The sequence below is a fragment of the Pongo abelii genome, chromosome 5 (genome assembly GCF_028885655.2).
Source record: "Pongo abelii isolate AG06213 chromosome 5, NHGRI_mPonAbe1-v2.0_pri, whole genome shotgun sequence".
NCBI lineage: Eukaryota > Metazoa > Chordata > Mammalia > Primates > Hominidae > Pongo > Pongo abelii.
This window is the reverse complement of record NC_071990.2, coordinates 134,184,395-134,328,573: the sequence shown is the minus strand read 5'-3', so window position 1 is coordinate 134,328,573 and position 144,179 is coordinate 134,184,395. Positions and strand designations below refer to the sequence as shown.

General features: G+C 39.3%; 5 protein-coding genes and 1 pseudogene across 8 annotated transcripts in view; 4 read left to right on the top strand and 2 right to left on the bottom strand.

Annotated features, from left to right (window-relative positions):
- The window catches only part of RPS12 (ribosomal protein S12), a 3,255-nt gene extending 2,665 nt beyond the window's left edge, over positions 1-590 (bottom strand). Inside the window, exons 1-2 of one of the 2 annotated variants that reach the window (XM_002817380.5) lie at positions 272-590; positions 104-154 (exon numbers count right to left, since the gene is read on the bottom strand). In XM_002817380.5, the coding sequence (XP_002817426.1) occupies positions 104-117 (14 nt within the window). In that variant the 5' untranslated portion in view covers positions 118-154; positions 272-590. Of the gene's footprint in view, positions 1-103; positions 176-271 lie in introns of both variants that reach the window. The other variant, XM_009242264.3, reaches the window with a different exon arrangement.
- Positions 591-16,268: 15,678 nt separating this feature from the next.
- Positions 16,269-45,306, top strand: SLC18B1 (solute carrier family 18 member B1). 2 transcript variants are annotated; one of them, XM_002817375.5, is made up of 14 exons: positions 16,269-16,512; positions 17,809-17,948; positions 24,666-24,761; positions 25,096-25,169; positions 27,497-27,644; positions 30,964-31,120; positions 35,285-35,421; positions 38,246-38,347; positions 40,378-40,469; positions 41,594-41,689; positions 42,474-42,548; positions 43,545-43,638; positions 43,735-43,784; positions 44,341-45,306. In XM_002817375.5, the coding sequence occupies exons 1-14, from the start codon at positions 16,470-16,472 to the stop codon at positions 44,405-44,407; spliced, it is 1,371 nt and encodes a 456-aa protein (XP_002817421.2). In that variant the 5' UTR covers positions 16,269-16,469; the 3' UTR covers positions 44,408-45,306. The 2 variants fall into 2 exon arrangements, with proteins under 2 accessions (XP_002817421.2, XP_054414145.1); XM_054558170.1 differs by lacking the exon at positions 16,269-16,512 and adding an exon at positions 24,074-24,154 and having other exon boundaries at positions 17,822-17,948.
- An 11,265-nt stretch (positions 45,307-56,571) lies between these two features.
- Positions 56,572-71,064, top strand: LOC100436777 (pantetheine hydrolase VNN2). 2 transcript variants are annotated; one of them, XM_054558169.2, is made up of 7 exons: positions 56,572-56,936; positions 57,062-57,192; positions 58,572-58,764; positions 62,207-62,495; positions 63,436-63,809; positions 65,063-65,233; positions 65,562-65,889. In XM_054558169.2, exons 1-7 carry the CDS (start codon positions 56,724-56,726, stop codon positions 65,568-65,570), a joined length of 1,380 nt encoding a protein of 459 aa, XP_054414144.1. In that variant the 5' UTR covers positions 56,572-56,723; the 3' UTR covers positions 65,571-65,889. The 2 variants fall into 2 exon arrangements, with proteins under 2 accessions (XP_054414144.1, XP_024104159.1); XM_024248391.3 differs by lacking the exon at positions 65,562-65,889 and adding an exon at positions 70,450-71,064 and having other exon boundaries at positions 56,573-56,936.
- Positions 71,065-71,259: 195 nt separating this feature from the next.
- VNN3P (vascular non-inflammatory molecule 3) lies at positions 71,260-87,774 on the top strand. The gene is made up of 7 exons (XM_002817374.4): positions 71,260-76,049; positions 76,146-76,276; positions 81,613-81,805; positions 83,534-83,825; positions 85,578-85,951; positions 86,647-86,820; positions 87,504-87,774. The coding sequence occupies exons 1-7, from the start codon at positions 75,837-75,839 to the stop codon at positions 87,630-87,632; spliced, it is 1,506 nt and encodes a 501-aa protein (XP_002817420.2). The 5' UTR covers positions 71,260-75,836; the 3' UTR covers positions 87,633-87,774.
- A 7,908-nt stretch (positions 87,775-95,682) lies between these two features.
- On the top strand, positions 95,683-128,179 carry VNN1 (vanin 1). Its single transcript, XM_002817373.4, has 7 exons — positions 95,683-96,614; positions 98,606-98,736; positions 116,280-116,472; positions 117,148-117,439; positions 117,878-118,239; positions 125,928-126,098; positions 127,234-128,179. Exons 1-7 carry the CDS (start codon positions 96,405-96,407, stop codon positions 127,414-127,416), a joined length of 1,542 nt encoding a protein of 513 aa, XP_002817419.2. The 5' UTR covers positions 95,683-96,404; the 3' UTR covers positions 127,417-128,179.
- On the bottom strand, positions 98,743-112,596 carry LOC129060069 (cyclin-G1-like; annotated as a pseudogene).
- Positions 128,180-144,179: the final 16,000 nt, after the last annotated feature.

Below are 144,179 nucleotides of genomic sequence, written 5' to 3'. Positions count from 1 at the left end.
CGCGCTTACGGCGACCCGTTTGACCCAGTCCTGTTCCGCCAGTTCTAGCCCCACGCCTCAGCCACACCGCGACCCCAACTCCAACCCCGGCCCCTGAGCTCACCCTTCCTCGGCCATGGCGGTGGGTTACGGGCGAAGCTGAATCTTGAACGCACTAAAAAACAAAAGTATTGACCTGTTAAAGAACCAGATACTCGTCACCAATCCCAGCAAGAACACAACGAGCCACAAATCATAACCAATACACCCCCTGCCGCCTCACTCAACTTACCCCAAGCCTCCGCCTCCGCGCGACTCGGCGGCGGCAGGGAAAGAGGCCTCAGCCGCACGCATGCCGGTATTTAAGGGTTTTTCAGGCCCCCTGTGCGCATGTGCACTCCCACCCTCGAAAGAGGTGGCTCCCTCGGTGCCGGGCCTGGGGAGTTTGTGTTTCCGGATTGAGGCGGTTCTGAGGCAAGAGTACTGCGAGTTTTCTATCTCTGCCAGGCCGGTCCTTGGCGAGTGCAACAGGCACTACGCGGGCAGCTTCGCGTTGTTCTTCTTTGCGGAGGCGTGGCCCACCGAGGCCCAGGGAACTCATTCTACGGAGCGCGACAGGAGCCAAACAAGTGTGTCCGCGTGGTCTTTAAGGCACCTAGAGCCTTGTATCCCGCCGAGCGCCAGTTTTAACCCTTTCCACACCACGTTCTACTTTCCTGTTGCTTCTACAAGAACCAGCCTTCCCAGGCAGCGCACTTTGTTCCTTCGCTTCTAAGTCACCCTGAGAGACCATGATTGTGTCGTTGTGGGTGTGATCCTCATCTTTATCTTCATGAAAGGAGAGCCTACACGCTTTCACTATTCCAGGCTGGAGTGCAATGGCGCGATCTCGGCTTACTGCGACCTCCGGCTCCCGGTTTCAAGCGATTCTCCTGCCTCAGCCTCCCGAGTAGCCGGGATTGCAGGCGCCTGCCACCACCCTGGCTAATTTTTTGTATTTTTAGTAAAGACGGGATTTCACCATGTTGGCCAGGCTGGTCTCGAACTCCTGACCTCAGGGGATCCACCCGCCTCGGCTTCCCAAAATGCTGGGATTACAGGCGTGACCCGCTGCCCCCGGCCGCTTTCACTATTTCTAAGCCCTTTCCCTGCAGTGTGTTGGTAAAGGGGAACCCTGCAGCCAGGGAGTCAATTCTAGTTTCTAAGTATAGGGGGAGTCGCTTCTGAACGAAGTTTGTTCTGCTTTGTTTGGTTTTTAACGACGCATTGTGCTCGGAATACACAGTTCCGCGCAAATCAGAATTCCTCAAGTGGATTTTCAACACCTACAATGTGCCTGACGCAGGGCCAGGGCCAGGACCTGGGCCTGGGACTACAGACATGAAATATCCGGTCTTTGAGGAGTCCATTTTCTTCTAGGAAGCAATATTTTAAATTTGGAAGTGATTGGCCATTCCCCAATCCCCACTTCCAAACCAAACTCACGAAACACTACTGAATATGATCAATACTGCCTTTGTGTTTAATTTCCTCTCCTGGGTAGTCAGCCGCCAAACCAGTGAGCAATTATTAGGCGCTTGGCACGTGCCAGCGCTGTGAATCCAGTGGGCAGATACTGTTAGAGTGGTGAGTGCAGCGAAAAAAACAAAAATGGGTAACGCAGTAAGAGCGCCAGGGAGTTCACTAGAACAGAGACCTGCTGTAATGTTAATAAACTGATAGAGTTCAGTTTACTGATAGAGTTCAGTTTTAGATTTTCCGTTGGTTTCAGTTTCATTTTTAAAGCGTTGAAGCTGCTTCTCTGTCAGTAACTCATGCAAATGTTTATTGAGCTTTTGATTTTAAAAAAAACGAAAACAAAAACGAGGAATTTATAAAGATGATTCATTCCTGCTGACCTGGTTTGTTTGTGGTGGGATTAAGATTTAACACAAAAATCAGAATACCTCAGGGCCACAGAGGAGATACAAAGTGGCAGGGGGTTAGGGAGTGGGGATGGTGTGAAAAAGTAAGAGGACCTCAGGCTTCTGGCAGCATTTGAAACAGGCTCAAAACAAAAACTAAGGGATTCCAAATCGGTGAGCATGGAAGGAGAGGACAGGGTATTCTAAATGGATGAAAGTGTAGGGGCAAAGGCGTGAAGACCTTCTTGCCTTTTTTGGAGGTTATAATTAACACGTTTGTATTTTTGAAAGAGAATGTGGCAAATAGTCTTTCAGCACATTTCTTATTATCTAAAGACAGTAAAGTTAATATGCTAAGCATATTAGATTCCTTCCCAAAAAAAATTTTTAAGGAAGAAGCAGGGAATTTGGGAAACCTAAGTGAAAACATTCACTGCCAAACAGTATATTTATGTTGGGGGGAAAATGATCAAGTGCCTTGTTAGCTAAGGCAGTTGTTCCCAGTACCAACCAACTCAGACTTGGTTTCTATCTTTTAGCAGCTGCTAATCTGTTCTATTGACTCAGACATCATGGATCTCTGCTTTAATATGTCATGGCACTAAATGTTTTTTCACACAAACCTCCCTCCTTAGAGGGAGCTACATTTTTTTTTTAAGTCCTACTTATATAACCAGTTCTAACCCCCGAAATGAAGTCAGAGGGCACGCTGGTGATACAGGGGTTCTTTAATATAGATTCTCCTAGTTCACTTTTTTTTTTTTTTTGAGATGGAGTTTTGTTCTTGTCGCCCAGGCTGGAGTGCAGTGGTGGGATCTTGGCTCACTGCAACCTCCACCTCCTGGGTTCAAGCGATTCTCCTGCCTCAGCCTCCCAAGTAGCTGGAATTACAGGTGCCCACCACTACGCCCAGCTAAGTTTTGTATTTTTAGTAGAAACGGGGGTTTCACCATGTTGGCCAGGCTAGTCTCGAACACCTGACCTTGATTGATCCGCCCACCTTGGACTCCCAAAGTGCTGGGATTACAGGTGTGAGCCACCACACCCAGCCTCCTAGTTCACATTTTTAAGGTTACCTCCTCTCAATTTCAGAGACTGGTAAAGGTGGGAGACAATGCTACATAGAGGTTAGTGGCTGGTCACTCATACCAGCAGAGTATAACACATCATGTGCACAAATATGAGTCTGACACACATATGAAAACTAAATGTATTCTAAAGTTTGTTTTAGGAACAATACTGATAATAACAGGCAATTTGTTTCACTTTTTCTATATGCCAGATAAGGCGCTAAATTCTTTCAGGTATTTTTCCCCTTTATTGTTATGGAGACCCTATCTGGTAGTGATGGTATTATCCCACTTTAACAGGTCAGGAAGCCAAGGCTTAGGTAGCCCAAGATCACACAGCTAATAAGTGTGGAAGCTGGTATTTAAGCTCAGTGGACTTCAAAGCCTGTGCTCCTAACCCTTCGGTCATTTGAATGATTGCCAGAATGTGGAAAGAAGATTGCCGAGAATTCAAGAATAACTCTTTACATCTCCAGTTTGGCAATAGTACAACTAGTTCTATCCCACTGTGCTAAAAACTATATAGAATGAGGAAGGGAATATTGCTGTTAGGCAGAAAAATTTGCATTTGGATTTAGAAATTTGGATTTCTGAATTATCTAAGTGTAGATGTGTAGTTTGCTAGGGCTGCCATAACAAAATACCACAAACTGGGTGGCTTAACCAACAGAAATCTATTATCTCATAGTGCTGAAGGCTGGAAGTCTGAAGTCAAGGTGTTGGGAGTGTTGGTTCCTTCTGAGGGTGTGAGGAAGAATCCATTTCACACCCCTTTCCTAGCTTCTGGAGGTTTGTTGGCAATCTTGGTGTTCCTTGACTTGTGTTAGCAAAACTCCAATCTTCGCATGATGTTGTCCCTATGTGCATGTCTGATTTTGTGTCTGAATGTTTCCTTTTTATAAGAATATCAGCCATATTGAATTAGGGACCCACCTGCTCCAGTATGACCTCATCTTAACTAATTACATCTACAACAAACTTATTCCAAATCAGGTCTTGTTCTGAAGTGGAAGGGGTTAGGATTTCAACATATGAATTTTGAGGGAACACAGTTCAACTCATAACAGATGACAAAGGAGGAGATACAGAATGATCAAATGAAAGAAAGCATCTTTGAGATGAACTGCAAAAAAACTTACTTTGAAGAGCAGAGCTGGAGAGAAAAACCAGGCTGAGGCATAATAATGATTTTATATCTTGGAGTGGTCAGGAGGACCAGACTGTGCAGGGTTAAAATTCCAGCTTACTTTGTGACCTTTGGCAAGTTATTTTCTTTCTGAGCTAGTAAAATGGTGGTAATGCTATAATATTTCTGTGAGGATTAAATGAGATAGTCATTTAAGGTGTTTACCACTATGCCTGTAAAGTAATTTACCTTATAAAGAACTTCATATGAAAATACATGGAAAGGTTCTTAAATATTACCTTTCTCCTGTCCTAAACCATCCAGCACTTAGTACAGTGAATTGCGTATTGGAGGCTAAACACATGTGTACTGAATGAATTCACCGAGTGAAATAAGATTAAAGAAGTCTCTTGGGGCTGGGTGCTGTGGCTCAGACTGTAATCCCAGCACTTTGGGAGGCTGAGGCAGGTGGGTCACGGGGTCAGGAGTTTGAGACCAGTCTGGCCAACATGGTGAAACCCCGTCTCTACTAAAAATACAAAAATTAGCTGAGTGTGATGGTGGGCGCCTGTTATCCCAGCTACTCGGGAGGCTGAGGCAGGAGAATCACTTGAACTCGGTAGGTGGAGGTTGCAGTGAGCCACTGCACTCCAGCCTGGGTGACAGAGCAAAACTCCATCTCAAAAAAAAAAAAAAAAAGCCTCTTGTGTAGATGTCGTACTTAAAGGAAAGCCATGTTGATGACTACCATAATAAATTAGAATTTGTTGGGAGTTAGTTGGAAGCTTTGAGCATCCCAGAAAATCACTTTTAATTTGAAAACTTCAAGTGTAGAAACTAAATACAATGGATGGAAATGAGTGATAAGAAATAGGAGAAAAAAACTAAAAAATACTATACTGCTGCAACTCAGGAACATATAGGCTTAACTCTCATTTATTATAGCATGTAGTTTTAAACATACTGAAGAAAAATTAGTCATAGCTGAAGAAAGATTTGAATAGAATCCCATTATATCAAAGGAAGAATTAAAGGAAAAAAAGAAGTTGCAAAGAGAGAAGAAAACAGAAAATAAGAAAGCAGATGCATTAATAAGAGTGGGATAGACTAATAAAGGCTGTTGGTAGTAGCTTGTAAAGTTAACATGTTTATTAAGTGAAAACAAGGTTGTAGGGGAGAATGGGGCTAGATTATTGTATAGCTAAGTATGAAGCCTGTGCCAATAGCTTATATTTTTGGAGGGTTTTGTGTAATTATCATCTAAGTTTTCACAAGGCTTAGTAAGAATATATCTTCACCTGCTTGTTTTGTAGTTTTTATCTGTTCTTTTTGGTTGTTGTTGTTGTTTTCTTTAGAGACAGGGTCTTGCTTTGTTGCCCAGGCTGATCTTGAACTGCACTGTGCCCAGCCATCCACTTTTGTTTTTTTTTTTATTGCTACCAGATGTTACCACAATTCTTGGGGTACTGTAGCTGCACACTACAGGGCTGACTTAGAGTTCATGGAAACTAAACAAACATACTATGGAATATAATTAGAGATAATACTTTATAAGTATTATCCTGAGTAGCTGGGATTATAGGCGCCCACCACCACACCTGGCCAATTTTTATAAATAAACTAATTATAAACCAGCTATGCGGTATTTTTTTTTTTTTTTTTTTTGAGACGGAGTCTCGCTCTGTCGTTCATGCTGGAGTGTAGTGGCACGATCTTGGCTCACTGCAACTTCCGCCTCCCAGGTTCAAGCAATTCTCCTGCCTCAGCCTCCCGGGTAGCTGGGATTATAGGCGCCCGCCACCACACCTGGCCAATTTTTATAAATAAACTAATTATAAACCAGCTATGCAGTATTTTTTTTTGAGACGGAGTCTCGCTCTGTCGTTCATGCTGGAGTGTAGTGGCACGATCTTGGCTCACTGCAACTTCCGCCTCCCAGGTTCAAGCAATTCTCCTGCCTCAGCCTCCCGGGTAGCTGGGATTACAGGCACCCGCCACCACGCCTGTCTAATTTTTGTATTTTTAGTAGAGACAGGATTTCACCATGTTGGCCAGGCTGGTCTCAAACTCCTAACCTCAGGTGATCCGCCCGCCTCAGCCTCCCAAAGTGCTGGGATTACAGGCATAAGCCACCGCACCTGGCCGCTACACAGTAATTTATAAATGAAATAAAGAGTAGTGGAGGGTAGAGCAAAGCTTAAATTAACATTAAATTGATTCCCTTAGGATACAAAGAGGGCTGGTGTGGGGGAGACTCCAGCCCTTTCTGCTGCTTCCTCTGCTGTTATCTGCGCAACATTTCTTTTGAAAATGGGTCCTGATGTTCTAAAATGTATTTGATGCATGCAGTTCTTATTAGAGAATCATTAGAATGAAGGCAGTACCACTCTTATTCTTATAACTGAAGCTACATTAAAAAAAAAAGTCCTATTTTTATAACTGGTTCTAATCCTACAAATGAATGTAAAGGGCAGACTGGTGATTCAAGGACTCTTTGATGTAGATTCTCCTCTCTATCATTTTCTGACTCTGTAGCCTTAGTCAAGAGACTTCCAAACTCTGGATCTGCAAAATGAAGTAGGCAATTATACGAGATACCCTTAAGCACTTTTTCGGTTTCAGCATTCTACATCATTATTTTCAAACAATTTTCACTGCTGGTAAATGTTGAACATCCTTTGCTGTCTGCTGTATTAGTTTTCTGATTTCACTTGACTTTATCCACATGACTATGAGCTGTAGTTAATGCCCGCCTCCCTCCTATGTCTCCAACTTACAGATGATATCTTTATTTGAAAATACAGTTATTGCTTTTTAAATATTAGAACAAGTAAGCATATTCATTGTAGAAGATTTGAATAATACTGTATCAGTGATAATTCTTTGCATGCAATGGAATGAGCTGTGGCCAACATTTAAAAAATGAATTTATTTGAAATGTACTGGATGGCTGAGAGAATAGAACAGTTTGTTTGAGCAGTCAGGTCTAGGGAATGGTAAGAATAGAACGGTTTGTTTGAGAAGTCAGGTCTAGGGAATGGGAGAAATGGAATAGTTCCAGGGGTCTTGGTTATAGGACCTGATCAAAAGCCTCTTAAGGCAGTGCTTTATAAAATGACTATCTATCAGGGGATTTTTCACCCAATCCATCAAAGATTATTAGTTTAATAAAATACAAGAAATATTAATTACTAGGAGGTTATGCAAGACTAACCTTGCAGATAACTAATGTAACTCTGAAAATGTTACAAAACAAAACAAAAAATAACTACCTGAAGACACTGGAGAGTGACCAAAAGCAGACAGAATTAGGGGATAGGTGTGAGGACCAACACTAAGAAGAAGGAATGACACTGGATGATTTTCTATTTTTATGAGTGTTAGCATGAGGACACCCTTAGTCAGTGCTACATGGAGCAACTAATAGAGTTCCTCAGTTGTAATGCCTTAAAAAAACCAGAGAACAGAGTTGTATTAGTCAGTGTTCTCTAGAAGGACAGAACTAATGGAATATATATAAAATATAATATATATTTTTATATATATATACGTATATGTATATTTTTTGAAACAGAGTTTTGCTGTGTTGCCCAGACTGGAGTGCAATGGCATGATCTTGGCTCACTGCAACCTCTGCCTCTTGGGTTCAAGCAATTCTGCCTCAGCCTCCTGAGTAGCTGGGATTACAGGCATGCGCCACCATGCCTGGCTAACTTTTATATTTTTAGTAGAGACGGGGTTTCACCATGTTGGCCAGGCCGGTCTCAAACTTCTGACCTCAGGTGATCCACCCACCTCAGCCTCCCAAAGTGCTGGGATTACAGGCATGAGCCACTGCACCCAACCCATATATAAGGGGAGTTTATTAAGTATTAACTCACACAATCACAGCATCCCACAATAGGCCATCTGCAGGTTGAGGAGCAAGGAGAACCAGTCTGAGTTCCAAAACTGAAGGACTTAGAGTCCGATGTTCAAAGGCAGGAAGCATCCAGCACAGGAGAAAGATACAGGCTGAGAGGCTAAGCCAGTTTCTCTTTTCTCATTTTCTACCTGCTCATATTCTAGCCACACTGGCAGCTGACTAGGTTGTGCTTACCCAGATTAAGGGTGGGTCTTCCTTTCCCGGCCCAATGACTCAAATGTTAATCTCCTTTGGCAACACCCTCACAGACATACCCAGGATCAATACTTTGTATCCTTCAATCCAATCAAGTTGGCACTCAGTATTAACCATCACAAGAGTTTAGAATAACCATGGCACTGGAAATTGAAGAAAGGAGGGAAATCCCAGAAAGGAGAGAGCCAGACAGGGGAAACCCAGAATTTTCCGTGTATGCTCTGCCTCAATCTCTGGCTGAGCTCTGAATTACACACACATGGGGTAGCACGGTGGCTTATGCCTGTAATCCCAGCACTTTGGGAGGCTGAGACGGGTGGATCATAAGGTCAGGAGTTCAAGACCAGCCTGACCAACATGGTGAAACCCCATCTCTACTAAAAATAAAAAAAATAGCTGGGCGTGGTGGCGCATCCCTGTAATCCCAGCTACTCAGGAGGCTGAGGCAGGAGAATTGCTTGAACCCAGGAGGTGGAGGTCACAGTGAGCCGAGATTGCACCATTGCACTCCAGCCTGGGTGACAGAGCAAGACTCCATATTAGGAAAAAAAACAACAAAAAGAAAACCTCCAAGCAACACAGCTAAGACTAAACAAAATGCACAGAGATTACAGCTGCTGCTTTTCCCATCACTGGGGAAACATAAAGTTTGAGTCAAGGCAGGTTAACCCTCTGCTAAATTCTTTTTTAAAATTACATTCTTTGGAAGAATGTAACAGAATCCAGAATCTCTGCAATGTATCATTAACAATGTCTTTGATATGATCCAAAATTATGCTATATACCAAAAAACTGGAAAACATGACTCATACTCAAGAGAAAAGGATCCCAAGATGATCATATGTTAGAAGTAGCAGACAAGAATTTTAAAGCAGCCATTAAAAATATGATTAAGAATGTAAAAAATGTTCATAATGAATTAATAAATAGGAACAGTATAAACTATGAAAGAGCATCAAATAGATATTTGAAAACTAAAAAGTAAAATATGAGAAATAAAAAATTTACTGGAAGGGCTCAGCAGTAGATTGGAGATGATGAAAGAGTCAGTAAACTTTAAATAAATCTGAAATTATCCAATAGAGAGGGAAAAAAGCCAATTTAAAAAAAAGGTATAGAGCTGCAATGATCTGTTGGACAAAATTTAAAGGTCTAACATATATGCAATTAGAATACACAGGACTAACATATAGGCAGTTGGGGTGCCAGAAGGCAACAAAATGAGGGAGGAAACAATATTTGAAGAAATAAGGCTGAGCACAATGGCTCACACTTGTAATCCCAGCACTGTGGGAGGCCAAGGTGGGCAGATCACCTGAGGTCAGGAGTTCGAGACCAGCCTAACTTGGTTAAACTCCATCTCTACTAAAAATACAATATTAGCTGGGCATGGTGGAGCATTCTTGTAATCTCAGCTACTCTGGAGGCTGAGGCAAGAGAATCGCTTAAAACCTGGGAGGCAGAGGTTGCAGTGAGCCGAGATCACGCCATTGCACTCCAGCCTGGGCAACAAGAGCGAAACTCCATCTAGAAGAAAAAAAAAAAGAAAGAGAGAGAGAGAGAGGGAGAGAGAAAGGAGAGAGAGAGAGAAAGAAAGAAAATAATGTTCAAAAGCTTCCCAAATTTGGTGAAACACATAAATTCAGATTCAAGAAGCTCAGTGAACCCTGAGAAGAATAAATACACACACGTATACACCCCTAGGCATATCATAAGTGAGATATTAAAACTCAAAGATAAAATTACAGTAGCATTTAGGGGGAAAAAGACACATTACATACAGGAGACCAATAATACAAAATTCCACTAATTTCTCTCAAAAAATAGGAGCCAAATGAAGACAGAACCACATCTTGAAAGGACTGAAAGACAACTTTCTACCCATATTTCTATATTCAATGAAAGGGACTGCCAGAATGAAGACAAAATGATGACATTCAGAGCTGAACAAAAACTAACAGAACTCATCACCAGAAGACTCACACTTGAAGAAATGTTACAGAAAGTTACTCATGTTGAAGAAAAATGATATCAGATGGAAAATTTACATGTTCCAGAAGGAATGAAGAACACTGAAAATGATAAATATGTGAGTAAATTTCAGACTATTTTTCTTTTTGATTAAACAGTACATATAGCTATCTAAAGTAAAAATTATAATATTGCATGATAAACTTTATGTCTTCATAGATATAATGCATATGACAACTAAAGAATGAAGGATGAAGAGAGAAGAGGTGGCTGCTGGGTAAGGCCGTCTGTATGAGTCTAACAATCTGCAAGGTTCTTACATTTTACATGAAGTGCTACAATATTAATGCTAAGTGGACCAGAAAAGTTAAGAATGTGTGTATTGTAATTCCTAAGCAACGACTAGAAATAGTTGAAAGAAATGTAGGTAAAATGATAACATATAAATTATAATGGAATTCCAAAATCTCTTTTTTTCCAATTAAGCCAAAATAAGGTAAAAAACAAAAAAAAAGGAAGAAGAAGAAACAAATGAGTAAAAAACAGATGGGAAGATATAAAACAAATAGTAAAATGGTAGATGTAAACCCAACCCCATCAATACTTACCTTATATGTAAGTAGACTATCTTCTCAAATTAATACTTGTTAATACCAGAGGAGGGGAAGTTTTTGACTTGTTTTATGAGTGCAGAATTACTTACTACCAAAGCCCGACAAAAGAAAATAAAAAGAAATTACAGATCAACATTACTCATAAACATAGACAAAAAAACCTTTAACAAAATATTAGCAAATTGATCCAGCAATATATAAGAAAAGAGAATACATCTTGACCAAGCAAGATTTATCTCAAGAATCCAAGGTTAACATTAGACAATTGATCAGTGTAATTTATTAAATTAACAGAATAAAGAAAAAAAACATGTACAATAGACGCAGAAGTACTATTTGATAAAATTTAACACAAATTCATTTTAAAATTTCTCAACACGTTAGGAATAGAAGGTAGCATCCTTAATCTTCCGAAAGGCACATGTGAAAAACCTACAGCTAACCTCATACTTTATAATGGAAGACCAAGTGTTTTTCTTGTAAGATTGGGAACAAAGTGAGGCTCTCCATTCTCACCACATTTATTCACCATTTTACTGGGCATCCTAGTCAGTGCAATAAAATAAGTGAAAGAAACAAAAGCATACATTTCAAAAAGGAAGAAGTAAAACTCTATTCCCAGATGGCATAATTGTTTATGTAGAAAATCTAAAAGAATCTATACAACAATGACTAGAACTAACGAGGGAATTTAGCAAGATTGCAGGATACCAGATTAATATAAAAGTTCATTTACTTTTATATATAATCAGCAAATTGTTGGAAATTTAAATGTAAAAATACCAATTTTAGTAGCTTCTAAAACTAAGGTATTTAGGAATAAATTTAACATGAGGCATATGATACCTACATGTGAAAAATGTGAAAATGTTATGAAAGAAATATCTATATAATTGGAGAGATATACTATGTTCATGGATTAAAAGCTTAATAGTGATTCAGTATCAGTTCTCCCCAAATTGATATATGGAGTAAAAAAAATACCAGTAAGAATTCCACCAGGTTGTTCGGAGAATATGAGAGCTAATTGTGATATTTCTCTAGAAAGTCAAAGTAACTAAAATATTCAAACCACTCTTGAAAAAGAACGTACTTGGACACTTTTTACTGCCTGACTTCAAACACATCAGGTCTTGATATGCAATGGAAGCAAGTGAGTGGAAGAAGCTAGCACCACCTAAAATCTCTTCTGGTGAGAGTGGCAGCATTCTTGAGGAGTGGGGATGATGTTCTAACTACAGTGTCTCACACCTGGCTCCCGTGGTATTGGCAGCATGTGCTGGAGATGTACGTCCAGCAGGGTTGCAGTGCCATGCATACTGGACCACTTAGGTGGTGTGACTTCAGGCACTTAGCCTCTAAGTGGTATGCATGATCCTCCTGATGATACTATGTGTTACCTAATAATCAATGATAAATTCATTTTCCGCTTAAATTAGCCAACAATGCTTTTTTTTTTTTTTTTTTTTAATTAGCAACAGAGAACCCCGACTGATAGAAATGCTAGGAAGAAAAATAGAAAGGTGAAAGGACAAAGGATGACTAGGGCTCTATTTGGATAAGGGCATAAGAATGAATTTCTTAGCCAGGTGCGGTGGCTCACGCCTGTAATCCCAGCACTTCGGGAGGCTGAGGTGGGCAGATCACCTGAGGTCGAGAGTTTGAAACCAGGCTGACCAACATGGAGAAACCCTGTCTCTACTAAAAATACAAAATTAGCTGGGCATGGTGGTGCATGCCTGTAGTCCCAGCTACTCGGGAAGCTGAGGCATGAGAATCGCTTGAACCTAGGAGGTGGAGGTTGTGGTGAGCCAAGACAGCACCATTGTGCTCCAGCCTGGGCAACAAGAGTGAAACTCCGTATCAGGAAAAAAAAAAAAAAAAAAAAGAATAAATTTCTTGGCCAGGTGTGGTGGCTTACGGCAGTAATCCCAGCACTTTGGGGAACCAGGGCAGATGGATTGCTTGAGTCCAGGAGATTGACACCAGCCTGGGCAACATGGTGAAACCTCGTCTCTATTATTAAATAAATAAATAATAAAAAAAGAATGAATTTCTCTGAGGAGGTGGCATTTAAACAAAGACCATATTACTCCATTTCAGTTTGTAAAGAAACAAATATTCCATATGTGTATAAATGTCTAAATGAGCATATCAAACTATGAATAGATAATTGTGGTACGCTGATAATGGATTCCAAAGATACATCCACATCCTGATCCCTGGAGCCTGTAAATGTTACCTTATATGAAAAAAAGGGTCTGTGCAGATGTGATTAAATTGGAGAACTTGAGCTGAAGAGATCATCCTGGATTATCCAGGTGGGCCCTAAATTCATTCAAAATATCCTTACAAGAGACTGGCAAATGAAGATTACACAGAAGAGAAGAGGCACAGTGATCACAGAGACAGAGATTAGAGTGATGTGGCACAAAATGCCAATAGTCACTAGAAGCTTCAAGGGGCAAGAAGCAGATTCTTCCCTAGAGCTTCTAGAGGGAACATGATCCTGCTGACACCTTGATTTTGGCTCAGTGAAACTGGTGTTGAACTTCTGGCTTCCAGGACCTTGTTTTAAGCTATCAAATTTGTGGTGATTTGTACAGCAGCCCCAGAAAACTAACACAATAATGTATTTGATTATAAAACTGATGATGTGAAGGGAGAATGAGAGGTAGAGATTAGAAGAAGAGCGGAGGATAGGGATATGAATAGCCTTTATGTAAATTAAAAATAGATGGACACACAAGAACACAGATTTTTTTGAGAACATAAAGAACAAGATTTGCATTAAACATGCAAGAATTATTGCAAATGGGGAGAGGAATGAGAATGGAGATACAAGGAAATAGATGGCAACAGAAATGAAACATTCAGTTGGCAAGATGCAGTTGGCAAGATTCAGTTGGCAAAAATTCAGGTGGCAAGATACAGTTAGGGATACTTCCTGTAAGATGGAGGAAAAAAAAGAAAAAATAATAACTAGCCAGGTGTGGTGGCATAGGCCTATAGTCCCACCTACTCGGGAGGCTGAGGTGGGAGGATCAATTGAGCCCAGGAGTTTGAGGTTGCAGTGAGCCATTATACTGCCATGGTAGCTTGGGCAACAGAGTGAGACCCTGTCTAAAAAAAAAAAATAAAAGAGAGAAGAAAAAGAGAAATAAGTAAAAGGACCAGTTTGGATGACCCAACATCCATATAAAGTGCAGTCCAGAAAGAAAATAAAAGAGGAAATGTAATAATCAAAGAAATCATTCAAGAAAGTTTCCCTCTACAGATTGATGTTAGATTGAAGAGAAAGCATAGAGTTAAATGAGATTCGAGAAGCTGTCAGGGGTTAGATCATAAAGATTTCATAAGGCCACTGTAGGGAACCTTTGCTAGAGTGGAACTTTCTTTTCTTTTCTTTTTTGAGATGGAGTTTCACTCTTGTTGCCCAGGCTGGAGCGCAATGGTGCTATCTTGGCTCACCACAACCTCTGCCTCCTAGGTTCAAGGGATTCTCCTGCCTCAGCTTCCCAAGTAGCTGGGACTACAGGCATGCGCCACCATGCCCAGCTAATTTTGCATTTTTAGTAGAGACAGGGTTTCTCCATGTTGGTCAGCCTGGTCTCGAACTCTTGACCTCAGGTGATTTGCCTGCCTCAGCCTCCCAAAGTGCTGGGATTACAGGCGTGAGCCACCGCGCCTGGCTTAGAGTGGAACTTTCTGTTCAGAGTGGTTCTCTAGATTCTCCTTTACAACTCGCCCACTGGGGAATTTTTTTTTTTTGAGTTGGAGTCTCGCTCGGTTGCCCAGGCTGGAGTGCGATGGCATGATCTCTGCTCACTGCCACCTCCGCCTCCCAGGTTCAAGCGATTCTCCTGCCTCAGTCTCCTGAGTAGCTGGGTGCCATCATGCCCAGCTAATTTTTGTATTTTTGTAGAGACGGGGTTTCACCATGTTGGTCAGGCTGGTCTCGAACTTCTACCTCGTGACCCGCCCACCTTGGCCTCCCAAAGTGCTGGGATTACAGGCGTGAGCCACCGCACCCGGCCCTCACTGGGGAGTTTTTACATAACCTTCAAGAACCAAGGTAACATCACTTCCTCAGGAAGTCATCCAGGAACCATTTGCCAAAGTAAATGGTTCTTCCAATATGTTTGTATATAACCGATTGCATTATAGGAGATTATTAATTAGTGTGAATTTCATCTGCTAGAAGGTGTGCTACTTGAGGGCAGAGTCTGGATGGGGCTCATTCATCTTTAAATTCATAATGCCTGGCACAAAGTGGTAATTCTGTGTTTTGTTTTGCTTTGGCTTCAAAACAAGAATTTCCCAGTCCTTCAACTTTATTTATTTATTTGAGACAGAGTTTCACTTTTTCACCCAGGCTGGAATGAGGTGGCACAGTAATTACAAACTTACTATCAGCCATCCCGTGTATTGGAACTGACCTTGTACAGTGGATCTGAGGCAGATTCTCAGTCAATAAAGCTACCCTTACACAATTCTTTTGGATCTTGGCTCACTGTAACCTCTGCCTCCCAGGTTCAAACGATTCTCCTGCCTCAGGCTCCTGAGTAGCTGGGATTACAGGTGACTGCCACCACGCCTGGCTAATTTTTTTGTATTTTTATAGTAGAGACAGGGTTTCACCATGTTGGTGAGGCTGGTCTAGAACTCCTGACCTCAGGTGAGCTGCCCACCTCGGCCTCCCAAACTGCTGGGATTACAGGCATGAGCCATGGTGCCCAGCCAGTCCTCAAGCTTTAACACTTCCCAAATAGTAAATACGGTGAAAATAAGTGAAACCTATTTTTTGTGCAAGAAAACTGTGAGTGTGAAAGTAAGGTAGCAGCCATCATGTTCATGTGCTAGCTACTAACATACTTTATCGCCAATGCTCACAGCCGCCCTACGAGATAAACATTGTAATCTCAGTTGTACAGATAGAGAAACTGACCTTGTCATCCAAAGTTACACACAGCCAGCAAGTGCCCTGGCTTGAATCCCTGGCACCTGCCTCCAGAGGTCGCACTCCTAGCCACTTCACCACGCTTCCTCGATATTCATTAGTATTCTTGCAAATATTTTTCGACTCCAGGTGCTTCACATAGGTTAATTCATTTACGGTTCAATAGTGTCTGGCTTCAGTAATTACGAACACTACCGCATTTACCCACTGTGAAAAATAATTCACTCTTTCAAAGTTCCTGTATAACCTAATTTTCTAATTCACTTTTGTGTCTTCCAGTTGAGGTACTCCCTACCTTTTCTGTGTCTACATAGGCTTCCTTTATTTCGTTTCGTAGGAATAAATTGAACTTATTTTAAGATAGAGGGGGGTACAACTATATGGAATATAGACTCATCTTTTTTCACTCTCTGTCACAGAATGAAAAAGGACACCATGATATAGCAGCTGAGGTGGTGGATTAAGATAATGGGGGGGTGGGGGCAAAGAAAAAAAGGAGCCTTGCTCCACCCCTGCCCCGCCCCCGGCCGCCTACCGGGGACTCAGAGTCCTGGAATGCTTTGCGGAGCTCCGGGCCGGGCGGATCGCTGCCCGCAGGGAGTCGGGAATGCCGGGTTCCAGCTGAGCAGCGGCCACCCGCCAGAGTGCCAGTGGCTCCTTGGAGGTCGAGTCCAAGGACGTAGCTTGAACCCGGGAGCTGGGGCGCCGGAGTCCACGCACCGGGGATGGAGGCGCCGGGTGATCTGGAGGGACCACGCGCACCAGGAGGTGACCATGAATTGTGTGGCCGGGAGCCCGGAGACCAGCGGCATCTTCCGGCCTGTCTCTTTAGTAACGATTGAATTGCTTTTAGCTTGATTTGTTTCCGAGAGATTAGGAAAGGCTGGGGCCTGATCGTGGGGTTCGGGCCAGCGTTTCTTTTCTCTCTGGACGGGGTGAAGTTCCAGGACTGGATATGTGTCACGGTTTCTAATGACTTTCTAACCTATACCTCTGCTTTTAAGTACTGTGTGTTTAATGCATTCAAATAAGTATGCCATTAGGCAAATGTAAAACGTTACCTTTCAAGTACCCATTGTTGTTGCCTTTCTTTTTAACTTTCATTTCCCTTTCTCATCTACTACAAACATTTTACAAAGATTCGTAAGACTTCCTCATGTTGCACAGATTTTTTTTTCCTTCTGCACTGCAATGGCAATCTCTGACAAATAGAGCAAAGCAAATGTATTTTTCTGAAGTTTTTCCTAAAAACAATTAAATTTATAAATGGCTGATGGATTTGCTTGGATATTTGGAACTCTCAGTAATTGATTTCGTGTTTTTAAATGACAATTTAGCCCTGGAAATAAGTGTTAAATTAACTGATGCAAAAGACCAGTAATTAGGGTAAAAAAAAAAAAGTATTTATTTATGAATTTGTGGGACTTGTCTATCCAGAAGCATACCGTTGTAAATATTAATTCACCAGCTGAATGATTTAGCTTGTTTTCTCCTACTTACACTTCATTTGACTTCAATACTGCCTTAGAAATCTTTGTGGTTTTTTTGTTTTTTGTTTTTGTTTGTTTTGTTTTGCTTTGCTTTTTTGAGACAGAGTCTCTCTCTGTAGCCCAGGCTGGAGTGCAGTGGTGCGATCTCGGTTCACTGCAAACTCCGCCTCCCGGGTTCACGCCATTCTCCTGCCTCAGCCTCCCAAGTAGCTGGGACTACAGGCGCCCGCCACCACGCCCGGCTAATTTTTTGTATTTTTAGTAGAGACGGGGTTTCATCGTGTTAGCCAGGATGGTCTCGATCTCCTGACCTCGTGATCCGCCTGCCTCGGCCTCCCAAAGTGCTGGGATTACAGGCGTGAGCCACCGCGCCCAGCCGAAAGCAGTACGTTTTCAAAACGGCAGTAATGTACAAGGATTGTGTTCCATTTGATCAAATGTGCTATATTCAAAATAGCCCTAAGCTCAGCAAATGATATCTTCAGAGTGCAACATATGTGCACAGAAATCACATTTGTGTACTTTAATCAGTAGTCTCAATTATATGCCTAATTGCTGCATGTTTGCATTCAAGGTGATGATCCTGCAGGAAGTGCAGGAGAGACCCCCGGGTGGCTTTCGAGAGAACAGGTTTTTGTACTGATATCGGCAGCTTCGGTGAACTTAGGTTCCATGATGTGCTATTCTATACTTGGACCCTTTTTCCCTAAAGAGGTAAGACATTTTTAAGTCCTTAAGATCTCTGTCTTTTTGTTTGTTTTCTTAAAGCCTTTTGAATTATTTTATTTTATAGTATATAAAATGTAAAAATCTGTATATAGGACAGATGGTGAATAGAACTCCAGCTAACAGAATACTTATAGAATGCTTGATACTAGGAAAAAAATCCAGTCAAGAATATCTTCTTGGGCGGTAATTCACCTAAAAGTAGTTGATCTTCTGAGAATTACTTTGCTTGCCATGTAGTCTGATTAATCTTTTTTGGTTTCTGCAACTGAAAAAAAGGAGTGCACTGAATAACTGAGACTCAAATGTTACTGCAATAGGTCTGTGTTAAGACAGTAACTATTTTCTCGAGATTTTATTCACATTTTAGAATTAGGACGTTTTGATTCCCGACCCCCCCTTCCTTTTTTTTTTTTTTTTCTTTTGAGATAGGGTTTCGCTTTTTTTTTTTTCTTTTGAGATAGGGTTTCGCTCTTGTTGCCCAGGCTGAGTGCAATGTTGTGATCTTGGCTCACTGCAACCTCTGCCTCCCGGGTTCAATTGATTCTCCTGCCTCAGCCTCCCGAGTAGCTGGGATTACAGGTGCCTACCACCACGTCCGGGTAATTTTTTTTTTTTTTTTTTGAGATGGAGTCTCACACTCTCGCCCAGGCTGGAGTGCAGTGGCGCAATCTCGGCTCACTACAAGCTCCGCCTCCTGAGTTCACGCCATTCTCCTGCCTCAGCCTCCCAAGTAGCTGGGACTACAGGTGCCCGCCACCACGCCCAGTTAATTTTTTTTTTTGTATTGTTTTAGTAGAGACGGGGTTTCACCGTGTTAGCCAGGATGATCTCCATCTCCTGACCTCATGATCTGCCTGCCTCCGCCTCCGGAAGTGCTGGGATTACAGGCGTGAGTCACCGCGCCTAGCCGAATTTTTGTATTTTTAGTAGAGACAGGTTTTTGCTATGTTGGGCAGGCTGGCCTCGATCTCCTGACCTCAGGTGATCTGCTCACCTTGGCCTCCCAAAGTGCTGGGATAACAGGCGTGAGCCACCACGACCAGCCCCGGCCCCGCTCCATATTCCCTCTTTTGACTTTAATTTCTTATGGACTCTAGCGGCAATGTTTATGCAAGAGAGGAATTCTGATTAATAGGGCCTATTCCTTCTAGGCATAGCCTTTTATATGGTGTTAAGATTTATAGCTAATGACACAGATTCAAAGATAATAATCCCTAGAGAGTCCAACTGGATTCTAGACGTTAATAGGATATAGTATGAAATGAATATGACTGGCTTGGAGTGTAGACAACATATCCATATGTTTTATTTTGTGCTTTTTGCCAAATCCTTGGCTCACAGTGCAGTGGCAGCTTGTTAGTCCTCCAACTGCCCTTAAAACATGTAGTCCTTCGTTCTGTGTGCTACAAAAGAAGATAAAGTGGCTTCTCTGCTAAAGGAACAATATTGCCATGTACCCATACAGTGCTCTCTGGCTTCTAGTGCACATTACCCCTTATTTATCCATTTAATCCCCAAGACAACCTCATACAGAATCTTGAGAATCTCAGCATGTTGCAAATGAAGAAACAGTCTCAGAAGTTGTGACTTGCCCAATTCAGTTCTATTAACTAGAGGTTTAATGAGTCCCTTCTCTAGAGCAGGCTAAGCATGGGATGTGTTAGGGTAGTATAAAAAAATCAGGGAAATGGCTGTCTCTTGTCTGCCCATTGGGAGTGAAAAAATACGGGGGAAAAAAAGGTTCCAATGATTTGGATATCCCTTAAGAAAAGGATGTCCAGAATGTTATAAGACTGTTTTTTTTCTTTTTTTAAAATTATTTTCTTCTGGCTTCCCTCTATCCATACTAATGTTATGAGACCCTAGAAAGAAGAATGGTTAATTCTGCCATACATGGAGTGCAGATAGCAGAAGAAAGGGCGGTAGTGAAAGGAAATTTCAGGCTAAATCTAAGTTGGGGCTTTTTTTTTTTTTTTTTTTTGAGACAGGGTTTCACTCTGTCATCGAGGCTGAATGTACAGTGGCATGATCAGAGTTCACTGCTGCCTCAACTTCCCAGGCTAAAGAGATCCTTTCGCCTCAGCCCCCTGAAGAGCTGGGGCACAGGCATGTGCCACCACGCCTGGCTATTTTTTTCTATTTTTAGTAGAGATGGGGTTTCACCATGTTGCCCAGGCTGACCTTGAACTCCTGAGCTCAAGCAATCCATCCATCATGTTGGCCAGGCCTCTCGAATGCTGGGATTACAGGTGTGAGCCACCGCACCTGGCCTAAGGTGGGTCCTAAGAAATGTTAATTCTTATGGTGAACAACAGAGATGGAGGTGTTCTAGGTATAGTTACAGGAAGAGCAGAGTGAATGGCATGTTCCTGGGGAAACAGCAGGTAGCTTCTTGATGTGGCATGAGCCTGGGGTGAAGTGAGGTCTAATAGGAGACAGTGGATCTGAGAAGGCAGGCCTAAGATAGAAAGGAAGGGCACTTGTCAAGGACTTAGTCAGTGGGCAGTCATCAGAGGTGTTTGAGCAAGAAAGAGCAGTCTGGCCAGACTTGGGATTTTTAAATAATAATAATAATAATAATAATAATAATAATAATAATGCCAGGCATGGTGGCTCACGCCTGTAATCCCAGTACTTTGGGAGGCTGAGGTGGGAGGATCACCTGAGGTCAGGAGTTCGAGACCAGCCTGGCCAACATGGTGGAACCCTGTCTGTACTAAAAATACAAAAATTAGCTGGGCATGGTGGCACATGCCTGTAGTCCCAGCTACTCAGGAGGCTGAGACAGAAGAATTGCTTGAACCCAGGAGGTGGAGGTTGCAGTGAGCCGAGATCGCCCCACTGCACTCTAGCCTGGGTGACAGAGTGAGACTCCATCTTAAAAAAAATTAAAAAAAAATAATAAGAGCCTGTGGAATTGAGATGGAGAAGAATTGGAGTGAGTGAATCAACCAGTGAGAAGGGCATTTCCTAGCTCAACTGGAACTCAGTGAGTGCAACTAATGTTAGTTTCCTCTAAGTGAATAGGGACAAAGGAAAACCAGGCTGTGGGTGTGTGCTTTTTAAGTTTTTGATTGAGTTTTTTGCTTATAGGAAATGTTGACCAAAGAAAAAAGTCAAGCTTTTAAAGAATTAAAGTCCATTTTATTCTGAAGTCTTACTGAGGACTACAGGCTGAGTATTTCAGTTCACAGTTCATATACAGGTAGTAGAGACTCAGTACATGCAAGGTCACATCAAAGTTTGGGTGTAAGAGTACATCTGGTTATAGATTATGAATGTACCTTTGGTAATAGTTTATAAACGCATAATCACAACCATGTTAGATGTTATCTTATGTGTAGGAAAAGGCAAGGCTGGGGATTTATCATTTAAGGAATGTAACAGCTCAGGCAAGAGATGTGGGGGGCTATGTGCTCTATCCTGCTCTGTCTTCAACTCATCCCTCCCAAGAGTTGCATGTTGTCACAGAGTCAGGGGTTTTATGACATTATGCTGGCAAGCAGAAGTGAGCAAAATGTGACTGCTTACATTTGCTACTTTGTCTCACCTCGCAGGGGGAAGGCTGAAAGAAAGGAGATAGAGGCAGGAGAGAGAACATTCTAACTTTAAAAGCTGTAAATATGAAGAGCAGGCTTTGATTTTTCATTTCTGATTAAAATCTTGTGGTCAACAAATGCATTGGTGAAGCCTCACCCTTCCTCCTGCATGTTCTGCCATTTTTCTTATTAGCTAAGCTAACTGGGCAAAGGAAAATCAGTGCCTTTCTTAAATTCTGGTGTGGGATTCCTACTTCTATTCATCATTTTTCTTGCCACCCTCATCTTTTGTCAGAGGACCAGAAATTGCTTATTTATTTATTTATTGAGACAGAGCCTCGTTCCGTCATGCCCAGGCTGGAGTGCTGCAGCATCATCTCAGCTCACTGCAACCTCTGCCTCCTGGGTTCAAACAGTTCTCCCGCCTCAGTCTCCCAAGTAGCTGGGATTACAGGCGCGCCTCACCACACCCAGCTAATTTTTTTTGTATTTTTAGTAGAGATGGGGTTTCACCATATTGGCCAGGCTGGTCTCGAACTCCTGACCTCAGGTGATCCACCCGCCTTGGCGTCCTAAAGTGCTGGAATTACAGGAGTGAGCCACTATGCCCAGCCTAGAAATTGCTTTTAATAGCTGTTTTTGCTTTCCTAATGTGAAGCAGGATCCATGTTCCAAAAATGACATTTGGCTGCTGCCATAGCATGTGGTTCTAGCACATCCTGTGTCAGCATTCCATTTCCACAGCGAATATGGGAACATGCACATGATGAAAACTGTAGTGGCTCATGACCCTGTAACCTTTGCAAGTTCCTGTCCTCATCTATAAATGAGGCCAGCTAAAAATATATCTTTTATTTAATATAATTGTTGTGAGATACCATGTAAAGCGGCATTTAATAAAGAGATTCTGGCTCATATTGAGGGTCTAATAAGTATTACTTGCTATAGGCATTATATATTTTCTGCTAGATTCTAAATTAAATACTTATCAGAACTATTAAGCAAAGAACATTGATAATGCAACTTGACTAATGAATGTCCTTCCTTCCTTCCTTCCTTCTTTCCTTTTCTCTTTCTTTCCTTCTTTTCTTTCTTTCCCTTTCTTTCTTTCTTTCTTTCTTTCTTTCTTTCTTTCTTTCTTTCTTTCTTTCTTTCTTTCTTTCTTTCATTCTTTCTTTCTTTCTTTCTTTCTTTCTTTCATTTGAGACAGTGTCTCGCTCTGTCACCAAGGCTGTGCAGTAGCACAATCTTGGCTCACTGCAACCTCTGACTCCTGGGTCCAAGCGGTTGTCCTGCCTCAGTCTCCCGAGTAGCTGGGATTACAGGCACGTGCCACCACACCTGGCTAATTTTTGTATTTTTAGTAGAGATGGGGTTTTGCCATGTTGGCCAGGCTGGTCTCAAACTCCTGACCTCAAGTAATCCCCCCGCCTCAGCCTCCCAAAGTGCTGGGATTACAGGCATGAGCCACCATGCCCGGCATGAATATTTTTCTTATGCCTTAATTGACTCCTTTCACAACACTTTCTTTTTGAGAAACCTGACCCGTGTGTAGTAGAAATGTAGACCTCATGTTCCAGTTGACATACAGCATAACCATTTGTTACAGTGCCATTAAAGGTATTTTAATGAACTCTCTCTTGTATCCACACCATTATTTCCTGTGGTTATTAGTACACGGAAAGAGAATAGCTAGTTATGAAGCCCAAGAATTATGGGCTTAAATCTTGCCCAAGCCATTACCATGGAGCTGTGGGCCCATCCTCTCTGCCCTCACCCACCACCAAGTGCGTAGGGACATTTCTGAGGACTTTTCCTAGAGTAAGTGGGAGGTCCTTCCTAAAATTTAGCTTAGAACAATAGAGTCCACTTCTCTGGCTTCCTGTGGTATGACGCTATGAGGAATGTGTGGTTTATTTAAAGAGGCATAGTCTGACATGCAAAAAAAATCCTTGAAAAAGACAAAGATTGAATGATGATAGTATCTTTACATGGGAAGGGATGGAGAAAATTTTTATCATAAATTGTAGTTAGAGAGAAAAGATAAAGAAAGGCAATCATGGTTGCAGAGAATGGATGTTCAAGAGTGCAAAAGTGTGTGTGCATGTGTGCATTTCTGTATTATGAAGTTATTTGCGAAAATCCAAAGCTCTGCCAAAAGGATGGATCTAACTAAACTGGACTCTTCTGACCATAAATATTCACTGCTGGCACAATGCCTCATATATGTAAGATGGTCAATATATGAAAGTTCAGGCTTTCCCTCTGTAGTATGCTAAGTTGCCAGTCCTATCTTAAAGAAATTAAACTCGTATTTTGATTCTTTAAATTTCTACAGCTAGAACCTGATTTAAGGATTTGCAATAGTTCCAGGACTTGACAAAGTTTTTAAAACTTTCTATTTTTATATGTGAATGTAGTTGTGTATCACAGTGGTAGCATTTGAAGTTCAAAAGAAGTAGATTTAGGATAAATATCATCTGTAGCAAATTTTAGGAGCTCACTGATAGAATAGGCTATAAACATTAGTAACTGTAATTGATGGATGATAAACTACCTTGGCTGTTTCAGGAGAACGTAGAATGTCAGGGGAGCATCTCTCACCTGTGTTGTTGATGACAGGAAGGAAAACTGTCTTCTCCAAACTGTCAGGTAATTGGTATTACTGTCAGAAACAGAGACCTAGACTGATTGGGCCTTGGTCTGACCCATGTGCCCACTCATGGAACTTCTTATTCTTGAGTTTGAAGGCTGGCCAGTGTTTTTTGTTTGTTTCCTATAAATGTGATACCCAAAAGGAAGTGTGTCTAAATCAGCTGTTTCCTCAGTCCTGTGACTATGCAATAGAGCCCAAATTTCCTTATCCAAGGCATTTTTTGTGTTTGTTTATACACTCTGATTCTGACTTTTGCCACATAAAGCTAACGATTCTTTGTAGGTATGGTGAGTGAATTATTTTCATGTAAGAGACTATGGTTTACTATCTAAACTATTAATAGTTTCCCTTCCTTCCCCACCCCATTTATTCTAAAAGAATAATCTTTTTGAAACCGATATACAGATAAAGTTCATAAGAAGATGATGCCCTGATCTATTATTTCTATTTTTTCATATTGATGCTAATTTTTCTTTGAAACTTTGTTTCCATTTCTATTACTTAAAGGCTGAAAAGAAGGGAGCCAGCAATACAATTATCGGTATGATCTTTGGATGTTTTGCTTTGTTCGAGTTGCTGGCATCCTTGGTATTTGGAAACTATGTAAGTATAAAGTTCATATGCACATCTTAATTTTTAAAAATTATATGATGGATTATTTTAGTTTACTAGTCTAGAATTTGCATTGATACAGAAATAGCCATCATTATAGTTTTATAAATTGTGCCACTGTTGACAGTTCCCTCCTCAGAGTTGATTGATTTTTAACTCTTTCCATGTTTTTAAACAATGAGTACTGTCACTATATTAAATAATTATTATATTAACTGTACATGTCTTCCCCCATCCTATATTTGCCAATACAGTGGATTTGTTTATATCAATATAGACTTTCAGAAGTCGTAAATTTACCACTCTTCTTTGACATTTATTATAGCTTGTACATATTGGAGCAAAATTTATGTTTGTAGCAGGAATGTTTGTCTCAGGAGGAGTTACAATTCTCTTTGGGTAAGTCATTTTCTGATTATATTTGGGAGCTTGAACAGATTTTGTAATGTATCTTTGGTTTAAATTGTTAAAGACTCTTTAAGTCAATGGTTCTGTTTATTGTCTGTCAAATGCATAGCATGTGACTAATGGCAGGAGTTGAGTAAGTAGAGAACAGGGATAAATGGCATTGATTTTAAGGAAACAGGCCTCCGGGGAATCTCCATGATGCTTGCTACTGAACCTATTCATTAGGATTCCTATGATTGTGAGTGACAGAAACTTAACTCACTTTTCTGAGTCGTGGAAACTTACTAGCTTCAGTAAAAAAGTGAATTTCTTTAATACAGTGTCAACTCAAAAAATATCAGAATACAGATTTGAAACGATGTCACGAGAAATTTTTCTTCTTGTGATTTGAACAAGCCCACCCCTTTAGGTGGCAAGGTGACCCCCAGCAGTTTCAGTAGAAGGTGCCAGTTTCCTAATAGTTCCTATTAGAGTCACAGAATGAAGCCCCCCTGGCCTGACCTTTGCTGATGGCTGTAGCCATGGGGAAAGAATGTTCTGCTTGGCCAGGCCAGGTCACATGCTCAGTTCAGAGCATGGAACAGAATAGTTTCCCCCATTGCTACTTCCAGAAAAAGGAAAAATGAGTGCCAGAGGCAAAACAGATGTGAAAGTTCTTAAGCTTAGAGTTCTTAAATCAGTAGTGTAGTGCCAAATAATATGGAAGAGCTTATATAAGTACATGGGGAACATAGAGGAATACCAGTATAGTAAGATTATAATGAAGTAAACTGAAGAAAACTGTTATATTAAATGAAAAGGGGTTAAACATTTTTTTGAAGGGTCGTTTATTTTCTTTCTTTATTCCTTTTTTTTTTGAAAGTTTCAGTCTGACCATGGGAGAGATCTGAAACTGAGTGCTTTCTTCTTTATAGGTCTTGTCAGAGTGATTCTACGTGTTCTTTTTTTTTTCTTTTTGAGATGGAGTCTCACTCTATTGCCCAGGCTAGTGTGCAGTGATGTGATCTTGGCTCACTGCAACCTCTGCCTCCCAGGTTCAAGCCACTCTCCTGCCTCAACCTTCCAAGTAGCTGGCATTACAGGTGCTCCCCACCATGCTTAGCTAATTTTTGCACTTTTTTAGTAGAGATGGGATTTCGCCATGTTGGCCAGGCTGGTCTCAAACTCCTGACCTCAGGGGATACACCCACCTCAGCCTCCCAAAGTGCTGGAATTACAGGCGTGAGCCACCACACTGGGCTGATTCTACATATTCTAAAAAGGTTTATTTAGTACTATCATCTGGGGGACCAGTTGTATCAGCAGAAAAGGGCAACTAAGCTGTCATTATGACTCAAATTGTTACCAAAAAAAGAAAAAGGGTAATTTCCTCCTACTGAAAAGACAACAAAGCAACTCTTTAAAAAAAAATCATATTCTAAAGCAATTTATTATAAAAATTATGGGTGATGTACTATTCTTTTTAGTGAGTACAGTTAAAAAGGAAAAAAAAAAAAAAGAAAACCAGCTTGGCATTTGAGAATTGTCTTATTCCTTTTAAGTGTATTGGACCGAGTTCCAGATGGGCCAGTATTTATTGCTATGTGTTTTCTTTTTCTTTTTTTTTTTTTGAGACAGAGTCTTGCTCTGTCGCCCAGGCTGCAGTGCAGTGGCGTGATCTTGGCTCACTGCAAGCTCTGCCGCCTGGGTTCATGCCATTCTCCTGCCTCAGCCTCCCGAGTAGCTGGGACTATAGGTGGCCACCACCACACCTGGCTAATTTTTCATATTTTTAGTAGAGATGGGGTTTCACTGTGTTGGTCAGGATGGTCTCGATCTCCTGACCTCGTGATTTGCCTGCCTCAGCCTCCCAAAGTGCTGGAATTACAGGCATGAGCCACCGTGCCCAGCAGATTCTACATATTCTAAAAAGGTTTATTTAGTATTATTATCTGGGGAACCAATTACATCAGCAGAAAAGGGCAACTAAGCTGTCATTATGACTCAAATGGTTACCAAAAAAAGAAAAAGGGTAATTTCCTCCTACTGAAAAGACAGCAAAGCAACTCTTTAAAAAAAATCATATTCTAAAGTGTCGGCAGAAAAGGGCAACTAAGCTGTCATTATGACTCAAATGGTTACCAAAAAAAGAAAAAGTGTAATTTCCTCCTACTGAAAAGACAACAAAGCAACTCTTGAAAAAAAATCATATTCTAAAGCGATTTATTCTAAAAACCATGAGTGATGCACTATTCTTTTTAGTGAGTACAGTTAAAAAGGAAAAAAAAAAAAGAGAGAAAACCAGCTTGGCATTTGAGAATTGTCTTATTCCTTTTTAGTGTATTGGACCGAGTTCCAGATGGGCCAGTATTTATTGCTATGTGTTTTCTAGTGAGAGTAATGGATGCAGTTAGCTTTGCTGCTGCAATGACTGCATCTTCTTCTATCCTGGCAAAGGCTTTTCCAAATAACGTGGCTACAGTATTGGTATGTATTTTATAAGTATTTCCCACTTTCCTTTGAATGTAGGCCAAAATATTTGCCCTTCCAAGTTTAAGCTGGGGTCCATTCTTCTATACTTGCATTTCTCTACTCTCTGTATTATTGTTGCCTTTCACTCCGAGTTTGACTAGCAGCAAGCCTGTCAATAAATGTAACATTGGTGTCACGTAGGTGCTCTTCCTGGTTTTAGAATTCCCTGACTGGGCAGTTTGACAGGTAAATGTGGTCCAAATCAGTCATTCTTTTTACCACTAAAAAAAAAATTTTCCTTTGTAGTTTTTTTGCTGTCTCCCCGTAGCCTAGATTGTGGCTGAGCTGCCTAAAGCATTCCTCTGCTTTAGAAAAGAGTTATCCCTAGTGGCAAAATAATCAATTCATACTAAAGTCCTTCTTCCACTTTCCCCAGATTTATGCACGGGATCTTAGAAAACATCTCAAAGTCCTTAAGTGTTTCTGTGCTGTCTGTCTGAGGAGTGCTTTTGCATTTTGACATAAAAATCCAGATCCTGGTGGCATCATATTGACATGCGTTTTTGTGTACTGCCTAGATGCGTATAGACCTGGTATTAGTGACATATCAGATTCTCATCCCATCTCTAGGCAGCTGCCTCTCTGACCCCAAGAAGGCTTTCCCGTCGTAGCTCTCTCTCTCTCTCTGGGCCACGCACTTCATACCATAGTCGGTATAGCATGTAATTGCTCTCTTAGACTTCAGAGTCTAATCAGCTTAGTACCGAGGACTCCCTCATTTACTCATTTAATAATGTAGTTTGAAAATTTTTACCATCAGATAAACCCTTTTGTGGTGTAAATAGTCCTTGCCACTTTTTTTTTTTTTTTTTTTTTTTTTTGGGACGGAGTCTTGCTCCGTAGCCCAGGCTGGAGTGCAGTGGCGTGATCTCGGCTCACTGCAAGCTCCACCTCCCGGGTTCACGCCATTCTCTTGGCTCAGCCTCCCGAGTAGCTGGGACTACAGGCGCCCGCCACCACTCCCGGCTACTTTTTTTTTTTGTATTTTTAGTAGAGATGGGGTTTCACCATGTTAGCCAGGATGGTCTCGATCTCCTGACCTTGTGGTCTGCCTGCCTCAGGCTCCCAAAGTGCTGGGATTACAGGCGTGAGCCACCGTGCCCGGCACGTTTTTCCCACTTTTTATTAAGCATTTATGTATATAGCTGGATAGGTTTATGTTAGGTTCTATTGCCATTTGGCTGGTATACCATTTACATTTCCAGAAAATTTATTTCTCAGAAAGGGCTCAGAAGAACAGCCGTCTGTTGATATGCTCATTAAGATACGGGTTTATGGCTAAGCAAGTTTGGAGAGGGCTGTCTGCTGTCCTCTAACTTAGAGATGCCCAGTTCACATTAATGTCTTCAGACCTTGAAAATCCTGGAGTAGGGATACTTTATTAAATGTTCTACAACTCACTTTAACTATGGAACCATTTTTCTTCTTTCTTTTCTTTTTTCTTTTTTTCTTTCTTTCTTTTTTTTTTTTTTTGTAGAGACAGGGTCTTGCTGAGTTGCCCAGGCTGGTCTTGAACTCCTGGCCTCAAGCAATCCTCCCACTTTGGCCTTCCAAGGTGGCTGGGATTACAAATGTGAGCCACCACGCCTGGCTGTGACTATTTTTTCAAACAAGACATGTTGATCTCTTAAAGAGCTGGTATTCTGTGGGACACTCTGGAAAGTGCTGCCTAATAAATTCCTATGATAATGGTGACAGTCCATTGGATTTTCTGATCAGTAAGAGACACCAGTGTTGCTGTACCAAGTTTCTGTATAAAATTGCAGCCAACAGCTGACACACTAATGTGATAATTGATCTGGATGGCTTTATTGTGATTAAAGAATTTCAATGTTCTTTATAAGTTTTGAAAGTTATTAATGGTATATTTTTGTGTACTCTATAAGGTCTGAGGATATAAGGTTGCAAGCCACAGATCTCTGTTTAAGGTCCCTAAAAACTAGATTGATTTAAAATGTTGCAATATCTATAGTGGTAAACCCTTTTTTTCCATAGCATTGTTTTGTTTAACTTTAAACAAAATAATTTTATATGGTACAAAATTCAAAAGTTACAGAAGGGAACATAGAATATAGTAAATATATTCTACATATAACTGTTGTTGAGCCGTTGTATACACATCAGTTGTGCAGGTGCCCAGCCCTCCATCCCCTTCGGGGAAGGCAACAGATATTGCAGGTTTCTTCCAGAGAAATTCCACATATATGTATGTACACACTGACACACACACACACATACTGAGAGAGAGAGAGAGAAAGCGTGTGAACGAGAGAGCATGGTTTCCCTCCCCCTTTTTCCTTTTCCTTTTTTTTTTTTAATTGGACAGGACTATTGCAGTATCCCTCTTTTTTCTTTACACAAATGGTAGCATACCATATGTACCATTCAGCACCTCACTGGTTACACCAACAATGAAATCATCTTGGAGATCTTCCTGTACCTACATATAAGGAGCTTTCTTACTCTTTACTTTTCTTACTGGCTGTATAGTATTTCCCTGTGTGGATATAACCTGGTTTACTTACATCATTGATGAATATTTAGATTATTTTCATCTTTTGCTATTGAAAAACTCTGCTATGGTGCATAAGCTTGTATACATACCACGTCATATCTGCGTGTCTATACTTGTAAGTTAAATTCTTAGAAGTGGAATTCTGGGTCATAAGGTATGTGCCTTAATTTGCCAAATTGCCAAATTGCCAAATTGCCTACCGGTGTTCACTCACTAGCATAGAGTGTTCGATAGAAGACAGGTGAAAATTGGTATCTTGTGGTTCAAACTTGCTCATTTCTTTTAAAAAGTGAGGGAGAACTTCTAAAAGATCTTTGTATTCCACTCTATGTGTCAACAGTTTATTTATAGCATTTGCCCATTTTTCTATGAGTTGTTTATCTTTTCCTCATTGTAGCTCTCATGATGTATTTGGGGAATTAGTTCTTTGTCATTTTTTTCTCTGTTCTTCATTTATCTTTTGATTTTTTTATGCATAGTTTTCGTGTTTTCATGTAATCAGATTTGTCAATCTTTTTTATCTTCTGTGTTTTATGTCACAATTAGAATACCTTCCTTACAATAACAATTTTTTTAAAACTCCCATATTTTATTTTTCTAATATTTTTATGATTCCAATATGTGCATTTAAATTTTGGGTCCATCTTGGGAGTATGTGTATGTAAATTATGAAGAAGATAGAAAATTTTTTAAAGATAGTACCATGTTAATTCTTCAAATGAAATATTTAAACTGATTTTTTCTTTTTCTCATTTTAAGGGAAGTCTTGAGACTTTTTCTGGACTGGGGCTAATACTAGGTCCTCCTGTAGGTGGCTTTTTGTATCAATCCTTTGGCTATGAAGTGCCTTTTATTGTTCTGGGATGCATCGTTTTGCTGATGGTACCACTCAATATGTATATTTTACCCAATTACGGTAAGTCCACACTTATTACTCATTTTAAGAACCTTAAATATATTTTTATACCTTTGTAAGAGACCAGTTTTACCAGATATTGTTTTATTTTATATAATCAAAAATAGCTTTTAAAAATAACTGATTCTTTTTTCAGTAATGTAGGCAATTAGTTTATATGAATTTCTGTAAATTACAAATTCTTTCCAACCTTTAGAGCTAGCAAATATTTAATTTCTGATCATAAACCATTACCATATGCTATGTCTATGAGAGGTTTTCTTGGACTGAACTAAATATCAAAACCAGAAGTTTCTGTGGGCCACACATGGCCCAGTGTTCCTAGAAGGCTATAAGCTAGGAGAACAATGCCCATCCTTCTTTCCCAATGGTCCTTGCAGCTGTCCTCACAGCGTAGCTCAGATACAATGACGTAGATTCAGGTGTTCTCATTGAGTAGTGCTTTTAAAAAATTATAAACTGGGCCGGACACAGTGGCTCATGCCTGTAATCACAGCACTTTGGGATGCTGAGGCTGGCGGATCACTTGAGGCCAGTAATTCCAGACCAGCCTGCCAACATGGTGAAACCCTGTGTCTACTAAAAATACAAAAATTAGCTGGGCATGGTGGTGCCACCTGTAGTCCAAGCTACTCAGGAGGCTGAGGCATGAGAATTGCTTGAACCCAGGAGGTGGAGGTTGCAGTGAGCTGAGATCGCACCACTGCACTCCAGCCTGGGTGACAGAGCGAGACTCTTCCGCCTCCTCAAAAAATTATAAACTGGTATTTTTAAAAAAATCTCTAGGATTGATAATATTAAGGCTGTAAATGTAGATTTAAGTATTTAAGTATTTCCAATTAGTAGTACTTTTAAAAATTGTTGTTATTTCGCCAGGCGCAGTGGCTCATCCCTGTAATCCCAGCACTTTGGGAGGCCGAGGCGGGAAGATCACCTGAGGTCAGGAGTTCGAGACTGGCCTGGCCAACGTGGTGAAACCCCGTCTCTACTAAAAATACAAAAATTAGCCAGGCATGATAGTGTGTGCCTATACTCCCAGCTACTCAGGAGGCTGAGACAGGAGAATTGTTTGAACCTAGGAGGCAGAAGTTGCAGTGAGCCAAGATCATGCCACTGCACTCCAGCCTGGGCAACAAAGTGAGACTCCATCTCAAAAAAAAAAAAAATTGTTATTATTTTAGAAGAGTTTATAGATAGATGCTAGAAAATCAAATAAATTTAAAAAATTACTGATATTGGCAGAATTTTTTGTTTTATAAGTTCTACTCATTTCTTTACCACCTTTTAGACCCATAGACAATATGGCTTTAGCGTTAGGTGGCTAAGAGTCATTCATTGTATCTGCTCACCAAGTCGCCTCTCCTGTACTGCTCTAAAAAAAAAAAAAAAATACTTCTAAAATAGAGTCATGGACATGTCAATTATCTTATTAAAATCTTTAAATCCAGTAAGTTCAGGAGATCTATTGTACATCATAGTGACTATAGTTAATAACAACATATTGTACACTTGAAAATTGCCAATAGTAGATTTTAAGTGTTCTCACCATAAAAAAAATAAGTATGTGAGGCAAAGCGTATGTTAATTAGCTCGATTTAGTTATTCTACAATGTATACATATATCAAAATATGATGTTTTATACCATAAATATAGACAATTTTTACTTGTTATTTTTTAAAATAAAAAATCCATAAATCGATGAAATGTGAATGTTATCCTGAAAGCCACTGGGAGCTATTGTTAGAATTTTTTTGTTTTTTTTGAAACAGAGTCTCACTCTGTCACCCCGGCTGGAGTGCAGTGGTGTGATCTTGGCTCACTGTAACCTCTGCCTCCCAGGATCAAGCAATTCTCAGGCTTCAGCCTCCCAAGTAGCTGGGAGTACAGATGCATGCCACCACACCTGAGTACTTTTTCTATTTTTAGTAGAGACAGGGTTTCACCATGTTGGCCAGGCTGGTCTGGAACTCCTAACCTCGTGGTCCACCCATTTCGGCCCCCCAGAGTGCTGGGATTACAGGTGTGAGCCACCGTGCCCAGCCGGCCCTTTTCCAGGGAGTTTTTCTAAACCTTCTCGATCACTGGACTAGATTTTGTGTAAGTAGTGCCATAGTGCTCAGTATTTTTCCTGTCCCCTCACACCTGAGGACAACCCCACCCCCGCATCTCTAACAGTAACTTCCTGTGCAGGCTTTGTCAGCCAGGGAGTCATGTCCCTTCAAGCAAATACTCCAAGCTTTCATTACTTGGTCTTCAACAGCTTAATTATACTAATTATGTTTCATTTTCATGTATGTTTTAATATATTCTCATTATGACAACTTCTTTTCTCACCCTGGATTTTAGGAAAGGGGACTATTATGCAATAATGATTTATTTCTTACCATAAATACGTAATACTTCTTACATATCTTTCACAATAAATGTATCTTTCACAATAAATGTATCTTTCACAATAAATGTAACCAATTAAAATTAGAATCTTTTATAATTTATATTTTAAAAGCGACTGACATCCTTAGTATATAGAATTCAAAAATCATACCAACTTGTCTCCCCACTGGCAATACCTCACTGAGCCACACAGTGGTGTTTCTCCTCTTTCTAAGTCCAACTACATCCTGCAGTTTCTGTAGTTGAACATCAAGGATGTGTTCAGATTTATTTCACCATCAAATACTTGGCTTATAATTAAGAAACTAACACCTGCCAGGCGTGGTGGCTCATGCCTGTAATCTCAGCACTTTGGGAGGCCAAGGCGGGTGGATCACGAGGTCAGGAGTTCAAGACCAGCCTGACCAACATGGTGAAACCCCGTCTCTACTAAAAATATAAAAATTAGCCAGGTGTGGTTGCGTGCGCCTGTAGTCCCAGCTACTCGGGAGGCTGAGGCAGGAGAATAGCTTGAGCCCAGGAGGTGGAAGTTGCAGTGAGCTGAGATCGCACCACTGCACTCCAGCCTGGGTGACAGAGTGAGATACTGTCTCAAAAAAAAAAAAAAACAAACTAACACTACAGTTTAACTTTATCTCTTATATCCTGAAAAAAATCTAAGGATAACACTTAAAATAGCTGAACCACACTTCATGATGTTTATATATGGTCATGATTCAACAAGTATTTACAGAATAATTAACTGTGCAGGATGTTGTGGGAGAAATGGGGATGAATGAGGGCCGTCATGGCCGTCAAATAGCTTCCACATCCATAAGTGGGAGGCTGAGGTGGGAGGATTGCTTTAGGCCAAAAATTTGAGACCAGCCTGGGCAACATAGAGAAACCCCATCTCTAAAAAATTTTTAAATTAGCTAGGTGAGGTAGTGCACACCTGTAGTCCCAGCTACTTGGGAAGCTGAGGCAGGAGGATCACTTGAGCACGCAGGAGTTGGAGGCTGCGGTGCTGTAATAACACAACTGCACTCCAGCCTGGGTAACAGAGCAAGAAACTCCATCTCTTAAAAAAAAAGAAAAAAAAGCTTTCATGTCTGATATGATTTTGCTGTATCCCCACCCAAATCTCACCTTGAATTGTAATAATCCCCAAGTGTCAAGGGTGGGGCCAGGTGGAGGTAATTAATTCATGGGGGTAATTTCCCCCATACTGTTCTCATGGGAGTGAATACGTCTCACAAGATCTGATGTTTTTATAAATGGGAGTTCCCTTGCACAGTCTCTCTTGCCTGCAGCCATGTAAAATGTCCCTTTACTCTTTCTTCGTCTTCCACCATGATTGTGAGGCTTCCCCAGCCATGTGGAACTTTGAGTTTATTAAACCTCTTTCCTTTATAAATTACCCAGTCTCAGGTATGTCTTTATTAGCAGCATGAGAACAGATTAATACAATGTCCAAACCTGATATTATCTCTGGCCAGGATGAGTATAATTGTTACAACCTGTAACCTAAGACCCCTTCTTCCCCTCAGACTCTGATTCCAGTTGATTCTTTTTAAATTTGGGAAATTGTTTTTGATAAATTGAATGTGGCCTCTAGGTTTGAATAATTTATTTGCAAGTGTAGATGGTATACAATTTTAGGCAAACTCAGAGACTGAGTTGTTTTGATTACCAGATAAAGATGGTGTTACCAGTTTTCCAAATAAGTTAAAATAAAGAGATTTAAATTGCTTTGATTTTTTTTTTCTTTTTTCATTTTTTCCCCAAAGAGTCTGATCCAGGTGAACACTCATTCTGGAAACTGATCGCTTTACCCAAAGTTGGCCTTATAGCCTTCGTCATCAACTCACTCAGCTCATGTTTTGGCTTCCTTGATCCTACTCTGTCTCTCTTTGTTTTGGAGAAGGTAAGTTACCTGATTGCTGAAGAGAGCTGCATTGTGGCAGGTGGATGTAACTGCTTGTTCTTGGGCCCTGCTCTGTGGAAAGACCCTTGCGTGGCTGGAAGAAGGAGATAGAATGGGCACTACACACTGAGGTAGCGTGTCCCTCTCTACCATCCCTGTGAACTAGGAATCTGATACAGTAAAAATGAAAGAAGTCTTTCACTAAGTGGCCTTAACATTGGTTTCCTTCTTTCCAAGACCTTGCTCATGTCATTGTAGGTCTAGCTTGGGCATCATCCATGCTGCTTTACAAGGACACTTTTCCTCTATTTGTCTGAATTGCAGTGAGACATTAGGGATACACAGTAGCTCATTTGATGTGAGATGTGCTTCTTCTATAACAGATCCCCCCTGGGTCCACTTACTTTTTAAGCTACTTCATATAATCAAATGACTATGGACTGTATTATTCTGGGATTTGAGAAAGGAACCAAGTATCCTTAGCATTAAAAAATAAAATGTTGAATTCTAAAAGTTTGATGTCATTGAAATTTGTTCTTAGATATTTTTGAAAAAATATTATTACTGACACAGTGAAGTCCATTACCAGGTGTGGTAGTTAACTATACTGGAGAATTAATATGTGTTGATAAAAGGCAAAAATGACTAACTTCGACCCATAATGACTTTGAGGCACTAGATTTAAAATAGCACAGAAACTTAAGTTTCAATATACTTTCTAATGTCAACAAAGTTGCTGATATGGTCATCTCAAATGCTTTCTGAACATTTACCTATCATAGAATGTAAAGATTAAAATTAATTTTTCTTATAATTTTACACTACCCCTTGAAATCACTGAAGACAGTTTGGGGTACTTCACAGGTAAACTTGGGGACTGTTATTTTAGTGCCTGGTCCAAGATTTAGAGAGTATTATAAAATTGCCTTTAGCCAGTGAGTATCTGTAAGGTACCCAATGTCAGGCCTCTGAGCCCAAGCTAAGCCATCATAACCCCTGTGACCTGCATGTATACATCCAGATGACCTGGAGCAACTGAAGAACCACAAAAGATGACATTCCACCATTGCAATTTGTTCTTGCCCCACCCCAATTGATCAATCAACCTTGTGACATTCCTCCCCTGGACAATGAGTCTCATGATCTTTCCCACCCTGCGCCTTGTGTCCCTCACCCCTGCCTGCAAGAGATAACCACCTTTAACTGTAATTTTCCATTACCTACCCAAAGCCTATAAAACTGCCCCACGCCTATCTCACTTTGCTGACTCCTTTTTCGGACTCAGTCTGCCTGCACCCAGGTAATTAAAAAGCTTTATTGCTCACACAAAGCCTGTTTGGTGGTCTCTTTACACGGACGCATGTGACACCCATAAGAAAAATGTTTTGTGAGTATACTGACACAGTCCATTTACATCATCAACAACCTGTATTTTTGAGCTGTTTTTCTGTGCTTTTAAGAAGCTGTGTCTGAACAACGAAAAAAAAATCTATAACTAATCTCTGGGAAATCCAAGTTGTTTGTGTTTATCTTTTTTTTTTTTTTTTTTTCTTTTGAGATGGAGCCTTGCTCTGTTGCCCAGGCTGGAGTGCAATGGCACGATCTCAGCTCACTGCAACCTCCTCCTCCCAGGTTCAAGCAATTCTCCTGCCTCAGCCTCCCGAGTAGCTGGGACTACAGGTGCGTGCCACCATGCCAAGCTAATTTTTTTGTATTTTTAGTAGAAATGAGGTTTCACTGTGTTAGCCAGGATGGTCTCGATCTCCTGACCTCATGATCTGCCCACCTCAGCCTCCCAAAGTGCTGGGATTACAGGCGTGAGCCACTGCGCCCGGCCCGTTTGTGTACATCTTATAATAAATCTTTTTTGTTGTTGTTTCTCAAGAAAATGTAATTTATTTAAAAAGGTGAGGAAGACAGGAGGTTTCCTCAAAGATAAATATAATCGACCCATTTGTGGCATGGGAGGTAGTATAGGCCCTACTTGTTCCTGGCTGATGATGGACTACATCAGAACTTTTTTTTGCTTTTGAGACAGAGTCTCGCTGTGTCACCCAGGCTGGAATATAGTGGCATGATCTCGGCTCACCGTAGCCTCTGCCTCCTGAGTTCAAGCGATTCTCCTGCCTCTGCCTCCTGAGTAGCTGGGATTACAGCCATGCGCCACCACACCAGGCTGATTTTTGTATTTTTTAGTAGAGATGGGGTTTCATCATGTTGACCAGGCTTGTCTCAAACTCCTGACCTGAAGTGATCCACCCGCCTCAACCTCCCTAAATGCTGGGATTACAGGCGTGAGCCACCACACCTGGTTTTACATCAGACCTTGACTCTCTCAGGGCTATTGGTGGTGCCTCACCACTACTGCTCCCTTTTCAGGTGGAGGTGCTGTGGCCCATCCCATTACCCAACTCCAACCTAAGAAATCTTTAGAAATTTATTTTCCTCTTTTTCTGAATCAGAAACCCTATGGTTGGAATCCAAGAATCTCTTTTAGCAAGTTCTCCAGGTAAATTTTATGCACATTGAAGTTTGCAAAACATTAATTTACATATAAAAATGCTCTGAGTTACGGAAGCAAAATATGTTTAATGCCAAAGGCTACAAGCAAAAAATCTGCTCTTCTGACTTCTGGTTAGGTTGTCCTCCCACAGAGAGAAAAAGTAATGCATTTTCAAAGGTAAGATGAAAATGAGGGAAATGCATAATATTATTAGTAGACTCATGGTAATAACAAGAGCTAAAGAAATGGTAGAAGGAAAAGAGGGATGTTTACTTAAAAATGACTTAATTATGTAACTTTAATATAGGATTTCTTTTACAGTTCAATTTACCAGCTGGATATGTGGGACTAGTATTCCTGGGTATGGCACTGTCCTATGCCATCTCTTCACCACTATTTGGTCTCCTAAGTGATAAAAGGCCAGTACGTACACTTAATTTATATTTGAGTTACTTTTGTATGTTTAGAGCAGTGGTTTTCCAACTGTTCCTTTGGAACTCTAGGATTCCACTGGTTAGACTTGATATATTCAGTTGGACTGATGGAGAGGTTTCAGTGTCTTCTATCACCCTAAGGGTCAGCTATCACACTAAGCCAGTTCACTTTAAATTGCTTCACCTGGGAAAAGAGGAAGAGTCTTATGCTTAAAAACATATAAATTGGATTAGACTTTCCTTTTCTAATTTCTTCCCCCAACTTTGTCATCCAGACTGGAGTGCAGTAGTGCGATCATAGCTCACTGCAGCCTTGAACTCTTGGGCTCAAGTGATCCTCCTGCATCAGCCTCCTAGGTAGCTGGGATTATAGGCATGTGCCACCACCTCCGGCTCCTAGATTAAACTCTCTTATGGAAAAGCTCGCTTGATGTAAAAAAATAGATTGATCTTAATAAATAGGGCAAAGTCCTAGAGGCTACTATGGACTTGATCAAATTGAGAGATTCTTCTTTAGGAGGAGGTAATTTAGATTTTCTGTGTGAGTGAAAGAATTGACCACATAAATATGCACTGGTTATCCCATAGCCTTTCTGATAAAAAGAAAAACAAAACAAAACAAAACAAAACAAAAAAACCCTTCTGTTCTCTTTCAACCAGGTTTAAACCATTCAGTCCAGATGATCAGAGTACAGAATTAGTACTGTTAGTCAAATCTTAAACTTCTGTGGTTTTAGGGCTTATATTTTGCATTTCCCTTGACTTCATTTGCATATTTATTTATCAAGACCAGAATTACTTGTGGATTACTTAGTAACCCAGATGTCAAAAAGCAAGTATCTTAAACAGTGTTTGGAGCTTGGTTTTCAGACATAATCTTACATAACTGAGCAGATATGGTACCCCTGTAATTTTTGTCCTGATTCAAGTAGTTTATAAGGGATAATTTTACTGGATACAATCTTAGTCCATTCAGGATACTATAACAAAATAATCATAAACTGAGAGGCTTTATAAACAATAGAAATTTATTTCTCACAATTTTGGAGACCGACGTCCAAGATTAAGGCACTGGCAGATTTGATGTCTGATGAGGGCCTGTTGCCTGGCGCACAGATTGTTGTCTTTCACTGTAACCTCACCATGATGGAACGGGCAAGGGAGCTCTTTGGGGCCTCTTGTATAAGGATACTAATTCTATTCATGAAGGCTGCACCTTCATTACCTAATCACCTCCCAAAGGCTCACCTCCAGATACCATCACATTGGGGGTTAAGGTTTAACATATAAATTTTGGGGGGACGTAAGCATTCAGTCTCTAGCAGGTAATTTTTTAATAATGTCATTTTTCTAGGTATTGTAACTATTAATACTTGGTGGGGTTTTCTTGTGGTCACTGCTTTTTTTTTTTTTTTTTTTTTTGAGACAGAGTCTTGCTCTGTTGCCCAGGATGGAGTACAGTGGTGTGATCTTGGCTCACTGCAACCTCCGCCTCCCAGGTTCAAGCAATTCTCCTGCCTCAGCTTCCTGAGTAGCTAGGATTACAGATGTCCACCACCCTGCCCAGCTAATTTTTGTAGTTTTTTAGTAGAGACAGGGTTTCACCATGTTGGCTAGGCTGGTCTCAAACTTGTGAGCTCAAGGGATCTTCCCGCCTCGGCCTCTCAAAGTTTTGGGTTTATAGGTGTGAGCCACCGCGCCTGGCCGGTCACTGCTTTTTATAATTAGTTTTTTCATTGTTATATTTGTAATAGTTCATTATGTGCAAAATCTGATCTGCAATATACTCCCCTACTAAGAAATCTTTATCCTTTGTTCACTGTCTGTCTTGTTATATATCGTCGTTGCTTGCGAGTTTATCATCTCCTTACTTTCTTTTAAATGTAAAGTTTTGTTTTCTTCATTGTATTTGGGTTTTTGAATATCATGATTTGTGTTTTTTATTAATGTTTTACGTTGTTTGATTATGGAGGGTCTTTGCCTCTAAGAATCATTTTGACTCTCTTTCTCCTTTACCAGCCTCTAAGGAAATGGCTTCTGGTGTTTGGCAACTTAATCACAGCTGGGTGCTACATGCTCTTAGGGCCTGTCCCCATCTTGCATATTAAAAGGTAATTTTTTTCTTCTTCTGTATGTTTGGCCAAATAACATTAGGAATTATTTCAAAAAATTTTGTTTTAACATTGGTATAGTTTAGTATTTTGAACATTAATATTTAAATAATTAACTTTAGGACTCTATTGAATTGTTAGGCTGACAATATTTTACCCTACTAGAAGCTAGCAGTGGGACAAGCAGAAAAAAATGCATAAAATCTGTCTCAAATGACAAAAATGCATATTCTCCTTCTGTATTTCAATTGTACATACTTGCTTATACTTTATTTTTAAAATAGAATTTGTTGCTACTTACCTTTAGTTGATAGTTCTTAGAATATATTTTTGTTTTTTTCTTTTCTTTTTCCTTGAGGCAGGGACCAAATCTGTTTTTCTTTCTGTATCATCCTTAGCATGTAGTGGCTGCTTATTAAACCTTGCTTAATGTAATTTAGTTGCCTAAATAAACTGAACTTCTTAGACCTTTTCAGAACTTCTGGGATAAAACATAGTAACATGGAAAGGAAGGGGTTTCAGAGTCCTTCAGACTTGAGTTTACATTTTGGCTTTGCCATGTACTAGTAAGCAAACCACTTAACTTCCAAGAGCCTCGGTTTTCTCATCTACAAAAAGGAGCTGATAATAGTACTTACATTACAAGGATTAAATCTGGTAACATATATTAAGTAACTGGCATAGTCTCCTCACATGGAACAAATGTGTTTCCTGACTCTTCTTGTACCTCTTTCCTTCTATGCCATTTTTAAATTAATTGAAGTTCAAAGCCGAGTGACTGAAAGAACAGTTTTAGTACTGACGTTTTCACCAATTTTGAAGGGATTTTGTCTGGTGAGAAGAAGCCAGGTTGGCTCCAGACATGTGATATGTGTAACCAAAGGACCAAAGAGATGGAGATATCAGGATGAATTCCCCCCCACTCCCCTGCCCCCAAAACTGTAAGGAGCTAAAGGGCACTCTAACTGAATGAAATGGGTTAGATGGCAAAGGGAATGAGACTAGGCACATAATCGGTGAAATAACTTATCAGGGATCCTCACTTCCTTAGCATTAACCTTTGTGTTTCTTAAAACGCTAATGTTTTTCTCTTTGTATTTGTTTTCTCCAAAACCCTTTTGTAGTCAGCTCTGGCTGCTGGTGCTGATATTAGTTGTAAATGGCATCTCTGCTGGAATGAGTATAATTCCAACTTTCCCGGAAATTCTCAGTTGTGCACAGTAAGTTACTTCCATTGCTTGAAGAGCTGTATTGTGAATAAGTAGTAAGTATCACAGGCTTTCTTGAATTTCTCAATTTTGCAGCATGTTGGATATTTTTGCCCCAATGTTAAATCTTCATGATTTTGTAGCATATGATGTTATGATATCAATAGTAATAATACACTAATAGAAATGATAATAGTACATTAATAGCTAAAATGGGTTGTGGACAAATGTCTGGCTTGGTTTATGCCTCAGTATGTATGTAATTTTGAAAAGCTAAAGCAAAATAGATAGGTCTCAGCATTGTTCCTCTTTCATGAGGAGGTCCATGAGAGAACCTAGAGTGACCAGCATCTGTCACCTGGTCATCATTCTTTTGTTTAATAGGCGTGATGATGAAGAACACTAAGTACTATGGCTGTGCTGGGTCAGTTCAATAGTTCTCATGGGAATAAGGAGCTATCTCGGTTTTTCAAAAGTTGCCTTTGTTCTCTTTCCATCTTCATCTCATTTTAAGAATTTCTTAATTATATATTTTTATAAGTATTTAATGCAAACGAGCCATGCTTCTTAATATCATATATATATGCAGAAAAATTATTTCTAGAAAACCATGGAGTAAATGTAACTATGAAAATTCTTTTAAATAAGATTTGCTTTTTATCTTAGAAGTGGAGTGTTCTTGCTGTTGGTTTTTTCCAGATTATCCTAGGTTTATCTTAATTGATCTATCATACAATTTTTTCTTTCACACAGGTTTTCCTTTTAATAATGGATACATTCATGTCTCTTTTTGCAGTGAAAATGGGTTTGAAGAGGGATTAAGTACATTGGGACTTGTATCAGGTCTTTTTAGTGCAATGTGGTCAATTGGGTGAGTAGTCATTTAATTTCTTTCTTTCTTTTTTTTGAGATGGAGTTTCACTCTCATCACCCAGGCTGGAGTGCAATGGTGCAATCTTGGCTCACTGCAACCTCCGCCTCCCAGGTCCAAGAGAATCTTCTATCTCAGCCTCCTGAGTAGCTGAGATTACAGGTGCCCACCACCACATATGGCTAATTTTTGTATTTTTAATAGAGACAGGGTTTCACCATGTTGGCCAGGCTGGTCTTGAACTCCTGACCTCAGGTGATCTGCCCACCTTGGCCTCCCAAGTGCTGGGATTACAGGCACGAGCCACTGTGCCCGGCCTCATTTAATTTCACTCATACTTGTAAGATGGAAAATATTAATACTATCCCTGCTTGATGTTGATGAAGAAATTGAAACACTGAGAGATCAGATGAGTTTCTCAAAGACAAACAGTTCATCTAGGGGAAAGCCAGAGTTCTAATCCATACCCTCTCACTCAACAATCAATGCCTATACCAAGTTTAATACTTAGTCAAAATGGTTTCATATACTTTATCTTATTTGAGTGATATTTATAAGTTCCTTTAATAGAAACATGTCTCTGATTTTTACAATTTATTCATTTATTCATTCATTTGTTTATTTTTTACCTTCTACCAGAAGGGTAACTATGCTAACAATGTAATATATTGTTTTGAATTGAGTTATATTAGTTGCAAATACTGAGAATAGAATAATATAAAGAATTTTTTAAACCTGTTTCATCTTTTTTCATTTTATATAAGCCATCAACTTTTCAGAAGCAGCAATAATTTCACAATTGTTAAAAAATTTTGAATGTCATTATCAGGTGGAATTATTTTCTTTTACTGAATGCTGTGCCCAGGAATTAGCTTTTTCTTTAGTACTTATCTTCCAATTTAATGAAGACTTACAATTGAAGGATCATGTAGCTTTTCATGAAGTAATTATTTATTTTTTGCACTATTGAATACTTTTTCTTCTTTCTCTTGTTAGTGCTTTTATAGGACCAACGCTGGGTGGATTTCTGTATGAGAAAATTGGTTTTGAATGGGCAGCAGCTATACAAGGTCTATGGGCTCTGATAAGTGTGAGTAATCAGTCTTTTATTTGCATTTTCCTTATGTTTGTGGAAAAACTTGACTTGGAAAATTTCCATTAATCAGTACCTTTAATTGTGTTTAAGGGATTAGCCATGGGCTTGTTTTATCTACTGGAGTATTCAAGGACAAAAAGGTATGGTCAATTTTGGGGCTTTTTTCTCTCTTTAAAAGTTAGCCAGTGCAAGTGGAAAATAAATAATATTTTACATTTATTCTTCCAGTCAGTGGATTTCTAGGCACTCTGAGGCTCATCAGTTGGTAGATACTTTTTTAATTTTTATTTTTTGAGATGGTGTCTTGCTCCGTCACCCAGACTGGCATGCAGTGAGTGGCACAATCTCAGCTCACTGCAACCTCTGCCTCCCGGGTTCAAGCGATTTTCCTGCCTCAGCCTCCCATGTAGCTGAGAATACAGGCGTGGGCCACCATGCCCAGTTAATTTTTGTATTTTTAGTAGAGACAGGGTTTCACCATGTTGGCCAGGCTAGTCTCGAACCTCTGACCTCAAGTGATCCACCCGCCTCTGCCTCCCAAAATGCTGGGATTACAGGCGTGAGCCACCGCGCCCGGGAAGTAGATACTTGTTTTAAAAGGTAGTTGGATGGAGATACAGGTGCTGGTTTTTTGTTTGTTTGTTTGTTTTTAAGATGAGAGATACTGAGATTCATCTCTTCTTTCCCTCAATGTAGGTCTAAATCTCAAAACATCCTCAGCACAGAGGAGGAACGAACTACTCTCTTGCCTAATGAAACCTAGTCCGACGGATCCTGGATTGATACAAGGTTGAGAAATGAATGCTTCTGGCCTTAAACATCACTGTAGGAAGGGTTTTTAAAATTTTATGCACAAAACTCCGTGGACCCCATGCCAGTGTCTTGGAAGTGTCAACATGTTTTTGGATGATCCTGTATTGGGCTGTACTTATTGTGATAATGAAAAGCAGTCCTGCTGAAGCAGCTATGTTTGAAATATTAAGTATGAAAGGAGTAATTAAAAACAAGCAAAACAAAACAAAACTTAGTTTTTAAATGACCAAACTTGTCCTTGAAGATGTTGTTATTAACTCGTTAGTTCTCATTTCCTCTGTTTATTTTTTATTCTAAGTACACTGATTCTGTGAATGTACCTTTTTTATTAACAGGGAAAGAAACGAATTAATTTGATATGCTCTAAATACATAAAGGTGCTTAGAAATATATAGAAACATTACTATGAAATCAGTTTTTAAAAGATATACTTTCTCTTTGTCCTGAGGTTTTTCAGTCTTGTTTAAAAGGAAGAATTCTTGCCTGCCATACAGAAACTCTCTAGCACTCCCTGGCCTTAAGCTTTTCTAAAAATTCTGTTTGTGTGAAAAGTACAAGAATAACAATACTTACAACTTCCATTTTTGTAACCTATGTTCGCTTATGATCTGGATTTATAAACATTACTTGGTATAACATTGTTCATTTCCTTTAATGTCTCTGTTTTTTGGTTCTACCATCTGTTTTGTTTTTGCTTTTATCCATATTCTTGGTAGATGTATTTCATCCCTAGAGCAGGTCAGCCTCCTTCCCCTAATGCGAATGCTTGTTTTGTTAGGGAAGGGCTTCTTCCAACTTCGTGTGAAATCATGATGTTGAAGTGAATAAATGTCTATTGTGTAACTCTCATGCTTCTTGGTCTATTTTCATGGTGTAGTAGCCACACTTACAGTAATTTTTTTAAAGAAGAAATGGTTTTATCTATTCATTCAAAAATATCTTTTGAATGTCTTCTCTGAGCTGACACTGTGCCAGATGCTTGGGATTTGGCTGTGATCAAGATAAACACAATCTCTGCTTTTATGTAACTTATGCTGGTGGAAGAGACAAACAATAAGTAAATATCAGACTCTCCAATTATCTTACAGAAATGCTAAGAAGGAAAAAAAAAACATGGTGATGTGGTAGAGTAGTTGGCTGGGGTTGTTTAGATGTGGGTGCCTAATTTGAAAAAGTCCATGGAAGTGTGACCTTTGAGTTGAGATCTGAAAGAGGAGAATGTAACCACCATTCATTCACTGTGACAGAGGACAGTCCGTAGTATGTGCACAAGGGCTTGACATGGTCAAAGATGAGGCTTGGTCTGCTGGCTGGAGTCTAGTAAACTGGAGGCGATGCCAGAATCTGATTCCCATTTCAGAAAGTCCATTCTGTCTGCATGTGGAAAGTGAGTGGGGATAGGGATGGTAATGGGAATCGTGGGGGAGCTTTGGAAGATTTGAGAGAGACAGTAATGGTTTGGACCAGGGAGTTGGTGATGGAGAGAAAAGGCTCTATCTGGGAGTGGAACCAACAGAACTTGCTGATGTGGAGGGAGGAGAGGGGAATCTAGGAGGACTCCTAGGTTTTGGCTTGAGGGTATGCGTGGATGGTGGTGACTCTTAGTGAATTGGGGAAGAATAGGAGTAAAAGAGATCCTGAAGTGGCAAAAGTTCAAGCCAACATGGGATGTCATTGCACACCATCAAAACCAAAAATATGGAAAAGGAGGACAATACCAAGGGTTGGAGAGGATGACTTTGGAAGACTGCCTGTCATTCAGTGTCAAGACTGGACGTACATCTGTCTAGTGATCTCTTCATTTCCCTGTCCCCTCAAACCTTTCACTCTTGAACCTCCAGAGAGTGATCCAATGTCTGAGGAGGACAAATGGCCTGCAGTTCCCTTCCCGGAGCAGTGCCAGGACAGAGTGTGACCCCGGCCCCCTGCACCCATGTGGCGTGCAGATCTGGGCCTTGATTGCCTTAAGTTGCCCTGGCCCCCTTCAGGACGTTTTTGACCTTGATGCCCACCCACGCAAGGACAGCCGCCCTTCCTCAGCCTGGTGGTCTTGGATGCGGCTGAGTGCCTGCAGTCCCTGCCACAGTCACTTGGGGCCACTATTAAAGCATGAGTCTTCAGCTTGCACCTTCCTACGCACTATCTGGGCCAGCCTATTCTGTTACCAGCACAGTTGACTGTTGAGAATTCAAAGTCAACGCAAGGGGAGAGAACTTCCTTCATTCCCATTCCCAACACACTGCTCTCAATACTTCCCTTGGATAGCAGTGTATTTAAAGATGCTATGTACAAAACCAAATTTACTCCTTTCTCATTTTGAAATTTTGCAAGTATTAAGATAAGTGGGCTGGGAGCAGTGGCTCACACCTGTAATCCCAGCACTTTGGAAGGCTGAGGTGGATGGATCACGAGGCCAAGAGATCGAGACCATCCTGGTGAAACCCCATCTCTACTAAAAAATACAAAAGTTAGCTGGGCATGGTGGTGTGCACCTATAGTCCCAGCTACTCAGGACGCTGAGGCAGGAGAATTGCTTGAACCCGGGAGGAGGAGGTTGCAGTGAGCCGAAATCGCGCCACTGCACTCCAGCCTGGTGACAGAGCAAGACTCCGTCTCAAAAAAAAGATAAGTGACAGAAAAGTTTAAAAAATATGAGAAAAGACAGAGGAAAGAACACTTTGAACAAGAAAACCAAAAGGTAGGTCAAAACTATCAAAGGAAATCTCTGTGTGTGTGTTTATATTTTTATATATTTATAGTCTTCTAAATGTAACAAGGCTGAGTAGCTTAAAAGGACCTTTTTAATAATGAGAATATTCTATATAACTGAATGTGGAATATGTTAATAATCAAAGGAAACTTTTATGTTAAGATCATATTTCAACCTATACATTATAATATGATACATAAATCAATCCAAAGGAAAACTAAAAAGGATAAATACAAATCACAGATCATTTTTAAAAATTAAACTTTAAAAATTTTGAGATAATTGTCAATTCACACGCAGTTGTAAGAAATAATAGAAAAAGATCATGAGTATTCTTTCCCTGGTTTTCACCAATGGTAACATCTTGCAGAACTATAGTACAATAGCACAACCAGGATACAGAACATTCCCATTGCCGCATTCTTCGCGTTGCCTTTTTGCAGCCACACCCACTTCCCTCCCATCTTCACTTCTGGCAGCCACTAATCTATTCTCCATTTCTATCATCTGGTCATTTCAAGAAACGTATAAATGAAATCGTATTGTATGAAACTTTTTGGATTGGCTTTTTTCAGTCAGCATAATGCCCTTGAGTTCTATTGGCATTGTTGCATGTATCAATAGTTCAGTTCTTTAAATTGCTGAGTAGTATTCCACTGGGTGGCTATATGACACAATGGAATACTACTTTATTTGTTACAAATAAAGCTGCTATGAACATTCAGAAACAGGTTTTTTGTTTGTTTTTTTTTGCCCGGGTGAGGGTAGAGGGTGGGATATGAAGCATAAGACTTCATTTCTCTGGAATAAATCCCCAGCAATACAACTGCTGGATTGCATGATAATTGCATGATTAGTTTGTTTTCAACTAACTCATTTATTTTAGATAAGAAACTTGATTTTGACAATAAATATTAAATATCATACATTAATGAAATAGCTGGCCAGGCATAGTGGCTCATGCCTATAATCCCAGCACTTTGGGAGGCCGAGGTGGGCGGATCACCTGAAGTCAGGAGTTCAGGACCAGCCTGGCAAACATGGTGAAACTTCATCTCTACAAAAAAATACAAAAATTAGCTGGGCATGGTAATGCCAGCTACTCAGGAGACTGAGGCAGGACAACCGCTTGAACATGGGAGATAGAGTTTCCAGTGAGTTAAGATCACGCCACTATACTCCAGCCTGGGCGACAGAGCAAGACTCTGCCTCAGAAAAATAAATAAATAAATAAATAAATAAATAAGTAAGAAATATCCTATTTACTTATTTGTTTAATGATCAAGACTTAAATATGTCGCAGGTACCCTCTCTAACCTAGCTGGAAAAGACGTGGATAATAAATTCTTATATAGCCAATCAACTTTCATTAAGTGCAATTAATAATTGAGAAGTATCTCTACACATTCGTATCAGAAGGAAATTATCCACAGGGTAGTCCCATGATACTCACCATTTCTTTGGTATCACTGTCACATGACCTTGTTTTATGAAACAAACCCACAGGAGGGGAGGCTCAGACACAGCATATTTACATGGAGAAGCTAAAATGTTATTTAAAGTATTAACGAAGGAAACTAAAGTCTGCATAGCCAGTCTTCATTAAGAGCAGCTTGCAACTCCTAAATATTTGCACTAGTTTCTTTCAGAAAACCTACAGCTGGACTTCTAATCCCAGCTTACTTATACTTGAATATTACAAGGGACCATCTAGGAAAGCATGATGTCATAACAAATTTTGACTTGTAGTTCAGTGCAATTTTATCATCAGTACTAAAACAATTCAGAGTGTATTTCATGTTGATGATAGATCAAAAATAGCATGCCAGACACAAAAAGCAGTATATTATATCATTTGTTTTCGTCAGTCAAGACAAAAATTGAATACCAAATCAATCAAGTAACATTATTGTATATTTCAAAAATGACAGCCATGAAATCAGTTGTTTCATAAATACAGGTAGGTTTTTTTTTCTTTTAAGAGAATTAAAGCCAGTGTAGATAAATCTTTCATCTGAGAATAGTACTAATACCTTTTCTTCACCCTATATTTTCAGAACTTTTGGCTATGATTATTTCTTCTATTGTTTTCTGTTCTATCACCATATTTATTGGTTGGCTTTTGTCTCTTTCGTTTTACTTAACTGATAAAAATGCGAATGACTTGGTGGTTCGTGTCTTGGTTATTAGTGAGCTGGGTCCAGCCTGTAGTTCTGGAACACTATTTAGTGAGGGAGACAGGGATATGAATTAGGAAGTAGGCAATCATCTCATGCAGTAAGACAGCTATGGCATTGGATTGTATGCTTGCTACTGCATCTTCTGGAAAAACAGTGTTATTGCAGTAAAGCAACATTATGAATTGGAAAGAACTGCATGGGAAAGGAGGATCTGACCACAGCTTCTTCATTCATATAGCTGTGAGAATTAAGAATTTATCTTAATAATAAATGTATTAAATTTATCTTTAACATCTTAAATTATCTTAATTTATCTTAAGATCTGCCCACAGCTTCTTCATTCATATAGCTGTAGGAATTTATCATAACACAGCACTGAAAACCTTGGTGAGATGATTCAGAAGAGTGAGAATTTCCAATTGATATTGTGCATCAATATATCTTTCCATATAAACAAACTTCATTCAGTAGAACTACAGCATACAACTCACATTTCGGGGTGTTTAAAAAATGCAGACAAATGCCAGACTTCCATTTTTCTGTTTTTGCATGTAGTCACTGTGGTTAATGTTTTTAGCCTACAAGAAACTGAAGAAACAGCTCATAAAGAATTTCCTCCCCTACTGGAGCCTCTAAATTCCTGTCCTGTCAGCCTTCCCCAGAAGAAGGATAAGGAGGGTAAAGGAGGTGCTATTATCTTGCCCTGCCTCCATGCCTGGCTGCCACCCAGAGAGGAAAAGGAGTAGAGCCATGATTCACTTTTCAGAGAGCTGCCAAGCTGTTTTCTAGAGTGGCTGTACCATCCTACATTCCCAACAGCAATGCGTGAGTAATCCAGTTACACAGCAGGTTGTTTAGCATGTTTTTTAAAAAATAGAATGGTGCATGAAATAGGTGGAGTGAAAGCTTTTGATCAGAAAGAGAATCTATGGTACAAATGGAGGGAATGCCATCAAGATTAGCAAGTAGAAACAGAATTTAAGTTCATAATTTTAGGAGAAACCATTCAGATCAGGTTGACCTGGAAGAGAGGAAACTTGAAAGACTTTGTGGAGACAGACAATGCAAAAATAAAGAAGTAGATGCATTGACATTCTTTTAACAAGACAGTAACCAACGACAGGCGGTTATGTCACCAAGGCCTGGGTAAAAGCTGCCTTGGGCATGGCCCTTGTAATAGGGCCTCCATCTTGTAGGAATGAAGCAATAGTAATAATAGCAAAAATTATTCAGCACATATCGCCATTGTGCAGATAGGGGAAACTGAGGCACAGAGAAGGCACAAAACTTGCTCACAGTCACATAGCTAGGAAGTGGCTCAATCCCAGGCATTCTGGCCCCAGAGTCCATGTCCATGTTAATTATTATTAGATACCACCATGACCCTTATAACTTACAGTGAGAAAAAAGCTCACCATAACTAGATGCAAGACCATACACAATTTAGTTCTCTCTAATTTGAAGGACAGTCTAGAGTGGGTTCTGCGTTACAGTAAAAGAATAATGTGCCAAAGAGAAAGACTATGACATGAATATGAGAGTCAACTTAGGCTTTGTAGGCTAGAGAATCTCCTGATTCTGTTGCTGTGGTTCCTCTGCTGAGCTTGGTTCAGTAGAAATTGTGTCAATGCTCCTCGCCTGTGTCATCTGGCCCACACAGCTCCTTGAAAGAAAAGCTCAGGAATCAGAATTGCCAGGCTAGAATAAAATAGGCACTCCTCCTGGTGTCTGACTGAAGATGCAGCATCCTTGAACCAGCAGCTGCTGGGACTCCTCTCTGTCATCTCAAAGGGTACGGCCCACCCAGAAAGGGAAATCAAAACAGGAAGTCACCAGGGGTGACAGGAGGAGCAGGGGCCTTGGAAAGGAAAGCAGCTGGGATCCAGCGGAGTGGAAAGCTCCCCCTTGACTAAAGCTGTAAGTAGTTTTCTTGGGCTGCAAACATTATTTTTTCTTTGCTTCCTTGCTCTCTGAAAATAAACAAGTGGCATTATTGGTGAATTGCTGTGACATTCTCATATTGCTCAATAAAACATAAACTTTTCTATTTTTAATCTATCTTTTTATTTTTTTCATGTCTGAGATTTCCATGTTATTTTCTTACCATACCCTTTCAAACGCATGTCTCTCCAACTGCCTACATAAATCAACGAGTGACTTGGATCCAGTTCCTGTGGATTTATTTCTGTGGTGACCGTCATCCCGACTTTACCAAAAGCTTTTAATTCAATCAAGAGAATTTTTAATTTTTTAAAAGGACCGGCTGGTGAATGCAAGAAACTTTTGGCAGAGTTAATAGACTGGCATAGTGGGTGGAACTATGAGATTAATATTGTTAATATTTTATTTTAAGGAAGCAGGAGCTGTCGGAAAGTAGGGGAGGATGCTACTAACTCAAAGGTACTTCTGCAACTTCAACCCTAAGTTTCTGAGACAGGAAAACAGACATGTTGGTTGAACCATGTGAAATTACTTTTGCTAGGTCAAAAACAGTGATGATTGGCAATTTCATGTTGCACAAGCATTTCCATCTAGTAGTGCTTTCAGAGAATCCAAGGCTGTGGTATATCATTACCTTCTCAGATTTGCTCTGATTTCAGCTGTGTTCATTAGCTATCTGAAGCATTGAACACCCATCCAACTCTAAAGCTGGAGGATTACCTTATCTGAATGAGACCTGGCCCCAAAAGATGGTTAAAGTTCAAGCTGGTTCTCTTCAAGCCAACCTTGCCTTTTACAGGGCCTGACTCAGTCTCGCTAAAGCCATATGTAATACTCCGGTGGTGTAGAGACAGAAAAGTTTTTCTTTGCCATTAAGTAGTTTTTTTGGATACAGTATTGTATTTTTTTGGTATACAGTATTAAGAGAAACAGTTTTAACATTGGAGCCTGGCTTTTCTGTCTATTGTTGCTTCTTATTCTTATTTTGATGTGTCACCCTTGCTGCCTATGAGAATGTCATTGATAATAATACATGATATTTCCCATTCTTTGTTTCTCAGTTCACTTGTCATTTTGCATCCAGGAGAAGGGACAGAACAGGAAGTCCAGCAGCCAGTGTCAGAGCCTGGAGCAGCTCCTCTCCTTCTTGGGGTTGAGTTCCTTGGTTTTCTTGTTTCACCTTTGCTACCCCACTGCAGTTCTTCTACCACGCTGGGTTTAGCATGAATCAGGAGTTGATGCCCAGGTACCCTGTCAACCCCATTTCATTCCAGCAGTTCTTCAGCACGGTCATCCAAATAGACTAGAATTTTAATTGAACAACAGTACTTCTGTGGGCCTAACAATGAAATAATATTAAGCAGTCAGGATATTATATTACTAAATAGTCACTCACTTTTGTTAATTATTGTCATCTGCATTGTAGTCTTACAGAGGACTTTCATGTATCTTTAGGAGATAGAGCAGGTATGATTACCTAAACTTTTAGATGAGAAATAGAGGTCCAAAGAAGTGGTGCAAAGCAGAAACTACACCTCTATGCTTACTCTTGAGAAAGTGGGAAAAAAATGAGGTTTTTAAAATTAAAGACTTAAAACGTAGTCCAATTGAACATTATTCTAACAGAAGATCAGATTCACAATTAGAAACAAATATTTGAGCTATTACTGTTTTTCGGTTTTTTTTGTTTTTTTTTTTTTTTGAGACAGAGTCTCACTCTGTCGCCCAGGCTGGAGTGCAATGATGTGTTCTCGGCTCACTGCAACCTCTGCCTCCTGAGTTCAAGCAATTCTCCCGCCTCAGCCTCCTAAGTAGCTGGGATTACAGGCATCTGCCACCACGCCCAGCTAGTTTTTGTATTTTTAGTAGAGACTGGGTTTCACCATGTTGGCCAGGCTGGGCTCGAACTCCTGACCTCAAATAATTCGCCTGCCTCGGCCTCCCAAAGTGCTGGGATGGCAACCATGAGCCACTGCGCCCACCCAAATACTGTTTTTTTTATAGTGACTCTTTGGCCAAATAATTTTTAATTGATTTTAACTTTTTACCCTTTTAGCTAAGTTCATTAATCCCAAAATGGCAAATTAGGAAGTAGGCTCTTTTAGCAGTGAATTACAATTAATCAATGTTGCCTGTGGCAAAATAATCTTACTTTATTTTATAACTCAGTTAAACTAAAAATTTTAAGCTTTACCTGATCAATCATCTTTATGAAAAGTCAACTATTGAGACTGTATGTCCTGAATTTGGTTTTTTACTTCTGAAGATTTAAAACAATATCAATGACCTCTATGGCAAATGTTTTCTTTACATCTCAGGGATTTTCCTATATTTAAATTGCTCCTTCACTTACTAACTTCTAATTCTTTTTTGCAATTACCTTTGTTACTCAAATTCTCAGTTTCAATGAGACAATTTTTAGATGCTGCAAATAAAAAAACAAAGGAGGGAATTTAGTCATCTTGATTTTATATCAGAAGTGATTTTCCCTTTCCCTGTTAGCCAAACAAAAAAACCAAAACTCTAATCAACATTATTCCTATCTTTTACAGCCAAGGACAGAGAAAAACATCAGATTTGGGAATACAATAACAGATATGATAGTCCCCACTTCTACTGCCAAAATTTTAAAACTGTTAACTCCTCCTCATCAGCTTACCTGACTACTTCCAAGCAAAAGAGATAATGAAGTATTACTAACTGGTGATACTAGATCAATGAAGGTAGGTCATGGCCCAAATTGTACTTACAGAGATGGAAGAGCTTAGTTGTTTTTATTAGGCATCAACTGCATCAGAAATTTCTTTAGCACTTAGCAAATTTGCCTATGGTCTTCCTAAGGTGATCATTTTGAATTGGGTTCTTTAAATGACATGAATGGCTGGCTGTGGTGGCTGACACCTATAATCTCAGCACTTTCGAAAGCCAAGGTGGGTGGATTGCTTGAGCTCGAGAGTTTGAAACAAGCCTTGGCAACATGGTGAAACTTCCTCTCTACAAAAAATAACAAAAATTAGCCTGACATATTGGTGCGTACCTGGCGTTCCAGCTACTAGGGAGGCTGAGGTGGAAGGATCACTTGAGTCTGGGAGGTGGAGGCTGAAGTGAGCCATGATCATACCACTGCACTCCAGCCTGAGCAATAGAGCAAGACTCTGTCTCAAAACAAAAAAACAAAAAACAAAAAAACCCCAAAAGACATGAGTGTTCAGACACTCAGTTGCAGACATTAAAAGAGAGCACAGACACGTGTGCTGTTTTGGGTATAAAGGAAAGACTCTGGAATCAGGAATGAGAAGCAGACATCCTGCTCCGTCGCTCTAGCTCTCTATGCCTCAGATTCCTATCCTGTAATAAGTGGGCATTTGGGTTACATGATTTCTAAACTGTAACAGCACTCATAATCTATTATATACCAATCACCTATGCTAATTTACTAATTATTTATACACTACATAGTATGGTTATATACTAACAGTCTGTTATACAATCTGCTAAAAATTCATAAAAATATCTATCCCTTTACATTTTCCACAAAAGGGCTTGACCATTTTTCCTGAATTATTTTTAGTTTTCTGCTCTATAGAGATAAGAAAAGTTATTCCTTTAATAGAAACTTCTATTCAAAGCAGAAAATATGAGCAGATCTTATTTATAGCCCCTAGGCCCCACTCTTACCAAAACATTTATCTCAGTATGAAGGAAAGCACAGAATAAACTTTGTTTATTTGTACCTACTCTTCTACTCTGTCTAAAAGCATTTCCGTGACTTTTACCAAAGGGCTGGATAAAAATAAAACAAATCCTTTATCTGGTAGGATTGGGCCTGGGGAAGGGAGAATATGAATGTCCTAAGAAGGCATCCAAGATCACATCCTGTATTTGTTGTTTTTTTTGTTTTTGTTTTTGTTTTGAGACGGAGTTTCGCTCTGTCGCCCAGCCTGGAGTGCAATGGTGTGATCTCGGCTCACTGCAACCTCTGCCTCCTGGGTTCCAGCGATTGTCCTGCCTCAGCCTCCCGAGTAGCTGGGATTGCAGGCGCCCACCACCACGACCAGCTACTTTTTGTGTTTTTAGTAGAGACGGGGTTTCACTATGTTGGCTAGGCTGGTCTTGAACTCCTGACCTCAGGTGATCTGCCTGCCTCAACCTCCCAAAGTGCTAGGATTACAGGCATGAGCCACTGCACCTGGCCTGTTAGCATTGTTTTTAAACTCATTGTTGTTATTTGCTGCTAACAAAAGTGTAAGTTATATCTTCTCCTTATTACAACACAGATGATCTTATCACCAATCCTGGACTCTTCCTCTTCCCTGGCATCTTCCTCCAAAGCAGGGGATGGGGAGGGAGGAAAAAGAAGGAGGAGAAGGAGTAGGAGGAGAAGGAGAAGTAGGCGGAGGAGGGGGAGGGAAGGGTGAAAGAGAGAAAGAAGGAAAGAAGCAGAGTCTCCTGAGGCCTGGGGCCCCTGAGCTGAGATTCCTCCTCTGGCCTAGATGCCTCGGGGTATTGGTGCTGTAGGCACTAACTATACAGCAGTGAACAAACCAGACACAAAATCCTGCTTTTCTGGAGCACATGTTTTCAGTCCTTAGTAGCAATAAGTAAGTCAGAGTGTGGATTTGGGTAAATTTTGTTCTCAATATTTTTCTGTTACATTTTCTTAGTAGTAAGTATTTAATTTTTTCCCCCTTGTCTAAAAATAAACACAATGTAAGTAAGTCATCAGAACCAAAAAAATTGTTGTCAATTTTTAAATTTAATAAATGAGATATTTGTTGGGATGTGATTTTTTTACATGAGAGTTAATTTAGTTATGAGTTTCTATTAACAAAAGCTGGAATTGTTCTATATTTGAATTTGGGTGTCTTTTGGAAATTCAACATTAAATCTTAATAGTACATGCTGTTCAATCCCTGTAATATTTTCTGATTGTCTTAAATGAACTGCAACTTTTCTTTCTTTAAAAGTGGTCAGATATATTGCGTTCTTAAGATTATAAAGTAGGCCAAGTGCAGTGGCTCACGCCTGTAATCCCAGCACTTTGAGAGGCCGAGGTGGATGGATCACAAGGTCAGGAGTTCAAGACCAGCCTAGCCAATATTGTGAAACCCCGTCTCTACTAAAAATACAAAAATTAGCTGGACGTGGTGGCGTGCACCTGTAGTCCTAGCTGCTTGCGAGGCTGAGGAAGGACAATCGCTTGAACCTGGGAGGTGGAGGTTGTAGTGAGCTGAGATTGTGCCACTGCATTCCAGCCTGGGTGACAGAGCAAACTCCGCCTCAAAAAAAAAAAAAAAAAAAAAAAGAAGAAGAAGAAAAAAAGATGATAAAATAAAAGGCCAGTAACTGGCAGCCGCATGTTATGCAAACATTCTCCCCTCTGTAAATGCTACATGAATGTTATTTTTGCTTTCAGAAATCACTAAACCTTGGCCATGGTCACTTCCTCTTTTCCAACCTCTGTGGCAGTTTTTGCCCTAATAACCCTGCAGGTTGGTACTCAGGACAGTTTTATAGCTGCAGTGTATGAACATGCTGTCATTTTGCCAAATAAAACAGAAACACCGGTTTCTCAGGAGGATGCCTTGAATCTCATGAACAAGAATATAGACATTCTGGAGAGAGCGATCAAGCAGGCAGCTGAGCAGGTATTCTCTTATTTCTGTTAATCATAATGTATACGAGGGGCATGGGAGCTGGTGGAAGATGAGAGAGCTGAATTGTCTGTTGTTGTACATGGAAAAATCATTTTTATTTCACTTGTTTTGAACAGGGTGCACGAATCATTGTGACTCCAGAAGATGCACTTTATGGATGGAAATTTACCAGGGAAACTGTTTTCCCTTATCTGGAGGATATCCCAGACCCTCAGGTGAACTGGATTCCATGTCAAGACCCCCACAGGTATTTTAACTATCTTAGTCTTTTGTGCAAAAGTAACTCTCTAAAATGTGCACGTTCACCAAAGCAAAATGATTGCTCTTGAATTATCATATATGTGGTATATGTTATGGTTATATTTATCTCAACATTTGTCAGATTTTAAAAAATTGTACTTAGATACTATTTAACAGTCTTTTGTGATTGAAAATCTTTATTAAATTTTGAGAAAATGTGTAAATAGGGTATTCCTGCAAGAAAAACTAAGGGAAGAGATCTCATAGATACAAGTAGTAACTTAATTTCTGAAGTAGACAGTGGATTGTGTTAGGAATACATTCCAAAGCCTCTGCTGAAGGGACACCCTTTCAGTGTTATAGAGTCTCTCCATCCCAGAGTTGCTTCTTAGGCACGAAGACTTCACCATGTATTTTCAAGTGAATCATAAGACCTTATGCTTTGAAACTGCATTTTCCTAGGCTCACAAAGCTAATTTTCCTGGGAAAAGGTTATCTAGAAACCTTCTAATATATATTAAAAATCTAGGTCCTACTGTCATCCTGGAGGTGTCAACCTGGCAGTTGCATGGACAAGTCTGGCATGAAAAGACAAAATTATATCTGGAGAGAGAAAATCAGATGTCAGCATATAGATGGTTTTAAACACCATGATGAGTTCACCTGTGGAGTGAGTTAGAGAAGAGTGTAGGTATAAGGCTTCAGCACTAGGAAATTCCAGTGTTTAGACTCGGAAGAAAAGGAGGAATCAGCAGAAGAGTCAAAGAAGAGCAACCAGTAAATAGGAAAATGAGAGGGTGGGTCCAATAAAGAAGTGAGGTGTTTCCAGAAGGAGGTGTAATTAACTGTTCCAACTGCTGTTGAAAAGTTAAGATGAGATCAGGTAAAATGTGGGGGTCACTGCTGGCGTTAGTAAGAGTTTGGGCGATAGAGATAAAAGTTGGAGTGCTCTGAAAGAGAATGGGAGAGGAGGAACTGGCAACAGCAAGAGGGACTGATCTTTTGAGGAGTTTTGCTTGAAGAGAGAGCTGAGGATTAAAGCAATATTTGGAAGGGCATGTTTGGAAGGGTCAAAAGAGGTTTTAATTTTATTTTTTAAAGATGGGAGGTACTAGAGGGTATTTCATTGCTGATGGGATGTTTCAGTAGAGAGGAGACCCTTGATGAGGCAGGAGACTGAATAATGAATTTCTGGAGCAATAAATACGGTGTGGCAAGTATTCATCAAGTGTATAATCACCTGTGGCTTTTAAAGTATGATATTTTTAGGCATAGTTTTTGTATTGACTTAAGTTCCACTTAAGTGGTTACAGTTGCTATTGTCTCTGTATGAAGTGACTAAAATATTTTTTAAAATTGAAATTTCTTAATTATAATTTGGTTTAGATTTGGTCACACACCAGTACAAGCAAGACTCAGCTGCCTGGCCAAGAACAACTCTATCTATGTCTTGGCAAATTTGGGGGACAAAAAGCCATGTAATTCCCGTGACTCCACATGTCCTCCTAATGGCTACTTTCAATACAATACCAATGTGGTGTATAATACAGAAGGAAAACTCGTAGCACGTTACCATAAGGTAAGAGAGAGGGACGGATGTGTAAAATGGAGCGTGTTGTGAGTGGTCAGTGCTGGGTTTAGGAGTTTGAGTTTCATTCCCTATATGATACAATATTACTAAAGGGTATTGTTGTTGTTGTTGTTTTGCTTTTTGAAAGTGGGCAATAAAGAAAATGACACTTTGGGCTGGGCGTGGAGGCTTATGCCTGTAAGCCCAGCACTTTGGGAGGCTGAGGCAGGCGGATCACTTGAGGCCAGGAATTTGAGACCACTCTGGCCAACATCGTGAAACCCTGTCTCTACTAAAAAATACAAAAATTAACTGGGTGTGATGGCACATGCCTGTAGTCCCAGCTATGTGGGCGGCTGAAGCAGGAGACTTGCCTGAACCCAGGAGGCGGAGGCTGCAGTGAGCCGAGATTGTGTCGCTGCACTCCAGCCTGGGTGACAGAGGGAGATTCTCAAAAAAAAGAAAAAAAAAAAAAAAAAAGAAAAAGAAAAAGAAAAAAGAAAAAAGAAAATGACACTTTGGAAAAAACTACTCTGGAAAATCATGTAGGCAGAGAGCTATTAAAAAAAAAAGTGTCATAAGGCCAGGAGGGTAACTTTGTGGTATCTAAAAGGCTTAAATTTCAGAAAGCAGAATAAATTGCCATTTTAAAACCAAGCATTTTATACAAGAAAAGGTTTTATTTTCAGTTTTTTAACTACCAAATAGGTGTGATGTACTTTAGAAGTAAACAAAGATGTTCACCCATGATAATGGATGTTAAAGCTCCTGCAGTTGTTCTTTTCATGTTTAAAGGGTATATTCTAATAGTGGAAGCATCAAGCATGTCAGTGATTTCATCTCATTCAGAAATAAAGGGATTAATGTTGGTCTTTAAAAAAAAAAGTGTCATAATGGTCCAGGATTGAGATAAACTTTTTGCACATATAAAACAAATAATTTTAACATAAAAAAGATACTAAGGTGACTATAATCTGGGCATTATTTCAATAATTTTATATTTTTTTAGAGACAGGGTCTCACTGTTGCCCAGGCTGGAGTGCAGTGGAGCCATCATGGCTCACTGTTAACCTCAAACTCCTGGGCTCTAGAGATCCTCCTGCCTCAGCCTCCCAAGTAGCTGAGACTGTAGGCATGTGCCACCATGCTAATTTTTAAATATTTTTTGGAGACAGGGTCTCACTACCTTGCCCAGGCTGTCCTTGAACTCTTCAACTCAAGCAGTCCTCCCACCTTGGCCTCCCAAAATGGTGAGATTAGAGGCATGAGCCACCAAACACAGCCATAATCTAAATACTATTTAATATTGAAATGGTATAAAGATGTTTCAAAATTGTATGAATCAGCTTCGCATAAGTTAATTTGCTATCAAATCACAAAATACCTTATTTTCTACACCAGCTAATTTAATTACCATCTTATAGATTTAAGCTCAAACCATAAAATGTTTACTTTAAATTCTGAATTGAGAAAAGGAATCAAATAACCTTTAAGTCATAATTTTACACTAAACTAGGTAGAGAAAGAAGGCTGGCCTTTTAAATGGATATGTGTGATTTACAGGCAGTATGAATGTCCCTTCTCCACTCCCAGATATTTTCTAAGCATCTTAAATTGTAGCCTCAGAATCTTTGGAGTGGAGAAATTATCTCCTGGCAGTCTCAGTTAAAATATAAATATTAATTAAGAGGAGGGATGTTAAACCAATGGTTTTCAAATGATTTTGGTCATGGACCCCTATTGGAAAAAACTGTTAACATAAGTCCTCAATATATGTATTTTTGTGTGTGTATTTATAAGGCACAACAATTTCAAAACGCTTTCTTCATAATTTTGTGGATTTTGACAGCTTCTTTTCATATACATCACTGCACTTCACTTTCTTCTTAAAATGTGTCTCATAGTAAAAATAGAAAGGTCAGTGCTTCCATTTTCTTGCTTGGGAGATTGTTTGCATTATTCATATTATCTTTCAATGCAGTTTCTTTGCCATAATCATTTGAAGCTATTCTGCTATTCTGTAAATGTGCAGGATGGCACAGTGCACTGAATGTGGACAAACTAGCAAGGAACCTGCAGTCACCCTGTCTACTCTCACTCTTCCCTGAGGGTACCTCAGGGACCGTTTGTAACCCATGACCTCTGACATATGTGAACCTAATGAGAATACCTTTGTCGATCAATTCTTTTTTTTTTTTTTTTGAGGCAGAGTCTGGCTCTGTCACCCAGGCTGGAGTGCAGTGGCACGATCTCAGCTCACTGCAACCTCTGACTCCCAGGTTCAACCCATTCTCCTGCCTCAGCCTCCTGAGTAGCTGGGATTACAGGTGCATACCACCACACCCGGCTAATTTTTGGATTTTTTAGTAGAGACGGGGTTTCTCCATGTTGGCCAGGCTGGTCTTGAGCTCCTGTCCTCAAGTTATCCGCCCGCCTTGGCCTCCCAAAGTGCTGGGATTACAGGCATGGCCTGTCAATTCTTAAAACAGTAGTAAAGTTCAATTTCTTTTCTATTTTTTAGATATTTTTTCTACACTGCCGACCATTTTATTAACTGTTGACTCCAATTATTATATTAGACTAAGTTTTTCTTGAGTTTACCTGGAAGGAATCGGGGAATTAAATACATTTCTTTCTATGGTAATTTTGAAAGGTGGGTAAGAGTCACTAAGATTACTTTGGATGGGACACTAAAGAAAGAGATGGCATCTTTCACCTGACTCACAGGTATTTATTATGCATCTATTAATACTGACTCACAGGTATTTATTATGCATCTATTAATATTACGTTTCTAGGCACCAAGGATTCAAAGAAGAATAATGCATATCTTTTAACTTTTAAGAAGCTTATAGGGCTGGGCGCTATGGCTCATGCCTGTAATCCCAGCACTTTGGGAGGCCCAGGTGGGTGGATCATGAGGTCAGGAGATCAAGATCATCCTGGCTAACACGGTGAAACCCCGTCTCTACTAAAAATACAAAAAAAATTAGCCGGGCATGGTGGCACGTGCCTGTAATCCCAGCTACTCGGGAGGCTGAGGCAGGAGAATTGCTTGAACCCAGGAGGTGGAGGTTGCAGTGAGCCGAAATCATGCCACTGCACTCCAGCCTGGGCGATACAGCGAGACTCCGTCTCAGAAAAATAAAATAAAATTAAATTTAAAAAAAGCTTATAGACTTTGGGGTTTATGGGAAGGTATTTGGCTCTTAACTGAGAGAGAGGGAGAGAGAAAGGAGAGAGAGGAGATAAGAGAGATGCTATGGACGTATGTTACATATTCCTCCACATTTTCCTTAGAAATTTACTTCCAATTGCCAGATTTATCCGCTTCCTAGGAAATTCCCTGCAGTTGACCATAGCCAAATCTGTTACCAAGTTGGAGGGTTTTTATGAGTCATTTCTTCAATAAACAAGGCTTTACTAGTTTTCTCCTATCCATTTGTTGTAGTACCACCTGTACTCTGAGCCTCAGTTTGACGTCCCTGAAAAGCCGGAGCTGGTGACTTTCAACACCACATTTGGAAGGTTTGGCATTTTCACGTGCTTTGATATATTCTTCTATGATCCCGGTGTTACTCTGGTGAAAGATTTCCATGTGGACACCATACTGTTTCCCACAGCTTGGATGAATGTTTTGCCCCTTTTGACAGCTATTGAATTCCATTCAGCTTGGGCAATGGGAATGCGAGTTAATCTTCTTGTGGCCAACGCACATCATGTCAGCCTAAATATGACAGGTAATTCATGACCAGGTTAGGTTTCATATTATATTTTTAAGTGCAGAGAAATGAATGCCTTAGTTATGACTTGTATTAATTTTTTGCTTGTTGGAACTTATTACTGTGTTTTTCATAGTTTCACAATAGAAAAAAAAGCTAGCACTTGATTATAAGCTATGGTTATACTAAGACCTTTATGTATATTATTCATTTAATTATTACAATAATTATATGAGATAGATAGTGTCATCCCAATTTTGCAGATGAGAAAAATTGACATACAGAGAGTGCAAGTAATTTGCCAAATGCTACCCAGCTATTACTTTCCTCAGTGGCCATGGAAGCCTCTATATCTCGCCCTTTGTCTCCTCATAGGAAATAGGCATACCCTCATGACATGGCTGCTGTCTTCCTCCAGAGCAATTAATGAGAGGGGACAAGAGAGAAAAGGGAGGAAGCCACATTGCTATTTATGACTAGCTACCCACCATCACTTCTGCCATGTTCTATTCATTGAAAGTGAGTCACTAAGTCTAGCCAACATTCAAGGGGAAAGGAATTAGATCCTCCCACTGGAAAGAAGAGTGTTAAGGAGTTTTTGGATATATTTGAAAACCACCACAATGAGGAATAGGGGAGAATTTTTATTCCCTTTCCCCATCTTTCAGGAACTCCTGACTACAAAGATTTTTGTAGTTGGTTTAATTTTCCATAATGCTAATAAATAATGCTATTATATTTAAGGTTTAATTGAAATGAGACCAAGGAATGTGTATTTTAATATCTTCCAATAGAGAATAGAAGTAGTTGGGTGTTCAGTGCAATTAGAAGCATGTATGCTCTCTCATCGTGACTAATATCGTGGCGTGATCACATGCCCAGTTCTGATGGGGAAATTGGCAGTGTTGGTTTTTTTGTGTGTGTTGTTGTTTTTAGAAGACTTGTCTTTCATTCACAGGAAGTGGTATTTATGCACCAAACGGTCCCAAAGTGTATCATTATGACATGAAGACAGAGTTGGGAAAAATTCTCCTTTCGGAGGTGGATTCACATCCCCTATCCTCGCTTGCCTACCCAACAGCTGTGAATTGGAATGCCTACGCCACCACCATCAAACCATTTCCAGTACAGAAAAACACTTTCATCGGATTTATTTCCAGGGATGGGTTCAACTTCACAGAACTTTTTGAAAACGCAGGAAATCTTACAGTCTGTCAAAAGGAGCTTTGCTGTCATTTAAGCTACAGAATGTTACAAAAAGAAGAGAATGAAGTGTACGTTCTAGGAGCTTTTACAGGGTTACATGGCCGAAGAAGAAGAGAGTACTGGCAGGTAATTTCAGTTCAAATGAAAGGGCATTCAAGTGAAAGGTAAATTCCAGGTTAACTTTTTATATTTGTTCCAGAAAACCAGGTGCTTTTCCTTGGCTTGACTCCATGCATTGATGGCAACACACACACACACAACACACACACATGTGCGTTTATACACATACATACACTGGGATAAAATATTTACAATGGGAATTAAGTATAATCTTATTGCTTGCTTTAAGCATATTTTAAAAATTATTAACCAAACCATGATGACTTTCTATTTGACTAATAAACCAGCCTACTGTGGAGAACATCAAGAAGACTTCCTTAAGTGGGTTTGCCAACATATCTAAATTATAAACAGTCTTATTTTCACTTGCAAAACTAACAGTAAATAGGGATACTACTTTTATTTTAGTTTCTCTTCTAATCAGATGTCCTGGTTTTTGTATAGCTTTCTTTTTCTTTTCTTATTTTATTTTTATTTTTATTTTTTTGTGTGAGACAGAGTCTCACTCTGTCGCCCAGGCTGGAGTGCAGTAGCATGATCTCGGCTTACTACAACCTCTGCCTCCCAGGTTCAAGTGATTCTTGTGCCTCAGCCTCCTGAGTAGCTGGGACTACAGGCATGTGCCACCACACCTGGAAATATATATATACATATATAAAATATTTTTAGTAGAGACGGGGTTTCACCATGTTGGCCAGGCTGGTCTCCAACTCCTCACCTCTGGTGATCCGAATGCCTTGGCCTCCCAAAGTGCTGGAATAATGTGTGAACCACCACACCTGGCCTTGTATTGCTTTCAAATGACAAATTTTAAAGATGAGAACTTCTTATAGAATGTTGGCTCTGAATTTGTATTTTCCTATTATACTCCGTGTCCCACTTCCTTCTTCTAAAGAAAAGGATTGGGAAGAGAGGTGAGATTAATATCCTTTCAGCTTCAGTACTCTTCAGTACTATTGTTGCCCAAAGATCTCCACTTCATTGAGCTCAATGCCATCATCTGTCATACCAAGCTAATGGTTTAACTCTAATTCTAAACTGACTTCTTTCTCTTAATCCACTTGTTATTCAGGAAGTGGATTGATTCTCAAGTCCCTTGCCATTTTTAATAAAGCAGTTAATTATAAGAAACATGATCCAAATCCCTTTTCAGAGAAAGATAATGTTTGCTTTGCTGTGGTTAAACACTAAGGCAACATTTCTGGTACGAGTAACTTCGATGTAAGGCATTGCGTTTTATCTGCGTTTGTTCCACATAGGTCTGCACAATGCTGAAGTGCAGGACTACTAATTTGACAACTTGTGGACGGCCAGTAGAAACTGCCTCTACAAGATTTGAAATGTTCTCTCTCAGTGGCACATTTGGAACAGAGTATGTTTTTCCTGAAGTGCTACTTACCGAAATTCATCTGTCACCTGGAAAATTTGAGGTAAGAGGACTTTTATAAGAGTATTTTCATTTTATATGTTCTCTGAAGCCAAGTAAAACAAGCTATAGCCACTCTGCCAGTTAACTTCTGCTGTGTAACAAATTTCCTCAAAACCATTTCTTTAGCCTTGGTTCTGTGGGTTGGCAATTTGAAGTTGGTGTAGGTAGGCTGTTTTTCTGGTCTGAGATAGGCTCAGTTGACGTTGGCTGGGCTCATTATGTCTGCCATTGGCTAGTGGGTTGACTAGGACTGACCAGTTTGTGATTGCCTTGTCCTGGACAGCTGGGATTATTAAGGCCATCTCTCCCTGTGGTCTCTCATCTTTCAGCAAACCTGAGCTTGTTCACATGTTAGCTGAACGAGTCCAGAAGCATCAAGAGAAAAAAATCTTTGCAAGTTCTTTGCAAATCTCTGCTTGCACCATGTTTGCAAATGTTGCATCAACACAGGAAGTTACATGAGCAATGGTGATTCAAGTGGTAGAGAAATAAAGAACTCAGACCTCTCAACGGGAAGAGCTATAAAATCACACAGCAAAAGGACATGGGTCAAGGAGGGGAAAATATTGTGATCATTTTTTCAATTTATAACAACTAATTATAAAATGATGATACTTCATTGGAAGAACATAATAAAGAACATACCTAGAACTGTGAGTTTGAGATACCATTCATTGAAGAATGTTTGTTTATAGATTTTTAACTTCCTTTTGTCACAAGTGAAAACAAACAGAAAATCAGATGTTTATTTCACTTTTTTTTTTTTTAAACGGAGTCTTGCTCTGTCACCCAGGTTAGAGTGCAGTGGCATGATCATAGTTCACTGAAGCCTCAAACTCCTGGGCCCAAGCAATCCTCCTGCCTCAGCCTCCTGAGTAGCTAGGATTTAAAGGCATGCGCCACTGCACCCAGCATTTGTTCATAAATTACAGTGGCTGTAGCTAATTAATTCACAAATTAAGCTGGCTTCAAATTAGAATTATAACTCTGCAGGCTTATATCTGCTAATATACACTTGCACACATGCACATGCATGCATACATACACATATTCCAGTGGCTTGAATATTAATGTCTTCTCTGAATTGTGGCAAACAGTGGCAGGGTTTCAGTAACTAGGGTGAAATCGTTGCATATCCTATAAAATAGGGTCCAAATTAATTCAATCAAGACATCAAGTAAGGAAGTCTTTAAAATTGCAGATTGCTTATGGTCATGTATCTGTATCTGCTGTGTTATCAGAGTGGAATATATCATACTTATAAAAATACTTAATTCTGTGAAACCAAAAATTTAACACACAGTGTAACCTTAAGGCCATAAAATCCAAAGATCAGGAATCCTTTGCTGCCATAGAACCTGTTTAGGTAGAATCTCATGAGCAAGTTGAGGCTGGAATAAAAGCTGAAGTGCCAACTACAGAAAATCATGATTAGATCTACAGCAAGGAGTCTGGGGCTAAAATCCAGTAGCTAAAAGGTGGCTGGACTGACATAAATATCTATCTGAGATCACTTCAAGGAAATGAGAGAGAGAAATCAGGGTCACCAAGGTAAACTTAGGAGGACATAGGGTCTAGCCATATTGATGCATTATATTCTGTAAGCCTGAAGATTTAAACTGAGCACACAATCTAATTTTCTGGTACTACTTTGCCACTTTTTCCATGTCTTGGACTCATAGAAATCTATCTCTTTGAGGAATTGTCCCAAAGTAGGACTGAACATTTACCTGATGAAATTACTTCATCCATGGGAGAAGGACAAAAAAAATGCTAGAGTTTTCCAAACTAGGTTAAAGGTCCAAAGCCAGAAATACCATTTCACTCTTACTCTGAACCACATAAGTGTTTGAAGGTGGATGGTGATAGCGCATGAACAGTTGGAGAACATAAATAGTTTATTCCATTACTACTTCCTTTCTTTGTTTTAAAAATTTCAACCCAAATGGCTTCAGGCAGTTAAGAAGAGTTAGAGAATGATACAAGAGAATACATGTTTAAATGCTTAACTCCATAGTATTTTTACATCTCAAGTCTTAAAAAAAGTTTTTTTATTATTTTTAATTATTATTATTATTTGAGATGGAGTCTCGCTGTGTCGCCCAGATTGGAGTGCAGTGGTGCGATCTCAGCTCACTGCAACCTCTGCCTCTCAGGTTCAAGCGATTCTCCTGCCTCAGCCTCATAAGTAGCTGGGACTGCAGGTGCATGCCAACACGCCCAGCTACTTTTTGTATTTTTAGTGGAGATGGGGTTTCACCACATTGGCCAGGCTGGTCTCCAACTCCTGACCTCTAGTGATCTGCCGCCTTGACCTCCCAAAGTTCTGGAATTACAGGCACGAGCCACCATGCCCGGCCTTGTTTTTAATTTTTGTGGGTACATAGTAGGTGTATATATTTATGGGTTACAGGAGATATTTTGATACAGACATGCAATGTGTAATAATTACATCAGGGTAAATGTGGTATCAGTAGGTCTCAACTTTTAAGGATTCTGTGAACTTGTCATGCTGCATCCCATCTCTGGCTCCTTCCTGGATGGATGGAAGGAAGGAGGGAAGGGGGGCATAGCACCTACCGTTTAAATTGGGCACCTATAATCATCATTTGGATCTTGTCTCACCTGCTCCAGACCATTTGCAGAAGAAGGAAATGAGATATAGATTGCATTACACCAAAAAAGATATGAAAGAGCCATGTGACAGCTGGCAGGGCGGGTCTTTGGAATTGCAGTCCCTTGGAGGGAGCATCATGGTGAGGGTGAGGCAGGTCTTTATTTTGTAAGTGTAGATTCTCTGTGGCATGACTTTCACTGAAGTTCATCAGGTTCTAAGGAACAGATACTAATCAAGTTTGCAAGATAGATAAGCGAGAACACCAACTTGTTATTTTAAAAAATAGGTTCCCTTAGCTGGGAACAATGAACTGTATGTCAAGGAGACTCTTCATTGGCAAATCCTCTCAAAAGTACAAATGATAGATCAGTTTGTTTTGTGAGTGCAGAATTAAAACAAAAGGAGTTGGGCATTCTTGGAAAAGATTTCCAAGAAGCCACGGAAGCCTGAGGCAATGTGTTTCTTCTCTTTAGGGCTGGTGATCTAAAGACCATGTAGGATCAAGGTGCTCACTTTCCTCAAAAAGAGCCAAAAAAAGTCCAATAACCCATTCTTGGTTTTTTTAGTGCTTCTTTTCTCTAGAGACCTTGCAGGGCATGGCCCTTCTGTGAGTATGTTGTTTCTAGAGAGAGCAGCCATAATATTGAAGATGACAAATGTTTTACATCAGTCATGCTCATTATGGCTTCTTGAGTAGTTTCTCAGTTCTGTTGATGGATGCACACTCTCTCCGTAAATATTTACATGTTATCTTAGAGGATCACTATTGCAGAGATTTCAACACACTTGTTGTATATCCTCAACCCCCACCACCACTTTAGTTTTATGTTAAAAGGGTGGTGTTACTGACCATGCCCACAAATGTGGAAACATCTTGCTTTAGCACCTTAGGCAACTCTGGTGTATTGTCAGAAGCACTGGCAGAGTCCGTTCTCCATAACTAACTAGTTAGATAACCTTGGGAAAGTCACTTAACCTCTGAATTTCCTACTCATAGAAGAGAATATTTTCCTCACTGATTTGGTGAGGATCAAATATGATAATGCATGTGAAGGCACTTTGTGAATGGTGAAGTACAATCATTATCTTCTAGGATATTTAGTCATTCTCTCCTTCCAGTTATAAAGCATCTATTTTCCTAATTTTCAATTTCTTCTCCACTCCAACTAATTTCCCAATTTTCAATTTCTTCTCCATTCCAACTCCATTTCCACAACTAATGGGTTCATTTTCTTTTATTCTTGTTCTGTTTATTGACTGTCTATGCATGTTTCCTTCTATTCTTGTTCAATTGCTTTGTACACATTCCTCTCTTACGAAGACTCCACTGTGGCTTCAGGGTAGATCTGGTCATTCATGCTTTTCGCATCTGATCTCCACCTTCCTCTGATCATATTCCTTCTTCTCTTCTTCACTAATCTTCAGCTCTAGCCAGTGGTGTGATGTAACTTTAAACAATTCCTTCTCTGAGGTAGAAAACAAAAAGCCCTGATTTATGGAATTTGCCAGTTTTCATTGTGTCAATATTCCCACCATGATCCCACCAGCTTCAAGAATGGATCTGTTGGCAGAGCTTGATAGCTCACACCTGTAATCCCAGCACTTTGGGAGGCTGAGTTGGGAGGACCATTTGACGCCAGAAGCTCGAGACCAGCCTGGGCAACATGGTGAAGCCCTGTCTCTACTAAAAATACAAAAATTAGCTGGGCTTGGTGGCACGCCCCTGTAATCCCAGCTACTGGGGAGGCTGAGGCAGGAGAATCACTTGAACCCAGCAGGCGGAGGTTGCAGTGAGCCAAGTTCATGCCACTGCACTCCAGCCTGGTTGACAGAGCAAGACTCCATCTCAAGAAAGGGGGAAAAATAATGGCTGTGTTTAACAGCCAGCTGTCCAATTTCCTGGAAATTTAACAATCTGTTCTCATGAGCCTGTGCACCACTAGCTCCAGCACACCACTGGTTTTAACCAGTCTAGAATGAGAACTCACATTGCCTTGACCTGTCACACACACTTCTGTCTCAGAATGAGCCTTTGCTGATTCAATGTCCACTTCCCACAATGTCTTCCGCCATACAGCCCTTGAAAGAAATTTCTAAAAGCTTGAGTTTTTGGCAGCTTGTGTCCCACTCTGTGAAACAGACCAGTTCAGTTTTTTCTTCTCAGACCTCCTAAGCACTTACCTGTTTTCTTCTCTGATACACTGATAAACTGATTTCTCTCTTTATGTTTAGAATCCACTCCATTTCACCATTAGCTCTTAAGCTTCTTGAGGGAAGGATGTGATGTATACCTCTCTGGTTCCTGATTGTGTTGCACATAATAGAATGAACTCAATGAATTGCTGCTGCTGATTTTGACTTTCCATTAATGGTTACATTTGATTGCTGAAACTAAAATCTTGGGCCCTCGGGCCCTCTTGAATTGCTCTAGTCTTCATTATATAGTAAATGGCTGTCCCCCGCCTGGCCTACTTGATGCATCCTCCTAAATCAGGAATGATTTGACTATACATTATATCTAGGATGGTTTCAAAATGATTAATTTGCTTTTAACTTGTATGTTAAGAAAGCTGACTGTACTTTTCCCACCTTTTCTTTAGGTGCTGAAAGATGGGCGTTTGGTAAACAAGAATGGATCATCTGGGCCTATACTAACAGTGTCACTCTTTGGGAGGTGGTACACAAAGGACTCATTTTACAGCTCATGTGGGACCAGCAATTCAGCAATAACTTACCTGCTAATATTCATATTATTAATGATCATAGCTTTGCAAAATATTGTAATGGTATAGGGTGTCTCTTTATCCCTCAGTTTCTGCATCATATACTTGGCTAAATATGTTTATCGGCTTCCCAAGTTTACTAAGAAACTTTGAAGGGCTATTTCAGTAGTATAGACCAGTGAGTCCTAAATATTTTTTCTCATCAAGAATTATTTTTTAAGTATTGTGATAATGTTCTCCATTTTTTTGGCTACTCTGAAATGTTGCAGTGTGGAACAATAGAAAGAGCCTGGGTGTTTGGGTCAGATAAATGAAGATCAAACTCCAGCTCCAGCCTCATTTGCTTGAGACTTTGTGTGGGTTTGTATGTATGGGAGTGAGGAGTTTCAGGGCCATTGCAAACATAGCTGTGCCCTTGACGAGAATAGTAATGATGGGAATTTAGAGGTTTATGACTGAATTCCCTTTGACATTAAAGACAATTTGAATTCACCTAGTTTTCTATGCTAATGTTTATCAGGAGATTTACTTTCCAATCAAAAGGGAATGTTGACATTTATTTCTACAGTGAACGTAGTTTTGAGTGCTAGAAGAATTGACGGCTGTTCCAAGTTCATATCAAAGGAGACCTGACCCAGGGCACTCATAGCCCCAACTGTCCCACCTTAAGGCTATGGCATAATTTAACAGGCAGAAATCTCATAACACAAAGACCATGACAGTTAAAAGTTACACCATTTTCAGCATTTGGTTGACTTTTTACAAAATACACATATTCCATGCTACTTGAAGTATACTAGTATATTTGTTATTGATCATTTAATTCAGATACTCTTAAAATTAAAGAACTGATTTTGAATTTTCAGATTTATTTTCTGATTTTTATCTCCCAAAGTATTTTTAAGTTCAATACTTTTACATAAAAAAATCACAATTGAAGCATTTATCTTTTGTTTTTACATATTGTCATAAACCTACTTATGGATGTGATTTTAATATTCTACTAAAATACACTAGAAAAGTAAGATTCCTTTTATAATTTCATGGTTACTATTAAGAGAAGGAATATGGAAGTTAAGCCACACTTTGTATTTAATTTTGAGAAGAGCATACATATTCCCTATGTTCAGCATTGGGACATCAAAGATGGTAATTTTAAAGCTGTAATGAATGTGCATTTGTGTATATAGTCCAAATCATATAATCATCAAAGTTTTATGTTGTTTTTTCTTTTCTTTTTTTTTGAGACAGAGTCTCACTCTGTCACCCAAGCTGGAGTGCATTGGTGCAATCTTGGCTCACTGCAGCCTCGAGTGTAGATAGGAACAGAAGACTTCCAAAGGTTGGGCCCCGGGGTGCACCCATGTTGCCAAGTCAGGGATAATGAGTAGAAACCAGAAAAAAAAGTCCAAAGAACAAAACAACGTAAACAAATACGAAAACTAAGAAGAAAGAAAGAGGTAAACTGAAAGAGTGTGAAGAAGAAAGTACATTAAGAATGGGATAATGGGAGCTGTGTCAAATACTACCAAGACGTTGCGTAAGATGAGATTGAGAATTGACCATCGGACTTAGTAATAGGGAGATTAATGGGAACTGGACAAGGCAGTGAAGTCATGGGGGTAAAATCCTGTTGGGAGGACAGGAATTGAGGCAAGGAGTACATACTATCGTGGAAAGGAATTTTGTTGTAAAATAAAGCTGAGAAATGGGGCAGGAATTGGAAGGGGATGTCAAATCAAAACTTTTTTTTTTTTTAAGATAGAAAATATTACAGGATAGTTGTAGAATACATAATAGGATATTTGTGTTTTCTTTATTGTATCCAGTAGAGAAAGAAAAATTGATGATAAACAGTAACGGGGCTGGGCATGGTGGCTCTTGCCTATAATCCCAGCACTTTGGAAGGCTGAGGTGGGTGGATCACTTGAGGTCTGGAGTTCAAGACTAGACGGGCTAACACGGTGAAACCCCGTCTCTACTGAAAATACAAAAATCAGCCAGGCATGGTGATGTGCGCCTGAAAGCCCAGCTACTCGGGAGGCTGAGGGAGGAGAATTGCTTGAACCTGGGAGACGGAGGTTGCAGTGAGCCAAGATTGCGCCACTGCACTCCAGCCTGGGTGATGGAGCAAGATTCCATCTCAAAAAAAAAAAAGGCCGAGTGTTGGTGGTTCACGCCTATAATCCCAGCACTTTGAGAGGCCAAGGTAAGCAGATCACTTGAGGCCAGGAGTTTGAGACCACCCTGGCCAACATGATAAAACTCCATCTCTGCTAAAAATACAAAAATTAGCCAGGTGTGGGGGTGGATGCCTGTAATCCCAGCTACTTGGGAGGCTGCGGCAGGAGAATCTTTTGAACCTGGGAAGTGGAGGTTGCAGTGAGCCAAGATTATACCACTACACTCCAGCCTGGGTGGCAGAGTGAGACCCTGTCTCAAAAACAAACAAACAAAAAAATAAACAAAATAAGAGAGAAGAACTTCTAGAGCAATGTCCTTGGGATCCAGTGCTCACGGATAGGGGCTAGACCTAAGTAGGCTCAAAAGAAGTCATTTATAGTAAGGATGGGGGGAAGCAGAATTTACAGGTACAAATGGCTGGCAGGTGGGTTGATTCTTGGTGGGAGCTTGTGGAAGGGAGCTCTTTTGAGTTGGATAAATAGGCCTGAAGTTCAGAATGGAAGTTTGAGCTAAAGATAGAGACACAGTCATTATCCTTTTGTAGAAGATAGTTGAAGGTATGAAGTAGGAAAAAACCTGGGGCCAGGGGAGAGGGTAGAGTAAGGGACTGAAAGACAGTGAACAACAATGTGGCTACTGGCCATAAATGCATTAAGAGTTTAGAGAAGGGAATAGCAACAAGACTGGAGAGGCAATGGATTTGAGCTCGAAAGGCAGGATTTGGTCAGAATCATTCTAGGATCAGAGCAACAGTGATCATGTTATAATAAGAAGAGTACTTTTAGCTAAGAACACAAAATATAAAATGGAACCAAGAGAAAGAAGGCTCTTACTGTCTGCTTTGATTCAATATACACATGGGAAGTATCTTAATTAATGATAGCAATGGTCAAGGGAACTCTAATGGATTACAGTATTGAGGGTTAGGGTGGGAGGAGTAGGATCAGAGAGGCTGATGGAGAGCCTGAAAGAATTCTTGTTCATGGGGTCAGGATCTTGATAAGGAGAATGGAGAGGAGGTTTTACAATGAGTATTAGAAATAAAGATTTGGGGAAAGCCAATAAACTCTTAGATATTTTATTACAGCACGTCTTCTCTCCTTTAAAATGTGTCCCTTACATATTTAAAAGAAGAATTATATTTATTGTAATACAAAACTTCTGACTCTAAACTTCTTAATCCTACAATAATGCCAGACTGTCATAAGGATTATGTACCAATACAGTGTTTCAAATAACTCATACCTGCATGCCTTATACACCTAGGAAGCAAAGACATTACTAACATTAGGTAATAAAATATTTAACTCAAGTTTCTATTGATTTCAACACAAAAAAAGCTGGTACATTTCCTGGAACTAGGGGCTGGGAGAATGAAGTGGAATTCCCATATGTTTCCTTTTGATTCTTTTCAGAAAGTCAGGTGAACCAAGAAAAGAGTTAGAATTTCAACTTGAAATATGAAAATTATTTTTGTCTCATCCCAGATCAATCCATCTGTCTCACATAGTTTCCCTCTTCTCCTCAGAAATTTTTTTTGAAAAGAACTTATGTCTGATGTCTGATGGAAGTAATTTATGTCAGACATAAATTCAGAATTTAGGGCTGAATTTATGTTCATATGTCCTTATTCCCTGAAATGGTATCAGGGCATAAGGACATATGGAAACACTGTGGGGTACCTGGGAGCAGAAATATTTGGATAATGGAAAAGTTTATTGAAACCAAGGGACTTTGAATTATAGAACCAAACCAAACCCAAAATAGACACAAATCTCCATAACTTACAAGTTTCCTTAGATCTTAGAAAGAATCTCAAGAGGGAGAAGCAGTGTTAATGGTTCTAGAATCAGAGATTTAAACCTTAAAAAAAAATTCTACATTTTAAATTAACTCATATTCAAACAATGGGATTCAATCCAAAATTAGGCAAGGGAAGTGAATTTAACTAATCAAAAAACATTTACAGAGCTTAGCACAGTATAAAATTCTATAGAAGCAGCAGAGAATTATAATGTGACCCTGCCCTTAAGGGACTTATAAGGATGATATGTTTAAAAAAATAAAAGAATTAAAGGAGAACTTAACACTTTTTGAATTATTGATTAGTCTTCATATGGAAGCAAGTTTAAACTGTAGAAGGCAGGTGAAGTAAATTGCATCTCAATAACAAGAAAGAATGTTCTTAAAATTGGCAATGTTGAAAGGTGGAATAGACTGGCCCATCAGGTAGTAGATTCCATCATTCAACATTCATTCATATATTGAGCTTTCACCATCTGTCACACATGTGCTGGGGTGATGAGGTTTAACAGTGAGCAGGACATTTCCCTTATCGTCTAGGGGCCACATCCCGGGATACATCATCTCTATCTAGATGTTTATTGGACATGGGTGTTCTGAAGGAAAACAGCAAGTTTCTTTTTAATCTCTTTAAGAAGACAAAACATACATATATAATACTTAATATATAATATTAAGTATTGGTATAATATTTAAATTAAAGGTCAAGACAACAGCAAGGAGTGAGAGACATTCAGCAGCACAGAAAAAAATGCTATAGGAGTTCAGAAATATCACTTAGGACTGGGGTGGATTTGGGAGGACTCTAGGGGGAGCTGGAACTTAGATGGAGAACAAGGGCTTTTCAAATAGAAATGGCCATACAAATATGTAAGTAGAGTGCTCAACAAATTGTTGCTATGATGACTACCTTCCGATATTGGCCCTATTAATAGAAATATTGGCTTACCAGGAAAATTTTTTTTTTTATTAAAAGAAAAGACTTCAACTGCCAGTGTGTTTTGGACTGGGGTGAATTCATCTGGTTGGCTTAATCTTTTAGTGTTGAGTTGACTCTGAACAATGTCAACAACTGCACTGTACACTTGAATCAATCCAATTACATCCTGGCTGTCAGTTTTCTTGCACAACATCCTTTCTCAATGCTGTGTTGTGTAATGTATGTGCAAGAAAATATAAACAGCTGATTGCCGGAAGGGATTTAATGTAAAGTTTTTCCAGTTAAACATAACGTAAGAATCTGAGTTTGTTTTTCAAAGATCACTAAAATTTTAGTTATGATTATATCATATTTTCCAAAATGTGTGGCAGTTTTTGCCCTCCTTGCCCTGAGTGTTGGTGCACTGGACACTTTTATTGCTGCAGTATATGAGCATGCGGTGATATTACCAAACAGAACAGAAACACCTGTTTCAAAAGAAGAAGCTTTGCTCCTGATGAACAAGAACATAGATGTTTTGGAGAAAGTAGTTAAGCTGGCAGCGAAGCAGGTATTACCCTTTTATAATTGTAAAGGAGACTTGCAGTTTGGTAAAAGAGTATTTGGAATTAATGAGAAACTTTTTTGCCCCACTTGTTTCGAGCAGGGTGCACATATCATTGTGACCCCAGAAGATGGAATCTATGGTTGGGTCTTCACCAGGGAGAGCATTTACCCCTATCTAGAGGATATACCAGACCCTGGAGTGAACTGGATTCCATGTAGAGACCCCTGGAGGTAATGTCATGTCATTAATTTCTAAACAAAAAGTTGTGATTTTGTAAAACACCAACAGTAAACTCACTGAAATTGACTGGTAATTGTGTTGATAAATAGTCAATCTGTGGCATAAGATGTAGATGCTTTTTTTTCCCTGTAATTTCAACTTTTAGTTTAGATTGAGGGAGTACATGTGCAGGTTTGTTACATGGGCAAATTGCATGACGCTGAGGATTGGGGTACAATGATTGCACCACCCAGCATAGTATCCAATAGGAAGGTTTTCAGCCCTTGCCTTCCTCTCTCTCTCTCCCCTCTATTAGTTCCCAGTGTCTATTGTTCTCATCTTTATGGCCATGAGTTCCCAATGCTTAGCTCCCACTTATAAGTGAGAACATGCAGTATTTGGTTTTCTGTTCCTGTGTTAACTCCTTGAGGATAATGTCCTTTGTTGCTGCAAAAGACATGATTTTGTTCCTTCTTGTGGGCACCTAGGTTAATTCCATATCTTTGCTGTTGTGAAAAGGGCTGCGATGAACATACAAGTGCATGAGTCTTTTTGGTAGAATGATTTCCTTTCCTTTGGGTATATACCTAGTAATGGGATTGTGAGTCGAATGGTTGCTGTGTTTTAAGTTCTCTGAGAAATCTCCAAACTGCTTTCCACAATGGCTGAACTAATTTACATTTCCACCAATACTGTATAAGCGTTCCCTTTTCTCCATAGCATCTTTTATTATTTGACTTTTTTTTAATAGTCATTCTGACTGGTGTGAGATGATATCTCATTGTGGTTTTGCTTGGCATTTCTCTGATGATAAGTGATGTTGAGTGTTTGTTCACGTGTCTTTTGGCCACTCGTATGTCCTCTTTTGAGAAGTGTCTGTTCATGTCTTTTGCCCACTTTTCAATGGGGTTATTTGTTTTGTTTTTGCTTATTGATTTAAGTTCCTTATGGATTCTGGATAGTAGACCTTTGCTAGATGTCTAGTTTGCAAATATTTTCTCCCATTCTGTAGGTTGTCTATTTACTCTGTTGATAGTTGCTTTTGCTGTACAGAGCTCTTTAGTTAAATTAGGTCCTATGTGTCAAGTTTTGTTTTTGTTGCAATTGCTTTTGAGGACTTAGTCATAAATTATTTTCCAAGGTTCATGTCCAGAATGGTGTTTCTTAGATTTTCTTCTAGGATTCTTATAGTTTGAGGTCATACATTTAAATCTTTAATCCATCTTGAGTTAATTTTTGTATATGGTGAAAGACAGGGGTCCAGTTTCAATCTTCTGCGTATGGCTAGCCAGATATTCCACCACCTTTTGTTGAATAAGGAGTCCTTTCCCCATGCTTATTTTTGTGAACTTTGTTTGAGCTACAGATGGCTGTAGGTGTGCAGCTTTGTTTCTAGGCTCTCTATTCTGTTCTATTGGTCTATGTGTCTGTTTTTCTAATAACACCATGTTGTTTTGATTACTGTAGCCTTAGGTAATGTGATGCCTCAGGCTTTGTTCTTTTTGCTTAGGATTGGTTTGGCGATTCAGGCTCTTTTTTGGTTCCATATGAATTTTAGAAATTTGTTTCTAAATCTGTGAAAAAATGACATTGGTAGTTTGATAAAAATAGTGTTGAGGCCGGGTGCTGTGGGTCATGCCTATAATCCCAGCATTTTGGAAGGCCAAGGCGGGTGGATTACTTGAGATCAGGAGTTTGAGACCAGCCTGACCAACATGGTAAAACCCTGTCTCTACTAAAATACAAAAATTAGCTGGGCATGGTGGTGTGTGCTTGTAATCCCAGCTACTCAGGAGGCTGAGGCAGGATAATTGCTTGAATGATAGAGCGAGACTCTTTCTCAAAAAAAAAAAAAAAAAAAAAGAAAAGAAAAGAAATAGTGTTGAATCTGCAGATACTGCCTATGTTTCATAATGTATATCATCTGGCATATCTCCTGTTTGGTAAATGACTTGAGATACTGATGACTAGTTGGTTATTTGTTGCAATTGTCTTTCAAGAATAGCAGGTGTGACCAAGTGTGGTGGCTTACATTTGTAATCCCATCACTGTGGGAAGCCAAAGCAGGAGGATTGCTTGAAGCCAGAAGTTTGAGACCAGCCCGCACAGCAAAGCCAGACCCTGTATCTGCAAATAAAAAAATTAGCCAGGTGTGGTGGCACACACCTATAATCCCAGCTACTCGAGAGGCTGAAGCAGGAGGATCACTGGAGCCCAGGAGTTTGAGGCTGCAGTGAGCTATGATTGCACCACTGCACTCCAGCCTGAGTGACAGTAAGACCTTGTCTTAAAAAAATAGTAGGTATAGGCTGGGTGTGGTGGCTCATGCCTGTAATCCCAGCACTTTGGGAGGTGGAGGTGGGCTAATCACCTGAGGTCCGGAGTTGAGACCAGCCTGGCCAACATGGTGAAACCCCGTCTCTACTAAAAAATACAAACATTAGCTGGGTGTGGTTGTGCATGCCTATAATCCCAGCTACTTGGGAGGCTGAGGCAGAATTGCTTGAACCCAGGAGGCAGAGTTTGCAGTGAGCTGAGATCACGCCACTGCACTCCAGCCTGGGCAACAGAGTGAGACTCGATCTCAAAAAAAAAAAAAAAAAAAAAAAAAAGTAGGTATATACACAATTTTTATAGTAAATGTGTTTAATTGGGTTTGAACAAAGTGACCAAGTTGGAATATCTAGAACCTGTGTCCCAAATACAAGTAAGTTGGTTCATCCATGGACACCTGCCTCCTTCACAGGAAGAGTAAAAAGATGAATGAGACTGTTTCCAATGCTATCACTATCATTTACAATGCAATCAATATGCCCAATGGAAATTGTATAGGACTTGAAAAAGGAAGCCCTGCTTCTGGGACCACATTTTACGACCACCTAGCTGAGTGATGTAAGCATATAACCTAAATGCTTAACATTTCTGTTTCTTTATCTATAAAATAGGGATAATAGAGTCCCTTAATTCTCTTACAGAGTAGACAAGAATAATGAGGTAATACACAAGGAATTTGTACATTGTAATGCACTCTCCAATGCTAGCTGTCACTATTCCTTTTTTTTTTAACAGAAAGGACTGAGTCTGAACTTCTTTGTGTTCTTGTCCTTTGAGAGACTTTAGTAGTTATTAGTAGATGTAATTTAGGCGTAATTTTCTTAAAGAAAATATGCATAATAAATATGATATCTGGGAAATAGATTATTTTAGTTGTATTAACTTTTAAAAATAGTTTAAGATTATTTCTTTAAATGGCAAAATTGATGGGTTAAGAAGTCATTTAACTTGCTAATTTTAAATTTACATGCACCTGTTTAGAACTACACCTATTGTGCAAAAAGAGAAACTTCTTTGATAATTTTCCCTATATAAATTAAGTGGAAAGTCATGCTTAATGGTGCAACATTCAGGCTCAGCTATGTGAGTCAAGCCTCACTCTGGGATTTTTCCCTTTGGAAAAATATTCTCTAAACATTGCATGGTCTGTGTTTACAGAAACCATGTCACTATGACTCAACATCTACTTGCTTATGAGGCGTTTCCCAGAACAGGAAGGAATCATTATTTGTTGCAGTTGATGAGGCTTACACAAAAATGTACTGTATTTGACTGGGCTAATGAAACTGACTTTTCCAGGGAAAAGATATCCATAAATTTGGTAATTAGCTATCGATAAATTATTTTAAGTTGGGAAAGTAAGTGACTGATGAAATGTCAACATTATGAACTCTTACACCTACTTATTCAAATGACAACCTTTCAGTTTTGTGTTACAAAAAGGAGAAATCCAGTATTTAATATAATGATAATATTGAAAAAGAAAGTCAGTTTTCTCCCTAGTGATATTTGTCCCTGAAGAGAATAGTAGAGAATCATGTGGTCATCCTTGTGTGTTTAAATATTTAGAATGCTGACATGTCAAACAGTTCCATGGGCTTTTTTCATGAGTAACTAGTAGGAAATATTAAATAACTCAAATTATTTAGTCAAGAAAAGAAAAATTAAACAAAGGACGTGATAAACTTATTAAAGGTCTTAATGAGTATGAATATTAATAGTAGTTCTCTGTTTTTTTTTAGAAGAAAATAAAAGGAAAATGTCTAAACCAGCAGGCCATTAATCTGTCCTTTTTATTCAAAGGTTAGTTTAACCTCAATCGCAGAGGGGCTGTGAGTTCATAGAGAGACATGGAATGGCCTCTAATCACACAATCCATAATAGCAGTTTTCATTTACTGAGCACTTACTTGGTCCCAAGAACTGTACCTGGTATACTATACACATTATTACGTTCAATTTATGTAGTTGGCATTACTATTTGCATTACAAATATGTGAAAAAAGGAAGGCTTATGATCTCATGATTGGTCATTAGATTGGCTGGAATTAAAACAGCTATGTCCTTTAAGCTGTGCTAACAGAATGGACTCTAAGGGCCTAGATGCACCATATTATAATACAATTTTTAGTGACTAGTAAATCCACTTATTTGGCAGAGTGAGCTGGTTGCTAAACATTTTTTGTCCTATTTTCTGCTGAAATCTGCCTCACTTTAACTTCCTTTCATCTTTTTCCTGCATTCTATGCTATGTTCACACATATGACCCATCTCCTATAAATTAAGCCTTTCAAATATTTGAAGCCAGCTATCACCATGCCACATTCTCTTCTTATATCAAGGATAAATATCTTTAATATGGATGGACTTGGTAAAACAATTTCATGTCTGTACTTATCTCAGGATTTCTCATGTGGATCCACTAAGGCAGAAAGGAAGCTATTATGTTACATTCGACAGATGAGGAAACTGAGCCAGCACAGTGAAGTGCTTTTTATTTTTTATTTTAATTTTTAACATTTCCACTACTTACTGCTATATATTTTTTTTTTTTATAGAGACAATCTGGAGGGTACAAACTCTTTACTGTCACCTGGCATTTCTGTTTCCAACCACATCTCGTATCGGCAAACTTGTACAAATTATAGATTTGTACAAGTTGGCTTGGATTATAGAAAAGGTCCTCTCCATTAGCAGAGTCTGCTAAATTTCAAGTGCTTCATTTATCTTCCTGGGAGCACTTCATAAGAGAATGTGCTGCTTCTTTTCATCCTCCTCTTCCTCTTCCATCTTTTCTTTCCTTCAGTCTTGTACTGTAATCTGGAGTTTGGCATAGTAAATTAGGTTAGCTTTCAGGAAGATAAACACTATATCACATGAGAGTTTTAAAATATTTTCTGTTGATTCTTGACCTAGAGCTGTTGTGTTACGGGTAATGGGCAAATCAAGTATCACTTTGGTATTTCAGAAATCACTAAAATATCGTAAGTTTGAGGAAATGTCTATTGAATTAGGTTCGGCAACACACCAGTGCAACAAAGACTCAGCTGCCTGGCCAAGGACAACTCTATCTATGTCGTGGCTAATATTGGGGACAAGAAGCCATGCAATGCCAGTGACTCTCAATGTCCCCCTGATGGCCGTTACCAATACAACACTGATGTGGTGTTTGATTCTCAGGGAAAACTGGTGGCACGCTACCATAAGGTGAGAATCACTTGTGCCTTGGCTCAACTTGTTACTTCTTCTGTGTGCTTGTGGTACGTATGTGTGTTTGTCTGTTGAATGTTGGGGAGAGAACTGTTATAGACGCATCTTATAATTATTACATCATAGTTGAAAAGGAGATTTAATTCAGTTCCATATAAGTGTTCTGGGTTTGCATTTATCATAAAACAGAATATGGTAGAATATTTAAATGGATGTGACAATAGCCACACAAAGCTTTTAATGTTCTCTGAAAAAGAAGTAAACATTCTGTTTCATTCATGATTTAATATCCGGTTCATTTTTTAGCCCAATTTGTTAGCATTTCATACTAAGCTACCATATATTCCATTAGGACTTTTTTGATTGCAATGAAAACAAAACCTCAACTGAAAGTGGCTTTAAAGAGATGGAAATTTCCTTGCTTATGCACATGTAAAAATGTGTATCATAGAAAGGATAGGTCTCATTCCAGTGCAGTCTGACACTCAGAGGCTCCAAAGTTATCATCCACCCCTCTAGCTCTCCTAGCCCTTTGTTACAGCCTCTTTCTGAGAGGAACTCTCCTTTTAGAAGTCACATTGCTAGAGCAACACGAAATTCACATCTTCATCAACAAAATCTACAGGAAGGGTGTATTTTTCCCTCCTAGAACCCCGCAAAGGCCTTATCACTCCTTGATTCAATTAGGAGATGTGCCTTTCCTGAGCTAATCACCAAAGGATGAAGGATAGGCTGCCACATGGGAGGAGAATGGAGGAGCAAGAGGCCTCCATGGACCACAGAGGTGGGAAGTAGCTCTCCCCAGAGCACACACATGTACACAACAGGCCAAACAAGAACCTGAGCAAAACATATGCTGTACTCCTGAGCCCAGGTTAAGTGGAGTTTTGGAAAAAGAATCAGGCTGAAAAATTAAATAAAATTACTAATGGCTTACTAATTAATAATATGTAGCAACTGCATTGTCTAAATTAATTTTCAGTGGACTTCACTTCTATAAACCCGGCAGTATCATTGGGACACATGACAAAGTTTATTTTATTAACATGGTAGTGCTCTTGAAATTTAAAGAATACAGTGGAAAACAGTCTGAGAAGTGTAGGATTCAAGATTTCAACCTGTGATTTTAAGATATAAATTTTCACATTTTAAATATCATTTGTATATGTGGTTTCATTCATTGGCTATAAAAAAATAAAGTTTTTTGAGTAATGTCACAGTAAGAAAATTTATAGATGGTGGTATAGTGGGGATGATTTTTATAAATGTGTGTGTAACAGTTTTATTTTGTTGTTGTTGTTGATTTTGGAAATGGAATCTCGCTCTGTTGCCCAGGCTGGAGTGCAGTGGCGCCACCTTGGCTCACTGCAACCTCGGCCTCCTGGGTTCAGGGGCTCCTCCTGCCTCAGCCTACCAGTAGCTGGGATTACAGGCGCATGCCATCATGCCTGGCTAATTTTTTTTTGATATTTGTAATAGAGACAGGGTTTCACCACATTGGCCAGGCTGGTCTCGAACTCCTGACCTCAAATGATCCACCCTCCTCAGCCTCCTAAAGTGCTGGGATTACAGGCGTAAGCCACCACACCTGGCCTATGCGTAACAGTTTTAAACCTGCATGTCAACATACATGAGAGGAAAGATTTAAGGGGGAAAGACTTAATTGATCATATCTATTTGGCAGTTTTCTTATTAATTTTCTTCTTCTTTGCTTTTTATCAACAGTACAATCTTTTTGCACCTGAAATTCAGTTTGATTTCCCCAAGGATTCAGAACTTGTGACTTTTGACAGTCCCTTTGGGAAGTTTGGCATTTTTACTTGCTTTGACATTTTTTCTCATGACCCAGCTGTGGTGGTGGTGGACGAGTTTCAAGTTGACAGCATTCTCTACCCCACAGCATGGTACAACACGCTGCCCCTCCTCTCGGCTGTTCCCTTCCATTCAGCGTGGGCCAAGTCCATGGGAGTCAATCTACTTGCTGCAAATACCCACAACACCAGCATGCACATGACAGGTAACTCACAGAGGCCTGCACCAAGTGGGAGTGACAGTCTTAGGAAGGCTTCATTGATTTTCAAGCCACAAACTTTTGTTTAATAACTTTATTACCAATTTTAACATCACAAAATTAATAATAGCATTTGTTTCTACTTAAGGAACATTCATTGTCCTTGTGAATAAAGGAGGCAAACATTATTATCTCAATTTTACTTGAAAGGAAATCGGAGCTGGAGGAAGTCACGTAAAAAAATCAAAGCCAGTTCTAAGCAACTTCCTAGCCAATGTGCATTAGTAATACTGAAATAAGTCTGGTTGTTTAGAGTAAAGAGATAACCTACAAGCAGAAGAAAATATTTGCAAACTATGCATTTCATAAAAATCTAATATCTAGAATCCATAAGGAACTTAAACAAATCAACAAACAAAAAACAAACTATCCCACTAAAAAATGGACAAAGGACATGAACGGACACTTCTCAAAAGAAGACGTACATGTGGCTAACAAGCATGTAAAAATGCTCAACATCACTAATCATTAGAGAAGTGCAAATCAAAACCACACTGAGATACCACCTCACTCCAGTCAGAATGGCTATGATTAAAAAATAAAAAACAAACAGATGCTGGCGAGGTTGTGAAGAAAAAGGGAATGCTTATACACTGCGGGTGAAAATGTAAATTAGTGCAGCCACAGTGGAAAGCAGTTTGGCGATTTCTCAGAGAACTTAAAACAGAACTGCCATTCGACTCAGCAATCCCATTAATAGGTATATACCAGAAGGAATATAAATCATTCTACCATAAAGACACATGCCCTTGTATGTTCATTGCAGCAGTTTTCGCAATAGCAATAACATGGAATCAACCCAGGTGCTCATCAACGGTGAAGTGGATAAAGAAAATGTGATACATATATACTATAGAATACTACATAGCCATAACAAAGAATGAAATAATGTCCTTTGCAACAAGATGGATGCAACTGGAGGTCATTATCCTCAGCGAATTAACAAAGGAACAGAAAATCAAATACCACATGTTCTCATGAGTTGAAATTAAACATTGAGTACACATGAACACAAAGAGGGGAACAATAGACACCAGGGCTTACTTGAGGGGGGACGGTGGGAGGAGGGTGATGATTGAAAAACTACCTATTGGATACTATGCTCACCACCTGGGTGACAAAATCATTTGCACACCAAACCCCAGCAACATGCAATTTACCCATGTAACAAACCTTCACACATTCCCCTTCTATACCTAAAATAACAGTTGGAAGAAAAAAATACAAATAAATAAAAATATTTCAAGCATTAAAAAAAAACTTGTTGAAGTGATAAAAATCTCTTTTGACTTAATCAGGTTTTTAGAGTTTCTCCTTTATCATATCCACGTTCAAAGTAATGCAGGCTTCCTTTTTAACTGTTTTGTTATTTGTTGAATAACAAATCCCAAACACAAATAAACTAAATCGTCAGTGGAGAGCTAAAATTATTCTTCATGTTGGGGGGATTTTCTAGTTTGTTGCTAAGTTAGCTTAAAACTATGCCCTCCATGTCAAATGATAATTTCAGTGCAAGTAGTACCTTATGGAGGACACAGAGTCAAATTGGAGCTTAGGCCGATGTAACAGCTATCTCCTTAACGATCTTGAAAATATGCTTTAATAACTTCGTATTTAATTTTACATGAGAATATTCTATTAGTTGGTCACCATAACAAATCTGAAACCAATGTTTGTGTTTCTTTATGTTGCTTGTAGGGAGTGGAATCTACGCCCCAGAAGCAGTCAAGGTGTACTACTATGACATGGAAACAGAGAGTGGTCAGCTGTTGCTCTCAGAACTGAAGTCTCAGCCCCGCCGTGAGCCCACCTACCCTGCAGCTGTTGACTGGCATGCGTATGCCAGCAGTGCCAAGCCATTTTCCTCTGAACAGTCAGATTTTCCGGGGATGATTTATTTTGATGAGTTTACCTTCACTGAGCTTAAGCGAAATACAGGAAATTACACAGTTTGCCAGAAAGATCTGTGTTGTCACTTAACTTACAAGATGTCTGAGAAGCGAACAGACGAGGTCTATGCCCTAGGTACTTTTGATGGACTGCACACAGTAGAAGGCCAATATTACTTACAGGTAGAAATGCTTAAATATGTTAGTGGCCTTATTATCAGTTTTTCCTCTAGGTCATCATTGCCTTTCTTTGAAAATTGGGCTGGATTTAGCTAATTTTATAATTAGTAATGTTATATTTATCACGGAATTTTGTCCCCAGAACACATTATTTGTTCGGTCTTAGCAAGAACAGAATTAGTTCTTTTAGTTGCAAGGCAAAAACATAAAGCAAATTGATTAGTTCTCAGCTGGCCAGGTTCAGATTTCAAAAGCTGCAATTTCTGTGTATTCTCTTTTCCCGTCAGGTTACTTTAGAGCAGTGTTTTTCAAATTGTCTTCAACTAAATCCAGAGAAAGAAGGATATTTCACCTCATAACCCAGTGTAGCCAAGTGCATGTGTGACTGAATTAAAAAAAGATATTTAATAGAAATCGTTTATGAAATAATTTAAAATAGAATTAGAAATAGCTATTATTATGTGCAATGCACTCTGATTTTTAAAATCCTAGTCTATTCTATTTGACTTCAGTATAAAAAGTGTTAATCCTGACCCACTATATTGATTTTAGGATTCACTAATAAGTTGTTACCCGCAGTTTGAAAAATACTTCTTATGAGGCAATTTAAATATTCATTTATAGTTTGAAATTGCATTATTTAGCTGAGAAAATATTTGCAAGTTTTCTGACTCCTTCTCTTTTCTTTTCTTCCATAGATATGCACATTACTGAAGTGTCAAACCACTGACCTGGAAACGTGTGGAGAACCTGTGGGGTCAACTTTTACCAAGTTTGAAGACTTCTCCCTCAGTGGCACATTCGGAACGCGTTATGTTTTCCCACAGATCATTCTAAGTGGGAGTCAGCTTGCCCCTGAAAGACATTATGAGGTAGGAGGTGTGCAGGATGATAAATTCCTTCGAGCAGAGCAGACGGGTAGAGCAGCATAATGAAAATCTTTGAAATAATGAGAGTATAGCAATATCGTGGTTCACATTCTACAAGAAACACCTTAAAGCTGTGGAAACTATGATATGGAATATAAATTGTGGTTTTAGATTGCCATTAGGCTGTGATGGAGAATTTGGGGTTCATTTTTTTTAACATAAATGTGATGTTGATATTCAAGGCAACAGTAAATTCACAGAGAAGCTAAAATAAAAATATTGACTGCTGATAATGGCAATAATGTTGTCATTTGCATGGTGTAGAAGGTGCAAATTAAATACGTTAAATAATGCATCTACAACTTATTTTCTGGGTATACTATTTTGAGAAGTTGTTATAATTATAGTAATAACTAATATTTTGTATGGTGTTTCATGAGTTTGAAGAACATATTTTTATACATATTCTTATTTGACCACCTGTGCAACAAATTTGTTTGCTGCACTTTCACGCAAAGTCCCTCTACTTTCAGACTTGAAATATGACCCTGGGTCTTCCAACACCAAATCCTGTGTGATTTTTACCATTCTACACTGCTTTAGGCGGGAGTGATCTTGCCAGAGAAGGGCTCTAGGTTGTAACGTAAACTCTGAACTGAAGTTAATCCTTTGCTTTCTTTGACCAGATTTCAAGAGATGGACACTTGAGGAGCCGAAGTGGAGCCCCTTTGCCTGTCTTAGTTATGGCCCTGTATGGAAGAGTGTTTGAGAAGGACCCTCCACGCTTAGGGCAGGGATCTGGGAAATTCCCGTGATCTCCTTTAGCAGGGCCCCTTTAGGATTAGCCTGGCTAAGAGAGGAAGAAAAAAAAGAGATCCGTTAGTGTCTGTTTAGAAGAGATGTCATAAACTTACGGAAACAAATATAATAAACTTAGGCAGATTTGAAAAGCAACAAGTGTGTGTGCAAATTTCACTTTTACATGTTTGGTATAGCACAGGTTCATTTATGGGAGCTGCATTCATCCTCCGTGTATGTGAGTTTAAGTATATGTAAGTATGTATATGTATAGTGGAACATATATTTAAATAGGAGGAGGTCCTAGAAAAATCCTTTTGCAGTAACTGCACTAATATATGCAAGTGTTGTTTCCATCATATGATGGTTAATTTTATGTGTTGATTTGACTGGGTCATGAGATGCCCAGGTAGCTGGTTAACCATTGTTTCTGGGTGTGTCTGTGAGCGTGTTTCAAGGAAGAGAATAGCATTTGAATTGGTGGACTGAGTAAAGCAGATGGTCCTCCCCAATGTGAATGGGCATCCTCCAGTCCCTTGAGGGCCTGCAGAGAAAAACAAGAAGGAGGAGGTTTGAATTCATTTTCTGCCAGACTATTCAAGCTGGATAGAGATCTTCTCCTGCCTACATGTGCTCCTGGTTTTCAGGCCTTCAGGCCTGGACTGGAATTGACACCACCAACTCTCCAGCTCTCAGGCCTTCCAATGACACCCCTGGCTTTCCTGCATCTCCAGCTTGCAAATGGCAGACCAGACCACGGGATTTCTCAGCCTTCATAACTGTCTGAGCCAATACCTTATCATAAATCTCTTTCTCTGTCTCTCGCCTGTTGGTTCAGTTTCTCTGGAGAACCCTGACTAATGCACTTCATTTGTAAATACATAGGATGAATTTTGAATTTGCAGAGGGTATTTGATTCCAGCCAATTAAGATAAAGGAAGTTAAAGAATAAGGACATCTTTTAAAGTAACTATGAACAACTTTGTAGCTAGTATTGTCGCTTTAGTCATGACTAATTTGACCCTTGTGTTCTATTTGTATGGAAATTGGATACTTAAAATGGATTTTTTTTTTTTTTTTTTTTTTTTTGAGACGGAGTCTCACTCTGTCCCCCAGGCTGGAGTGCATGCAGTGGCACGACCTTGGCTCACTAGGTAGGGAGCTCCCTGTGTAGGGAAAAGAAAGAGAGATCAGACTGTTACTGTGTCTATGTAGAAAAGGAAGACATAAGAAACTCCATTTTGAACTGTATCCTGAACAATTGTTTTGCCTTGAGATTCTGTTAATCTGTAACTTTAGCCCCAACCTTGTGCTCACAGAAACATGTGTTGTATGGAATCAAGGTTTAAGGGATCTAGGGCTGTGCGGGGTTTGCCTTGTTAACAATATGTTTACAGGCAGTATGCTGGTAAAAGTCATCGCCATTCTCCATTCTCGATTAACCAGGGGCACAATGCACTGCGGAAAGCTGCAGGGACCTCTGCCCAGGAAAGCCGGGTATTGTCCAAGGTTTCTTCCCACTGAGATAGCCTGAGATATGGCCTCTTGGGACGGGAAAGACCTGACCGTCCCTCAGCCCGACACCTGTGAAGGGTCTGTGCTGAGGAGGATTAGTAAAAGAGGAAGGCCTCTTGCAGTTGAGATAAGAGGAAGGCCTCTGTCTCCTGCATGCCCCTGGGAATGGAATGTCTCTCTATAAAACCTGATTGTACATTTGCTCTATTCTGAGATAGGAAAAAACTGCCCTGTGGCTGGAGGCGAGACATGTTGGCAGCAATGCTGCTCTGTTATTCTTTACTACACTCTGGCCTACGTGCATATCCAGGCATAGTACCTTCCCTTGAACTTATTTGTGACACAGATTCCTTTGCTCACATGTCTTCTTGCTGACCTTCTCCCCACTATCACCCTGTTCTCCTGCCGCATTCCCCTTGCTGAGATAGTGAAAATAGTAATCAATAAATGCTGAGGGAACTCAGAGACCGGTACCCGTGCGGGTCCTCTGTATGCTGAGCGCTGGTCCCCTGGGCCCACTATTCTTTCTCTATACTTTTTCTCTGTGTCTTATTTCTTTTCTCAGTCTCTAATCCCATCTAATGAGAAATACCCACAGGCGTGGAGGGGCTGGCCCCCTTCATCCCTGGTTCAAGTGATTCTCCTGCCTTAGCCTCCCAAGTAACTGGGACTTCAGGCGCACGCCACCACACCTGGCTAATTTTTTATATTTTTGGTAGAGACGGGGTTTCATCATGTTGGCCAGGCCAGGCTGGTCTTGAACTCCTGACCTCAAGTGATTTGCTATCCTTGGCCTCCCAAAGTGCTGAGATTACAGGTGTGAGCCACAGGGCCAGCCAAAGCACAAATTAAAAAAAAAATAAATTATGTCAGCCAGGTGCGGTGGCTCACACCTGTAATTCCAGAACTTTGGGAAGTTGAGGTGGACAGATCACCTGAGGTCAAGAGTTTGAGACCAGCCTGGCCAACATGGTGAAACCCCGTCTCTACTAAAAATACAAAAATTAGTTGGGGGTGGTGGTGCGTGCCTGTAATCCCAGCTATTCGGGAGGCTGAGACAGCAGAATCACTTGAATCCGGGAGGTGGAGGTTGCAGTGAGCTAAGACCGCATCATTGCACTCCAGCCTGGGGCAAGAAAAGCAAAACTCTGTCTCAAAAAATAAATAAATAAATAAAATAAAATAAATTATGTCGTTCAGATCACATCTCATTTCCTTCTGAAATTATTCTGTTCTGAAATCTACCCGATCTTGGTTGAGCCCTTCTCAGTGGTCAGGGGTTTATTGCAGGCTGTGCCAGGCTGAGAGCTTCCTAGACAGGACCACCATGTCACCTTTTCCCCAGATACCTCTGGCCCACTGTCCTGGCTCTCTTGGTCATTTTTCTGGTTGGTCACTGATTAACTCTGGAAAGAGATATGCTGAAGAGCAGCTGGGTTCTCTGGGTTATGTAGGAGACACCTCTTATGTCCACAGAATGTTTGACAAATGCATTTCTGAACTTTTCCTAGGTGTTTATTTCCACCTGCTATAATTCAGTCCAGTACCAGGAAGTCAGAGATATTCTGGGTGGCAGAAAATGCACTCGGTTTCCCCCTCCCATCTTTCCTGGATTCTCTCTTCAGGGACTATCACTCTCGGATCTTAGGTTTGTGCCCCCGATTCCTCTGTGCGCAGTAGGTGGGCATCCTTCCTCTTTATTGCCTTACATTGGTTCCTTCTAGAATTCTTTCTTCTCTTTCCTAAGCCAGTTGTCTGGAGGCTGCATTATGCACTCTGGTTGCCCCAGCTTCCTCGGCACCTCTCACCTCATGGCATTTTTATGTAAGCTGACTCCTGCCTCCCTCTCTTTATTAAAAGGAACTGTAAAATCAAATGTCGGGGCAGGCTACCGTAACTCACACCTGTAATCTCAGCACTTTAGAAGGACAAAGCAGGCAGATGGCTTGAGCCAAGGAGTTTGAGACCAGCCTGGACAATATGGCAAAACCCTGTCTCTACAAACGATAACAACAACAGCAAATTAGCCAAGTATGCTGGTGTGATCCCAGCTACTGGAGAGGCTGGGGTGGGAGGATCACTTGAGCCCAGGAGGTAGAGGCTGCAATGAACCAAGATTGTACCACTGCACTCCAGCCTGGGCAATAGAGTGAGACCTTGTCTAAAAAAAAAAAGTCAAATCTCGTGGTTAGTTCTCAGCTCTTACTAAGCCCATACTTCTTGAAGTAATTTTACCTCCCACATTTTAACGCCTTTCGCTTTTTATTTTCGTTGACCTTTTTGTCTCTTCTCCCTCCTCCAACCACATTTATTTTGTTTGTCACTGATATAAATGATGCACTCTGCTAGACTCAGCTCTCACAGCTGTATCTTCCTCATCTAAAATCTGTCTACGGAGAGTGAAGCCACTCTTTTGGCTTTAATTAATATTTCTGATACAGCAGAGTACAACTCACTGGTAAGCAAAAAAAATTTTTCTTTGATGAGAGCAAGTGCAAGCCACATCATCATGTTTACAGGCTATATTAACAACGCAAAAATAGTTTTATTAAGTCCTATGCAGAAATATGTATTCTTGTAACATTAAAAACTTGTGATATTATAGTTCCTAGCTTATAACTCCCATATCCTTTGTTAGGGCTTTTTGTTTGTTTGTTTGTTTGTTTGTTTTAACATTAGGGGGTTTTAGGCCTCAGGAGCAGGCCTTATGAAACAGAATCTCTCTCTCTGACCTTCCCCTGTCCTCCCTTTACCTACCTAAGGCAGGACTATAATCTGATTGTGGCTCAAAAGACCCTCATTTCAGCGAGGGTCCCACCCCATACCCTAGAGGAAGAAATGCTATAAAGAGATGTCAAGACAAACCTGAACAGACAAGCTTTACTGGGTTTCCCCATTCAAACTGTTAGTATGGGATCATATCCTTTTTGTCCAATTGCATTTCTACATGGTTGTCAATCGTGACTATGTAATGAAGCTTCCATAAAAACCCAAAAGGACAGGGTTCGGAGAGTTTCCTTACAGCTGAACAAGTGGAGGGTTCCTGGAGGGTGGCATACCCAGGAGTGTGTGGAAGGCTCTCCAGACCTTCCCCCATACCTCGCTCTATGCACCTCTTCATTTGTATCCTTTGTAATATCCTTTACAATAAGCCACTAAAGGTAAGTGTTTCCCTAAGTTCTGTGAGCCCTTGTAGCAAATTAATTGAACCCAAAAAAAAGGGGTCATGGAAACCCCAACTCGTGGGAAGGAGGGGGCGGTTTTGTGGGACTGAGCCCTTAATATGCGGGATCTGATGCTATCTTTGGATAAATAGTATTTGGATTGAACTGGAAGATAGCCAGCTGATGTCTGCTGCAGAGTCAATTGCTTGCTTTCTAGTGGGGAGAAAGCTCCACCTACTTGGGGGTAACCAGTCTTTTGTGTTAATTGTTGTGGTATGAGAGCAGAGGAAAAATGGATTGTTTTTCCTAAAACCAGATTAACGTCAACAAAAGAATTGACATCGTGTTGTAGCCACTAAATATTAAAATATGGGCATATATTTTGAGTAGCAATGCAGAGGCTGACTGCCAATCAATCTTTTATCAGACACAAGTATATGGACACACTTTTACATGCTGTGCACATGGTTTTTCAGAGTTCACCAGGTGAAGTGCAAGAGGCAGTGCCCACTCCACTCAGTCCTTGCTCTCCCCTCCTTTTCCCTTGTTTCTGGTTCTCCGTGTGTAAGCTGGGCAGGACTTGCTCTGAGTTCCTCTGGGGACCTGCTGCCTGGGGTGGGGTGATCACTGCTCTGCTAGCAAAATCCAGAATACTGTGGGTCTTGCCCTATTCTGGACAGTGCAATGTCATGTTTTCCTTGCAAAAGGCAATCTGCTCCATCTATGCAAGTTTGGTTGGAGGAGTCTGGAGGTATCAGTTAGGGCTTTTGTCTACACTCAAAGTCATCTCCTTGGAGAAAATTCTCCCAGTTTCTACTCTGAGCAGAAGGGCTGCATTTGGGGACCTTGGCCGGCTGTAGCAGTAGGGTTAAGGATCCAGGGAACCAGCCTAGGAGTTGTAGTAGAGGCTGCTTGTGCCTCCCAGGTCCATGTCCTGCTGATGATACTCTACTGCAAGAACTGCACTGTTTCTATTTCTATTTCTTTCTTTCTTTTTTCTTTTTGAGACAGAGTCTCACTCTGTCACCAAGCTGTAGTGCAATGGCGCAATCTCGGCTCAAGGCAACCTCCACTTCCCGGGTTCAAGCAATTTTCCTGCCTCAGCCTCCCGAGTAGCTGGGACTATAGGCACCCCCGCCCCCCACACGGCTCCCCTCCATGCCCAGCTAATTTTTGTATTTTTAGTAGAGACGGGGTTTCTCCATGTTGGTCAGGCTTGTCTCAAACTCCTGACCTTTGGTGATCCTCCCGTCTCAGCCTTGCAAAGTGCTGGGATTATAGGCATGAGCCACCGCGCCCAGCTGAACTGCATTATTTCATCTGAAGATTTGCTCTCAGCTAGTACATGCTAGGTAGGCCAGAAAGGCTAGATTCATGTGGCAGTGACATGCTGGAGGAGGGACAGGGTTATTGGTCCTATGATTTAGTGAGCCTGTACCCCTGGGTTTATGAACTTCACTTGGCTTTTTTCTTCTGCCATTAGTTGGCATAAAAACAAGCTAGAGATGAGATTTTTCCCTTTCCCCATGTTAAAGATTAGAGTGGCTGGGGTTGGAATTTTTCCTTCCCCTAGCTAGGCTAGGCTCTGGTAAAATACTTTACTTGGCGGGCAGGCTTTTGTTAAGAAGAACAGACCAGAACTCTCAAGGTTGTCCACCCTGAGCCTCCAGCAATTCGTCAATTGCAGTTCAAGTGACCCCACGGTACTGCCGCCAGCCGCAGAGGACTCTGCTCCCAGTACACTCTTAACCTCTGTGTCTGCCTATCTCTCCAGTTCTGAGGACCGCAGTTTATCCTGTGATCTCAATTCTCTGATGCATCTTAGAGAAGTTGATTTTCATTTGTTTGGCTTTTTTCTTGTTGTGAGCATGGGAAAAATGACTGCCAATCTCTTTATGAGTTGGACTAGAAACTCCATGGGAGGTTTAATATTTTTAATCTAAGAAGGGCAAGAAATAATTTTTTAACCTCTTGGCAACTCATCTCAGTTTTAACTTTTATTTCAGTGATTCCTTTTATAAATTGTTACATAATAATGACATCTTTTTATGAAATATGTGGTATTCCCACCCACCTGGGCATGGAAAGGCCCTAAGAGGTCAGCAAGCAGTCAGAGAAGCTGGTGTTTACCGGAGACTCAGGAGAACCAGCCAACCACAACCCCTGGGTTACCTTGGCAATTGCAGAATAAATGCATTATAGTTACTAAAGTAAAAAATTAGATATGCCTGTTTGCAGATTGAACTATAAAAATACCATTCAAAGACAAATAGATCTAAAAATAAAATGGAAGAACATAAACACTAATTCTGTAAATATTATACTTAATGCACAACTGAAACAAAATTTGCCAGCTTACTCAATATCAAAATCTATGAACAGTTTTTCTATTTTACATAATTTCCCTCTCCTCTCTCTGGATCTCGCTCCCCAGCTCTCATTTTTTTTTTTTTTTTTTTGCTCTGATTCTTTATACACCTCTGTTGCCTCTGTGATAAGCAGCTTCAAAGATGGTTCCTAATGCTTTATTGGATAGAATACAACAAAAGTGATGAGGTGTTGCTTCCCAAATTACATTACGAAACATCCATGGCTTCCATCTCCAGTGGGTTCACTTGCTCTCTGGCTCTAAGGGAATCCAGATACCATAATGCGGGCTGCCCTATGGTGAGGTTTGCATCACTAGGAACTCATGTCTCTGGGCAACAACCAATGAGGTCTTGAGCCCTGCCATCAGCCACATGAGGGAGCTTGGAGCTTGGAAGTGAATCCTCCTGGAGTCAAGCCTTGATATAGCTAGCCCCAGCAGCTGCTCGACTGCAGCCTTGTGAAAGAGACCTTGGGCCAGAGGCACCAGCTAAACTGCCCCTGGATTCCTGACCCAGAGAAAGTGGGAGACGATGTATTTTTGCTTTTTGAAGCTGCTGAATTTGGGGATAATTTGTTATATAGCAATAGAAAATGAGTAACTCTTTTGTATTCCTCTTTGTCCTGGCTTCCCCATTTTGAGGAAAATAAAGTAAATCAAAGTATAGAGCTCAAATGTTCACATGAAAATAATAATAAAGTTTTAAAATTATTTGAATGTCTATGTGTTGACATTCCAAAATATATGAATTCCAAAAATTTATATGCTGAAGTCCTAACTGTCAGTATCTTAGAATGTAACCTTTTTTGGAAATGGGGTCATTTCAGATCTAATTAAGATGAAGTTATACTGGAGTACAGTGGGCACTAAATCTAATTGGTCCTATGATTGAGTCTCAGTCTTTTAGTGAGCCTGTACCCCTGGGTTTAGGCCCTTAGTTGGCATAAAAACAAAGCAGGTGGATCACCTGAGGTCAGGAATTTGAGACCAGCCTGCCCAACACGGCGAAACCCCGTCTCTACTAAAAATACAAAAAATTAGCCTGGAGTGGTGGCGGGCCCCTGTAATCCCAGCTACTTGGGAGGCTGAGGCAGGAGAATCACATGAACCCGAGAGACGGAGGTTGCAGTGAGCCGAGATTTCACCACTGCACTCTAGCCTGTGTGACAAGAGTGAAACTCCATCTCAAACAACAACAACAATAAACAAACAACAACGATGACAAAAAAAGCTAGAGCTGGGATTTTCCCTTTCCCTGTGTTAAAGATCAGAGTGGTGTCCTCACAAAAAGGGAAAACCTGTACACAGGCACACACCTGGGGAGAACAGCATACGAAGAGACACAGGGATAAGGCAGCCATCTATGGGTCAAGGAGAGAGGCCTGGAACACATCCTTCCTTCACCGCCCTCAGGAGGAACCAACACTGCTGACACCTTCATCTGGGACTCCCACCCTCCAGAACTGCAAAGCAATAAATTTTTTATTTTTTACACCATCCAGTTTATTGTATTTTGTTAGGCAGCCCTAGTGAGCTAATGTACATACAGTTCTTGATTTAATCTTCACAAATTACTGCAATAAGGGAGGGTCTTTTGTTATCTAACAATGCTACGAAATCATAGCCTTTTCTTAATTAACTTCCGTAGTTTATTTTTAAGGTACTAAGCTCCGGACACCACGTGTCTTCTTTCTATAAATACCAGGACATGCTCTGTTTTTCAGTAGTCATTGGACTTCAGCATGACTACTCAGTTGCCGGCTTATGTGGCAATTTTGCTTTTCTATGTCTCAAGAGCCAGCTGCCAGGACACTTTCATTGCAGCTGTTTATGAGCATGCAGTGATATTGCCCAATGCCACCCTAATACCAGTGTCTCGTGAGGAGGCTTTGGCTTTAATGAATCGGAATCTGGACATTTTGGAAGGAGCGATCACATCAGCAGCAGATCAGGTACCATCTCTACCATCTCTCCAGTGTACTGGATTCTATGAGAAAGGAGGGGGTCCTAGGAGATAGGGCCACTGTTGGGGTCAGTTACACTTTTAGATGACATATGTATCAGAGTAGCCAAGAACCTTTATTTTACAGTTAGAATTCTACTTTCCTCTCAAAATTAGAGCAAGGACACTTCCCTAACAGTAAGAACAAAGTTAAGAAAAGAACAATTTGCTCATTATCAAGAAGCAGCAGACCTTTGAGGAACTGGCCATAAATTCAACATCTTTGTTCCCCTTTTCTGGTACAGATGGAGGATGGAGGATAAATGGGTCAGGGACTAGGTGCTATTTTCAGAGTATTAGTGGCCTTCATGTACTCATGTACTATTAAGGGTTTGCAGGTTTTCGAATAAATTTATAATCTGAAAACAAGTTTAAGTTTTCAATTCCTTGCCAGCATGCATTATATACTTCATACTTCATTCTAATTACAAGGTAAACGTATATGTAATGCATTGTGAGTCCTTAAGTTGAGTGAAGATTTCAGTTTAAAGTTTATCATACAGTATAAATTGTGGTTTACACGAATATTATTTTAAAAGCTATTAATCAATTAAGTGTAGACCAGGAATATGTGAAGTGTGATAAAAGTCATGGATAAATGTGTATTACATATATCTATAAATATATATTCTTTTGTGTTGTTGTTGAGACAGGGTCTCACTCTGTCACCCAGGATGGAGTATAATGGTGTGATCACGTCTCACTGCAGCCTTGACTTCCCGGGCTCAGGTGATTCTCCCACTACAGCCTCCAGAGTAGCTGAGACCACAGATGTGTGCCACTGTGCCCAGCTAAGTTTTGTATTTTTTGTAGAGATGGGGTTTTGCCATGTTGCCCAGGCTGGACTTGAACTCCTGACCTCAGGTGATCCACCTGCCTTGGGCTCCCAAAGTGCTGGGATTACAGGCATGAGCTACCGTGACTGCCTTATATTCTTATATATACTAATATTTAAAAGGTTATCAGGAGTTCTGATGTTCTTTTTTCACCCTTAGTCCAACTATTTTCTTGAAGGTCACAGAGCTTTTTAAGGTGACTGTCCAATTGGAAGGTGCCCAGGTTAGCTCAGGCAGTACTTGTAGGCATGGCACAGTTCAAGTAACCAGTTTGTGGTTCCTCTTTTTCTGAGAAGCAGGAATCATATTTGCAGGGGAAGGCTGGGGCAGAGGAGGAAATAAACAGAGCATTTAAGTTATTAATCAGTCTTGACACAGGCACAATCATCAGCCAAAGTTCAAGGAGAGGCTTGGTTCCAGGACGAGCTAGGTTTATAGTTAACGACTGCCATAGGAAACAACAACGGCAGGATTAGAAAATTAAAATGCTTGACTAAGCCAGGCGCAGTGGCTCATGCCTGTAATTCCAACACTTTGGAGGTTGAGACAGGCGGATCACCTGAGGTTGGGAGTTCAAGACCATCCTGACCCATATGGAGAAACCCTATCTCTACTAAAAATACAAAAATTAGCCAGGTGTGGTGGCGGGTGCCTGTGATCCTAGCTACTCATGAGGCTGAGGCAGGAGAATTGCTTGAACCCAGGAGGTGGAGGTTGTGGTGAGCCGAGATCGCGTCATTGCACTCCAGCCTGGGTAACAAGAGCGAAACTCCATCTGAAAAAAAAAAGGGAGAGAGAAAAAAAATTCTTGACTAGAAGCCCAAACCTCACCATTGTGTAACATATCTATGTAACAAACCTGCATATGTACCCTCTGAATCTAAAATTAGAAATAAAGAAAAGAAAAGAAAAATAAAAAGAAGTGACAGTGTGCTGAAATAAAGGAAATTAAAATGCTTTGGAAAAGAAAATAAATTATAAAAATATAGAAAACAAAATAAGATTTAAGGGGTGTGGGGGGAAGCCCAAATAGTTGTTACTCAGCCACTCAGTTCCTCAGCTCCTTTTGCAGGCCCCCCTTTGGATTAAGTTGCATTTTTAACAGGGTGCGCATATTATTGTGACTCCAGAAGATGCTATTTATGGCTGGAACTTCAACAGGGACTCTCTCTACCCATACTTGGAGGACATCCCAGACCCTGAAGTAAACTGGATCCCCTGTAATGATCCTAACAGGTAAAGAGACAACTTGTGAAAAATTCACTAGTAAACATCAACTTGATTTACCTGGGAAAACTTTGTTGATGATCATTGCATAGATCCACGATCAACTCTTAAGTTTCAGTATAGCTTATTTTTCATCTATTATGGATATATTTACTGGGAGAGCAAATATGAATTATGAAGTCACAGAAATCGGAGCTAGAAAGTAGCTTAGAAATCATCACATTCAATGTGAACATCTCTGGTCCCTGACTCCTCACCAGTGAACAGAAAAATATTTCCCTGTGTGGGTCTGTGATTTGAAAACTACATGAGTAAATGGCGAAATAGAGTCACATCAGTTTAAGATTAATAGTTTTCCTTTCTCATTGCTAAGATAGCTGATGAGGTTAATGTAGTAAAGTCCTTAAAGTGTAAGCTGATTGTAATCTAAGAGGTGATATGGCAGGATTGTAAGTGGTTTAAGTCAGGTCTAGGCTAAAGAGATATTAAGTGTGATGAAAGCAGCACTATTAATTTTAATGTAACGAAACCAATATCTTATACACCTAAGAAAATCATGTCGATTCACATACTTCTTTCTGAATACACATGGCTAAAATTATTTTAGGAATTCCTCTTTTGGAACTATTCTCAAAACCACACAACGCCAGTTAGAATGGCGATCATTAAAAAGTCAGGAAACAACAGATGCTGGAGAGGATGTGGAGAAAGAGGAACACTTTTACACTGTTGGTGGGAGTGTAAATTAGTTCAACCATTGTGGAAGACAGTGTGGCGATTCCTCAAGAATCTAGAACCAGAAATACCATTTGACCCACCAATCCCATTACTGGGTATATACCAAAGGATCATAAATCATTTTACTATAAAGACACATGCACACATATGTTTATTGCAGCACTGATCACAATAGCAAAGACTTGGAACCAACCCACATACCCATCAATGGTAGACTGGATAAAGAAAACATGGCACATATACACCATGGAACACTACGCAGCCGTAAAAAAGGATGAGTTCACGTCCTTTGTAGGGACATGGATAAAGCTGGAAACCATCATTCTCAGCAAACTAACACAGGAACAGAAAACAAAATGCTGCATGTTCTCACTCATAAGTGGGAGTTGAACAATGAGAATACATGGACACAGGGAGGGGAACATCACACACCAGGGCCTGTCGGGGAGTCGGGGGCTAAGGGAGGGATGGCATTAAGAGAAATACCTAATGTAGATGATGGGTTTGTTGGTGCAGCAAACCACCATGGCACGTGTATACCTATGTAACAAGCCTGCATGTTCTGCACATGTATCTCAGAACTTAAAGTATAATAATGATAATAATAATAATAAAATAAAAAAATCCCACAGAAACTGGCTGGGTGTGGTGACTCATGCCTGTAATTCCAGCACTTTGGGAGGCCGAGGCAGGAGGATCACCTGAGGTCAGGAGTTCGAGACCAGCCTGACCAATTTGGCAAAACCTCGTCTCTACTAAAAATACAAAAATTAGTGGGGCGTGGTGGTGGGCACCTATAATCCCAGCTACTTGGAAGGCTGAGGCAGGGAGAACTGCTTGAACCTGGGAGGCAGAGGTTGCAGTAAGCCAAGATAGTGACACTGCACTCCAGCCTGGGTGACAGACCTAGACTCTGTCTCAAAAACAAACAAACAAACAAACCCACAAAAACTACTTACAGAGACACCTTGATTTTGACAAGGTGGATTTTGACAAATTCCAGTGTTATTTATCATAATCATTTACTCTATTCTTATTTAATTGTATCATAATTATTTCTTATTTAATCATGCCATATGTCAGTGCTTCAGTTTCTAAAAGGCAAGCACTCTATTATCACTTCCACTGTGAATTGAATTGACTTATTTCTGAATGGCCTTTCTCTAGAACCTCATCTCCAAGGGCCTCCTGAACATCCCCATAAGGATGTCCCATTCACTTCATTTCAAGGAACATGGTTGCTCATTTATGTTTTCCATCAACTAGTGATGTCTGAATGTCTTGCCTTAATTCTCTCTCTCTCTCTTTTTTTTTTTTTTTCTGAGAGAGAGACTCTGTGTTGCCAAAGCTGGAGTGCAGTGGCGTGATCTCAGCTCACTGCAACTTCTATCCCCCAGGTCCAAGCAATTCTCATGCCTCAGCCTCCCAAAGATGACAAGTGTGAGCCACAACACCCAGCTAGTTTTTTGTATTTTCAATAGAGACGGGTTTCACCATGTTGGCCAGGCTGGTCTTGAACTCCTGGCCTCAAGTGATCCACCTGCTCGGCCTCCCAAAGTGCTGGGATTACAGGTATGAGTCATCACGCCCAGCTGCCTTAATTTATTAACTCTGCAAATTTTTTTTGAGTACCTATTATGTCTAAACATTGTTCTGGGCAATGAAGTGAACAAAACAGATTAAAAATTCCTGCCCCCTTGAAATTTATATTCTAGTGTGGGGAGATAATAAATTTTTAAAAAAGATAATTATCTATCTATCATCTATCTACCTATCTTTATATAGGTATCTTTCATCTGTCTACCTATCTATGATATGAGGTGGAAGTAAATGTTATGGAAAAAATAAAGTGGGGAAGGTGAATAGGGTGGCAAGCGTGGGGCTGAAATTTTTAAAAGGTCATCTGAGGGCATCACGTGAGATTTCAGCAAAGACCTGAAAGAAATGAGGCAATAGATCATGTGAGTATCTGAAAAAAGTGCTTTCCAGGCTGAGGGAATTCTAAATTCCAAGATCCTGTGGTCAGAGTATGTGTCTAACCTATGGAACAGAAAAAGGGTTGGTGTGGTTATTACAGTGATGTGACAGAAGAGGAGAAAAGTAGGAAATGGAGGCAGAAGGGCAGGAGGAACGCAATGTTAAGAATAGACTCCAGGGTATAGGTCACCAAAGAAGCAGAGGGCAGTTAAAAAGCTGTTGTGATCATTATGGCAGAGAGATGATGGATCTGAGACCAAGAGGTGGTAGAAGTTTAGGTATTGAGAAGTGGACAGATTCCAAATAAAGTTTGAAAGTAGCACTGGCAGGTTTTGCTGAAAGACTGGATGTAGGTTGTGAGAGAAAGGGAGGACTCAATATCCTTCCCTGCTCTCATAGAATCAGATCTCATCTTATTGAGTATGTTTGAAGTATGCACATAGTCGATTGTTTTCTCTTCTCATATTCACCAAACTTTTGGGACCTACATCACCTCTTAGACTGAGTGTTAAAGGAACAGGCTCTCATCACTTTTCTTTTTTATTTAATTAATTTGTTTAGCATTTGTAGGTCATATCGTTCCAGAAGGATTTGAAGTTTCTAATTATATCTAATATAATTAATAATAGGATACTTTAGTTCTAACAACAAACTAGAACCCATATGAATAGAGGAAGCAGTTGTTATGAAGAATCATGGTAAAGAGCTGCTTATTACAACGGGATATTAAGTATGGTTCTAAGAGTTTCTGAGCAGCTAAGAGAAGTACAATTTTGTTCAGACACTTTCATTGCATCATAGAAGAAAGCTTGCATATTTCTTCAGAGACAAACTATGTCTAATAACCTAACTTAAAGATGAATTTACTTATTCAACTTTTTTTGTTAATTATTTTATTTTTAACTTTCATGGGTACATAGTAGATGTATATATTTACAGGGTACATGAGATGTTTTGATGTTTGTGCACAAGCATGCAATGGTAATAATCGCATCATGAAGAATGGGGTTTCCATCCCCTCAAGCATTTATCCTTTGCATTACAAACCATTCAATTATACTCTTTTAGATATCTTAAAATGTACAATTAAGTTATTATTGATTATAGTCACCCTGTTGTGCTATCGAATACTAGACCTTATTCATTCATTATAACTATTTTTTTGTACCCATTAATCTCCTTACTTTCTCCCCACCCCTCCCCTAACTACTCTTCCCAGCCTCTGGTAACCATCTTTCTATTCTCTATCTCTATCTCCATGGGTTCAATTGTTTTGATTTTTAGATCCCACAAATAAGTGAGAACTTGTGATGTTTGTCTTTCTGTGCCTAACTTACGTTATTTCACATAACCTAATGATCTCCAATTCCATTCATATTGTTGCAAATGACTGGATCTCATTCTTTTTTGTGGCTGAATAGTACTTTATTGTGTACATGTACCACACGGTTGTTTCCAAATTTTGGTTATTGTGAACAGAGTTGCAATAAACATGAAAGTGCAGATATCTTTTCTATATACTGATTTTCTTTTTAAGGAGTATATACCCAGCAGTGGGATTGCTGGATCGTATGGTGGCTCTATTTTTAGTTTTTTGAGAAACCTTCAAACTGTTCTCCACAGTGACTGTACTAATGTACCTTCCCACTAACAGTGTACAAGGGTTCCCTTTTCTCCACATCCTCACCAGCATTTGTTATAAGTCATTTTAACAGGTGTGAGTTGATATAATTGTAGTTTTGATTTGATTTGCTTCTTTTCTTTTTTTTTTTTGAGACAGAGCCTCACTCTTGTCGCCCAGGCTGAAGTGCAATGGTGCGATCTTGGCTCACTGCAACCTCCACCTCCTGGGTTCAAGCGATTCTCCTGCCTCAGCCTCACGAATAGCTGGGATTACAGGTGCCCGCCAATATACCCAGCGAATTTTTGTATTTTTAGTAGAGACGGGGTTCCACCATGTTGTCCAGCTGGTCTCGAACTCCTGACCTCAGGTGATCCTCTTGCCTCAGCCTCCAGAAGTGCTGGGATTACAGGTGTAAGCCACTGCGCCTGGTTGATTTGCATTTTTCTGATGATCAGTGATGTTGAGCACCTTTTCACATGCCTGCTTGCCATTTGTATAACTTCTTTTGAGAAATGTCTATTCAAATCTTTTGCCCATTTTTGGATTGGATTTTTAGATTTTTTCCCATAGAGTTGTTTGGACTTCTTACATATTCTGGTTATGAATCCCTTATCAGATGGATAGTTTGCAAATATTTTATCCCAATCTGTGGTTGTCTCTTTACTTTCTTGATAGTTTCCCCTGCTGTGCAGAAGCTTTTTACCTTCATGTGATTCCATTTGTCCATTTTTGCTTTGGTTGCCTGTGCCTGTGGGGTATTACTCAAGAAATCTTTGTCCAGACCAATGTCCTGGAGAGTTTCCCCAAAGTTTTCTTTTAGTAGTTTCATAGTTTGAGGTCAAATATTTAAGTATATAATTCATTTTTATTTGATTTTTGTATATGGTGAGAGATAGGGGTCTACTTTCATTCTTCTGCATATGGGTATCCGGTTTTCCCAGCACCATTTATTGAAAAAACTGTCCTTTCCCCCATATATGCTCTTGGCATCTTTGTTGAAGATGAGTTCACTGTAGATGTTTGGGTTTATTTCTGGGTTCTCTATTCTGTTTCTTTGGTCTATGTGTCTGTTTTTATGCCAGTACCATGCAGTTTTGGTTACTAGAGCTCTGTAGTATAATTTAAAGTCAGGTGATGTGATTTCTCCAGTTTTTTTTCTTTTTGCTCAAGAGGGTTTCTGGATCTTCTGTGATTCCACATAAAGTTTAGAATTTTTTTCTATATCTGTGAAGAATGACATTGGTACTTTGATGGAGATTGCATTGAATCTATAGAATGCTTTGGATAGTATGGGCATTTTAACAATATTGATTCTTCCAATCTATGAACATGGTATATCTTTCCATGTTTTGTGTCCTCTTCAATATCTTACATCAATGTTTTACAGACTTCATTGTGGAGAGCTTTCTCTTCTTTGCATAAATTAATTCCTAGGTATTGTATTTTATTTATAGCTATAACAAATGCTATTCCTTTCTTGATTTCTTTTTCAGATTGCTTGCTGTTGACACAGAAATGCTACTGATTTTTTATGTTGATTTTGTATCCTGCAACTTTACTGAATTTGTTTATCAGTTCTATTAGTTTTTTGGTGGAGTCTTTAGGGTTTTCCAAGTATAAGATAATAGCATCTGCAAACAAAAATAATTTTCCTCCTTTCCAATTTGGATGCATTTTATTTCTTTCTCTTGTCTGATTACTTTAGTGAGGACCTCACTACTATGTTGAATAATAGTGGTGAAAATGGACATCCTTGTCTTTTCTAGATCTTTGAGAAAAGCTTTCAGTTTTTCCTCATTCAGTATGATACCAGCCATGGGTCTGTCATAAATGGCTATTATTGTGTTGAGGTATGTTCCTTCTATACCCAGTTATTGAGGGTTTTTATTATGAAGGAATGTTGAATTTTACCAAATGTTTTTTCAGTGTCAATTGAAATGACCATATGGTTTTTGTTCTTCATTCTGTTGATATGATGTGCCACATCAATTGATTTGTGCATGTTGAACCATCCTTGCACCCTTGGGATAAATCCAACTTGGTCATGATGAATAATTTTTTAATGTGTTGTTGCATTTGGTTTGCTAGTATTTTGTTGAAGTTTTTTTGCATCAATGTTCATCAGGGATGTTGGGCTGTAGTTTTCTTTTTCATGTGTCTTTGCCTGGTTTTGGTATCAGGGTAATACTAGCCTCATTGAATGAGTTTGGAAGCATTCCCTTCTCTATTTTTTGGACTAGTTTGAATAGGATTCATATTAGTTCTTCTTTAATTGTTTGGTAAAATTCAGCACTGAAGCCTTTAAGTCCTGGGCTTTTCTTTGCTGGGAGATCTTTTATTACAGCTTCAATCTTATTATTTGTTATTTGTCTGTTCAGGTTTTGGATTTCTTTGTGGTTCAATCTTGGTAGGCTGCATGTGTGTAGGAATTTATTCATGTCTTCTAGGTTTTCCAATTTATCGGTATATAGTTGCTCATAGTAATCTCTAATGAGCTTTTGAATTTCTGCAGTATTGGTTATAATGTCTCATTTTTCATCTCTGAGTTTATTTTTCTTCTATCTTTTTTTCTTAGTCTCACTAAAAGTCAATGTTTTTATCTTTTCAAAAAGCAACTTTTTGTTTTGTTATTTTTTTGTATGTTTTTTATTTCAATTTCATTTATTTCTGTTCAGATGTTTATTATTTTTCTTCTACTAATTTCAGGTTTGGTTTGTTCTTCCTTTTCTAGTTTTTAAAAATATATCATTAGGCTGTTTATTTGAAGGTTTTCTTCTTTGTTAGTGTAGGCACTTATAGCTATAAACTTTCCTCTTAGACTGATTTTGCTGTGTCCCATAAGTTTTGTTATGTTGCATATCCATTTTCATTTGTTTCAATAAAATTTTTAACTTTCTTCTTAATTTCTTCATTAACCCACTGGTAATTCAGGAGCACATTGTTTAATTTCTGTATGTTTGTATAGTTTTCGTAATTCCCTTTGCTATTGATTTCTAGTATTATTCCATTGTGGTCAGAGAAGATACCTGATATGATCTCAATTTTTTTTAATGCTTTAAGATTTGTTTTGTGACCTAACATATGGTCTCTCCTTGAGAATGATCCATGTGCTGGGGAGAAGAATGTTTATCCTGTAGCCACTGGATGAAATTTTCTGTAACTATCTATTAAGTCCACTTGGTCTGTAATGCAGATTAATCCAATGTTTCTTTATTTTTTTTCCTTCTGGATGATCTGTCCAATGCTGAAAGTAGGATTTTGAAATCTCCAGCTATTATTGCATTGGGATCTATCTCTCTCTTTAGCTCTAATAATATGTCCATTATATATCTGTGTGCTCAAGTGTTAGGTGCATATATATTTACAATTGTTATATCCTCTGACAGAATTGACCTCTTTATCATTATATAATTAATTTCTTTGTCTCTTTTTATGGTTTTTGTCCTGAAATCTATTCTGTCTGATAAAAATATAGCTACCCCTGCTCCTTTTGTTTTCCATTTGCATGGAAATCTTTGCTATCCCTTTATTTTCAGTCTATGTGTGTCTTTATAAGTGAAGTGTGTTTCTTGTACACAACAGACCATTGCCTTTGATTTTTTTTCTTTTTTATACATTTAGCCACTCTATGTCTTTTGATTGGAGAGTTTAGACCATTTACATTCAATGTTTTATTGTTAAGTAAGGACATACTCCTGCCATTTTGTTTTTTATTTTGTGGTGTTGTCTTCCTTTCTTCCTGTCTTCCTTTTCGTGAAGGTGTTTTTCTCTGATGGTATGTTTTAATTTTTGCTTTTCATTTTTTGTGTATCTGTTGTAGGTTTTTTGATTTGAGGTTATCATGCAGCTTGTAAATAACAACTTATAATTCATTATTTTAAACTGATGACAACTTAACGTTGATTGTATAAACTAACAAGCAAAGAGAAAGCTAATAAAAGCTTCATACTTTAACTTCATCCCCCATACTTTTAATTTTTAATAGTTTCTATTTATATCTTATACTGTCTATGTCTTAAAAAGCTTTTATAGCTATTATTTTTGATTGGTTCATCTTTTAGTTTTTCTACTCAAGATATGAGAAGTTTACACCACAGTTACAGAGTTATAATGCTCCATGTTTGTCTGTGTACTTACTAGTGAGTTTTGTAACTTAAGATGCTTTCTTATTGGTTATTGATGTCTTTTTCTTTCAGATTGAAGAAATTTCTTTAGCATTTCTTATAGGAGAGGGAAGTGGGTTCTTTTCTGGCTCAGGGTGGGTCTAGAAATGCCATCCAGGAGCTAAGTCCTGGAATTGAGGACTTTAGGAGTCTGCTTGGTGCTTTATGTTACTGTGGCTAAGTTGGTACCCAATTTGTAAGACAAAGTCCTTTTACTCTTGCCTCTCCTTTCCTGAAGCATGAGTCTTTCCCCAGGGCCACCACAGCTGGGAATGTGCTGGGTCACACCTGAAACCAGCATGGTACTGGGTCCCACCCAAGCCTCATGGTGAGTACTGCCTGGCTATCACTGATGTTTATTCAAAGCCCAAGGGCTCTTTAGTTAGCAGGTGATGATTCTTGCCAGGACTGGGTCCTTCCATTCAAGGCAGTAAGTTCTCTTATAGCCCAGTGTGTGTCTAGAAATATCATCAGGGAGCTAGGGCCTGGGTTGGGGGATTCAGTACTCTGCTTGGTGCTTTATTTTACTGTGGTTGAGCTGTTATCCAAATTGCAAGACAAAGTCCTCTTTATGCTCCTGTCTCCTTTCTTAAGGCAGAGGGACGGAGTCTCTCTCAAAGCTGTGAGCTGTGCTGCCTGGAGTTGGAGGAAGGGTGATGCAACCACTCCTTTGACTACTCCAGCTGCTGCCTCACTAGGTTACGTGCACTCCAAGGCTACTGGTTCTGAGCTCAGTACAGCACTAGGACTTGCCTAGGAATTGTAGTCCTTGTGGCCTAAATCAGCTGTCCCCAACTTTTTTGGCACCAGGGACTGGTTTTGTGGAAGACAATTTTTTAATGGACAGGGTAGAGGATGCTTTCTGGATAAAACTGTTCCACCTCAGATCGTCAGGCATTAGTTAAATTCGCATAAGGAGCATGCAACCTAGATTCCTCAGATGCACGGTTCACAACAGGCTTCCATTCCTATGAGAATCTAATGCTGCAACTGATCTGACAGGAGGCAGAGCTCAGGCAGTAATGCCACTCATCTTGTACTGTGCAGCCACTTTCTAACAGGCCATGGACTGGTACTGCTGTGCAGCCCAATTCCTAACAGGCCACAGTCATGGCATAGGGATTGGGAACCCCTGGCCTAGACTGCCTTTCAAGTTTATTTAGAACCCCAGAGAATTTTATCCCACATTGGAGATGCTTGGTGGAACTCAGGTTCTGACTGCTGGGTAGGACAATTCCTCTCTGACAAGAGCTGTTCTAAATGTGCCCTCTGTGGGCACTGGCTGAATTCTGTGCCATGTTGCTTTCTGTTGTTACATGGCAATGCTGACTTCCAATGTAAAGTCCCACAATCAGTGTACTTTCCTTCCCCCAAGGGCACAAATTTTCTCTCCACACCATGTGGTAAAACCTGGAGGATGGGGGAGAGTGGTGTTGGCAATTAAAGACTTTCTTTCCTACCCCCTTCAGTGCCTCTTTCCTTGATATGATTTTAAAACAAGGTACTGTGATTACTCTTCTGATTTTTGGTTCTTATGAAGGTACATTCTTGTGTGGATGGTTGTTCACTTTGGTGATCCTGCAGGAAGACAATCGCTGGAAGGTTCTATTTGGCCATCTTCCTCTGCTTCCTCCTCATCTTTTATTTCTTCCTCTTGCCTGATTGCTCTGGCTAGGACTTCCAGTATGGTGTTTAATAGAAGTGGTGAAGGTGGGCTTCCTTGTCTTGTTGCAGTTCTTAGAACAAAGGCTTTCAGCTTTTCACCATTCCATAGGATGTTAGGTGTGGGTGCTGACATATATGCCATCTATAGCCTTTATTATGTTGAGGTATATTCCTTCTGTATAATAAAGTGCACATGTCTGAATTATATATTACTTGCCTTGTGGGTGCGAAGAAACTATTTATACTGCCTAGAATATTAACCTTTATTATGCCTGAAGAGTTCATTAGTCAAATGTTGGTTTTGATGTAGACCTCATAGTTTAAAATTTAACATTTAAATTAAGTAGGTTATCATTTTTAATACCACCTAAACACAATATATTGATCCAATATAGAAAGTTAGATCAATGTTAGAAATGAAGAGTCACAGTGTACCTTTCCAGACTTGTCATCAGCATTTCCTATTTATAGTTTTAGCTTTGATTTGAATGTTTCACAGATGAACTTAAATCAACACATAGTTCCACCATAGCATAATATTAATTAGGCAGTTTCCTTAAATTTGAGAACATCGCCTTAATGTAGTTGTGATGTTTTGAGGCTTCATAGCTTAAATCCATTATACTATTATGGAATCTGTGGAGCAGGGCTATGGAGAAAGTCTTCAGAGAAGTTTTTTTGTTGCTACTATAACCTTATTTAAAGAAACAAACAAAAAAAAACCCCACACTTATTTGAAGTCTGCTTAAATATTACTGTTAAATGTGAAGTGTTTCTATCTAAGATTCATAATCATATGAATGTCAGCATTTAGTTTTGAGTAGAAAAAGATAAATCATTACTGTGAGTTAAGAAATTTAAATGGAGATGTGTGAGCGAGCTCATAGCATGTCCATTCTATCCTTCTCATCGCCACCCTCTGCAGAGTTTCATCCCTAGGGTGCTCTGCTTGGTGTCCAGCCTCTGGTGTTCTGCTTGGGGTCTTGACTTCTTCCCATCCCACTCAGGCTCAGCCCCAGACTGGAACAGAGTTTGGGAAGCAGTGGGGATAGCCAAGATGGGTGTCAGTGGGTGGCCCAGCAGTTCCTGTCCCAGGAGTGGCCACAGGCCAGGGGTAGTGGTGGCTGTGCATATGGCCAGCCTGCTGCCATTGTCCCATCCTTGTCAAGGCCCTCTCTTTCACCTTACAGCATCTGAGGGGCAGAGCTCTAGAGGGTTGGGGCAGACAATGCCTCTGCAAATTTTTTTTTAAAATAAAATTTAGATGACAAGTATATATCATATATGCAGTGACCAAGCATATAATTACTTTACAGTCATCTAACTGCTGTAGCAAGGTTATGTAACTACAGTGTCAAAACACCCTGACAGTTTTCAGAAACCCAAAGTGGAGACCATCTGCCATATCCCACTTTTTCTTTAGGTACAATATCCAAATTCATATTGATTTTGCTTACACATGAATAGTTTCAAATTTGTTCACATATGGTTTAAACTTTTTGTCTCTGTTGTCTTACTCAGGCTTATGTAACTTAAAATGAGCCTGAGCATGGGTCTACACACAGCAAGATGTGTAATAAAAACACAATTTTAGTGCTACTTTCAAAATTCATGCTATTAAGAAATATGCTGTTTTCAAAGCTGAAAAGATCATGAAATGGCTAACTTACATATCAGAGATGGATAATTCCTTACTATTGAGGTGTTATAGTTTTTGTATAGTAAATGCCTTCAAATATTAACTGAAAGATCAGTGAAGTCATTTTCCCCTTTCTGAGTCCAACTTCAGTTTGTTTATTTTGAAGATAATTAATATTTTAATTGTAAAAGAAAATTATAGCATTGGAAAATTTTCTCTATATGGAGAATAACAATGAACCAAATTTACCAATTAGGGAACCATTTCAGGAATTTTTGGATGGTGAATTTTTCTGCAGTAACTATGCTTCAGTTGCAATGCAGTATGCCCAGAAACAATCCATTTCAACTTCTGAATGTTTGATTTGGAACATTTGTTTGATGAGTATTCAGTTAAACACTTGGATACATGCTCTTTCCAGAAGGTCACATCTCTACCATTTATCTTGGAATGTTTCTGAAGACATTCTACTCATTTTATTAACTGTATACACTTCTGTTTTTGGATCTCCAATATGATTATAGACAATATCAACACAGAAGGCTTTGATTTAGACTCTAAAGTTTAGAGCATTTGATCTTGACATGCCTTAAATTGGGCTTCCAGTCAAAATTGAGGTCACTTCTCCTTTCAAATGGCAAGTTCTCTTTAATGAGTGAATAGTGGAGTTGTAGAAATTGAAAGGCAGTAGTAGTTTTCACTTTACATTACACCTTCTCCAATACAATCTTTTCCATTCTCATCAAGTCTGAAACCGTGAACCTATATTCACTTATTTGGAACACATCAGTTGCCAATGGGACATCCCTTTCCTCTTCTATTGATTTTACAGCCAAATAGAAGCAGCTCAGTCCAACACATCCAAGGTGCTTGGGCTGCACCTTCATTTAACACAGGAATCTGTCCAGTAAATTTACAGAGAAAATGCCTTTATGTTAAAGCCAAAGAACTGAATTAGACTAACATCTTGTACTTCAAAGTCCTGTAGCCTTGCAGTCATTCTGAGGCTATTGTCTATCATGTGCAAACTCAATTAGTCTCAAACCACAGATCTTTAACTGATATCTAGACTTCTGTTCCAACAAGGCGTTCAGCTGGTGTAGCAGTTTCTGAGAGTCAGGTGTCAGTACCTCTATCATCTTGATAGTGATTGAGCCTCAGTGGTAACCACCCTTCTTGGGCCTGCGCTCACCTAACCCCACAAAATCCAATCTCAGAGGCCTAGGAAACAAAGCAAAGAGAGAGGCCCAGGGAGGGGGAGCCTTCCTGGGTGGATGTCTCTGCAGAGCCACCAAGATCATATTGCCCTCCTCAGGGTCAGCTTGGAGCTGAAGGGCTGAAAAGGCGTTTTGATATTTGATTGCATATTATTTCATACTGTTATTTCAGAGTTTTGTGTGCACACGTTGTTTCTTCTGTAAGCCTAATGCTTTATAAGCATAGCAACCACATCTGACATTTCTGTGTCTCTCACATTGTGTGCTTGGACAGCTCTGCCTGGAATATTCTTCCCCCAGTTGCCCACATGTCTAATACAGTGCTTTGTGTTGTGTCAAAACCTAATGAATATTTGTTGAATATTTAACATGTGCTGATTTTAGATTAGTAAATATCTTTTCGATAATTGATGATTTTTGTTATACCTAGAGATTGAATACTTTGAAAGCAGCCTTACAAAATGCATTTCAATTATTCTCTTTCACCTCCTCCTTCTGTGTCCTGGACAAAACTCTGCATGGATTAAGGACTCAGCAAATATCATGGATGAAGCAACAGGCAGATTTCAGGCACACATAAGCAAACTGAATTTTTAAACCCTAAATCAGGACATGTGGTCTAATTTTGGAGCATGTTATGTATGTGCCAAACATCCTCAGAAATGTAGCTTGAATTGAAATATATTAGAATACATGAAGACTAATAGAGACAGCAGGAAAATATGTTTGTCATCAGAACTGTTTCAGAAATCCAAAACACCAACCTACCTATTCCACCACTTTAGGTGATCCAAAAAGACTGGGGGTAAACATGTTTCAAGTGGTTCAATGTGTTGTAATTTATATCTATGCCTTTCAGATATTAATTGAAGCAAAGGTGGGTTAAAATATTAAATGGTTGTTCTTTGTTATAAACACATTGAAGTAATAATTTTCTATATGTATTATTATATCCTTTTCTGATCTTTTTCAAGGATATGTTTTATAGATGATTGCTATGGCTTTCCTTATATTAATTATACAAATTTGTTTGTAGATCTAGTAGCCAATATTTGATGTCACCAAATTTTTATTCATACAACAGTTATCTCAGCCTTCTCAGCTAATCTTCAATAACCATTTATCATTTCAGAGTTGTGCAATAGAGGATAAATATAGCAATATGTTAAATATTATTTTCAAAATTGTATTTTAATTGCTTTACTGGGACAATTATTGGTAACTTTGAAAAAGAATGAAAAAATCAGGCATTAACAAATGCTCCAGGATTTCCATAGTTTCATACTAGCTGGTACTGCCCTAGCCAATCCTTGTTACCTCTTATTTGAACTATGGCAACAGCTTCCTAATGAGTCCCCTGCATTTAGTCTCTCATTGTTCCAGTACATTCTGTACTCCGTGTTCTATTTATCTTTATGAAGAAAATTTTGACCAGGTTGCTTCTGTCTTCAAAGGCTTTAACAGTATCTCTTTGTTACTAAATTTGGGACAAATCTTAGCTTCTTGTGCAAAGCTCAATATCCATCATTCCTTCCTTCCTTCCTCCCTGCCTCCCTTCTTTCTTTCTTTTTTTAAATTTTTTTTATTTTTATTTTTTTTGAGACAGAGTCTCTCTCTGTCACCCAGGCTGGAGTGCAGGGACGCAATCTCAGCTCACTGCAAGCTCTGCCTCCCGAGTTCATGCCATTCTCCTGCCTCAGCCTCCTGAGTAGCTGGGACTACAGGCGCCTGCCACCAAGCCCGCCTAATTTTTTGTATTTTTAGTGGAGACGGGGTTTCACTGTGTTAGCCAGGATGGTCTCAATCTCCTGACCTCAGGTGTTCCACTGGCCTTGGTCTTGCAAAGTGCTAGGATTACAGGCGTGAGCCACTGTGCCCTCTCCTCTCCTTTCCTCCCCTTCCCTTCTCTCCCGTCCCCTCCCCTCTCTCTTTCCTTTCTTCTCAAATCTGAGAATGTCTTCATTTCTCCCTCATTTTTGAAGGGCAGTTCTGATGGATATAGAATTCTTGGTTGTCAGATTTTTTTTTTTCTTTCAGCACTTTAAATAGATCAGCTCAATGCTTTCTGGTCTCCAAAGTTATTGATGAGAAATCAGCCGATAATCTTATTGGGGATCCCTTGTATGTATGAGTCACTTCTGTCTTGCTGCTTTCAAGATTCTCATTTTGTCTTTGGCTTTCTACAATTTGATTATAGTGTGTCTTAGTGTGAGTCTCTTTGAATTCATTCTCTTGGAGTTTGTTGAGCTTCTTGGATCTTTATATTCATATCTTTCTTCAAGTCTGGGAAGTTTTCAGCCATTATTTCTTCAAATAATTTCTCTTCTCCTTCTGAGACTCCCACAATGCATGTGTTGGACACTTGATGGTGTTCCTAAGGCTCTGTTCAATTTTCTTTAGTATTTTTTGTTGTTGTTCTGCAGACTCAATAATTTCAATGGTCCTGTCTTCCAGTTCACTGTTTCTTTTTTCTACATGCCTGAATTGGTCTTTGAATCCTCCTGTAAAATATTCATTTCAGTTATTGTAATTTTCAGCTCCAGATTTTTTTTAGGGTTTCTATCTTTTTATTGATATTTCTACTTTGTTTTGTTTTTTGATTTTCTCCACATCTTCCTTTATTTTCTTAAGCTTCTGTAAAACCATTGTTTTAAAGTCTGTGTTTAGTAGGTCTGTCATGTGGTCCTTTTCAGGGATGATTTTAGTTGGTTTATTTTTCCTTTCTTTTGAGTGAGTCATACTTTCCTGTTTCTTTGTATGATTTATGATTTTTTTTGGTTGATAACTAGACATTTGAATCTTATCGCATGGTTACTCTGGGAATCAGATTCTCTGGGTTTGCTATATTTGTTTGTTTGTTTTGTTGTTGTTGTTGTAGGATGTTTGTGTTGTGGATCAGTTTGAGATGTAAATTTAAGGTCTTCTTAGACCTTTTATGAGTCTGTGCCTTTCCCTGGGCATGTATGGTGACTTTCTAAATTTCCCTGTATATTTAATTGCTTATTCCTTAAATGTCTCACTACCCAAATGAAAAAAAGAGAAAATAAATAAATAAATAAGACACTGGCTCTTTAAATCTCCTGGAAGCCACTTCAGCCAGAGAAAGGGCCTGCAAAAATGGTGTGTGTGTGTGTATACACAACAATAGCTGCTTGCCTTTGTGTTTGTACCTCCATGATCAGAAGCAGCAATTAGTGATCAGAACACAGATCTCGTATATTTGAAAGACAAGGTCATTATTATCCACCCTGCTCCCATAAGCTGACTGCAAGCTGCTTTAGGAACACAGACATGGCAGCCTGTAACAGGGACAGGGGATGAGGAATTGGTAACCACTATTGAGCTAAGAGCTAAAATGGACTGAAATTAACTGTAACTTACCTTCCAAGCATTCCTCTGGAAGTTGCAAGCAGTAGAGCCCCAAAATAGTAATATTAGACAGATTCCAACAGTGCAATTGTTATCTAGGTGGGGAGAAAAATTCCCTGCTCTGCTATCTTCCCAGCATCCCCCTACCTCTAAATTTTTGTTAACTCTTTCAAAAAAAATTTTTTTTGAGATGGGATCTCGCTCTTGTTGCCTAGGATGGAGTGCAATGGCATGATCTCAGCTCATCACAACCTCTGCCTCCCAAAATCAAGTGATTCTCCTGCCTCAGCCTCTCAAGTAGCTGGGATTATAGGCGCGTGCCACCAGGCCCAGCTAATTTTGTATTTTTAGTAGAGACGGGGTTTCTTCACGGTGGTCTGGCTGGTCTTGAACTCTTGACCTCAGGTGATCCACCCACCTTGGCCTCCCAAAATGTTGGGATTACAGGCGTGAGCTACCGCACCTGGCCCCCCAAAATTTGTTTTTTGAGACAGGGTTTTGCTCTGTTGCCCAGGTTGGAATGCAGTGGAACTCACTGTAGCCTCAAACTCCCAAGTTCAAGCAATCCTCCCACCTCAGTCTCCCAAATATCTGAGACTACAGGCACACACCACTATGCCCGGCTATTTTTTTTTTTTTTTTTCATTTTTTTGTAGACAGACGGTTTTGCTTTGTTGCCCAGGCTGGTCTCAAACTCCTGGGCTCAAGCAATCCTTCCTCCTTGGACTCCCAAAGTGCTGGAATTACAAGCATGAGCAACCACACCCACCCCAAAATATTTTTTAATGCCTCTCTTCTGTTAGACATAAGTTTAGTTAACAGGACATGTAAGTCATTGACCTATGATATCCACAGGATGCTGCAGACATTATAAGACAAACACATAAGTGAAAATATGACTATAGATTACAATAAATGCTATGAAGAAAAAATACGTGGTCTGGAATCTTATCCTACAGTAGGTTCCTACAACCAACTTTACTCAAGCATGGGCTTCCTCTGAACTCCTTTCTTGTCTTAATCCTTCTCTTCTAATTAGCGTTATTTAGAATTTATTTTTGCATATATCAAATAATAGGTTTAGGCAACTATCATTCAGGATTTTGTTGAAAGTTAAGATTGATTTACAAAGTTATTTTCCTCCAATAAATATATATCAGATTTGGCCAGACCCCAGTACAAGAAAGACTCAGCTGCCTGGCCAAGAACAACTCTATCTATGTTGTGGCAAATATTGGGGACAAGAAGCCATGCAATACCGGTGATCCTCAGTGTCCCCCTGATGGCCGTTACCAATACAACACTGATGTGGTATTTGATTCTCAAGGAAAACTGGTGGCACGCTACCATAAGGTAAAATTAATTTGCAAATAATCCAATTAATAAATGCCTAATGAAATAAAGTGGGCAAGGAGAAAAATATGTTATTGATAACGATAAGCATACTTTAGAAATAGAGTAGAGGCAAAGCATAGAAAGTAATGATAAAGTGTGGAAAGCTCCTATAAAGAGGCGTAAGTGGTTCCGTGTACATATAACACAGGAGTATGTTTTTAGGAGTGTGTGGCAGTCAGAAAGTGCTAAGTGCATTATGTTGCATAATGTTGCCTTTTGGACTTTGTCCTTTTAAAGACATACCCTGGCAATGGGTCAAGGCTAGAATGAAAAACTGCTTACCACAAAGAGTCTGTCTTGAGGAGAATGGAGCAAACAAAGTTCCTTGCCAAGGAAAACAGTTAAGTATACTTGGCAAATAGAAGTAATCTATTTTACTCATGTCTTATAAGATTCCAAAGGGTCTTTACAGATAAAGATACCCATGTACATATCTGTAATGTGGAGACTGAACTAAAGGCCCAATTTAGCTGGAATGTCCTCTGATTCTCTAAAGCAAACTCATTTCTCATGAAAAAACTGATCATAGATGAAACTGGCACTAGGATGTGAGCTTGTACTTTTTCCCACACTGTGGTGTCCAAATCAACTTCCTAAAACAATTTTTTTCTCTTTATCTTCTGTTTATTGCAGCAAAACCTTTTCATGAGTGAAGATCAATTCAATGTACCCAAGGAGCCTGAGATTGTGACTTTCAATACCACCTTTGGAAGTTTTGGCATTTTCACATGCTTTGATATACTCTTCCATGATCCTGCTGTTACCTTGGTGAAAGATTTCCACGTGGACACCATAGTATTCCCAACAGCTTGGATGAATGTTTTGCCACATTTGTCAGCTGTTGAATTCCACTCAGCTTGGGCTATGGGCATGAGGGTCAATTTCCTTGCATCCAACATACATTACCCCTCAAAGAAAATGACAGGTAATGTGTGATCTTAAAGATATGCAGGCTGATGTAATCAGAAAAGAAAAGAAAAAAAACCATGTTTTTCTAGCTAACGCATACTCCTTAATACAATGTTTTTCAGCTCTTAATTTTTGAACATCTAGCTGTTAATATGCTATAGAATCAATCTCAGTCTAAATTGTTTTGTAGATTTATTTGGTTTTATTTAACTTGATTTTTTTTTCAAAATATATGACTTCTTACATACAACTCTCCCTTCTTGTCTTCTCGGTTTCATACTTTAATTGATTTCCTCTCACTTCTCTGTCTTTATCAGCATGTTTTACTGAAATTAATAAAACATATAACTTAGAGAGAGTAAAATGTGAATATGAGGTTAAAATAGTAATAACAATTATGAAATCCCTTTTTACTTTCCAATTTCAAATGATGTTTTCAACTTATTACTTCCAGGAAGTGGCATCTATGCACCCAATTCTTCAAGAGCATTTCATTATGATATGAAGACAGAAGAGGGAAGACTCCTCCTCTCGCAACTGGATTCCCACCCATCCCATTCTGCAGTGGTGAACTGGACTTCCTATGCCAGCAGTATAGAATCACTCTCATCAGGAAACCAGGAATTTAAAGGCACTGTTTTTTTCGATGAATTCACTTTTGTGAAGCTCACAGGAGTTGCAGGAAATTATACAGTTTGTCAGAAAGATCTCTGCTGTCATCTAAGCTACAAAATGTCTGAGAACATACCAGATGAGCTGTACGCCCTAGGGGCATTTGACGGACTGCACACTGCGGAAGGGCGCTATTATCTACAGGTAATATTTTGATGTCAGAAGAGTTACTGGATAAAATAAAGACACTCAGTTAAATATACAGTTTAGATAAATAATGAATGATTTTTTAGTATAAGCATATCACACTTTTGGGGATTTATGTATGCTAAAAATTTTGTTGTTTATTTGAAATTCAACTTTAGCTGGGAAGCCTATAAATACAGGCTAAATTTATTTGCTAAATCTTTTTTTTGAGACAGAGTCTCACTCTGTAGCCCATGCTGGAGTGCAGTGGTGCACCAGCTCGCTGCAAGCTCTGCCTCCTCGGCCAAGCAATTCTCACACCTCAGCCTCCCAAGTAGCTGGGACTACAGGCGAGTGCCACCACGCCTGGCAAATTTTTTTTTTTTTTTTTGTATTTTAGTAGAGACAGGGTTTCACCGTATTGGCCAGGGTGGTCTCGAACTCCCCGATCTCAGGTGATCCACCCACCTCAGCCTCCCAAAGTGTTGAGATTATAGGCATGAGCCACCGTGCCTGGCCTATTTGCTAAATCTTGAAATCTTAGATGTCAGTTCAATTTTAAGCTGATTGGGAAAAGGCAGAACATTTACTTGCAGTAGCCGTATTAAAAACAAATATTCAAATTACAGATAATTATAACAGGGGTTCATTGAAAACCCATTTTATTTCCTGCCTGAACAAATTAAGCCATTTTCCCTATATGTTCACAAGTATATCCTGGATATGAATGGAGTTGACCACCAAGATAGTTCAATGGAATGGTTTATTGCTGCAAAGATCCAATCTCTCACTGCTCGCAAGTGGCCTCCATGGTCCTCTCATTCTGCTCTTCTCTTCCTTGGTCTGGCCCCCATCTTGTCTCACTTAACAGGGCTTCCTATTGACAATCTGACAATCTCAGCTCCATCCAGTCAGTTCTCCACATTGTAGTTACAGAAATCACAAAAAGCTGTTTTTGATTATAATAGTGTCTGGCTTAAAATTCTTCACTGACTTCTAATTGACAAATCAAATTTCTTAACATGAAAGACACGCAAAGTCTAGATGTGTGGTCCCTTCCTATTCTCTATCCTCTAATCTCACTTCTATTTACATATATCCTGGGCTTCTGCAATATTGAGGTATTTTCCCATCTCCTATTTGCTAGCATATGCAGAACCTCAAGGTGTTTGCACAGATTGTTTGGTCCTTTATCCATGGCAAGCCGCACCTACTAATCTTTCATAGCACTTTTCCGATGTTATCGTCACCAAGGAGGGTTCCTGGATATTTCTCACAGAGCTACTCCTACCTCCCCAGCTGAGTTAAGTACATCCTTTATGTGCTCCCAGGACACCCTATGCTTAGCTTTATCAAAGACATATTATGTCATAGTATTCACTTACTTATTTGACACTGAGAACCCCTTGAGTGCTGAAATTCTGCCAACTGCACAGTATTTTGTTTGCTCTATGATAACTACTCTAACAATACTTTTTCATTTTAGCAAATGAAGACCTACTATATGCCAGGTATTTGTTTAGTGTTAATGATATGAAGATAAATAAGCATAGATCCTCCTCTTGAAGAATTCAGTCTTTAGTAATGGAGAAAGACATTTGAACAGATAATTTCAGCATAGGTTGGCATGTGATAGCCTGTAGAATGCACATTTTGCTGCAGGAGTACTAAAGAGCTCCACTTAGATTAATTTGGGAATGCAGGGAAGTTTCTGGAGCTGATGCTATTATCCAGGTGAAAAAGAGTAGGAGGGGATTCTTTGTGGTGTGAAGAGCATGAACAAGGGTCTGGATGCAGGCGGGAGCAGGGTCTGCAGGGAACAGCAAGCAGGTCAGTGCTACTAAGGCAACTAAGGCATAGCTTGCGAAGCTGGGGTTGGTGGGAAATAAGCCTGGAAGCAACATCCTGTCCTGCAGGATCTTACCTAGCACACTTAAGATTCAGCCTTTATTCTGCGGGTGATGGTCAGCTGGTGGAAGTGATCCAGTGAGGGAATGATGTGGTCAGATCTACCTTTGAGTATATCATTTTTACTACTCTGTAGATGATGGAGCAAAGACCCAAAAGACTAGATTATTAAAATAGTCTTATTAAGGGTCTGGACCAAGATTGTGTTTGTCTGAATAAAAGCAAGGCATGGAGTCTAGAAATATTTAGAAAATGGAACTCAGTGGCTAATTTGATGTGGAATAGAAAAACAGAATGAAGAGTCCAGAATGTGGCAGGTTTCTGGCAAGAATGGCTGGGTGGGTGAGATGCCTCTGACAGATCAGGAGGCAAGAGAGGAGCAGACTGGCTGACAGTGGGTAGAGGCTGAGTTCAGTTATAGATGTGCTCATTTTGAAGCAGTTGTGAGACATTCAGCTGGACCCAGCCAGTTGTCTGTTGACTACTTTGGTCTGATGCTTAAGGGAGATACTAGAATTAGAAACATTGTTTCAAAAATCAGCAAGATACAAGGGGCGATTAAGCAAACAAGAGTGAATGACACGACAAAGGAGACTGTACTGACAGTAAAGAACTATTGACAAAGTAGAACCTTTGGGAGCTTCAGTATTTGGGGCAGGAAATGACAGAGGACAAGAAACCTGCAAATACAATTGAGAAATAAAGGAAAATTTAAAAAGAGAACATCTGGTAGATGCCAAGGAAGTAGAGACTCTTGGAAGAAAGAAATCATGAGGTGTATTAACACAATACTTTGACCATTATTGGCATTTTTGAGTACAATTTTGGCAGAATTTTCTGAGCTCATAATGATAGGATGATGGGCAGATTATATTGGGTTGAAAAGTCAAAGGGAAGTGAATGCATTTTTTTCCCCAAGAAATCTTATCTGAGACAAGAAGAAGAGAAACAAGACAAGGGCTTAACAGAGACTCATGGTCAAGAGAAATGTGTGTGTTTATGTGTGTGTGTGTGTGTGTATGTTTCTCAACAAACGAGAGAGCCTTGATTGCCTTTGTAGGTCTAAGAGAAAGAGCTACAAAAGGAAAAAATACATAAAATATGAGAGGAATCAGGCCCAGTGCAGTGGCCTGTAATCCCAGCACTTTGGGAGGTCAAGGCGGGCAGATCACCTGAGATCAGGAGTTTGTGACCAGCCTGTCCAACATGGTGAAACCCTGTCTCTACTAAAAATACAAAAATTAGCCAGGCATGGTGGCAGGTGCCTGCAATCCCAGCTACTTGGGAGGCTGAGACAGGAGAATTGCTTGATCCTGGGAGACGGAGGTTGCAGTAAGCTGAAATTGTGCCACTGCACTCCAGCCTAGGCAACAGAGTGAGACTCTGTCTCAAAATAAAATAAAACATAGAAGGAATCATTACTCCTACTCAGTGTTCCAAGGTGCTGGAGGAAAGAGGGAAAAATAGTATCATGAACACAGGTACAAAATGTCCAACAACTGGAAATTAAATGAATTATATTGTAGAAGAACATTTATTGCCATAAAATTATTACCATATACTATATGGTATATTAACATATATAGCCTTATATATGTGACATACATGTGGTATTATATTGCTACATAAATTTTTAAAATTAAAATATAAATTGTGATGTATTATTTTTAAGTTAAAAAAAGTTGGTCACAAAACAAGAGAGTAATCTCTTAGCTCTTCTTCCCTCCTTTTCCTTCCTGCCTCCTCAATCTTTTCCTACCTTTTTGCCTCCTCCAGAGTCTTGGCTCTACCTAAACAGAGTTGTGGGAAGTTTTTTCTTAGACTTGTGAGGTAGGTTAGCTTTGTCAAGTAAAACCAAGCTTTCTGTTTATCTTGCTAGACGGTGATATTCCATCTAAATGATTGGTACCAGATATGTTTTGGAATCTTCCTATTTAAAGATAATAATACATATTACGTGATATTACCAGCAGAATCTGGGAAAATACCCAGAATCAAACATAGTAATATATCTATTGGAAAACGTGGGATTATTCACCTTAAATAGCTTGAATAGAAATGTTATAGCCTTATGTTAATTCAAGTTAGGTCTTAATGTCAATGTACCAGTGGGTTACAAAAATCCTTTATTTTCAGAGGATTTTGGATTTTGGTATTGAAGATATTTTGGTATAATATTATATTTATAATTTTTCACAGTCTAACTGTGATGATATATTATGCTTGAAAAATCTCGATTATCACCAAAAGCTACCTCCAAACCAAGGGAAGAGAAACAAAGAGAGGTAAAAGTGAAATAAACCCCTATCTTGCCACACAGATTTTCCAAGCATTCTATAGCGAATATGCATAATTTTGTTTATATCAATACGTCATTGCAAACATCACTCAGAGTTTTGCTTTTATATTTTTTCTTTGTTTTTCCTAAAGTTATTAATTGCCTTATTTTTTTACATTTACTTAATTTTCTTTGACTTTTTGTTAAAACCCCATATCTTCCAACAGCATCTCAGAATAATTTTTCCACAATATCATTTTCATAAGTTTAGCTTGAGCTAAAAATAATAACCTTTCTCTGCACTGGTTTCCCTCTAGTCATTCTGCACAGTTTTTATATTGAGATTTCCTTTATTGTCATCCTAGGAATGCTCTCTTACCTATTTCCTTGTTTTGGGTTCTCTGTTTTTCTCCTTCTACCTTTATTTGCTCCTTTGTTCTGTTGTAGTCAACGCTGTCTGGTCACATTGCTCTAATCTGAACTGGCTGCTCTCCATGCCTTGTACACGATAGGAGTCATCCTGGAATCTCCCTTTATCCTCATGGTGAAGATTTTTCTTTACCACTTCCCTGTGTAGATTTCCTGTTTTCCATTCCCCGTCTTCCTTGTTTTGGGCTTGTGCCCTCTTTCTTGTTGTTAACAGTTTCCGGAAAGAGAGTGATCAGGATGCAAGATTTTTGAGACTTATCGGTCTGAAAGTGCCTTTCCTCTTAAATTTAGTTAAGTATCTCCCTGGGCATGGAATTCAAAGGTGGTTATGACTTTTCTTCAGCATTGTGAATGTATTATATCCTCCCATCTTACATTGCTATTGAGAATTCTGAAGTTCTTCTGATTCCTGATTCTTTGTATGTGTATTCCTCATTCCACACCTTCCCCAGAGTGCATGCAGAATTTCTTCCTTTCCATTTTCTTTTTCTCTTTTTCTGAAACTCTTATTATTGGGATCTTTTGCCTCTTGGATTGGGGCTCTAATTTTCCGACATTTTCTCTGCTATTTTTTACTACTTTATTTTTCTCCTCTACTTTCTGAGAGATTTCCTCCTCTTGGTCTTCCAAATCTTGTACTGAATCTTTTATTTTTGTTAACATGTTCTTAATTTCCAAGAACTCTTTTTTCTTGTCTTCGGAGTTTTACTTTTTCTTCAACACTTGTTGTTGTTTTGTGCATGTATTATTTTTTCTTCTCTCTCTGAGGCTATTTCGGAAATTTTTTATTGAAGCTCCTCCCCACTGCTTCCTTTAAGTTGCTTTTATCTGCTTTTTTATTTGCTTTTTCATGCAGTAAGTTTTTCTCACATATCTGGTAACTCTTGAGGATTACCAAAAACTCATTGAAAATTCGGAGCATATGAGTAACACTTGCCAATTTTGAGCTTCATGATAGAATTATCTAGCTGGACCTTTTGCTGGGGGGAAATCTGAGGTAAGTGTCTTTAGAGACTTCCTCTTGGGATGGTCAGGTCTCCCAGGTTTCAAGATTCTTCTAATTTCCTTCTTGAATCAGCTGCCTAATTTAGGAAATAAAAATACAGGATCTCCAGGTAAATTTGAAGTTCAGATAAACTTTGTTTTTTTTTGAGAAAGTCTCTCTCTGTTACCAAGGCTGGAGTGCAGTGGCACGATCTCTGCTCGCTGCAACCTCTGCCTCCCGGGTTCAAGCAATTCTCCTGCCTCAGCCTCTCAAGTAGCTGGGATTACAGGTTCATGCCACCATTCCAAGCTAATTTTTTATGTTTTTGGTACACATGGGATTTCACCATGTTGGCCAGGCTGGTCTCAAACTCCTGACCTCAAGCGATCCACCTGCCTCGGCCTCCCAAAGTGCTGGGATTACAGGCGGGAGCCACAGCTCCCAGCCCAGATAAACATTTTTTTAAAAAAGTGTAAGTATGTCCCATTCAATATTTAAGACATACTTATACTAAAAAATTATTTGTTGCATACCTGAACTTCAAATTTAACTGGGATTTTTGCCCTGTGTTTTACCTGGCAACCCTATTCCTGAAAGATAAATCCTTGCTGACAGCATTAGGGATCCAAGTGTGGAAAATGGTCTTGCAAGGTGTGGGTGGGGGTGGAGGGGGAACGTTTTCAACCTTCAGTATTATTTATTCAGGTAATCCCCTTCAACTATGTCTCTTAAACTTTCACCTAAAGACCATCCATTTTACCCTCTCTGGAAACATTCTCAGTTATTTACTGGAGTAGGGGAGGATCAGTTACCTGGTTTTTTGGAGGACTTAGTATCCAAGGCATCCTTCACAACTTTCTGCTCATTTATTTTCCTTCGACTGTCACAACTTTACTCCTAGCTCTAGGTACAGAGCAGTCCCAGTGATTAATTTGAGTGCTTTGCAGTGTAGATAGGGTTGATTCTTGGCTCTTTCTACTGCTAGTTTAGGACCTGGGTTTCTTGGGTCTGCTAAATAAATTACTACTTTTTGTATCAACACCCTAGTTTTTAAAACTGTGCTGTGGTCTATCCTCCTATTTTCCTACCTTTGTGGGTTAAAAAATTAGTGTTCTTTTGAAGGATTGTAGGAAATAAAATTGAAGCATGTGTTCATTCTACCTTTACCTGAAAGTTACTTCTATCCCATCTTAATACACTTGCACTGAAGTGATTACTTTCCACCTGCAAAGTGGAAACAATAAGACCAGTTAGCGGCTACTTCTTTAGTCAAGCAAGAGACGAAGGTGACTTGGAATATGCTGTACAGATGGCATTAAATGAATATGAATCTCGTTTTGGAAACTTTTCATCTGCATGGTGAGATGACTCACATATTTAGATTTTATATTCAAATATTTACGTACTATAGTGGAAGAAAAACTTAATGGAGAAGTGTTTCAGTTCTTGCACATTATAGAGGATATGAGTTTTCCAGATTACAGTGGTTGCCTCTAGGTCAACTCTAGGGCTCATTACAACTCTGAAGCTCTTTTATTGTGTGAAACAGGCAATAAGATATGATTTACACAGGTGCCTAAATTAAACCTTTAAACACATTTTAAATTCCTGATAATTAAAATCATTAGTAACTTGAGAACAATGAAGATATAGCTGTTCATGGCTATAGGCCAAGGATCTGATTGCTTTTACATAGCTAATCTTTTTGGCAGTGAATTGCAGGAGGCACTGGGGCTTAAAATCCTTTATTTTTATTATTAGTTGTATTAATTATTCAGCAATAAACTGGATGACTCTAATGAAGAAGTAACATTATTTTACCAAATAAAGTAGCACAGGCATTTTTCTAGATCAAGAGAGTATTTCAGTTGACTTTCTCATGTTTTTTTTTAAGAGCATCTAGCATTTTATTTATTTATTTTATTCTATTTTTATCTTTAAAATTTACCCTAGCTTTATTGTCATTAACAAATGAAAATTATATATCTTTACAGTGTATGATGTGATGTTTTGATATGTGTATACACCATGAAATGATTAAATCAAGCAAATTAACATATCCCAGATGACTTTCTTATGACTTATTGGTTTTCATGACTTCCCTAGATTTGTACCCTGTTGAAGTGTAAAACGACTAATTTAGACACTTGCGGTGACTCAGTTGAAACAGCTTCTACCAGGTTTGAAATGTTCTCCCTCAGTGGCACTTTCAGAACCCAGTATGTCTTTCCTGAGGTGTTGCTGAGTGAAAATCAGCTTGCACCTGGAGAATTTCAGGTAAGAATCTTCGAATATTGCCAATTAGTTTCATGTAAGAGGAAGCACTTTTTGATATAAAAACCTGCTCAAGTGCTTACAAATATCATAAAAATTTCCATTTGGAAAGGGTAAGATTATCCTTGAGGATCATGAAGGACATTGAGCAGGCTGCATTTCTTGTCTGGAAATTCTTTTATTTATTTATTTATTTTTTAATTTATAAGTTGAACTTTATTAAAATTAAAACTTCTGTGAAAGACACTTTTTTATTTTATTATTATTATACTTTAAGCTTTAGGGTACATGTGCACAATGTGCAGGTTATAATTACTGTGTCCTTGAGAATAAAAAAATATATATCTTATTTTGGGGATTATAGGGAGTTTAAAGTCTTCCAAGTAGAAAGAAGATTCAACAAGAGTAGTTTCAGAACCAGTCCCATTGGAGCCCCTTAGGATCACTAGGGAGTGATGGCTTAGGGAAGTTGAAAGGAGTCCCTCTCGTCGAGTGAGCCAAGGCTCTGTGTGACGCTAGAAGGAAAAGAGACAAGGAAAAGTTGAAGAAGAGAGAATTCGACAGTGGCTGATGTTGGCAAAGGAGCAAAAACGTTTTAAAGTCCAGAAATAATCCCTTGCTTCACACGTGCTCTGCCCAGCCACATTCTTTCGCTGACTTCCTGCAAGTTCTCCTCTCACTCCCCGTTCCTGGTAGAAACCACTGCTGGGGTAAGGGAGGACAGTAGAATGGTGAGGAGGTTGTGGTGAGCAAGAGACAGGAGATGACAGATGCTCAGTTCAGACCCCTCTTAGTCAATTGCTTCAGGCCATTGTGGGGAGTCTATCTTGTCTGAGAGGACTAGGTTTCTCTTCTGTATACTGCCAAATCCACTCGTTTGTGTTTATTAACTCTTACGGCGCTTCCACAGGTAAGTAAATTAGAAGATATTGATTATGGGCATCTCACTAATAAATGAATCGGTGCCAGTTTCATAGCTCCAATTTTTCTTGTCCTCGGCAACATTTCAAATTTTTCTGATAGAATAGAATTTGGCCAGTATTTTTGTTTCTTCATTCTGTTATAGTAAATTTTAAAAGTGAGTTCTGGGATTGTGAAACTTGAAGGTAGCCTTTGCCTACTTTTTTGTTTTAATCAGGTGTCAACTGATGGATGCTTGTTTAGTCTGAAGCCAACATCTGGACCTGTCTTAACAGTAACTCTGTTTGGGAGGTTGTATGAGAAGGACTGGGCATCAAATGCTTCATCAGGCCTCACAGCACAAGCAATAATAATAATACTAATAGTTATAGCACCTATTGTATGCTCATTAAGTTGGTAGAATATTGACATTTTCTCTTTTTTATTTGGGATAATTTAAAAAATGATGGATGAGAAAAGAAAGATTGGTCTGGGTTAATATTATCCTCTAGTATAAGTGAATTACTAGTTTCTCTTTATTTAGACAAACACACACACACCAGATAATATAAGCTTAATAAATTATCTGTTAATGTAGATTTTATTAAAAAAACTATATTTGAACATTGGTCTTTCTTGGAAGTGAGCTAATTATATCAAATAAGTATCACAAATCTTTTACGCAGAAGAAATAAAAACTATGGGTAAAAAACATATAAGAACTATCATAAAATTTACTTACAAGAAGGCTGCTCTTGTTCCCACTTTTATTATATTACATATCACTTATTCAGCTCTGCTGAAAATTTCCTATGATTTTATTTGTTTGCTCTTTTAGTTTTTTACCTAAACAATACATTTTGATTCTCTTGTGGGTTGTTAATGTCTCCCCAAAATTTACATGTTGAAGTACTTCAGAATGTGATTGTATTTGGAGACAGGGTCTTTAAAGAGGTAAAATAAGGTCATTAGGATGGACCCTAATTCAATATGACTGATGATCATAAAAGAAGAGGCAAGTAGGGCACAACAGGCACAAAGGGAGACCATATGGAGACACAGAGGAAGGACAACTCTTTACAGGCTAAGAAGAGAGGGCCTCAGAAGAAACCAACCCTGCCAACACCTTGATCTTGGACTTCCAGCCTCCAAAACTGTGAGAAATAAATTTCTATTGTTTAAGTTACCCAGTCCATGGTACTTTGTTAGGCAGCCCTGGCAAATGAATCAAAGACCCATTCCTGTTCCTCTCCCCACCACTACTGTTTTCTACTGTAATCTGAAGCTTCAACAAAAGGCTTACCTGGTAAGAATATTCAGCTGGTCTGGGTCCCCAAGACTCCAATAGACACTCTTAGAGAAGGATTGCTGATGGATTGATAGTGAAACTATTAGATCATTGAATTCCTCTGGAATTAGAAAACCAGAGAGTCCCATTTTAAGAAATTAGGTATTTAATCTAGCATTATGTGTTCTATTTTAGTAATAGCAGAATCTCTTGACATTACACAACTCAGTGAAACAAAGAACATCATTTAAGCCAAAACAACTCCCAACTGACTGATAGACTCTGAGCACTAATATCATAGTGCTGTGATGATGGACAATTACATAGCACCAATAACACCCATGCACTGTGCAAAGCATGCCCTTCTGCACAGGAGAGAGCAAGGCACTTGCAGTAGTGATCTATGCCAGCAAAACATCATTTTGAGACAAACATTTTTGTGGCAGATGTTTTTCCTAAAAAGTACTATATCATCCAAGAAATATTTGAGTAAAATCCCTTGTGCTTTTGGGTGACATTAATTGACATTTGCTTTTTTTCAAGACCTAATAGAAAATAAGAAAGCCCGTAATATATTTAGAAATGGGAATCCTCAGAGCAAGTCTCCATACTCTCATATAATTTCAATGTAAAACAGAAAACATATTGATGTGTTGGTGATAGGCTTGAATTATTAAAAACTTCAAAAAAATCCTAAATGTTTCTTTTCTGCTCAACATTGACAACTACAGTAGGTCTCCCTTGTGGTGTAATGAATTTCCCCCAAACTAATATCTTAAAACAACAAACATTTATTATCTTATAGCGTTTCTGAGGGTCAGGATCCAGGACTAGCTTAGTAGAGTTGTTCTGGATCAGATCCTTTGGAAAGTTGTAGTTAACTTGTCCCCAGGGCTGCCATCATCTCAAGGCTCGGGTGGGGCTGGAGAAAATCTGCTTCTCAGCTCACTCACGGTGGTTGCCAGGCTTCCATTCTGTAGGATGTTAGAAAAACTTTCATAAAATGTCATCTGGATTCTCCTAGAGCAATGATACTGAAGAGAAAGCACATGAGAGAAAGAGCGAGGGAACTTGGATGTAAGCCACAGTCTTTGAAAACCTAATCACAGAAGTGACATCTCTTCTTCCACATGATGTTGGTCACATGGACCAACAATGGCACAACATGGAGAGAATCAAACAGAGTTGAATATCAGGAGGTGGGGCTTCATGGGGGCCATTTTGGATGCTATCACAGTGAATATATGTATTTATATTTATATATGTATATATTGCAATGTAATTTAAAATATAGGATTGTTTTCCTTTTCTTTTTGCTATATGTGATATGTATTTCAAAATACACTCCCAATAGTTACGTCCGAAAAGCACTACACTAAAAAACTTTCTATACATTGTATAATTAAATTAAATAATCTAATAATCTCTACTTTTGGTCCATAGTAAATTTAAGTTAACTGTTTGCCTTAACTACAGTTTGTGGCAAAACCATCTCCTTTTAATATACACAACAGAGTTTTTTTGTTTTGTTTTTTGAGATGGAGTTTTGCTCTTGTTGCCCAGGCTGGAATGCAATGGCGTGATCTCAGCTCACTGCAATCTCCGTCTCCTGGGTTAAAGTGATTCTCCTGCCAGAGCCTCCTATGTAGCTGGGATTACAGGCATGTGCCACCATGCCTGCCTAATTTTGTATTTTTAGTAGAGATGGGGTTTCTCCATGTTGGTCAGGCTGGTCTCGAAACCTGAGCTCAGGAGATCCACCCGTCTAGGACTCCCAAAGTGCTGCGATTAAAGGCGTGAGCCACCATGCCCGGCCCATGGGACTTTTGCATTCATTTTTCAGAAGCTTACTTTGTAGGGGAACATACATTAAAAAGTAACATAAAATAAACAGCATAAGTTCCAGAATTATTAATTCATGAAGTGCAACCACTAGGAAAAAGGGTCTTAAAAACATTACCCTCTTTATTTGATTCTTTGAAGAAACCAAGATTTTTTTCCTAATAATCTATTTTATGCACAATATATATCAAAAATATATAAATATATATGTATATAACAAAAGTGAAAGAAATGACTCAATCACAATGTTCTGAACAGCAAGAGGAATACTAAAAAAGTCAACTAGAAAGTCATGTCAACTTCAAAATCTGTTCTGAAACACATCACTTTGATTTTATACTGAAAGCTGATACCTCGAATTTCCTCTGCTTCGCTGTCCTGTGGTTGTACTGGGCATGTTCCAAATGTATCACTTTTATTTTTATTTCAATAATTTCAAGTGTTATTTTAGATTCAGGAGGTACATGTGCAGGTTTGTTACATGGGTATATTCAGTAATGCTAAGGTTTGGGGTACAAATGATCCTGTCACCCAGGTGATAAGCATAATACCCAATAGGTAGTTTTCAGCCTTTTCCCCCTCCCTGTTTCCCAGCTGTAGTAGCCCCCAGTGTCTGTTGTTACCATCTTTATGTCTATGGGTACCACATGTTTAGCTTCCATTTAAAAGTGAGAATATGCAGTATTTGGTTTTCTGTTCCTGCCTTAACTTGCTTAGGATAATGGCCTCCAGCTGCATCCACGTTGCTGCAAAAGACATGATTTTGTTCTTTTTTATGGCTGTGTGGTATTCTATGGTGTATATGTACCATATTTTCTTCATCTGACCCATCACTGATGGGCAACTGTGTTGATTCCATGTCTTTGCTATTGTGAATAGTGCTATCATGAACATACGAGCACACGTGTCTTTTAACTATTTCTTTTCCTTTGGGTATATACTTAGTAATGGGATTGCTGGGTCAAATGGTAGTTCTGTTTTGAGCTCTTTGAGAAATCTCCAAACTGCTTTCCACAGTGGCTGAACTAATTTACATTCCCACCAAGAGTACAGTGTTCCCTTTTCTCCACAGCCCCACCAGCAGCTGTTATTTTTGACTTTTTAAATAATAGCTATTCTGACTGGTATGAGATTGTATCTCATTGTGGTTTTGATTTGCATTTCTCTGATAATGAGTGATGTTGAGCATTTGTTCATATCTTTCTTGGCTGCTTGGGTGTCTTCTTTTGAGAAGTATCTGTTCATGTCCTTTGCCCAGTTTTAATGGAGTTTTTTTTTTTCTTGTTGATTCAAGTTCCTTATACATTCTGGATATTAGCCTTTATTAGACCTTTGGTCAGATGCAGTTTGCAAGTATTGTTTCCCATTCTGTAGGTTGTCTGTTTACTCTGTTGATAGCTTCTTTTGCTGTACAAAAGCTCATTAGTTTAATTAGTCAGTTTTCTTTTTTGTTGCAATTGCTTTTGAGGTCTTAGCCATAAATTCTTTCCTAAGGCTGATGCCTAGAATGGCATTTCCTACATTTTCATCTAGATTCTTGTAGTTCCCAGGTCTTATGTTTAAATCTTTAATCCATCTTATCAAAACAATCTACAGATTAGCACTGTTCCTACCAAACTACCAAAGTCATTTTTCACACAATTAGAAAAACTATTTTAAAATACATATGAACCAGAAAAGAACCCCAAGAGCCAAAGCAATCCTAAGCAAAAAACAAAACAAACAAACAAATAAACAAAAACAAAGGCAGCGGCATCACATTATCCAACTTCAAACTACAGTAAGTCCACAGTAACCAAAACATCATGGGACTAGTACAAAAACAGACACACAGACCAATGGAACAGAATAGAGAACTCAGAAATAAAGCTTCACACTGATATAGTTTGTATATTTGTCCCCACCCAAATCTCATGTTGAATTGTAATACCCGATGCTGGAGGTGGGGGTCTGGTGGGAGGCATTTGGGTCATGGGGGTGCAGCTTTCACAGCTTGGTGCTGCTTGGCGATAGTGAGTTCTCACAAGATGTGATCATTTAAAAGTGTGTGACAGTCCCCCTACTCTCCCTCACTCCTGCTTTTGCCATGTGAAGCACCTGCTCCTTCTTCGTCTTCTGCCATGAGTAAAAGCTTCCCGAAGCCTCCCCAGAAGCAGATGCTGGCACTGTGCTTCCTGTACAGTCTGCAGAACCATGAGCCAATAAAACCTCTTTTCATATAAATTACCCAGTCTCTGGCATTTCTTTATAGTAATGCAAGAACAGTGTAATACACACACCTACAACCATATGATCTTTTACCAAGTAGACAAAAATAAGCAATAGGGAAAGGACTCTCTATTCAGTAAATGGTGCTGGGATAACTGACTAGCCATATGCAGAAGAATGAAACTGGACCCCTACCTTTCACCATAATTTTTGTTTTTGAAAAGACGGTAAAATTCTTAGATGAGGAGAGTATCCTACACTTATAATAATACTTAGGCAGCATGCTCTAGTGTGCAATGGAATTATTAAGTACAGAAAATGCAAAAACAAATCTATGTTCTATTAATATTCTTACCTATTTGGGGTTCGTGTAATTTAAGTGAAACCTAGTAGATAAACATGCTATGTAAATATGGGACCTAGTAAATCTAAATATCTCTAGCACTTCAAATATGATGATAATGATAACCCAATCTTAAAATATGAGGAAAGCACCTATAAATTAATAGTGCTGCATTATAGTGCTGTTACTGTGTATACCATTTTTATCATGGCAACTTGTAGATTAAACATAAACAAAGCTTGTACCCTTCAAAATTGAGATCTACTTTTTTCTTCTTCTTTTTTTTTTTTTTTGAGACGGAGTCTGGCTCTGTCTCCCAGGCTGGAGTGCAATGGCATGGTCTTGGCTCACTGCAACCTCCACCTCCTGGGTTTAAGCCAGACTCCTGCCTCAGCCTCCCGAGTAGCTGGGACTACAGGCATGTGTCACCACACCTGGCTAATGTTTTGTATTTTTAGTAGAGACAGGGTTTCACCATGCTGGCCAGGATGGTCTCGATCTCCTGACCTTGTGATCCGCCTGCCTCGGCCTCCCAAAGTGTTGGGATTACAGGCGTGAGCCACCGTGCCCAGCAGAGATCTACTATTTATCCAGAGTTCTTAGTGAATCCAAGGAGAAGGTCATGGAAAAGTAACAAGGTCTAACGTGAAACAATGATGAGAGGGAAGGAGTAAAGAAAAGGGGAGGGGAGGAGAACTAATGAGAGTTCTCCAAAATACAATAAAAACCTGGCACTCTCAAAAACTAAATATGAAGTTTCTTAAATTGGCAAGGCAGAGGAACATGTGCACATACAGATATACATATACTGATGGCCACACACACAAAGGGGAGGGGAGGAGAACTAATGAGAGTTCTCCAAAATACAATAAAAACCTGGCACTTTCAAAAACTAAATATGAAGTTTCTTAAATTGGCAAGGCAGAGGAACATGTGCACACACAGATATACATGTACTGATGGCCAGACACACAGGCGAAAGCATATTTGGGGACCCACATTTGGACACAGTTGCAGACTAAAATGTGAGTCAGCTGTGTTTCCACTTCTAGAAAAGTACTATGACAGAGGCCGGGTGCGGTGGCTCACGCCTGTAATCCCAACACTTTAGGAGGCTGAGGCGGGCGGATCACGAGGTCAGGAAATCGAGACCATCCTGGCTAACATGGTGAAACCCCGTCTCTACTAAAAATATAAAAAAATTAGCCGGGCGTGGTGGTGGGCCCCTGTAGTCCCATCTACTCAAGAGGCTGAGGCAGGAGAACGGCATGAACCCGGGAGGCGGAGTGAGCCTCAGTCTAAAAAAAAAAGAAGTTTGTTTGGGTGTGGTCCTATCGAGACAGGAAACAAACCATATATTCCTTCAAAAGCCAGCCTTCAAAAATGCCCTCTTACAGGGAAAAGCATCTGGCTTGTGGTAGAGGGCTGACTTCTGCTCAACAGTGATATCCAGGTGATAATCTCATTCTCCTCCAGCCTCCAGGCATCTCAGGAGTATCTGTCTGTTATAGTGTTTTTTTCTATTCATAGCTCAGTACAGTTGACACTTGAGCAATGCAGGTTCGAACTGCACACATCCACTTATATGTAGATTTTTTCAATAAATATATTGAAAAATATTTTGGAGATTTGTGACAATTTGAAAAATCCTGCAGACAAACCACATAGCTTAGAAATATTGAAAAAATTAAGAAAAAGATAAGTCATGAATGCATACATGTAGAAACTAATTTATCATTTATTGCCATAAAATATATACAACTCTATTATATAAAGTCAAAATTTATCATAATACACATGCACTTACAGACCATACATAATCCCATTTGCAATGAAGACAAATGTAAACATATGTAAAGATGCAGTATTAAATCATTACCACATAAAATTTACTGTAGTATTACATATTGTACTACTGTGATAATTTTATTGCCCCTTCCTGTTGCTACTGTGGTGAGCTCAAGTGTTGCAAGACTCTGCTTCATGCCTTGTGACACTAATCGTCTTTGCATGAGCAGTTCCTCTTCAGTAAATTGGGAATTGCAGCAAAAAGTGATTTTGGGGTTCTTGTATATTTTTCATTGTGTTTAGTGCAATACCACAAACCTTGAATAACACCATGGGATCCATAGGAAGTGCCACTAGTGATGGTGGAAATGCTTCCAAGAAGCAGAGAAGAGTCACAACATTACAAGAAAAAGTTGAATTGCCTGATATGGACCATAGATTGTGGTCTACAGCTGCAGGTGCCCCTATTTCAGACAGTTGTATTTTCTATTTTTTATGGCTTTCTTAATGCCATTTTTAAAACTTACTTTATTGTAAGAATACAGCAAATAATACATATTACATATACAATATGTGTTAATCATCACTTGTGTTATTGGTAAGGCTTCTGGTCAACAGTAGGCTATTTGTAGTTAAATCTGGGAGGAGTCAAAAATTTTATTTGGATTTTTCACTGTATGGCAGATGGGCACCCCAACACCCACATTATTTAAGAGTCAAATGTACTTGTCAAATTTCCATAGCCAGGTGTGAAGACTTTGGAGTTTTCTCAATCCTGGACTGTGGTTTCAATTTAAACTTAGAGAATTTGGGCTTACTAGAGTCATTCATTTTGGGGGCACAGATGCTAGAGAGAGGAAGATTTCTCTGCTCTGGCTCATACCCCACTAAAACTTCAATAATTGCAGGATCAACAGGACACTGTGTCTGGTGGTTTGCAGACAAGAGCACACTAGACTGATGAGGCTCTCTTGTAGTTCTGAGACAGGACACTGGGATGAGTGGAGCCCAGGTGCTAGGACCAGGATAGAAGGGCCAGCTGAGCAGCTGATGGGAGCTCAGGAATGTGGTCTATGATCATGATAACACAGTGCTAACCGTCATGGGGAATGGTTTTGTCCCAGAAGGTGGGACCAGAGAATGCTCAGTGGGGTACAATTAGACTGACTCTCTTCATGCAGCTTTTGGTTCTTCTCTTTGTTCTTTACTAAATTCATCTTTGTGATGACAGGAGAGCTTCAAAGCATTCTCCAACAGAGACTTAGGGGGCCAGCAGAGGCAAGGGAAAGGAGATAATGTGGGCATCAGCTCAGGACATTTCCCTCTCAATTCACTCTTTTTTGTTTATTTCTCTTAAAAAATGCCAAACCTCCCCAAAAATTGCTGTGGTGTTTTCATCCTTCTTTTGCTGAAAGTACTCACTTTCAAGTTAATGGAGAAAACAAGGGAGAGGAAAAGTCTCTTATATCTCTACAAATACATCTGTATAAAAATTTAAAAAAATAAAAACAACACAGAACTTTGAGGTTCCTAGAGCACTCAGTCCTCGGAGAGGGTTCCAGTTGCCGGAGTCTGCTGGTGTAGTGAAGGATGCTCTCACTGGCCCTAAACCCCCGGTCCTGCAAAATATTCAACATTGCAGAAAGGAAAGAAAAAGATCAAACAATTGTGAAGTACAAAAATGCCCCCACAGTATTCCATGACCCCCTCACCTTAACATTCTGGAGGCAAAGCATGCTCCACCTTTCACACCTTCCAAAGGATGGCTGCTCTTTTCCCATGCTGGACCAGCCCCTCAGCAACCTGCTCAGTGCGTTGTTCTACCACACATGTGTAGTGGCCCTAACAAGAGTTATTGTGTTTGTTTTAAATATATTTGAAGTGTGTTTTAGTGTTGCTGAGGTATAATAATAATACGCACTTTTCAAGTACCTACTAAAACTAGGAACTTTCTCACACAAAACAATCCTGTTAAGCAAGCATTATTTATTTCATTTTAAAAGGACAACGATTGATACATATATACAATATAATATTATGCACCCATAAAAAAGAACAAAATCATGTCCTGTGCAGTAACATGGAAGGAGCTGGAGGCCATTATCCTAAGAGAATAGGAACAGAAAACCAAATACCACATGTTCTCACTTATAAGTAGGATCTAAACATCAGTTACTTGTGGACATAAAGATGAGAACCATAGACACTAGGGACTACTGGAGGGAAGAGAAGGGAGGGGGCAAGGGTTGAAAAACTAACTATTGGGTGCTATGCTCACCACCTGGGTGATGGGATCATTTGTACCGGAAACCTCAGCATCACGCAATATACCCTATGTCACAACCCTGCACATGTACCCTCTGAATCTAAAAAAAAAATGTTGCAACTGTTTACAAAATAATAAAAACTAAAGGATAATATTCAGACTTAGAGAGGCAAGGGATTATGGTCCGCTACTTATAACATTTTGACTTACAAATTTTCAACTTACAATGATGCAAAAGCCATACACATTTAGTAGAAAGTGTAGTTCAAAATTTGAATTTTGATCTTTTCTTGGGCTAGTGATATGTGGTATGATATTCTCTCATGATGCTGGACAGTGGCAGCGAGCCGAGCCGCAGCTCCCAGTCAGCCACGTGATCACAACAGTAAACCTCTGATACCATACTCCACAGTGTATTCAGTACATTACATGAGAAATTCAACACTTTATTATAGGCTTTGTGTTAGATTATCTTTCCCAACTGTAGGGTAGTGGCAAGTGTTCTGAGTGTTCTGAGCATATTTATGGTAGGCTAGGTTAAGCTCTCATGTTTGGTAGGTTACGTGTATTAAATATTTTTTTTACTTAATGATATTTTCAACTTATTATGGGTTTATTGGAACATAGCCCAACAAACTGTAATACAGGCATCTGTAATATATTCAAGGTTAGCCAATAAGTTGTTGAGCTGGAATAAAAGGCCTAGTTCCTTCTATCTCAAATGTCCATCCCCTTTAGGCCGGGCACAGTGGCTCACATCTGCAATCCCAGCAATTTGAGAGGCCCAGGTGGGTGGATCACTTGAGCCGAGGAGTTGGATACCAGCCTGGGCAAAATGGCGAGACCCCCTCTCTATAAAAAAAAAAACAAAAACAAAAGATTAGCTTGACATGGTGGCATGGGCATGGCTCTGTAGTCCTAGTCCCAGCTACTCAGGAGGCTGAGGTGGGCAGATCACTTGAGACTGGGAGACTGAGGTTGCACTGAGCCAAGTTTGCACCACTGCACTTAAGCCTGAATGCAGAGTGAGATCCCATCTCAAAACAAACAAGAATGTATGTCCCTTTTAACCATGCCATACTTTCTCTTTAAAATTGTATTAATCAGCATAGGCTAGGTTGTGATGTAGTAAAAAATAACGCCAAAAATTTTATGGCTTAATACAACAAAAGCTTATTTCCTGCTTATGCAGAGTCCTCTCCAGGGCAGCTAGCCTCTATGCCCACAGGACCACAGGCTTTTTTCATTTTGTGTCACCTCCTTATCAACCTGTGCTTCCATAATTTCTGGAGCATGAGAAAAGAATATGGAGGAATTGCACATGCCTCTTAAATGCTTTCATCCGGAGTGATGCATGTCATTTTCAGTCATATTTTATCAGCTAAAGCAGGTCATATGGCCATGCCAAATTTAAATGAAGTAGGAAGTGTAATCCCCTGCACATCTGCCATGAGTCATCAGGGCTGATGTTATCATTCTTTTATTCTCCAACGTATAATATCATTACACTACTTGTCTTCTGGCCTATTACTTTGTTGTCAGCCCTATTACCTGTCAATTGCAAGCCAATACCACCTGTTCCTTCAAGGGCAAGGCTGACATAAGGTCTATACGTTCCCTATCCTTTCCATGGATCTGAAGGCAATTTTACCTTTATCTTCTTGTCCAGAGAATGGAAAGGCATTATTAACATTTTGTATATAATGCTTTATAGTTTGCAAGACATTTTAAACATGAGTTTTACATATTTCACAAGGTAGGCACATTTTTCTCCATTCTACTTTAGAGAGCAGAGTGTCACGTTCAAAGTTCCTAACTTATGTGTATCGAATCCTCAAACCAGAATCATTCAACTTCATGCTTACTGCTTTCTCTACCACTTTATGTTGCTAGTATTTTCTTACTAGCAACTACCTGAATGCTACCCTGTGCTTCTTTAAGAACTCAATGTTCTTACGTGCTTGACTTAAATGTCAAGCCCATTTAAGTTTTGGATATTGATTTGTTGCTTAACAATTATTAAAGCCAAATTTATATTGCATCCTTACCTTTCTAAGAGAGATATGCCACATTCCTCAAAGTCAATCTTGTAGCTTTAATAGCACAGACCTTGATACAATGCAGTGTGAGGGTTAAGGTGAAAGTACCCAATTAATATTTAAACTTATATATGTGGAACAATGATCATAATTAATCATATCTGTTGATGTGGTGTGGAGAATAAGAATTTTTCTTGGGACATTAGGGGAAGACTGGCAACACAAAGAAAGAGATTTTTTCTGGCTTGGAAAATAAGTTTAAAGGGATCAATGAAAATATGTTAACAGAAGAGTGAGCTCTTTTAATCTCACTATTTTGAAATTAGTGCTGTTTGGTGGTCCAGCTATAGAAATACAGCAAAGGTGCTTATCAGCATGAACAGCTATTTAATCATCCACACTTTCTGGAAACTTTGGACTCCTGCCAAAGCAAATAGGGCCCAGGTGTCACTATGGTAGTAGATTATCTGATAAATAGTTAATATTTGGACAAGATGCATTCTAGACATGTTGATTGGATAAATTTTGGAGATATTAAAAATATTAGAATTAGAAATTCTGTTTTATTAGATTATGATGTTGATTTAATGAAGTTGGTTTTGAACCAGTTGACTTTTTTTCTTCCTGTTTTTGGTAAAATTTTGTTTTGCTCCATTAAATAGAACTGAGGGTTTGTTATCTCAATATGAGTAAAAATTAATTGAAAAGCCTGCTGTCATATGTACCTGGCTAGTACTGGAAAACTAGTTGTTGTGGAGATCAATTACAAAAGCACTGTGGTAAGAAAATAAAATCTGATAGCCTGACAATAACTTCCTAAAATACACACATATAATTTAATTTTACTGGAAATAAATATGTGAAAGTTATCTTCAGAAACTGCTGATAAAATGTTATACTATTTTTATAGATTAAGACAATTACAAACACCATTTTGAAAATGTTTTGAAATTAATGTTACTGTGTTGTTGTCTCATCTGCCTAACATTTAATTAATAATAGTCTACCCATTCACTCATAGACAGGTGTTAAGTAAAATTCTCATTCATGTAGTAGCCTCATGTAGTTTCCCTCTCTAGGTATTTTAAGGGTCTGTGGGAGAAATCAGCTAAAGAGATGGGAAACTCTTTAATTTAAATTTATTATTATTATTATTTTTTGAGACAGGGTCTGACTCTGTCACCCAGGCTGGAGTGCAGTGGTATGAACATGACTCACTGCAGCCTCGACCTTCTGGGCTCAAGTGATCCTCCTACCTTAGCCTCCCAACTAGCTGGGACTATAGGCATACACCACCACACACAGCTAATTTTTGTATTTTTTGTAGAGATGGGGTTTCACCATGTTGCCCAGGCTGGTCTCGAACTCCTGGGCTCCAGTGATCCACTGGCCTTGGCCTCCAAAAGTGAAGGGATTACAAGTGTAAGCCACCGCGCCTAGTCTAATTTAATTTTTATTTGCAAATTCTTGGTAGTGGTTAGGAGCTAGAACTCGATTCAGACAAATCTGGGATCAAATTCCATAGCTGCTTCTTAGTAGCAACTGATTTAATTTTCAGTTCCTTTTTTTTTTTTTGGTAAAGTAATGGTTAAAAATAACGTCTATTATTGAGAGGTGCTATGAGAATAAACGTGGGATTTCATGTAATTCCCTCAGCCTAGAGACTAGTACAGGGTTAGTCAAAGTTCTTCCTCCTCCCCTTCCTTCCTTCTTTTTCTCCCTCTCTTCCTCTTCCTCATTCTCTTTCCATGTTTCCTCTCCCTCCTCCTCCTCTCCTTTTCCCCTCCTCTTCCTTCCTCCCCTCTTCCTTCTCTTCCTTTTGCTTATTCTTCTTCTTTGTTACTTGTTACTTTGTTATTACTGACAATTGCCAAACTTAGGCTGCACCTGCACACCCAGTATGTTCAGGCTCTGCCGTCAAGAGTTCCCAAGATGCACAACAAGGGTCTGAATGACACATGGTGGAAAATCCGCTATTGTAAATTGTTCTAGTTTCTCCCAAGCAAAGGCAAAGTTTGTTTCATGCTGGGTCACTCCTTTCTGGAGGAGGAAGGATAAAAAGCCACTTCTTACAAAAATTTGTAGAAGGCTGCCCTCTATAGGTAAATATATATATATTATATCTGGGTAAGAGATTCAAAGTTCAATTAGAAATTAGCATTCAAGGTGTAGTTTCTTAGGGATGGTTCACAATGAGAAAATACTCTTCCTGAAATGTATAAATTGAGTGGCTTGTTGACATGCTCTTCCATTTCTGGTGGCCAACGAATGGATATATAGACAATCCTCTAACGCTCCACTCTGCAATAATTCAGAGTAGGTGGTATCATGATGAGTTTATTTATCAGTCAACTTGTTTTCTGAAAGAAGTTTTGGGAGATGCATGAGACCTGCTAACAGTTGGTCTGTCCTCAGTGCTCTGAACTGAACACAATTTTTGAAGGACCACTTTGCTTTTTAACCTCCATATTATTATTAGCTTCCTTAACTATTATTTACTGAGCTTCTACTGAGTTCCAGGGGCTGTGATAAACCTTTTATACATAAATATTCCAAATATACTAAGATATTTTGATGTAAATGCTCTTGATGTGCTAAGATATTTAGATAGACGTGCCCCGATATAATATTTTATCTAAAATGTAGGGATCTACATGAAGTTCTCTACACAGTGAACCAATTCAGTTGCTGTTTGATTCCTGACCCAGAGATGGCTTCATATCTTTTGCAATGTTAGTAGAAGACATTATGGTCATGTTCTGTACTTATACACTCTCTAGTAATCATAATAATTATTAGTGCTGAACTGCATTGTAGCTTAATCTTTAAGGAAATATATCATTTACTACCCTTTGTAGTCAGGAATAGAGTGTTACAAAGTTGTCTTACATAGGGAATCTATTTCGGTTCTGGTTCTCAATACTTTAAGTTCAGAAAATCATTTCTCTAAATTCCATCAGATATGATCAGACTATTGGAAACTGAGCCTTTTTTTTTTTTTTTTTCAGGCAGAATCTTGCTCTGTCACCCAGGCTGGAATGTAGTGGTTGAGATCTCGGCTCACTGCAACCTCTGCCTCCCATGTTCAAACGACTCTCCCTGCCTCAGCCTCCTGAGTAGCTGGGACTACAGGCATGCGCCACCACACCCAGCTAATTTTTGTATTTTCAGTAGAGATGGGGTTTCACCATGTTGGCCAGGATGGTCTCGATCTCTTGACCTCGTGATCTGCCCACCTCGGCCTCCCAAAGTGCTGGGATTACAGGCGTGAGACTGAGCCACTTTTAACAGAACTCACCAAAGATGATTTATAAACCAGAATGAGTCTACTCATTTACACACATGGGAGAAATAAAATAGCAGCACAATGAGATAGAACTTTGGAGATAGGCCTGTGCATAACCACCAAATTCCTTAGCTTCCTTGAGCATCGGTCTCTTTAACAAAAATGGGATTGTTTCCAGACTCTTGGTATTGGCAAGAGGATTAAATTTGAAAATGCAATACAGGACCTGATATCCAGTAAGCACTCTGTAAGTGATTGATTGCTTACTACTAAGCCAGCTGGATATACTTGTTTCAGAACAGCAGTACCTTCATGATATAAAGCTGCTTGGGAAACCTAATATTACTTATAAGTTACTTGCTAAAAATTATTTTAAAATCAGAGTAAAGAGAATTTATCTGCTTACAGAATACTTTTTAGAAAGCCATGATGTTTCTGTTGGATCATCTTTATCTACAATAGGAATAGAACTGCGCAACTGACCATATCCCATGTCCCATGCCAGGAAGCACTCAGTTCTGGACAAAGCCAGGTCTATGCCAATGTGATTTCAGGGGATTTAAGCCACATTGTTTGTATCAAGACCTTTCTCCTGCCAGCCCCAAATTCCACATGTGGAGACATTTCTTTATGTATTGAAGACCTTATGATTTGCCTGTGTACTTTTAATGGTGAACATCTCTAGGCATAGTCATATTCATTTTGCTACTGAAAAGTTGGGGCCCCTGACAACTGTATTCCTGAAAAGATGGACTCTCAAATGAAAAGAGAGCATCTGAAGAAAGGGGAGGTGGAAGGAGGTCAGACAAAATCTTCACTAACTTTACTGTAAAAAATTGAGGGATGAACGGGAAAGAGGAAGGACTCTCATAACAGAGAATTCTCCTGAAACCTGAAACACTTCTGGAACAGTTTCCAAGAAATAATCAATTACATCCCTGGTAAGCTTATAAAGCAGTTTATATACAGTGTTTTGTGGAGGTAAGACTGTTTTCTTTTTATGCCAGCAGAAAATAGCTAAACTTAAATGTAAGCATCTAATGCAATTATAAAGACTGATATCCTTTTCCTTATTTTTGCTCAGTCAACTGATTTTTTTTATATTGCAAATTATATTTTTACTCTAGCTATCTTTTGTATTTTTAGTAGAATGGACAGAAGAATCTTACCAGGAAAATGGCTTTGAATTCCCATCTTCTTGCTTTGATTGATGGTAGGAAGTTCTCATAGTATCTCTTCTAAAGTCTGTATCAGGGGTCAGTAAACTATTTGTTGTACATAATGTTTTTTTGGAACACAACTGCACTCACTCATTTGCTATTGACTATGACTTCATTCATATTACAATGGCAAAGTTGAGTAGCTGCCACAGATCTGTGACCCACAAAGCTTAAGATATTTATTTTCTAGAAATTGCTGATTCCTAGTTTGTGTAATAAGCAAAACCCCTATAAATATAAAACTAAACATTTTACTCTTTGGTTATGCATTTCACAATTTATCATCACCTGTAAGGATTTGATTTTTTAATAGTGCTGGCTGATTATGCTACTTTTCTTCTATTATGATGGAAAACAGTCAATATTTGTGCCAGTTACACACCGGCATGTGCATCTGCTTTCAGTACCTCTTTAACGGTCAGAGCATTTTAAGTACACCTGTGTTGATATTCAGTCCCTATAATGGAACCAAACTCTTCACTTATAGGGCATCAAACTCCTTAATTTCCTGAGACTGATTTCAAAAATAAAAAGTGCACCAAGCTCCCAAACTCTTCTTCTTATATTAATACTTTGTTACCCATAAACTCTGTTGTTATAAGCTAACTTGAGCTAAAATATCTGTTAATATTAGTGGGTGTAGTCCTCAGAGAATTTCTACTTCATTTATTGCTTTACATTGAAGGCACTGTGGGAAGTGTGAAATAAAGGGTACAGCTGCAATCAATTATTATAATAAAGCACAACAGGGGATATGATACCTGCATTTTAAAAGAAAACTTCCAGAAAAAATACCTTAATCCAAAGAAGTTGTTCTAAAGAGGTAACTTTGGGTACACTTGCCTATTATTTAGATGAGTTAGGGTAGATATCTTAGGTTCATGGGGTATTCAAGTTATATCAC

What these genes read in the sequence shown, in the direction of transcription:
- SLC18B1 (XM_002817375.5), top strand. Translation starts at nt 16,470, where the DNA reads ATGGAGGCGCCGGGTGATCTGGAGGGACCACGCGCACCAGGAG. An exon ending in GGGACCACGCGCACCAGGAG is followed by an intron (nt 16,513 to 17,808) that starts GTGACCATGAAT and finishes TTTGCATTCAAG; the next exon opens with GTGATGATCCTGCAGGAAGT. An exon ending in GACCCTTTTTCCCTAAAGAG is followed by an intron (nt 17,949 to 24,665) that starts GTAAGACATTTT and finishes TATTACTTAAAG; the next exon opens with GCTGAAAAGAAGGGAGCCAG.
- LOC100436777 (XM_024248391.3), top strand. Translation starts at nt 56,724, where the DNA reads ATGGTCACTTCCTCTTTTCCAACCTCTGTGGCAGTTTTTGCCCTAATA. An exon ending in TCAAGCAGGCAGCTGAGCAG is followed by an intron (nt 56,937 to 57,061) that starts GTATTCTCTTAT and finishes TGTTTTGAACAG; the next exon opens with GGTGCACGAATCATTGTGAC. An exon ending in CCATGTCAAGACCCCCACAG is followed by an intron (nt 57,193 to 58,571) that starts GTATTTTAACTA and finishes AATTTGGTTTAG; the next exon opens with ATTTGGTCACACACCAGTAC.
- VNN3P (XM_002817374.4), top strand. Translation starts at nt 75,837, where the DNA reads ATGATTATATCATATTTTCCAAAATGTGTGGCAGTTTTTGCCCTCCTT. An exon ending in CCATGTAGAGACCCCTGGAG is followed by an intron (nt 76,277 to 81,612) that starts GTAATGTCATGT and finishes CTATTGAATTAG; the next exon opens with GTTCGGCAACACACCAGTGC. An exon ending in CCCCTGAAAGACATTATGAG is followed by an intron (nt 86,821 to 87,503) that starts GTAGGAGGTGTG and finishes TTCTTTGACCAG; the next exon opens with ATTTCAAGAGATGGACACTT.
- VNN1 (XM_002817373.4), top strand. Translation starts at nt 96,405, where the DNA reads ATGACTACTCAGTTGCCGGCTTATGTGGCAATTTTGCTTTTCTATGTC. An exon ending in CCCTGTAATGATCCTAACAG is followed by an intron (nt 98,737 to 116,279) that starts GTAAAGAGACAA and finishes AATATATATCAG; the next exon opens with ATTTGGCCAGACCCCAGTAC. An exon ending in TTGCACCTGGAGAATTTCAG is followed by an intron (nt 126,099 to 127,233) that starts GTAAGAATCTTC and finishes TGTTTTAATCAG; the next exon opens with GTGTCAACTGATGGATGCTT.